The sequence below is a fragment of the Bidens hawaiensis genome, unplaced genomic scaffold (assembly GCF_021521415.1).
Source record: "Bidens hawaiensis isolate Kalapana, Puna unplaced genomic scaffold, B.hawaiensis_p1.1 tig00047458_1, whole genome shotgun sequence".
In the NCBI taxonomy this organism is placed as follows: domain Eukaryota; kingdom Viridiplantae; phylum Streptophyta; class Magnoliopsida; order Asterales; family Asteraceae; genus Bidens; species Bidens hawaiensis.
Genome location: NW_027498477.1, coordinates 1 through 121,285, shown reverse-complemented (window position 1 = coordinate 121,285; position 121,285 = coordinate 1). Strand labels below are relative to the sequence as shown.

The 121,285-nt window shown below is 35.5% G+C and overlaps 6 protein-coding genes and 1 non-coding gene across 7 annotated transcripts; 3 read left to right on the top strand and 4 right to left on the bottom strand.

The window, feature by feature from the left end:
• Positions 1–21,536: 21,536 nt before the first annotated feature.
• Positions 21,537–34,303, bottom strand: LOC143597000 (auxin efflux carrier component 7-like). The gene is made up of 7 exons (XM_077075628.1): positions 33,022–34,303; positions 32,550–32,825; positions 32,279–32,364; positions 32,020–32,177; positions 31,857–31,933; positions 31,183–31,287; positions 21,537–21,703 (listed from the first exon to the last, which is right to left on the bottom strand). Exons 1-6 carry the CDS (start codon positions 34,269–34,271, stop codon positions 31,221–31,223), a joined length of 1,914 nt encoding a protein of 637 aa, XP_076931743.1. The 5' UTR covers positions 34,272–34,303; the 3' UTR covers positions 21,537–21,703; positions 31,183–31,220.
• Positions 34,304–52,828: 18,525 nt separating this feature from the next.
• LOC143596995 (uncharacterized) lies at positions 52,829–55,648 on the top strand. Its single transcript, XM_077075624.1, has 4 exons — positions 52,829–53,663; positions 53,753–54,352; positions 54,436–54,969; positions 55,533–55,648. Exons 1-4 carry the CDS (start codon positions 52,829–52,831, stop codon positions 55,646–55,648), a joined length of 2,085 nt encoding a protein of 694 aa, XP_076931739.1.
• An 18,082-nt stretch (positions 55,649–73,730) lies between these two features.
• Positions 73,731–73,812, bottom strand: TRNAS-AGA (transfer RNA serine (anticodon AGA)). Its single transcript has one exon. It is a non-coding gene; the product is annotated as a tRNA-Ser (tRNA).
• A 1,810-nt stretch (positions 73,813–75,622) lies between these two features.
• On the top strand, positions 75,623–77,238 carry LOC143596998 (10 kDa chaperonin, mitochondrial-like). Its single transcript, XM_077075627.1, has 3 exons — positions 75,623–75,745; positions 75,850–75,989; positions 77,007–77,238. The coding sequence occupies exons 1-3, from the start codon at positions 75,641–75,643 to the stop codon at positions 77,053–77,055; spliced, it is 294 nt and encodes a 97-aa protein (XP_076931742.1). The 5' UTR covers positions 75,623–75,640; the 3' UTR covers positions 77,056–77,238.
• Positions 77,239–79,731: 2,493 nt separating this feature from the next.
• Positions 79,732–84,436, top strand: LOC143596997 (protein ESMERALDA 1-like). The gene is made up of 10 exons (XM_077075626.1): positions 79,732–80,082; positions 80,920–80,986; positions 81,060–81,127; positions 81,208–81,296; positions 81,914–82,111; positions 82,181–82,385; positions 82,923–83,090; positions 83,162–83,329; positions 83,413–83,603; positions 84,243–84,436. The coding sequence occupies exons 1-10, from the start codon at positions 79,732–79,734 to the stop codon at positions 84,391–84,393; spliced, it is 1,656 nt and encodes a 551-aa protein (XP_076931741.1). The 3' UTR covers positions 84,394–84,436.
• Positions 84,437–85,875: 1,439 nt separating this feature from the next.
• Positions 85,876–89,571, bottom strand: LOC143596996 (uncharacterized). The gene is made up of 6 exons (XM_077075625.1): positions 89,321–89,571; positions 89,169–89,224; positions 89,009–89,087; positions 87,985–88,123; positions 87,787–87,900; positions 85,876–86,336 (listed from the first exon to the last, which is right to left on the bottom strand). Exons 1-6 carry the CDS (start codon positions 89,509–89,511, stop codon positions 86,145–86,147), a joined length of 771 nt encoding a protein of 256 aa, XP_076931740.1. The 5' UTR covers positions 89,512–89,571; the 3' UTR covers positions 85,876–86,144.
• An 11,279-nt stretch (positions 89,572–100,850) lies between these two features.
• Positions 100,851–101,952, bottom strand: LOC143597001 (MLP-like protein 43). Its single transcript, XM_077075629.1, has 2 exons — positions 101,766–101,952; positions 100,851–101,122 (listed from the first exon to the last, which is right to left on the bottom strand). The coding sequence occupies exons 1-2, from the start codon at positions 101,950–101,952 to the stop codon at positions 100,851–100,853; spliced, it is 459 nt and encodes a 152-aa protein (XP_076931744.1).
• Between the last annotated feature and the right edge of the window lie 19,333 nt (positions 101,953–121,285).

Here is a 121,285-nt window from a genome sequence, read left to right as displayed (position 1 = left end):
CCTTTTCTTTCCTCCATGCACTAATAAAACCACTTGCTTCTATTCTTTCTTCTTTCACCATCTCTCAAACTACTAATCCCACCATAACCACCAGCCTCTAGTGCCACCACCGCCGCCACCCGCCATGTCGATATCACCGATCTTCTTTCTCATCATAACCGTAACGATTCTAGCCCCAAACCAAGCAACGAACCCGAGGAAGCTCACCGACACCACTCCAGGCCAAGAACAAGATGATCAAGTTAAGTGTGGTGGTTGTCCATGCAACCAGCCATGCTACACCCCTCCACCGCCACCACCACCACCCAAGATCAAGCCGTCGCCTAAACCCGGCCCTAACTGCCCTCCACCACCTTCTTATATTTACATTACTGGTCCACCTGGTAACTTGTATCCGGTGGACCCTTACTCACATTCATCTGCTCACCGGAGAGTCTCGGTGGCGCCGCCGCTTATGGTTGCCGGAGGAGTAATTGGCATGCTTGCTTTTTGGTAATTATACTAATTAATTAATGTCTTAAAAATTATTATGATTCTATGAGAAAATAAAGCATTATGTGAATCATAGAATATATTGTTAAAATAATATAGGAATATTGTTGAATAATTGTATACATTAATTTTGGGAATTATTTTTCTTGTTTGGTTAATTATAGTGACTATATTGTTGAGGTTGATTATCACTATTCTTGTTGCCCTTTGAAACTTGAAACAATTTGGAGTTTTGGACCCTTAAAAATTGATCCAAGTGCCCTCGATCTTGATACCTATTTGTTGAAAGAATATTATTTTTTGTTTATTGCTTGATGTGGTTCTTGATAGCACCTACTTATGTCGTGTTTAAAATAAGTTTGTTTAATAAACGGATTCTGTTTTAGTGTAACATGTTTGAACCGGCTCGTTTTAATCTGACCTATCTTTTTTTATCTTTCACTGATGAGAAACAGAGCGGGTTGGGGCATAGGGCGACGTGAGCGACCGGCCGGGACACTTAATTTTTTATGGCAAATTATATATATATATATATATATATATATATATATATATATATATATATATATTTATGAAAAAAAACATGTATATTTAATGTATTACCCTTTGGTCTAGTGGCAAATGTGCATGACTCTCAACCAAATGTTTCTAGGTTTTAATCTCACTTGAGGCATTTTAAGCTTATTTTATATAAAAAGTTTTTTACACAACCTAAATCATAACTAAGTAAGCCCATTTAAAATTTTAATTGTTTAAACCAAACAAAAAATCATTTACATAAGGCCTAAAATTGTTTTTGCTTATATTATTTCGTTACTCGTTAGGGGCTACGGACCTTTTATTTTGGCTCGGCCGAGACATATAAATTTTCAGAGACGGCCTTGATGAGAAATCCTGAGTCCGTCACTCCCAAACATATCAGATAGTGCAAATTCTTTTTCAAGGATATTCAAGAAACAAACGTGAAAGTGCCTATACAATATTTATATATATATTGTGTTGACGAATACAAATCCCATATATACGAAGGAAACATCTTACCCACCCAATAAGTACCAACTAGTCTTTACATTGGACCACTGCTTTTCCTATTACCTTAGAACGTATACTTAATCTTAATATTTCTTTTTATGAACTATATATAATGAAATATGCTTTATCAACCTTTTGCAACAGATGTTTATTAGGAAAGACAGAAATAGTAGTGATATTTTTTATAAATGAGTAGTTGATCACGGATATCTTAAGCAGTAATGCTTATAGTTGTCTCTATTTAATCATCAAGATTCATTATTCATTATTATTGATAAAACATGACACCTGAATTAAATATAATTAAATGAAAATGACATGTCATTAAACAATTTACAAAAATGCCTCAACATGAAAGAAAATACAAAATCTGGATGAAGATTATTGACACGTATGCCAATTTTTTTAATCATTAAACAATGTGTTAAAACTTTGGTATATATGTGATACATTGATTGGAAAATTGTAATACGCAATATACTTTATTTAAGAAAAAAACAATCTAGTACCAAAAATTTATCAAATCACTAAAGTGCTAGTTATGATGCTTGAAAGCTACCGTCTACATATATGTAATGCTTGATAACACTGAACTCAACTAAATTTGTTGATGAAGCTTTGAGTATTCACCAAGCATATGAATTAGTGAAAATTGATGAGTTGGTGCTAGTAATTAGAGGCAGATATATGGCAAGGATTTTTTCTATACTTATAAATAAGTTGATGCTAGCCATTAGAGGTAGATAACATAGTGGCGAGGATGTATTTATAGACTTGTGATTAACCCTTAAGTTATGGTTGTTTCTGAGAATCATTAAAAAAATTTCAGGCCGTGGGATAGAAAATTTGAGCTTTAGATAAAAGAGTTTTTTATTGAGTTTAAATTTTATTGAGTTTAAATAATTAAATTTTTAAATAGGTTATTGGGTTATGGTATGGGCGATGCAACTTTCTTTTAAAGAAAAAAATTGGTAATTGAGTTTAAACATTCAAATACATGTTTTTTTTATGTGTGTATGTATATATGTAATTTTTTAAAAAAATTTTGCACAACACAAAACATAACTCAATAAGCTCATTTAAAATTTAATTGTTTAAACCTAATTAAAAAATAAAAATAAAAATAAATAAAACCCTTTATTAAGGCCCCAATTTTTCTCAACTTCTGTCCTAAGAATTTTAACGAATCTCAAGGACAACTATGTTCTTCATCCTTCGTACATTCGGTTTATATGATTCTCGTTTTCACAATGTCACCTTCTTGTTCATTTTGTTGGGCCATTGGGTTGAGTTGGATAGTTGGGTCTTGCCTGGGTTCTTAACAAACTACTTTAAATGTATAATATCCAAAAAAATAAAATAAAAAATATTTGTCTATTTTCTCGTATAAATAGAGGAAAAGAAGGTTCGGATATCAGACCGTATCAAAGTTTGTTGTCTGCTGAGTCAAAGATCGATCGAAAACGAGGTGTTGGACCCCTTGGTGATGTGTACCACAAACCCTTCATGTGACCTTTTCATTTCTTGTTTCCATTATCATTTTCATCTGTTAATAATTTTTAATGTTTAAAGATGTAAATATGTAGTAAATATCTTTTACTGTTAAACATAAATTATCATTTTTTTTTGGAACAACGACTTTCTTATGTGTTAGGCCACCATACTCCCCAAATATATACTGTAACTTTTATTGGCTTTGGGCATTCTTCGAGAAATTATACCAACGGCTGCCACTTGACAGTCGTTGTGTCACCAAAAGAGTAGAACTCTCTGGCGTAGTACACAGTGGGACGAAAACCCGGGTGGGCTCGGAATTCGAACTGACAATCTCGCAAGGCTTTGCTCAAATTATTTATTGTCATAATCCATCAAAAGTGAAACAAATGGATATCAAACTTGGGTTTCACTGGAGAACATAAACCTCCTACGTCGTCTATAGCCCGCCAAATATGATAATTAAGACCGAATTTGCTAACCCTATGGGGATTGAACATAAATTAAATACAATGCTAAAATATTCTTCTTAAGTCTAAAAATAATATTAATATTGCAAATAACATGTATGACATAAGCATATATTCAATCACTAGTTTTAGAGTCTGTGTCATACACGAGATAATTCAAATTATAAAATTATAAGTAAAACAAATAATTACATAGCGTATATGAAAAAAAAATATATCACATCTATGCTTGTATCTATGCAATGTGTACATAAATTGATTTTATTTATAGCATAAAATTATTTTTTTAAATGAACTTAATAAAAAAATGATCATGCAAAAACGTACCCGAGAATATTTCTTTCAATTGAAAAATTCATTCTTGGTGCCATATATGTATAACTGAAAGATTTTTGGTTATGAACCAATTTCGGAAATAAAGCTTCTCATACGATAGTAGTTCTAACCTAGTCAATCTAAATACAAAAGGAGCGAGCGTTACCTTGATTGATATATTTATCAATTTACCACTAATTAAAGGAAAGTAGAACATTAAATTGTAACAATGGATGTTTTTCAAGAGCTATGTTTTTCTGAGCTACACCATGAAAAAGATTTTGATAAGTTTCAGGTGGTTTCTCGACTTTGTCATAATGACAACATAAAAAATAACATGTTAACCCATCCAATTTTGTGAATGTTTTGTTTCATTTGAGCATAGTTTTCCATAACATGTTTTCCATACAACGTTCTGATCACCATTAAAGGAAAATTAATGTTAACATAAATATTTCAAAATTGATAAAAGTTAGAAGCATTAATAGGCATAGGGTGGTATGTCAAAAGTGTTCACAGTCTTTTCTTACATTTTAATAGTTGAGGGAAAAATAGTCAGGTTGCCAAATCCCGAACCTATTGATTATTTTAAAAAATGCCCTTAAAAATAAACTTTAAACCCGAATCATGTTTAAAATTCTAACTTTCATACTTTTGACATTTCAAAGTCAACACTTTGAACCTATAACAAATTTGACGATAAATCTATTTTGCATTCTCAAACTTTTAAAAATACTCAAAATTTTCATTTTTGACCCGTAACAAATTTTGACATAAATGTAGTTAATTTGTACCAAATAATCTCTTTACCAACTTTTGACCCATAATATCAAATTTAAGTTCCATAAAAAACCCGAAACAATTTTCATTTGAGAAACATGATTTGTTGTTGATTTTTGAAATTCACCCAAGTATTTTGAAATATGTAGTAAAATAATATGTTAATATTTATATTTATAAAAATATATAGATATTATATAAATATAGTGTAAAAGGAAAGTGAATAATTATTGATTTATTACATATATTAGTTTTGGAGGGAAAAAATTGTAAGAATTAACCAAAACATGACAAGTGTTCACATTCATTTTATTTTATTAGAATAGGTAGATAAATCCTCACTAGACAGAAATCCACACTTTTTAAATTACTCATAAATTACACATTTATTATTGACAACTATGAGTCTTGAACCACACCTCTTAGAAATTTATTAACGTAGAGTGGAATCCAAAAGTCATGCAAAGGGAGATCATTTTCAAAGAAGAAGAAATGTTAATTACCTCTCGATACTTAAACTATTACCATGTAGCCCTTTATATGGAGAATTTCTAAATTTGTCAGGTTCAACGAATTTTTATAATGGAAACATGAAATTTATACATTAAATAAAGGCCTAATTTACGTAGGACAACAAGAAAAAGCCTCACACTAATTTTTTAAATGTTTGAATGTTGCGAAACTTGGGGAACAAGTGTTGTACGTCTTGTGGACTTGAGGACCTAAATGATGGAGGCCTGACAGCGACACTGGGCTAATCCGCCTATGGTGTTTGCCACAATGTCTCGAGAAATTTTCTAGTTGACTTGTGAATGGGCTAGTAATTGATCTACTTGACCAAGTTATGCCATTTATTAAGTTTGGTATCTATCTTTTTGTTTTTTGTTTTTTACTATTAAGCTGGTATATATAAGAGTCTACTAACTTTTAGATCTAACTCCTTATCATATCATTTTAAGTGTAAAAGATGTCTCAAACAAGCCCGCCAAAAATACATAATTGTAATGGTGCATTGTAAAAAGTTCACATTATGTGGATGTATGGTACTAGCATTAAAATAAAAATTAAGTTGATTCTCAAAGTCACTTGGCATGCTACTATTTTTCTGACCAGATCAAATTTTAAAAGGTTGGATGCCCTGGTCGTGTGATGTTTGCATTTGATAGAAAGTTAAAAAGCATTTAGAACTTTTGATATTTAAAGACCGATAAATACTATGAGATATTTTGAGAAATTAAAGTAGCTTTGTATGATTATAAATCACATAATTAAGCACATAATAACTATAAGAAAAATATCATAAAGTTTAATATTCCCTAAGGACAATAAAAGCACTATAAGAAACTTCAACTTGCCGGATACCTTGAACACAACCCTCAAGTTGATACTCATAGTGCTGCTTCTTGACACTTAGGGGGTGTTTGGTACAGAGAAAAAGAATGGGAAGAAATGGAAATAGAAATGGAAATAGAAATGGAAATAGAAATGGGTGGAGAATTGACAATCATTTCCTTTGTTTGGTACAATAGAGAAATGGGTGGAGAAACGGGAGCAGAGACGTGATTAGGGTTCCGCCTCGGCATCATCATGGTGGAGAAATGGTGGCTCAGAGACGCGTCGCAACACCGCGAACGGAGTAGAGCGTCATCATCATCGCCGCGCAACATCAACACCGCGATTTAGGGTTCCGCCTCGCAACACCGCCTCGCGATTTAGGGTTTCGTTTTGGCTCAGAGACGCGAACGGACGTGGCTGCGGCGTCGGCCGCCGTGCCGGACGTCGGCATCATCATCACCATCGCCGGTCGGAGCATCATCATCATCATACGTGAACGGAGTAGAGCAGAGACGCGATTTAGAAGCAGAGAGAATTCCATTTCTCTTCCAAATGGAGAGAATTGGATTTCTCTACTTTTTGCCTACACCCAATTCTCAGAGAAAACCAATTCTCCGCCCAATTCTCCGCCTAATTCTCCCAAACAAGAGAAACCTAATTCTCCACCCTCAAATCTCTCTACCAAACACCCCCTTATAGAAAAAGAATGTCTTTTTTTTTCTTCTTCTTATCTAACCAGGATAAACATGTTATTTGAAAAGGTGTCCGGCCAAAACAAGTTATAAGCAAAATTAAATAAAATTTTGATGAGTCGTTTTACAAAGACATAAAAAGTATTAAAACGAGTTCATTTATTATATTTTTGCTTGTGCCGGCGGCTGAAGGCGAAGTAGCGGCGTCCCGGTTTATTTGTAGTGTAATTTGTTGCATCAATTTCTCTAGGAGATTAAAAGGGTTTTAGAAAATTTATTGTATTTGTCACATCATATTATGGTAATGAGAGTAAAAATAATTAATTATACTTGATTTTTTTAAACGGTCAATTTGGATCACTGACGGCCACTAACCCACCCGATCAGCCGAAGAAAACCAGCATGTGATGCATTGGCGGATGTAGTGTAATAGGAGGGGTAGCGGATCGTCGGTAGTGTAAAAAAAATTTAGGTCAGTTTTCGTGTGTTCGTTACCCCTGAAAAAAATAACGTTACCCCTATGCATTTTAAGCCCAACCAATTTAAAAATTCAACCCAACTAAAGCCCAAACAAAGGTGTAAAACCCAAACCAATAAAACCCAGTAACCTTTAAAATAATATATGTCACACTTAAGACAAAATTGCCGGTCCTCAATTAATAAAAAACTGCCACCATCATGACCAGACACCACAAGACACCACTGCGCTGTTGCGGGCTGCCCGCTGACGGTATGCCCTTCTCCTCACTTGACCATGTGACCTCCACCACTCCATGCTGCAGCCGAGAAGAGGTGGTTCATCAGTTCGAACCCTCTTTCATGGTTCGACATATAGTTTCTCGATTTAGGTATTCTTCAACTTTTAACTAAAATTATAATTGTTTATATAAATTGTCAATATAGAATAATCGTAAGTTTGTTAACATTATTCACGGAAGTTGTTGAGGTGCTTGCTTTTATTAAAGAAGATGGGGGAGAAAGTGTAACAACGAACTAATGCGACCGCAATATAGTTGAAAAATGTTTTTCTAAAATGAAGCTTATCAAGACGGATTTGTGCAATCGAATGTGAGATGAGTATTTGAACAATGCTTTAATTTGTGCGGTCGAAAGCGAAACGCTTGATAAAGTAAAAGAAGAGGATGTGATGGCTCGATTTCCAGCTTTCAAAAACCGAAAGGGGGGGGGGATATGTAGTCCATGTGTTTAAATTTATTTATCACCGTGTTTCTATTTTTGTTTAGTTTACATTGTACGAAATACGGTTAAAAAATTTTTTTTGAGCATTACCCCTAACATTTGGTTCTAGATCTGCCACTGATGTGATGAAGAGTACCCTATGCTACATTGCCGCAAATACAATTATTAGACAACTAAGACATCGACACCACGTAGGCCAAAACTTGATTTGTCACCATGCATTTTATATAATGAATGATCCATGTCAATTTCTTGAAACTGTATCATACGATAAAAACAAACATATGTATAATAGATATATATACACTTAAAAAGTATAAATGTTTACAAATGAAATAGTTGGGCAATCACTGATCTTTTGGGTGTTTTACGTGTATATATTAGCGGAGAGTTCCGACGAAATTAACATTTAACTTGAAAACTGGTGAATCACTTTTAATCAATAGTTGCTTTAATTTTATTTTTTCATTACTTTTATATGTTATTAATATCTACCAAAATAGAAAAGAATTTATATATGTAACTTGTGAAAATACACATATGTGTTTTGGAAAGTTACGTATATGTATCTCATACAAGATAAATATATATAGATTACGACTTATGTATATATAATTTCGCGAGCTACATGTATTTCTTTTTATTTAGTTTTGGTTTTGGCAAAAATCAATAAAATATAAAAGGAATGAAAAAATAAATGTTAAAAAAGTTATACATGATGTGCACATATGCATAAACATTACGGATATGCATGCTTTTAACACTTTTAACATTAAAAAAACTACATATATAAAAATAAACTAAAATTGGGGTGGCTTTTATCACGTATAAGAGATCGAAGGAATTAGAGATTGAGATGGTTTAAGCTTGATAAGAGTAGATAGATGATAAAGCAAGTAAAAATTGTGGAAATCCTCAATAGAGGGCTAATGAGTAAATCAAACCTAAACCGACATATGATGAGCATATTAGGTAGGATTTGCATGATTTGAACCTCTATAAGGACATGATCGTGATAGATTTTCATGGAGACATTCAATTAAGGTTATGAATTTTTAGTGGTGTGGTTTTGTCTAAATTAACCTTATCCCCCCCCCTTTTTTTCCTTTTTAACGCCTTTTGTTACTTTAGCCTTAGCCTTACCTAAATACGGTATTAGTGTATAGTTGTCTCTTGAGAGCGTATATGTACTTTTAAAGAGGTTGATTTATCTTCTCCTTGTGTCCAGCATGTTACTACTATAGTGTTTCACCGCCTTTACATAGATTGTTTACTACTACCATCTTTTGTAAATGTCAAGACAAGGTTTTGGAGTCAGAGGTCTCACTGGAAACAACTTCCTTATCTCTCACCTCCGAAGGCAAACATACCACAATCCTCAACTCTTCCTTATAACAAATTAAGGCCCCATCCATAGAGTTAACGATCATCAACTGAGTTAACCTCGGCTACATATATCATGACTCGGTCATTATGCATGAATGGGATATGTGGCCCCTCACCATAAACAAAGTGACTCCTAAATATTGCATGTTCTCTATTTGACTAGTAATAAGTTCCACTCAAACAACCCTCCAACCCTCTTTGGCCTTTTCTTCTTCTCTTCTCTTTTATCTACTTCATATCACACTCTCATTCTCTTCATTTTCCACTACAAAATGTCCTCTAAACTCCACCAAATTCTCTCCATCTCCCTCTTTCTCTTCATAGCCCTAAATTCTTCGGTTACGGTGGTGGGTCAGGAATGCCCATATCCATGCTACCCACCACCAATTGCCTTTGGTAGTGGTGGCAGTGGCGGTGGTGGTGGAAACAATCCACCAAAAACCACCTTTCCACCGCCTTCTCAAACCGGTTATAACCCTACCCCTATATTCCCATACAACCCTCCAAACCCTGACTACTATGGCAGTGGACAACCACCACCGGACCCTGTGGTTCCATGGTTCCCTTATTACTACAAGAAGCCACCACATAGCACTGATCAACCTTCTTCATCAACATGCGGCCGACTACAATCGACGATTGTGGTATTCTTGATCAATCTTCTTGTTATCTCATTGTTATAGCTTGTTGGTTAATTAAGTTACCTATGTAGGTAACATGCATGGTTAAGTTTCTTAATCGTTATGTTTCTTTTTATGTGAAAATGAGTATTACTATGGTGTTAAAAAGGTTACCCAAGGGCAAAATAGAAAATTGAAGCAAAAATAGTGGCAAAGAAGGTGGTGAAGAGATAATACAAGGGCCACAATGTTGAAGGCTACTGATTAAGAATATTGACAACTTTTTCTCTATATTATTGTTGTTGATCATTTTGTCATCTGTATAATTTAAAATTTATTGTTTCTAATCATTGATATACACTTGTTGGTTCATCGAATCTTGAAAGTCTTTGGTTTATTATTACTTTACTATGTAACTGCTTATGTGTACTTTCTACATGATTTTTTTTTCAATGGTTTAATTAAGTTTAATAATCCTAATTATGTTAAAATATGAAACTATGATTATGGTGTTAATATCATTGTTGAAAAAACTGTTGCTATGGTGTAACTTATCAGTGTTATAAAATACGAAACCTACCCAGTGTAAACAAAAAATTGGTTGAAAGCATACCTGCATATAATTGATGCTCCGCCTTTAAAAAAATAAAATTCTTGGGCATCTCTGAATTTAATAATCATGGTCTTAAAGAGTCTATGTTAATCGTCTCTGGTTTTTTATAGATGTATTTACTTGGTGTTTCATTATGTTAAATCATCAATAATTTGAATATAAATATTATAATTATAATTTTTTATTTGTTCCAAGAGAGATTCCATCATTTTGTCTATATTATAATATTCCTAAAGTTTTACTATGTCTGTTTGTAGACTGGTTTTGGGCCTAACCCAAGACCTAGCCTAGAATAAGCCTGGTACAGATAATTGTTTATTCTGTAATAATCTAGTTAATTAGTTAATACAGTTATTTAACTTTCTTCATTTTTAATTTTTATTGTTATATTCATCATCTAAAAGTTCACTTGAAATGTAGATATAACTTTCTTCATTATTAATTTCAATACTAATACAATGTGATATATAACAATAACTTTCCAATCGCTAAACGTACACAAGGACTTTCGTATCAAAAAGAGGGCGAAGAAAGACTTGATCTAGAAATACTATACTCAAATATGATATGTGTGTTAATATATCTAAAAATTAAATTGCACACTTAGTACATGTGCAAGAAATATAGTTCAAACCTATATATATATATATATTCTGATATATGTGTGGGACGCAGGACTTATGTCTCTTTTTAAATAAAAATGATAAGTCTCGTCTATTTGGACATGCTTATGACGTATATATATTAGATCCACTTGAAATATGATCTTAATAAGCTTTACGTGCTCACATACCATGACACAGTGTTTCCTACCGATAAAACAAATCATAGCATTATCAAATCATGGAGAACGTATGATAGTGTAGGACATGCATCTAAGTTCAAACTTCAAAGGTCCACCAATTGCAGGAAGCGTGCAGCTATATAAATACTAAAGAAGAACCGGACGACTTTATAAAAACAAAGCGTATAATTAGTAAAATATGTCTAAGTCGGAATGTTATGAAACAACCAGTCTATTTAACTCCCTCGTCATTATTAACTATGTGTTTGTTACTACTTATGATTATGATAATAGATGCATGACTTCTCTTTACAATCTTTTGTTTTCCTACAATTAACTTCATATAAAAACTAGTTTTTTTACTCGGCGCAATGCGTCGGGGCAGCTAGCAAAACACAAGCGTTGAAATTTGGGCGTCGGTAAAACCTGAGCGTCACTACGGTGGGTCGACGCGAATTTGCTTGGTATCCGTTACGTTCGTTACGGTATACACACCGTGGGTAAAATTTAAGCGTTAAAACCCAAAAAATTAATTCGTCAAATTGACATATAAAAAATCAAAATACTTAAAACGATTTTTATTTGGTCGGCAAACCCGGACGGTGGTAACACCCAAGTGTTGTCGGTCCCGGGCATTGAAGGGGTAACTCGACATGAATCCGGTCGGTTTTGATTACGTGCGTTACGGTACTGGAGATAAAAGACAAAAAAATATAAAATTAAGGTGGGACCAAAGGGCAATTTGGGGAGGGGGTGTCGGTTGGTAAACGCGCACGCTGGTAAAACCCGAGTGTTGTCGGTCACAGGCATTGAGGCGGCGAATCTGCTTGAATTTGGTCGGTTTCCGTGAGGTTTGTTATGCTGCCGGAACTAAAACAAAAAAATGACGTTTGGTTGGTTTCCATTACATTCATTATGATAACTGAACTAAAAAAAATCACGAATCAATATGGTACCGTTAAGTGGCCCGATAGAACACTTGCAGCATCAGAGCTCTTAATTATATACGGTGGTAATAGTAATATTGAATACATAACTAGTGGCATAGATAGTAGTATGTCTATCTAACTGACCTATGGCCATATTCATTTATTCTTTATATTGCATATATATAAAGAATAAATGGTTAAATTCATTAATTAATGCATATATATAAATACAAAAAAAAAAGAACATGAAGTTACATACGTGGGGTATCGGTTATGGTCATGAAAGTATCATCCGTGAATGACATATGATGTTCCATTTAATCATGTGATAGGACGAGGATTAATTGGTGATGCATGGACACTTTAGGTTCATGAAAACAGCATGCCATGGGCTCTACATTTCTAAAGTATTGTGATTTCTTTTGTTTATCAAATCAATCGAAAATTGTAATCGAACCTTAAAGGGTGATGCAGTGGTAAACATTTTATTTCCCTATAGCAAACTTCTCATGTTCAAGTCTTGTTTCCACTGGTACTCTATCGTAACCTTTAAAAATAAAATGCCTAGCTAGCACAAGTTGTGGTTTACCTTATTTTATTGTTTCCAATGGTATTGACGGGTCCTATGAGTTTTCTAATAACAGGTCTATTGGTTACCAAAAAAACAATTGTATCCGAAGTTACAAACCCCATATTCAAACCACTTGAAATGCCCGACATGGAGTTATAGACTACATATTCAGAGCATTCGAATTGGAGAATCCATCTTTATCTCTATAATGAAACTAAAAAGCATAGTTTTTTTTTTTTAAAATTTGGTTTACTTTTTAACAACTTTCTACCTTCAATCCTCTATCTTTGTCTTACTTACAAACAGTTTTTTTATTATTTTTTGTCTTTCTTATACACTCATAAAACATACGAGATTGAATATAAGCCTCTAAATTTAGAGTGTACCCTAGTTTTCTATATTACAAAATACAAAGGTTCCAACACGGTGACGCTTTGATTGTTTTCTATATAGATTTCAATGTGAATGCTCTAACTCTAACTACGTCTTGATATTTAACTTATGAATCATACTTTTTTAAATACTAATCAATGGACTTATATTATATGGTTCTTTGCGCTCAACTTACAAGTAGAGGTGCGCAAATCGGGTATTAAAAAACCGGGTTCGGGTATGGAATCGGGTACGGGTATGATCGGGGTATTGGAAAATCGGGTATTAGTAATAACCGGGTCGGGTTCGGGTCTAGGTATTGGCATGAAAAACCATACCCTATGTGCCGGGTCCGGGTCGGGTATTGAACCGGGTTTTCAATACCCGGGTATTTGAATACCCTATTTTCGGGTATTGAAAAAACCCATTTTCCGGGTATTTGAATACCCTATTTCTGGGTATTAAAGAAACCAATTTTCTGCAGCATTCTTCTGTTAACGGGCCTACTTTGTTTTTTTATTATAACTCCATTTTTTACATACAAACTTCAAAGTTCATTCAAACATATGTAAATAACTAAACAATGATATAAAAAAACATAAATTTTATGTGTTTTAAATTGTTGTTTGATATATCAAAAGACGTTGCTCTAAACAAAATATTTATATCAAATATGTGCTTCAAAAAAGATCTGTTGAAGAACGACTGTAGATCTGTGGGTAGCCACACAACCATTGCCAAGTGCCACACAAACACATATGCACAAACACTAATATCAGGTATGCAAAAAAATTCAGTTCGGGTATAACTAGAATCGGGTTTCGGATATTATCGGGTACGGGTTCGGGTTTCAGCATTGAAAGTCATACCCTATCCGTACCCTACGGGTAGGGTCGGGTTCGGGTATAAAAAACCCGGGTTTAAAAAAAAACCGGTTCTGGGTTTTTCTTCGGATCCGGTTCCGGGTTCGGTTTTTTTGTGCACCTCTACTTACAAGGCCCGTTTTTGAATTGGGCCGTTTGGCCTGGTCATATTCTCTGCCAGCCTGCAATAATATACCAAAAATATGAAATATACAATTTACTTAACGAGTATATTAGCTAGACTATATAGTGGTTACACAATAATATACAGAGCGAGAACTATTATTACATGACGTAGTATTATTAAAAGACCAAAAAAAAAAGAAGCAACATTTGGGTTGTTATTAATGTTCAAAAATTTATAAAATTTTATGCATCTATATTTTCTGTAATTTTTTATTTTTACAATATTGAAAAATAAACAGTTTGTACGTTCCTTTTGTTTTTGTGATAATTGTGTTGTGCGTGCATATTATGTATAGGGAAGTGATCAATTAATACAAAATCTAAACCAATTCTAAGTGAAGAAATGTGATGCATAAACGCTTGTATGTTTTTCTTTGAAATGCGATACACAAGGCAATTATGTATTTACTAAGCCCCCCTTACCTCACTCGTTTACTAAACTCTATCACGTCAAGCACCACGTACATGGTTGTAAATGAGCCGACCTGCTCATAAACTACCTGAGATCAACTCTTTAAAAATTAAAAAATTGAATCGAGCTTAAACAAACCCAAGCGCCATCATAAGAATAAGTCAATCGTTTAAACGAACTCGAGCTTCTTATATATTATATATATATATATTTTTAATATAAGAAAATAATAATTATACGTGTGAGAGGTACCGTTGTGCATATTATAAGTTTGGTGCAAATAATTGAAGAGGGACCATAGAAGAAATATGTGAGCAGAATGTGTTTTTATGATACATCTCTCTTTCTGGATAACAAAACATATACTTTTTCCAACTTACTTTATCCCACTCCAAATTTTTATAATTTTATAATAAAATTTATAATATTTTATTTTACATTTAAAATATTAAAAAAAATAAGGTTTCATTTAATTTTGAAATGAGTCATGAATAGTTTGTTACGACCCCAAAATCTATAAATATAATTTTTAAACGACGTAATTTTTTTATTTAAAGTAGGTTAGTGGCACAAGTTTCTCGTTTGTTCTCATTTGCCTTCCATTTCATTATAAACAATGCTTCTTAATGATTGTTTTTCAAGAAAGTAAAAGGAAAATTTTAAATACCCCACTCCCTATTCTATGAGTTAAATTTAAATTCATTTGTTTGTTTATTTATTGTTAAATCTGATAAAAAAATATATACGTACATGACTTAGATTCATCCACTTTTCACAACATCTTATTTTTATTACAAAATGGATTTGAAGAATTAAACTATGACTCAATGACCGATAATAATTGACACAAACAATGTAACCAGTGTCACTTCAGACTTGCAATTTCGTCGCTAATTGCATTCACACTCGCATGAGCCATAGATTTACACTTAATTTTGTTAATTATAACCAATTACAAGTTAGATGAGAAAACATACCTTTCTTAGTGAAATCAAGAGGATATTAAGTGTAAATCAAATGTACTCCATGATAAATATGTGAATGAGTTTGATCTTGACAATAGATATAAAAGTTAGAAGTGTCAGTGGTTTAATTATTGGTATGAGTTCTGGTTTAGATTATTAAAATGCAGTTTCTCTATTTATAAATATTTTTATTTTATGATTGACAATAATAATTTAAAGAGAAGACATTGACACAAAGTGGTTTCTTGCAAGGAGCCGTCTTTCTCATCCCTCACGAACCTGGTCCCCTTCGACCCCTGGCCACCCACCCATGCCACCATGTCTGTAGTTCACCCGACATCGAAAGCAACCCGTCTCTCACTCTCGATCCAACCATTGATTGACCCGAGCTAGATCCAGCCTCGTTTAGCCACTCGAATGTGTTCATGTGCACGTTCGACACCTTAACCACGTCTTAGGTTATGAAACTCTTAGATTTGTTGCTCGTGATCGCTTCGTACGATTAAATAGTGTACGAATTATTGGGGATAATTTGAGTAAATGAAGCATGCGATGTGTCTATTTTGGTGTCTGAATTTGGTCAATAAAATGGTGATAAATGTATATTTTGACACGTCTAGTTGTAACCATTGTGGGGACTCATGAGTTGCATGGCTTCTATCAACCACACAAAAAGTAGATGAAAATGTGTGTTGAATGAGAAAGTAAACCAAGAATGAATAAAAGAAGTAGGAAGTTAAAGAATTTATTTAATAACAAATTTAGAGTATCATATGCTATATTTATAATCATGAGAACTTAGTCATAAAAATATAAATAAGTTATAATTAATGTTAACGAATGAAAGCAGATAAAACGCAGTTTGCGATAGAGAGTGTTACGTAACATTTAAAGGGTTAAAGAAAAACCAACTGGAGCAGAATTCGAGCCTGCATTTATCGAACTTGTTAGAGTGTCTTTCAGTTTTTCTTTTGTTAGCTTGTTCTATTTTTTAAGGTATATAAGAATTTTGTAACTTACCACTATTAGTTTATTAAGCACAGCCCGCAACCCCTTTGTCTCCTTCTAAAGCTCATGCTATTTCAGTTACGGCAGCCATTTCTCCCTCATTTAGCTTGAGTCCGGCCTATTAGGTATTCCAAGCTTACTGCCAGAAAACAAGTGATAGGCATCACCAAGAGTACAGCAAGAAAATAGGTCTTCCGACTTCAACACCAATTGTCAAAACTTCATCTGCACCACCAGTAGTCAACACTTCATCACCACCAATTGTCCAAACTCCACCTGCACCACCAATTGATAGTAGTTCAGATGAGTCAACTGAATTACAAAAAGGATACATGGCATGTCATCAAGTGGTAAACTCTTAACCCGATAGTTATCCAAAAGTTGAATGACTTTAAAGAATTAATATAATTTGAATGACTTTAGTAGAACGAACGAGAAACTTGGAGAAAATTAAAATGGTAGAAGTGGATGATATTTGCATATGTGCTTGTTCACCATGATTGCTTTCACTCATGAACATTATGTCTAACTAGTCATTCTTTGATCATAATCGGGATAAGTGTTAACTTGTTTATAACTAGTTTATTCGGCAGACGTGTTTGTATTTAAAGCATATAGCTTTTCTTACATTCTTTTACGGTCTTTATTGATTGATTAGATTGTAACATGACGTAATTATGAACTCTTAAACATTATTGATTTCACAATTAGTGTAGCTTAGTTGTGAATAGCATTTTTAGTATGGTAGTGCATGCATAACCACCAATTGGTAATTAACTTTTGTGTTTCCAGATATTGTGTGTTTTAAGTCCCGTAAAGTTGTCGTTCTAAAAAATATGAATGAGACACACAAAAGCGCAATCACGAGTAATCTAAAAGGTCCTTGGCAAGTAACATTCTTCCCAAATTTAGTTGGATCCTCTATTCCTCTCTTTCACACAATAATACAACCACATGGCCATAGCGTGGGTCGTGTGGAGCATGGACAACTCAATAAATGAGAGTGTGATAGGTTTAGTGTGTTTTGCACTTTAAACCTTTTTACAATCTTTGATTTAAGTAAAGAAACATGTATAATTATTGGTATGTTCACTTGAGTTCACAAGAAATGTCATATCTTAATAACACTAATGCATTTAAGACGCATTAACTATGAATAATAGAACGCAGTCTGTCTTGTTTGATTGAACATGTTAAGTGGTTACATGGAAAAAGGAAAGTAAACCTGTAAACATCTGATTGGTAAAAAAGACCGTGTTTGTTGTCGTAGAGGTTGATGTTATAGTTTTGATTACAAACTCGAGCTAATGCGAGTGCTTCATCTTGAATTTGTACGGACGGTTCCTTTGAGTGCCGCTTAACTGTTCTGCTATATTATTGATATTCACAGTACATGTTATATTTCAAGCATTAATGAGTGAACGAATTGTGAACCGCCTATTCACAGTTCTCATTATTAGAGCTCTAGCAACTTCACATGTATTTCATGACCATAACTTGGAAATTTCTATAATTTTCATTCAAGTATATATTTAACACACATACATACATACATACATTATAAACCTAGGCGCCTTATTCTCACTAGGCGTCTATTCTTGAAATTTTTAATCATACGAACTTTTATATAATTTCTTATGTCAATTAGATTCATTTTTATTACAACTATTAATAAAATATAAACAAATTATATTAAAATTTTGTTGCACGAATCATTGTTGATTAGTAATTTTATATCATTTGTTTATAGCACACTTTATACAAACTTAAATTTATTTTCTTTACTATTTATTATTTATATTTTGTAGGTTGAATAATCTTTGGGTGGAGGTTAAATATTTATGAATGTTGGTTAAAAAACATAACCACAAACTATCATACTATTAAATACTCCTATAAATCACCAATGCATGCAACCTGCAATATTTGAACTTTCCACCTCTAGATAAAGGGGAGAGATTTTACAACGCCATGGCCCTTGATGAAGACAAATGCTGTCAGAATGTATTCTCGCATTTACTATTATTCGTGTTTTTATCGCCAGCCACCACACCCCTACCTTCGGCTATTACAACCAAATCCAACATAAGCACACTCACACACGCATAAGCACCAACACATATAGCCACTAATCTTGGACAGATATATGAACCATCAAACATACATATCTAGATCTAAAAGCACATAAACACAAATATAAACTATGGTTTTCTTTTTCATCACTTGAAGATTAAAAAGAATTTCACTTTTTATGAAATATAACGGGTAGCCTCTAAAAAGATTCCTTCTTTTGAATTATGTGGCTAACACATGATTCAATTCCCCCATGCTTTGAAACAACTTTTGTTTGATTTTGTGCATGTTATTATGCAAAGATGCTTTTTTATAATATAAAGAAGGGACCAAATGTTTGAATCCCGCCACAAAGTAATCACTTTTACTACACACTTGCTTTCACAAAGTCCCTTTCAATTTTATTTTATCTTCCAAAAGTGTTTACTCAATGCTACAAACAATCCCCTTTAGTCAATTAAATATATATAACAAAAACATTACTATAATGAATATATCATTCAAAATATATTGTAGAAAGCATGCTGGTTTCCCTTTATGTTAAAGTATCTTTTAGCCTGTTTACAAATGAGAATTCATTTGTTATATTCACACTAATAGGACAAGTAAGATAGTCGACAATCCATCATATATAGTTAAAGGTAAAAGTTAAATAAAATATCGAAATGGAAACAAAATAAAGGAAAAAATCCTAAAATAGATAAAAAGAGAGAAGTCCCAAAATAGCCCTTTTTTCCTCAAAATCTTTTATAATTTAGATTGTTAAAGACGCATTGAGAGAAGATAAAAATAAATACGAGATTTCGAAAGAAAGTCAGGTAAAAGACGAGATTTAGGGAAATAATGTCGGTAAAGTCCAAATTAGTTGTAATCTTGGAGCAAAAGTTCAAATTTTTCAAAAACTTTTTTACTCAAAAAAATCGTCTTGAGAGACTGTTTTTTTATGTTTCTTACATTTCCCGTCGGCCCCATCCAATCACCACCAGTGAACCAATCAGTTGCAAAAGGGATGCTGCAGTTTTGAATAAACAATCTATAAATATAACATATCAATTGGAATTAGTTCTACAAGCATTACGTAGCTAGACGAACCGACGACACCGTCAACCGCGGTTTCCTCAAACTCTTCGACTTCCGAGTCCCACCGTCGTCGAAACCGATCAACGGCGTCAAGACATACGATGTGAGCGTGGATTCAACTCGCAACCTGTGGTTCCGAGTGTTTGTCCCCACACAAGACGCAACTGAAGATATCCCGGTGACGGTGTACTTCCACTGTGGTGGGTTTGCTTTCTTGTCCCCTGACATGAAGGATTACGATGCCATGTGTCGCCGGATGGCGAGGAAAGTGAATTCTATTGTTGTTTCAGTTGACTACCGGCTTGCACCAGAGCATAGGTACCCTACGCAACATGACGATGGGTTTGATGTGTTGAAGTTTTTGGATGATAAGGAGAATAAGTCGCCTTCGTTACCGGGAAATGCAAATGTTTCACGATGCTTTCTCGCCGGTGATAGCGCAGGTGGTAACATAGCCCATCATCTTGCTCTAACATATCAATTGGTTCGGTGGTGGTGATGGGGTGGGACCGACGTGATGGTGGTGGTTCAAGGTGGTGGTGGTGGTTAAGGGGTATAATTGTAAAAAATATATTTTTCTAAGAATTTGAAAATATGGACGGGAAATGTATGAAACATAAAAAAAACAGTCTCTCAAGACGGTTTTTTGAATAAAAGATTTGAAAAAATTTGGACTTTTGCTTCAAGATTACAAAATAATTTGGACTTGCACGGCATTATTTCCCCAAATCTCGTCTTTTACCTGACTTTCTTTCGAAATTTGGCTTGCTCCCTCTTTATTTTTTTCTTTTCCCAAAGCGTCTAGCAAGTTAAAATTATAAAAAAATTTGAAAAAAAAGAGGCTATTTTGAGACTTCTTTTAAAGGTGCTATTTTAACCTTCCTTTTGAAAAAAAAATAACATATGGATGGTTGATTTGTAGGTCAACATATTATACTTCAATGGACATATTCAATACACATATTTGATATATATGTTCATTGCCTAACCTCTTTTAAGTAACAGGAGAAAAGTTAGAACGTGGGCACAAATAAGCTTGTACGAATATAAACGGAGCATGTTCGCATTCATTAACCTAACTTTAACCAAACAAACAAAATTACACGAGCATTAAAAAAATTGTGTTTTTTGATCCCTGTTTACATGTTAAGAAAATGAACAGATTCATGGTCTTTTATGTTTGTTCGTTATCATTATAAATACACTGTTTACGAGCATAAACAAACAAAAATACTAAGCTAAAACTAGCAAAATGTAGCGTGAAGAATAATATGTTAGACAAAAAAATTATTAAAATCATCTTTAAAGATGTATCATGACTAAGAAAATATAAATGAATACAATAACGAACAAGCTTAAAGAATGTAAACTTGCAAATATAACTAAATATAAACGAGCAAGCATGTAACCAACTTTTTGTGTTCGCTAGTTCATTAAAATATAAACGAACTTCACGTCAAACGACTCACAAACTATTCACTAAAAGTTCAGACAGTCCAATTCATTTGCATGATTAGACTAATCGGATTAAAAGTATAAACGAACTTCACGTCAAACGACTCACATTTAAAACCCTAATTAAAAATACATAACATCGCATTTAAGGCACGATTAAACTACTCAATCCATTTAAAATTGATTAGGCCATGAAGGTGCACATTTTCCATCTAGATTGTTAACGTTAATAGTCACTTAATTAAAACCCTTAAATAATTACACCAATAGGGATATGCATATGCAGAAAAAAAAAAGACCTAGCGGATGAAAACAATAACCTTAATATAGATTTGATCATAAACTTTTTCACTAATATATCATTAACATGTTTCTTTTTCCCCAAAATTAAGGGAAAACAAGAACTCTCCCTTTTCTCCTCATATTTGCCTCCCTTCCTCTTCACTGTTATCCTCATTTTTCTTGAAAATCAACATATTAAAAGATACAACATTGGGAGATGAATGGGGGAAGCATGATCCTTACATCAAGGATTAAATCTAGTCAAAAATTTCATATTCCAATTGTCTTGGAAACCTCTTCTGTGACATCTGCCCAATCCGACCCGACCCAGGTACCCGTTTTCGAATCCGATTCTTTTTATGATTTAAAATTTGATTATTAATCTTTGTAAATTTAACATTAAATAAATTATATATATATTTTTATATTACTTACTAATAATAATGATTTCCTTTCCGCCTCTTTCTCTCTCTTGTCGCCGTCCCGCCTCTTGTCGCCGTCCCGCCTCTTTCTCTCTCTTGTCGCCGTCCCGCCCCTTTGCTTAACCCTTGAGCCTTGAAACCCCTTTTTCTCTTAACTCCTTGCTTGTCCTTTGGTTCTTCCCGCCTAAGGATGTCTGCGCAGCTCCACGCGCCAGACTCCTTACAAGGAAGCCTGCGTGAAGACCAGCTGTTCCTGCGATACGCGAGGCGAACTGTTCCCGCGACGCGCAAAGGATTATAGTTCTTCCCGCGACGAGCTAAGAATGGTAGTTCTTCCCGCGACGCGCTAAGAATGGTAGTTCTTCACGCGGCGCGCTAAGAATGGTAGTTCTTCCCGCGGCGCGCTAAGGATTATAGTTCCTCCCGCGGCGCGCTAAGGATTATAGTTCCTCCCGTGGCGCGCTAAGGATTATAGTTCTTCCCGCGGCGCGCTAAGGATTGTTCTCTGTCTGCCTTCGCCCTCGCGCGCAGCGCTCGAGTCTTCTCGCGCTAGACCTTAAGTCTTTTCTTTTGTTTAGGTCAGCCTGTATCTTTTGGTATCTTATCTTTTGTTTGAGCACTGTAGGTCAGTTCCAACATCTGTCCGAAAAGCCACTTTCGGCGCAGCATGCGCACCAATCCTATTGGTTGACAGAAAAAGTGACTGACATAATCTTTTGAAATCTTCTTTTGCATGCCTTGAATAGTGTTTTATCTGACACCTCCCATGCTTTGACCTGTAACCTGTCAGCTTTCCCCATCCCCTGCAGCTGCCGGCATATCTTTTGATATCTTTTGCTTTTGGATTCTTGTGCTTTTTAATATCTTTTGCTTGATTTTGATAAGATCTTTTCCTCCTTTTAAGGGATTGTGCTCCCTAGGGTTTTCCTATAAATAAAACTATTTTCTTAACACTACACACACTACACTTAAACACTCCCCGAATCTCCCTCCCTTTGCTCTCTGCCGAAGATCGCCGCTCCTCTCTTTGCCTCCGTCTTCTCTTCTGTTCTGCCCGGAATCTCGGTAAATATAAATATATATATTCTTTTTTTAATTTGTTTAACTAACAAAAATCGATACTTACTGCATATATTTAAGACACAAAAACCAATCGTTAAACCAATAACCTCTTATTTATAGGTTAACTTGTGCTTGTTTAAAAGTTGGTTCTTGCATTATCTTTCAAACACACCTTTTTCAGGTGAGTAATCTCGTACTTAATCCCCTTTTATTTTTAACGTTTTGGGATGTTCATGTGTTCGTACAACTTGAGTCTTAAACTTGTTTATGAGATTTATGTGCGCAAAACCCCATGTGTTATGGACGTTTACTTGGCTGTTTATTTGTATGTGTGAATCATTAACCGCTTTGACGGCCTATTCCGAAGTTTTCATGGATCCATTAGATGAACACGGGAGACCTATCGTTTACGGTTTTCTTGTTTTGTTACACATGCACGTATGTTTTCTTGTTTTTGTGCTCAATTGGGAGCACGGATTGAACTATGAGCTATGATCTAAGGCTTGATCACAATCTGATTACACCCTATGTTAAACCCCAGTTAAGCACATGTTGCGCGCAGTGTTTATTATTATCTATTTATATCTATTAAACTTGATTTCTCACCGACACGCAAGTGTTGACGTTTTATTTTAACACATGTTCAGGTTTGCTGTAGCTGCTTTTGGGAATCTCAAGGACACGTAGGATGTTTTCCTTTTCTTTGGACCTAGATTAAAATGTAACAAGACAAATTATGTTATTTGAATATTTTAAGTTATGATATGATTATGTTACTTTATGTCGTGTTCTGCGCATGCGTAATGAAATGTATTTATTAAATATAGACACCCAAATAGTGTCACGAGTAATGAAACAATACGTGGCGCCCCGATGTATAATCCGCCTTCGGTCGGGGTGTTACAGATTGGTATCAGAGCTCCGTGACTTTAGGATAGGTGGTTAGACGTAACGACCTAGAATACCTAAGAGTCCCTTCTCGCGCATGAGAAATATCTCATGTTTGCGCGCTAATTGTTAATTACTCGATATTTATAAAATATGCTTGCGTATATGCAGCACATGATTTCATGTTTATTTCGCGATCTTTCGATTTTTATTGTTAAATTTCAATTTATTTCCTTACATATTCGTTTGGGGATTGAAAATCCGAGAAGTCATGGTGGTACATGAATAGTTGATTTTCAATTACCATTAACTTTATGTTTTAAATTGAAGATTTGAAAAGTCATGGTGATACATGAATTGTCAATCTCCAATATTCATGTACTCGATATTTTAAATTGAAGATTTGAAAAGTCATGGTGATACATGAATTGTCAATCTCCAATATTCATTTACTCGATATTTTAAATTGAGAATTCGGAAAGTCATGGTGATACATGAATTGTCGATTTTCAATTCGAATTCTTTACCTGTATTAAGTTTGCATTTTACTTCAAAATTTGATAGCACTTGACTCCGCGAAACAAGCTTTACGACGATATACTTTGCGCTAAAACGATTTCCCATACCAAGATATTAACAAAAATTAAAACTTTTATAGAATGCCTCCGCTATCTCGCCGTTATCAGAGGAGAGAAGCCTCGCGCAGACGTAGGCAGCAACGTTCCCAGGAAATGGCCGCCGCGATAGCCCAAGCCTTAACCCAAAATAATACCAACCCCTCCGGATACAATATTAAATCCTTTAATGCGGGTAACCCTCCGAAATTCACAGGACTTGAAGGAGCCACCGTAATGCTCCAATGGCTCGAGAAAATTGAGAACACCTTTCTCCATACCCAATGCCCTCCAGACCGACGAACCTTATACGCCTCAAGTGTCCTAGAATCAAGGGCGCTTACATGGTGGAACGGAGTAGCTCACGCGCGTGGCGCAGAGGCTGCTTCTAGCATGCTCTGGGAGGAATTCAAGGAACTTTTGACTAGAGAATTCTGCCCTCCCAACGAAATAAAGCGCCTTGAGGAGGAATTCTGGAACTTAAAACAATACAGTGGCGAAGCGCGCGAGTACGCTACGCGCTTCCACGAATTAAGTTTGCTTGTCCCGCACCTAGTTACCCCTTCCCGCCGAGCCATCGAGAAGTTTCTTGGGGGTCTCCCCATGGAAATTCAAGATTCTGTATGGGCCAGGAACCCAGCAACCCTCTCTGACGCCATCGAGTTGGCCGCTGTGCTCAGCGACAACCATGTCAGGGCAGGAACCCTGTTCCTGCGGGGAACCGAAAAGACCAAACTCACCAAAACTGTCCCAGAACCAACAGAAACCAAGCCAGAACCCTCAAACCGTAACAACCTCAAGCACAGGCGCAAAGCCTACGCGCTTACCAACCCGCTCGTTGTCCAGCAACCCGCCTACCAACCTCCAGTATACGCTCCTAACCCACTGTCAACTTACCCAACACCCCCTGTAGTCCATAACTATGCCTTAACCAATCCCGCACTCCCTACCCCGTCAACTAAGAAACCTTACACAGGAAACCAACCTTTTTGCCCAACCTGTAGACTTCACCATCCAACTCAAGTTCCGTGCCGACAATGTAACCGATGTGGCCGTACTGGTCACACTGCTGAGAACTGTAGAATCCTTCCCGCCAACCCAATCGCGCAAACACCACCAACTTACCCGCTAAACCCACAACCAACATACCCTAATCCACGACCCAGGTCGTGCTATAACTGCGGTGACCCCAGTCATTTCCGGAACGCGTGCCCGAGACTGCAAGTACAAATTACGCAAGCTAATCCGGTTAACCAAATTTCAAACCAAGTGACGCGCGGACGAGCTTTTAATATAACCGCGCACCAAGCGCAAGCGAATAATGACGTGGTTAATGGTACATTTTTACTTAACGGACAATATGCATCTATACTTTTTGATACTGGCGCCGATAGAAGCTTTATTTCTCGCGCATTTGAACACAAACTTGAGCGACCGCGAGTAAACTTAAACGAAAACTTTTCAGTTGAATTGGCTAATGGTTAAACTATTTTAATAAACTCCGTGATCAAAGATTGCACGCTTAACCTTAATGAACATGATTTTCTAATCGACCTCATTCCCATGCCTCTTGGAAGTTTCGATGTGATTATTGGTATGGACTGGCTCTCGCAAAATCGCGCCGAAGTAATCTGCGCCAAGAAGTTGATTCGCATTCCTCGGGAAAATGGTGAAAATCTTCATATCTACGGCGAGAAACCATCTAACGGTCTTAAACTTATGTCATGCTCTGAAGCCCGGAGACTTTTGCGGAAGAAATGTGTCGCATTCTTAGCCCATGTGGTCAAACCCGATGAAGGAAAGAAGAAACTTTCTGAAATTCCCATCGTGCGTGACTTCCCTGAAGTCTTCCCCGATGATCTTTCTGGTTTACCTCCCGCTCGGGAAGTCGAGTTTCGTGTTGATCTTGTCCCTGGTGCATCCCCCGTAGCCAAATCTCCTTATCGACTTGCACCCGCTGAAATGCAAGAATTAGCAAGTCAACTTCAAGAGTTGACCGATAAAGGATTCATTCGCCCTAGCTCTTCGCCATGGGGTGCTCCGGTGTTGTTCGTTAGAAAGAAAGACGGTTCGTTTCGCATGTGTATCGATTACCGCGAGCTGAACAAGCTCACCATTAAGAACCGGTATCCCTTACCGCGTATTGACGACCTCTTTGACCAACTCCAAGGTGCCTCTTGTTTCTCCAAAATCGATCTCCGTTCTGGCTATCACCAGTTGCGTATCCGCGAAGAGGATATTCCCAAGACTGCTTTTCGAACCCGCTACGGTCATTTTGAATTCTTGGTCATGCCCTTCGGTTTAACCAACGCACCCGCTGTTTTCATGGATCTAATGAACCGGGTGTGTAGATCTTTCTTGGACCGATTCGTGATCGTGTTTATCGATGACGTTCTGGTGTATTCCAAAACCAAGGCCGAGCATGAGCAACATCTTCAGTTGGTATTGCAAAAGCTTCGAACCGAACAACTCTATGCCAAACTCTCCAAGTGTGAATTCTGGTCGGATGAAGTACAGTTTCTTGGTCACGTTGTAAACAAGATGGGTATTCATGTCGACCCATCCAAAATTGAAACAATCAAGAACTTGATTACACCGTCTACTCCTACCGAAATCCGTTCCTTTTTGGGCTTAGCTGGTTACTACCGGCGATTCATTTCGAACTTCTCAAAAATCGCCTTGCCTTTAACAGCATTAACGCACAAAGGCAAACCGTATATTTGGGGCTCTAAGCAAGAAGAAGCTTTTCAAACGCTCAAGCAATTGTTGTGCGAAGCTCCTGTTCTAGCGTTACCTGAGGGTACTGACGACTTTGTCGTTTATTGTGATGCCTCCAACCAAGGTCTCGGTTGTGTACTTATGCAACGAGGCAAGGTTATCGCTTACGCGTCAAGGCAACTCAAAATTCATGAAAAGAATTATACGACTCACGACCTCGAACTTGGTGCAGTTGTATTTGCCTTAAAAATCTGGAGACACTACCTCTATGGGACTAAGTGCATCATTTACACCGACCATAAAAGCCTTCAGCACATTTTTGATCAAAAGGAACTTAACATGAGACAACGCCGATGGAACGAACTCATCAGCGATTACGATTGTGAGATCCGTTATCACCCTGGAAAGGCTAATGTGGTAGCCGATGCGCTCAGCCGAAAACCCAGCCAACTTAACTGTATCTTGCCGCGCACGCAGCTTCGCTTCGCGCCGATCCAAAACGATCTTGAATCGCGCATTCGCGACGCGCAGCGCGCATCGATCAGCAAAGGCAACCTACGCGCCGAGCTAGCGTGTGGTGCAGAAGTACATCTAGTCCCTAACCTGAATGGAATTCTTTGTTATCTCAATCGCATCTGGATCCCCAATGATGAGAATCTTCGCTCTGTCATACTGAGTGAAGCGCACAAAACCCGGTATTCCGTTCATCCTGGTGCTGACAAAATGTACAAAGATTTGCGCCTTTCTTATTGGTGGCCTGGTATGAAAAAGGATATTGCTGTGTTCGTAGCTAAATGCCTAACTTGTTCTAAGGTAAAAGCTGAACATCAACGCCCATCTGGTTTGCTCGAACAACCTGAAATTCCTACGTGGAAGTGGGAAAGTATAGCAATGGACTTTATCACCAAGTTACCCTTGACCGCAAGCAAACATGATAGCATTTGGGTAATAGTGGATCGATTGACCAAGCTGCCCACTTTTTGCCCATTCGGGAAACCTACCGTGTTGAACAACTTGCACATCTATATGTCAAGGAAATTGTTTGCCGTCATGGTACTCCCTTGAGCATCATATCCGATCGCGATGGCCGTTTTATATCTCGCTTTTGGAAATCTCTCCAATCTGCGTTAGGAACTCGTTTGGACATGAGTACTGCATATCATCCTCAGACTGACGGACAGTCTGAGCGAACCATCCAAACCCTTGAGGATATGCTTCGATCTTGTGTTCTTGATTTTGGAGGTAATTGGGATTCACACCTACCTCTGATCGAGTTCTCTTATAATAACAGCTATCATTCCAGCATCGGTATGGCCCCATTTGAAGCACTTTACGGTCGAAAGTGCCGTTCACCGATTTGTTGGAACGAAGGGGGTGAAGTTCAAATCACAGGACCCGAACTAGTTCAAGAGACAACCGATAAAATCGCCAAGATCCGTGATCATCTGCTGACTGCCAGAAGCCGACAGAAGAGTTACGCAGATCGCAGGCGGAAGCCTCTCGAATTTCTAGTTGGTGATCTTGTTCTCCTCAAAGTGTCGCCCTGAAAGGGTGTTGTCCGCTTTGGGAAGAAAGGTAAGCTTGCACCTCGTTATGTTGGTCCATTCAAGATTCTTGCGAGGGTGGGAAAAGTTGCCTACAAACTGGACCTGCCGCCAGCGCTCTGCAATGTGCATCCAACTTTCCATGTATCCAATCTCAAGAAATGTTTAGCTGACGAGAACCTCCACATACCACTTGATGAAGTTCAAGTTGATGAGTCTATGCACTTCGTTGAGAAGCCTGTTGAGATTATGGATCGCGAGGTAAAGCAAACCAAGCGCAGTCGCATCCCTATTGTTAAAGTTCGTTGGCAGTCCAAGCGCGGAGCCGAGTTCACTTGGGAAAGGGAAAATCAGATGAAGATCAAGTACCCGCACCTTTTCTCTGCGCAACCTACTTCGAGATAAATTTCGGGACGAAATTTCTTAAAGTAGGGGAGACTGTGACATCTGCCCAATCCGACCCGACCCAGGTACCCGTTTTCGAATCCGATTCTTTTTATGATTTAAAATTTGATTATTAATCTTTGTAAATTTAACATTAAATAAATTATATATATATTTTTATATTACTTACTAATAATAATGATTTCCTTTCCGCCTCTTTCTCTCTCTTGTCGCCGTCCCGCCTCTTGTCGCCGTCCCGCCTCTTTCTCTCTCTTGTCGCCGTCCCGCCTCTTTTTCTCTCTTGTCGCCGTCCCGCCCCTTTGCTTAACCCTTGAGCCTTGAAACCCCTTTTTCTCTTAACTCCTTGCTTGTCCTTTGGTTCTTCCCGCCTAAGGATGTCTGCGCAGCTCCACGCGCCAGACTCCTTACAAGGAAGCCTGCGTGAAGACCAGCTGTTCCTGCGATACGCGAGGAGAACTGTTCCCGCGACGCGCAAAGGATTATAGTTCTTCCCGCGACGCGCTAAGAATGGTAGTTCTTCACGCGGCGCGCTAAGAATGGTAGTTCTTCCCGCGGCGCGCTAAGGATTATAGTTCCTCCCGCGGCGCGCTAAGGATTATAGTTCCTCCCGTGGCGCGCTAAGGATTATAGTTCTTCCCGCGGCGCGCTAAGGATTGTTCTCTGTCTGCCTTCGCCCTCGCGCGCGCGCTCGAGTCTTCTCGCGCTAGACCTTAAGTCTTTTCTTTTGTTTAGGTCAGCCTGTATCTTTTGGTATCTTATCTTTTGTTTGAGCACTGTAGGTCAGTTCCAACATCTGTCCGAAAAGCCACTTTCGGCGCAGCATGCGCACCAATCCTATTGGTTGACAGAAAAAGTGACTGACATAATCTTTTGAAATCTTCTTTTGCATGCCTTGAACAGTGTTTTATCTGACACCTCCCATGCTTTGACCTGTAACCTGTCAGCTTTCCCCATCCCCTGCAGCTGCCGGCATATCTTTTGATATCTTTTGCTTTTGGATTCTTGTGCTTTTTAATATCTTTTGCTTGATTTTGATAAGATCTTTTCCTCCTTTTAAGGGATTGTGCTCCCTAGGGTTTTCCTATAAATAAAACTATTTTCTTAACACTACACACACTACACTTAAACACTCCCCGAATCTCCCTCCCTTTGCTCTCTGCCGAAGATCGCCGCTCCTCTCTTTGCCTCCGTCTTCTCTTCTGTTCTGCCCGGAATCTCGGTAAATATAAATATATATATTCTTTTTTTAATTTGTTTAACTAACAAAAATCGATACTTACTGCATATATTTAAGACACAAAAACCAATCGTTAAACCAATAACCTCTTATTTATAGGTTAACTTGTGCTTGTTTAAAAGTTGGTTCTTGCATTATCTTTCAAACACACCTTTTTCAGGTGAGTAATCTCGTACTTAATCCCCTTTTATTTTTAACGTTTTGGGATGTTCATGTGTTCGTACAACTTGAGTCTTAAACTTGTTTATGAGATTTATGTGCGCAAAACCCCATGTGTTATGGACGTTTACTTGGCTGTTTATTTGTATGTGTGAATCATTAACCGCTTTGACGGCCTATTCCGAAGTTTTCATGGATCCATTAGATGAACACGGGAGACCTATCGTTTACGGTTTTCTTGTTTTGTTACACATGCACGTATGTTTTCTTGTTTTTGTGCTCAATTGGGAGCACGGATTGAACTATGAGCTATGATCTAAGGCTTGATCACAATCTGATTACACCCTATGTTAAACCCCAGTTAAGCACATGTTGCGCGCAGTGTTTATTATTATCTATTTATATCTATTAAACTTGATTTCTCACCGACACGCAAGTGTTGACGTTTTATTTTAACACATGTTCAGGTTTGCTGTAGCTGCTTTTGGGAATCTCAAGGACACGTAGGATGTTTTCCTTTTCTTTGGACCTAGATTAAAATGTAACAAGACAAATTATGTTATTTGAATATTTTAAGTTATGATATGATTATGTTACTTTATGTCGTGTTCTGCGCATGCGCAATGAAATGTATTTATTAAATATAGACACCCAAATAGTGTCACGAGTAATGAAACAATACGTGGCGCCCCGATGTATAATCCGCCTTCGGTCGGGGTGTTACATCTTCAACCTTAAAAACATATCTTCCTTCCTTAATCTTCACAATCCGAGAATGATGTAGTAGACTAGAGTAATGGGTAGAGCGATCAACATCCCGAAAATAACCCTGAATATTTTTATAAAAAAACCTTTAAATAAACTTTAAAGTCATCTATAATTGCACGTTCAAAGTAGAGATTGAGATCTTTACGCTAACTAGATTACGACACAACGTTACATTATCAATTAATATTGACTTATGTAACCATTATTTATTATATTCGTTACGTGTTCATACACGTGCATGTCACCTTAGTATTAAATTTCTAAGGAATTTATAAAAACCTTAGAATAAGCTTTAAAGTCATCGATGATTACACATTCAAAGTAGAGATTGAGACCTTTACGATAACTAGATTACGACATAATGTTACTTTATCAATTAGTACTGACTTATGTAACCATTATTAATTATATTCGTTCCGTGTTCATACACGTGCATGTCACTTTAGTATTACATTTCTAAGGAATGTTTTTCTAACTCATATTCGTTACGTGTTCATACACGTGCATGTCACGTTAGTATTAAATTTCTAAGGAATGTTTTTCTAACTCGTGAAAATCTTTAACTTCCATATAACATAATTAATTAACCTAAAAATTAATTATGATTAAAATAAATAGAACAATACTTACGCAGTACTAAGAATTGCAGGATGAACGTTGTATTCTTTTGCAAAAACAAAGGGTACAATTCCTTGAGGTAGTGCGGCCTGCCAATAAAATAAATAAAAATAAATCCGTTAAATATGAAAATAATAAATGATAATAAAAATGTAGGTAAAGAGTTGTTGGTTACCTGTACGATAGCGACATGGAGAAGAGTGCCACGTAGACCGACGGCGATTGAAGCCGCTGCCATTACTACCGGTCCCGTAATAAACCGAACCCCCATTGCAAATGAAGCCGCTGAATTCCCACATGCTATAATTTTTGGTTGAAGTGCCATAAACAAACCTTCATAATAACCAATAAAATACTAATTAAATTTATTAATAATATAAGTCATTAAAAATGTACGAAAAATAAAACAAGATTTAATTTTAATTAAAAGTTACCTAGGCTAAACATTGCCATTCCAAGACCAGCATCCGAGAGTATTGAAATAGACTTTTTAATTATTATTGGCATCGCCAAATGCCACCTGTAAAAACAAATTAAATTATAAACATAAATAAATTAATAGATATTAACTTTAATACTAATCTTAATATATTATATTTACTTATTTTAAGAATGTATCCGCTAAAAATACTAATCATCTAATGGTCTAGTGTTAAGGTGTTTGCTCATATAAAAACAAGACGGTGAGTTCACGTCTGGGATTACCTGAACGACACAAGAGACCAAATTAAACCAATGAGACTCGAGTATGTGTTCGGGTTCCGGATCAGTTTCCTCCAAACCATGATCAATATCAATCGGGTCATCACACTAGCCGGCGGCATCTGTTTTCCTGCACCATTATCGTCCATCGGAACGCCCTTCGGGTGGAGCTCTGCTGTAGAATTCGAACCCCGTTCGTTCAACCCAACTTGACCCTTCTCTTCTTCCGCAGAATTAAAACCTTCTCGCCTCATTTCCGTCACATCTACACCAAAAATAATATTAATTGTACAAAACTATACGATAATGTTAAGCCTATGAAGTTAGGTGTTAAAGTTTCTAGTTTACTTTTATGTGTACCTGTCTAGTTCTTCTGTATTGTATTGACGTAATAACGAAATACGATACAGCAGAACTCTGCTAGACATATATAGAAACTTTAAAACCCAAGACATATGGCCAAATGTGAGGTTATTTATTATTTCTACCTTTAGTTTCATTTTGGTGATGATCTAAGGAAACCATCATCCTAATTTCCTTGGCATCTTGCGGATCTCGACCTGACTTATCAGCACTCGTTCCCAAATCATTACCCCCAAAAACATGTAAACCGCCAGTTTCAGAAGCTGGAGACGCGCTGGAGCTCCACACGAACATGTGGAGCTCCTTTGCGTCGTGATTAGGTTTAACTTGAGCTCCATTTTGTTGAGGTTGAACTTGTAGACCTTTACTAGTTTTAGTAACCGTTGAAGCGATATCCAGATTAGGCGCAGGGTAACTTGCGGGCGTGGTCTGGGCGGGTGGATAATAACCAAACTTTTGAGAGTTCAACGGCCGTGGAGCCGTACTTTCTTCGAAATTCGACGGACGCGGAGTCGGTCCACGTGACGACTGGACCGAATACGCGTCCGTGGGACCGAAATTCGACAACCGCCCACCCGGAAACCCCATCATGTTATAAAAATCATTGTGATTAAAATTTGACCCGCGCGGGGTCGGATTCCTAGACGAGCTAACACTATAAATCTCCGCTCCCGTCAAATTCGACGGGCGCGGAGTCGCCCCAATCCCAAACCCTAGCGAACGCATTGACGCGTTCGACTTCCTAACGGTCACATGTAACTTCCCATCGACACCGATTTCAGCATCGGTTTCGAGAAAATCATGCCCGTCAAGCGAAACAACATCAGATTCCACTTTGAATGAGACGATTGAAGCCGCAGTTTCAGGAAACTGCTCCATAATCAGCATCTTGGCACCACGGTACTCGAAAAGAAACAACAAAAGCGTGTACCAAATAATACACTGCAGGACCACCACTTGTACCATGAGGGATCCCGAGTAGTCGCCATACATGGCGATCAACAGCGGGATCCCCATGACAAGGGTGTTTGGTAAGGTCGATAACGAGAATATCGTTATCGCCCACTCCAAACACCCGTTTCTGGTGAAGTTCGCCCACAGGGCTAACGTCACCAGGATAATGATCTTCTGGAGGGTATCCGCGGCGATGAACCGGAAGTTCATCTCGTACGGGTTGTTTGATGAAATGAAGTGAAACGAGAGAAGCGGGACAGCGAATATCGCTACGAAGCGGTTGATGCCGGAGCATTGGTCGGGTGTGAATATCTTCCACCAGCGGACGCTGCCGTAGGCGAGGATCATGGCGACGTATAAAGGGACCATGGCGGACATGACGTTGTAGAAGTCATGGCCGGTGATCATGGTGGCAAGTGGTGGTGGTTGTGGTTATGGTGTGTATGCTGAGGTTTGGAAATATTGTGGTGGAGGAACGGTAAAATGGGAAAGTGTAAAATTCGTTATCTTTTCTGACAGATTTTGTTGGGGGAGTGAACCCGGTGGCAGAGGTGGTAGTACCACCTAAGGATAGTGAAGAGAGTGTTGGATAGGTTGATATTATTAGAGAGGGGGGAGTGTATATATAGGAATTGAGTGAGTGAGATTACAAACGTAGTATTTACGGAGTAAATTTTTAGAACGGTGAATTTGTAACTTTTTTGTATTTAGGTTATCGTATTTTTTTAAATTTGGAGCGCTCTGATGTCTCACTCAAATCAGACTATGTTGTTTTAATCAGGCCGATGCTGGATTAAGAGTTGGGCTTAGGCGTTCCTTCGGGAAACCATACTGCCGACTATCACTTGACAGTCATTATGCCATCACAAGAGCATAACTCATTGACGTAACACACGGTGGACAAAAACCTAGGTGGGCTCAGGTTCGAACTGACAACCTTTGCACAAGGCCTGGCTCTATTCATTCATTACCGATATCTATCCAAAAGTGACACGAGTGAGATTCGAACTTGAGTTTTCACTGGATAGCCTAAGCCTTCTACCACTAGACCATATATGAGGCTGATGGGGGATATAAATGTAGTTAATTAGTTATAACAAAGATTTAAAATGGAAATATTAAGAGACAACAATAATACAAATTTATACGGGTGTGAACGAACTAATCACTCATAAACTACTAGTTTGAGTCTTAGCTTAAGTTTTAAAATAAGCATGTTAATAAACGAGCTCGAGTTGACTTAAAAGCTTATTATTTATATATATTTTTAAATATATTTAAAGTTTATTTATTTGGTAATATTATTATTACATAAAAGTTATGATAATTACAATTAAATAATATATGTGATGTTATAAATAAAAATATAATTAAACAATATACATAATATGTGCTAATTATTTAATAAATAATGATCCAGTTGAACTCAAGCGGAGCTCAAGCTTGAAAAACTAGTCACAAGCCGAGCTCAAGATTGAAAAATATAGCACAAAACAAGCAGAGCTTGAGCTCTCTTCTAATTAAACGAGTCAAAGCCAAACCTAGTGTTTTGAATTCATTTACTAGGTTTAAAGTGAATGACTGTCAACTTTTTTTTATTCAGCTTCCTTCTAATTAAAGCTGACTTAAAGTAAGTGATGAATGATATTTATTAAAGATATATTGGTGTATGTAATGTTATTTATGGTTTTGTTATTCGTGTATATAGTAAAAATAATTAGGGTTACGCTACAAATGATTTTCGTATTTCATGGTTATATACGTGAATTTGTTTTGAGATTACCATAAAAGTATAAAACGCCAAGAGAACATGTATATTTTGGTAATTTTTCTAAAATTGACTTTGGTAATCAGAGTTTAAGTAGCAACAATATTAATTTAAGCTCAAACAAGGAATAATATAAGTTGAGTTAGTGTAACTACATGTCTAATCTGAGTCCGAAGTTTTTGTTCTGATTTGGCTAATGTCTAGAAAATAATGCATTTTTTATACTTTGTTTTATAAAAGTCTCCAATTGGAATTAGATTTTACAAAGGTATTTAAAGAAAAGGAAATCGATGAGATTGATTCTTGTTGGGGAAAATGTAACATCCCGAAATTTCCAAAATGATATTAATTATATTACTTAATAATAGAGGGAAAGTTTACTCGGGTTATCGGGAAATAAATAAATAGAGTAGGAGTTGGTATGGGTCGGGCTAGTGTTGGGTAATGGATATGGGTTATGGACTTGGGTTATGAAAGAAGGAAGGAGAGTCCATGGGCTTAAGCCCATGATCCCTAAATATAAATACCATTAATCACCCTTTAATCCTCATTCTCACATATTCCATACACACACGACCCGAACCAAGATCCGAAGGCGAAAACCCGAGCTTGTTGGTGCTGGAACGTCGTGACGGACCAAAACAACATCAAGGCTTAACCGTGTTCGTAGTTCGACTCGTTCAAGGTACGTTTATAGTTAGAAATCGTTCGTATAGGTTCGGTTTGATTTGAGAAATGATAGATCTGAGTTTGTATGGTAAAAACGAATCCAACAAAGCTAATCTTACTGAAAATGGTTATGATTTGATGGGTTAATCGATTGATAAAAAGAACCCGTAACCTATATGCCTAAATCGCACCCTTTAAACATCGATGTTAGGTCGATTTGATGGTTGGGGTTTGTAGGCGTTGGTCAGACGATTCCGTGGATACCTAAATCGAGTTATTTGGTTAAGAAACGAAGGATTTAAGAACGAACAGTAGCTGCAGACGACAACTTCGCCTGCAAGCTAAGTTCGCCTGATGACAACTTCGCCTAAAGCCAAGTTCACCTAAGGTTTAACTTCGCCTAAAGCTAAGTTTGCCTGATGACAACTTCGCCTAAAGCCAATTTCGCCTGATGACAACTTCGCCTAAAGCCAAGTTCGCCTGATGACAACTTCGCCTAAAGCCAAGTTCGCATAGGGTTTAACTTCGCCTAAAGCTAAGTTCGCCTAAGGTTTAACTTCGCCTAAAGTCAAGTTCGATTAGAGAATAGATTAAAACGATAAGTAAAAGTAAGCTAATACTAGGCCACCAGATTAGATCAGACGAGTATTGATACGTGTAACTTATACAATCAGCCGAGCTCAGTTAAAGAAGGGATTTACAACTATCAGAGGAAGAAGCAGAGTTCAGGTGAGTTTCTAGCCCCATTCCTTGCTATGTTTTCAGGGCTGTGTGCATACTCGACGTGTTGTTAATACATTTATCCTAAGTGATAAGTGTATGCCATATGTGATATATGTGATGGATATGAATGATTGCTTGTCGGTACGCGAACGATCTTCGGATATTGCGCGTACTGTCAGGTTAAAAATAAAGGTACGAATATTATATATCGAAGATGTATGAATATTACAAATGAATACTTGTCGGGGCGTGAACGATCTTCGGATATTGCACGTAACGACAAGGGGTATGGTTGTTAAATGAAGGATGTAAAGAACGCCTAGAATGTTTTTATGCTATAATGTAATTATTGTATATGTGAAGTATGTGTATACAGGTACACGAATGGTATGTGAGTTCTACGTTCGACATAGTAAGTTAGGATGGCAAATCCCTCTAGCTTCTGTCGGACATAGACTCGGCTGGTGATGGCGTAGTTAAGGACTGCGAGCCTTATACGTGATGTAGATGATAGATATAAACGTAGATAGAGACGGTAGGCCTTATACGTGTTATAGGAGATAGACGCCAACGTAGATAAGGACGGCGGACCTTATACGTAACGTAGATAAGGACTGCGGACCTTATACGTAATATAGGTAGGCGTCAGCACAGGAAAGGACTGTGGACCTTATACGTGCTTTAGCATGGGGGAGGACTGCGGACCTCGTACGTGCTATGAATTAGGTTGCAACATAGGGAAGGATCGTGGACCTTGTACGTGTTGTGGATGTATGATGGTATAGGGAAGGATCGCGGACCTTGTACGTACCATGAATGGTGAACATAGGTAAGGACGGCGGACCTTTTACGTGTTCACGACCTTGAGTACAGGTATAGACGGCGGACTATGAACGTACTCTCGATAGACTGAGGTTAGTGATTGTAGATATGTATGTATGTATGGTAGTAAGTATGTATGTAGAACAGAAGGGTAATTGGTTAAGTATGGATATGTATCTTCGGATATGTATGTATGTGTATGTATTGTGTGGCGTCCGATTATCTAGAACTCACTCAGCGTAGCTGACTTTTAGTATGCATGCAGGTGAGTAGGATGAGGCAGCTCGCTTGAGGAGACACGTGGCACTGAATAAGAGGCTGGCATCGGAAGACTCAAGACGTTTAAGTTAATGTTCGTTAATTTTGAAAGACAAAATGATGTTTTAAGACAAGGCGTGATTTGTTACGAAATGTTTTATGAAAGTTTTTATATTCCGTGAAAGTTTTAATGAACTCTGATTTGTAAGAACTGTGTTTATGAGTAAATCCGACGCTAAAGTAAGGCTACCGGGTTCGGGGCCTTACAGAAAAATGACAAACTAAACTTTTTCTTAAGTAGAGTAATTACAAAGCTTTTTATGATCATTAGCATGAAAATAATTAAAAAAATAGATGTTGGGAATTTAAGATATGAAACTAAATCACACTAACAAACCTTTTGCTTTTGATGGCCCCAGCCACCCTAACCTTGCCCCCCTGCACCGTCGTCCTTGGCTTTGTCTTTATTTGTAAGTGTTATCATTTTGTAACATAAATATTGAAACTCATCAACAATAACGCTTATGGTTTATAAAGATAACATGAACAAAAAAGAAGTCTCAAGATTAATAATGGGTTGGGTACCACTTTCATCATGTCTATTTAATTTGAGGTATGCGTAGACATAAAGGATAGATGATTGGGTATGTATATATCAACTCAAATCATATGAGGTTAGTCATTAGACTCGCGGTTTTAAATAAAAATATATTGGAGACATGGGGAGATGGCGTCCTCATAAGTTTCTTATATGGTGATGTTTAGTGTCTATGCTAGTTATATAACCCTTAGATGTCCGTTCTCTTGGGAGCAATTGTGTCGTGACAGATGATGGTAGAATTAGTACGAAATGATCACTTGGTAAGTGTTTTTCTATTCTTGACAAAGGGACACAATCATTGATTTCTCAAACAAGTGATGATATGTTAAAGCATTCAATAGGACACAAACATCATGATTCATGAATAAAACTTGTTACGTGTGTTTTATTCGGAAAACAGGTAAACTTTCTAAATTGAACACATATTGGATACAAAATCTTAGAGGGATGAATAAGTTCATTTTATTTTTTATTCTAATTGTATAACTCTTGTGAAGACAAGTTATGAAATATACTATGAAATAAATTAAAGATATGTAATATAAAGGCATCACAACACAAATACAAGATATAGTGGCTTTGATGAAGGTTAACATCTTCACCGCACGAGCACTTCTCGTTAAACCCAAGAGATCACGGCTGTGCCTCCTTCAGAAGGAACTAATCACCACTAGCGTCATAGGAGTTGGAGGCAATTTTGTGATGTGCTTGAGGGCTCTTGAGTTTCCCATGACAACCTTGAGATTTAAATTGGATTAATGAGATCACTAAAGAGTATGAAAATATTTTTATTTTATTTTTGGTATGTAAGAAGTAAATAAGAGAAGAGGGTAACAACTTCTAGCTAATCTACTCCTTTTAACAATTTGAAACAGGCTTTCGATCCCTTCATATAATATATGCTAACATGGTTAATTATAAGTGTGATTTCATGTTTTCATCTCCACAAAACATCCTTTACTAATAGTTTTGAAATATCATGGCAAACTAAAAATCCTCAAAATGTACATACAATTACAGAACACAAATCCAAGATAACCGTTGGTCTCGGTTTTTCAAGTACAAGGTAAACTCAAGCTTTAACACAAAACGTGAAATGAGTTGAACTTTTGCTTATTAAGTTATTCGTGTCAACTAATACCATAGTCAGATTCAGTGGTGAAGCTTGAACAAAAACGCAGTGGAACTAGACCTAATACGTATAAAAAAGAATTTCATAAATGGGTAAAATTTACACCACTGAGCAAAAAATGAGAAACGACAACCCCCCCCCCCCCTGTTCAACTCCATTTTTCATCGTAACTAACTCTAAAGAAAATATATGAGTATTGATCACTTGTTACAAACATAAGAAGCACAACTCTTATTCGATGTCTAGGTATTCCATTCCAATAACTAAATAGTAAAACCGAGTTTGAAGCATCCTTGTCAAGTAAAGTAAACTACCGGCGTTAGTTGTTTGTTTGATTGATTAACGAAGGACTAATGAGATTTGAGAGTCGTATCTTTAGTACTCATGTAGCCGTTTAGGTGTACGGAGGGACCGGCATACATCATAAACCATATATTTTATTCTTACTTTAATGATCAAGTTATATTTTGTCTAGTTAAAAATAGGGATGAGCATTTGGTAATTGGTACCGGTACCGAAATCGATAACGATTTGGTACCGTCGGTATCAAAGTTCTGAGTTTCGGGATCGGTACGGTACCGGTATTTCCCGAACTTTTGCCTTCAATAGCGGTACCGAACTGAATATTTCGGTACCGGTACCAAGATTTGGCGATTTTCGGGATCGGTATTTTCGGTACCGGTACCGAGCTCATCCCTAGTTAAAAATACTTTTTATCCTTTTTTTTAACAATGTTTGAAACCACCGTCAATATATGAGTGAGACTTCCTGAGATGGGATGCCAATTGTTGATACTGATTTTGACGTTCCATATCTGAGTCAGGTTTTAAACCAGAGACCTCAAAGATATCAAACCTTAATCATTACCCTCATGACGTTATATTGTTTTCTCTTCTTTAAAATAAATATCGTCTTGTTAAATTTTCTTTTTCATCTTTGTTTAATGAAGTTATAACGTTACTAAAACACAAAACGACTTTTAAGGACTTATAGATGTTTGGTTTCTAAATAAGATAACAATGAGTATTGAGTTGAAAGAAAAATTCGGAAATTTTAAAACATTATTTACTAGTGCAGAACCATGAAGATTGAAGAGTATTATTTTTGAGTACCCAGCAGTGTAGGAACTAGAAGATCTTTTAGGAAGATATTGTCACCTACAACTGGTCTAGGCGAAAATCTAGACAAAAATGATAAGAAACTTAGTGGAATAAAGAAGCACAGATTTGAAAAGGGGGGGTCTATCTAATTAAAAAAAAGAAGAAGAAAACCAGAAGAAAAAAATTGGAAGGATTATTGGCTGAGCAAAGCATAAGGGCATTATGGGAATTTCATCTTTTGGTAGGATAATCAATATAGAATTACCTCTTTGTTATTTTAGTTTTGGGTTCTTTTATTTTCTAATAATAGTCACAAAATGAAATTTTGAGTGCAACCAATGGTTATTGTAATTACGGTGGTGATGTTTAGAAGATGGAAACTTCATATCTTTTATTAGGCTAGATTAATGCATCAATAGTTATTTCTTTTAAACTATATGTAAATTGTGGTTAGGAAGTAGAATTTACTTGGGATCTTATGAAAAATTGTCAAATTGTCATTTGGTTTACTATAGACAAATGTAATGCCGTTTAAAGTACTAATATGAATGACCTTTCTTTATTCTTATTATGTGTTATTGTATACTTGTGGAGTAGACTTATGTAAGTTTCTTATATATTTTTCATTACCTTTTCATTATGTATTAGAGATTGTTTTAAGGAAAAGAAAAACAATGAGGATCGGTTAATTACAGAAGAGCAGTTGGAAATACGGGTCAAAGTCAAAAAGTGATAACTTTGTTACTAAGAAGCCTAAAACAATTTATGAATTTTAGTCTTATAATTTTCCAAACCGTGTAATATAATACTTTGCTTTGAACTTATTTAATGTACCATGCAATTTTATTTATCATTTTTTTGTTTATGCATTTAAGACTTACTAAATTTTTATTGTTTAACCCGTGTAATATACGGGTACATAACCTAGTTTACTATAAAGCATTAAAACCGAAGCAAGTTAGCCGGTTTGATTTTGACTGTTTAACGGTCTAGTACAAATTTAAACTTGGAACTTGGAGGTTGAAAACGTCTATGTAAATTGAGCTAACCATTTAATTTTACTAATTTTCTTTATTTTGAAATATATAGTTATTTTGTATTATAGTCATGAACCATATATCGAGTACTAGACACGGTTTTTTTTTTCATTTTTTTATTTTAAAGAATATTGTTGTTTAGAAGTTGTCGTCCAACATAGTATTTCCAAATTGTAATATCAACTAGTGGTTTTCCTCCGTGTTGCGCTGGGCAGGTCGGTAAAACATAAGCGTTAATATGGTAAGTCAAGGCGAATTCGTTCGGTTTCAGTTACGTGCATTATTGTATCGGAACTAAGACAAAAATAAAACAAAAAAATTATAAAAATTGGTGTGGACCAATGGTATGGCGTCGGTCGGTAAAACTCGATCATTTGTAAGACGGACCTTACCGTTATCGATCCCGGGCGTTGAGGCGGTCGAGTATACGCGAATTCAGTCGGTTTTCGTCATGTTCGTTACGGTACCGAAACTGAAAAATAAAAAATCAGCATCGGTCGGTTTTAGTTACGGTGCTGGAACTAAAACAGAACGCGGCGAGCTTACGCGAATTCGATCAGTTTCCGTCACGTTCGGCACGATACAGTAACCAAAACAAAATAATAAAAAAAACAAAACAAAATTCACATTCAGTAGGTTTTCATTACGTTCATTACGGTCGAAACTTAAACAAAACAAAAATAAAAAAAAATCTACCAATCGGGTGCCGCAAAATGGCCCAATCAGGGCTTTGCGGCAACAAAGTTGTTAATTATATTATATAATAATTCGGTCAGTTTCCATCACGTTCGGCACGAAACCATAACTAAAACAAAATAATAAAAAAAAAACAAAATTCACATTCGGTAAGTTTTCATTACGTTCATTACTGTCGAAACTAAAACACAAACAAAAAAAATCTACCAATCGGGTGTCGCAAAATGGCCCAATCAGAGCTTTGCGGCACCAAAGTTATTAATTATATTATGTAATAATTAGCGGAATAAATAATTTAATTATCTGTTATTTTTTCTATTAAATTTAATTACCAAAAGTCAGTCAAAAGATTCACTCACAAGCCAAAGCCAGAGTGGAGGCTTTGACTAGCAACCTTCTAAAAGTCGAGGGGGTCAAAATGATCAAATCTTGTCATTGACTCATTTCAATCGTTTTGGAATTTCAAAGCTTCAAAGCATTGCTATCTTCTGTAGGCCTTTAAACGAACCGAACATTCGTGAACCGTTCGGCGGGAAGTTCGTTTATGTTCGCTTATTTAATAAACGAATGAACATGAACAAAAAATTTGTATTCATTTAATTAAACGAACGAACATGAACACATGATCTGTTCGTTCATTTATGTTCATGAACGTTCGTTTATGTATTAATATAAAATAATTAAATATTATCTGGATAAGTCATCTTCTTAAATCTATAATATATATAAACAAAAACCCAAAAATCCTACGTGTTGCGATATGGTCGCTCTCCCCTTTTATGGAAGTCACCAGATTTCTTGATTTTTAAATGGAGGTCTCTCATTGATTTAACCCAAATTCTTGGGTATGGGTTTTACCAAAACTAGATAGCTCTTAAACGGGTTATAACTTCTCATTAAATTAAAAACTAATCTTACCAATTATTTGATATGAAAATCCTATAAAATAGGAATATACTAAAATTTAATATCCAAGTTAAAAAGAAAAGGATATTATTTGTAATTAATAAACAATTTTATAGTAAAAAACATAAGCGGGTCATGGGTCACCAAATTCAGATAACTTTTAAACGTGTTATAACATATCATTTATTTATGAAACCCTTTCATCATCAAACCCTAAGTATATTATTAACTTTCTTACAATAAAGAAAATTATACTTGCCACTCCTTTAATTTTGAATCCATTTTTGGAAGAAAATAAGTTTCTTGAAATTTTCGAATTCAAATCGTATTTCCACGAAAGAAATAGTGAAAACACCTAATCTTTCGAACGAATAATGTAAAACAACCCCCGTAATACGGGGGATAAAATCTATTGTTTTATATTTGTTAATTTGTGTTCATTTAAGTGTTTTCATTTAAGTTCGTTTATATTTGTGTTCATTTACATTTGTTCATACATGTTCATTTATCTTTGTTTAGTTATGCTTGTTTAGATTTTAAACAAACGAACACAAATGTTCATTTTTAAATAAACGAACATGAACATAAATATTTGTTCAATTAAGTGTCCGTATTCTTTTAAAGTTAAGTGAACGAGCATGAACATGCCTTTGTTTGTGTTCATTCGATTCATTTACAAGCTTCCATTATTCACATTGATGAATACATCGGTCTCGATCTCTAGGCTCTGCCGATTTTATTTGTGTTCATTTATGTTCGTGAACCGTCATGAACACATTAATTTCCTTAATGAACGAACACGAACATAAAACCTCGTTCGGTAAGTGTTCGTGAGCCGTTCGTGAACACATTATTTTCTTAACGAACGAACATGAACAAGGTCTTGTTCGTGTTTGTTCGGTTCGTTTACAGGCCTAATCTTCTGTCTTCGGGTCTCCTAAAGTAAAAAACAATTTATGTTATATAAAAAAGTTGTAACTATAAGACATGGGTTACGATTTTATTAAACAATATTAATAAAACAAACATAATGTCTTTATACAATTTGGGAAATTGTAGTATATATATCGTATACAAATTTAAACGAGAATAACAATATATATATATATATATATATATATATATATATATATATATATATATATATATATATGTCTTGATTCATACCCAAGTCCCTAACTTGTGCTCAAACACCAAATTCTTTGACGAGTTGAAACCGGGCCGGAGCCGAGTTAATCATCGTGTTGAATCCGCACTGGAACCGCGCTTACATCGTCTAACTTGTGTTCACCGAGACCCGAGCATCACCTCCGAGTCATGTCTTCTTGCATACCCCTTCGCTTGGTGAACTCGTCTTAATCACCCGAAAACATCTATACCTTTTTTAACTGCAAAACTGAACAAACTGTGGTTCCCGGTTGTGGCTGAGGATTTCTATTAAACAGAGGTCCCTTAAAACAGATTTCGGGCCACCTCCGCGAGCCCGTCTGTTTCCCATGGTACAACAGCCGAAGCATTATGTACTGCCGGGATTACCCTAGCACCTGAACGTTATTTGTAACGAGAGATCGGGATCTAGAGAGAGTTGGAATTGAGAACACGAACTAGTTTGGCGTTGTGTAGTAAGGTCGAGTGTGTATGCGTGATGTGACTTATCCGGGTTTTCGATGTTCCAAATGAGCTTCTCGACTTGCTATTTATAGAAACTTCCTTTCATGAGTTAGCGTGACACGTGTCACATCCAGATCTATCCAAACGACACTTGGCACAAGATTAAACATGTGATGACACGTGTCCCGTGACTCACCAATGAGTTCGACACTTGGCGCAAGATTAAGCAAGTGACGACACATGTCCCGCTACTCACCAATGAGTTTGACACTTGGCAGCATGTGGGGCACGGACAACCATGAGACGACACCTAGCTGCTGACTCATCACGGGTTCATGACACATGGCATCATCCATAACACTTGTCACACACTCTACACACAATCGACACATGTCACCTGATTCAACCACCAAAAATGCTAAGGTGGCTCTCAAGCGTTCTACCAATGTGGGACAAACCCATTACTTGTCACTAATAAATAAATAAATTACTAATAAATATTAATTATTGTCCAAAATTTCCAATAGTAACATTTCATTTGTGGGGTTAGATATTATAAACACATCTAGGATCTTGTTTCTATAATTTTTATTTTATTTAATTTTTTTTAAAAACATTTTGTAAACATTTTATATTTAATCGATCGAAAATGTTTTTTTAATCTAAAAATACTTATAAATAATGATATAGAAAATAACTTTGAATATGAGGTGTTTGAAGTAACATAAAAATTATTAAAGTGAATCTATACAAACCCATATGTCACATTCAAGTTACCTAAAATTTCAATGTCTGTTGGGCATGCATGATTGACTCACATTATCATATCTGGTATAATCATTGACCACCATTAAATAAAAGATGCCATTGAACTATGCTCACAAGTCTTAACAAACAGCCAAACTTTGTACTAATTATTCAAACATTCAACAGTATAATTATATATAAAGCATTTTGTTTTTATTATTCTGAATTCTGAAATGAAAGAGAGATAAAAATCGATTTTTTAAAGAGATAGATAGAGGTATAAAGACATCCAGCGGTTTTTCTTAGATGAGGCCACACAACTTCACAAGGATATGATCCTGTTTGTATGCACTAACCTGCATTGTTAGAACCGTCAAAATTAAATAAATTATTTGTTTTCAATCTTAAAATTTTTAAGATATAAGAAACTAACTGATACACAATATTTATATATCCTAGAATTAAACAAATAATATGAACAAATTCCACGTATATATAGAACCTACACAAGGAAAAAGTCATTTGTAGATTATTATATTAGCAGTTAAAAAACTAACATATATATATAATGATTTTTTTATTGTGTATACACATTTGTCTCCAAGAAGTAAAAGATTTCAAAAATATACACTACTAGTAAAAAAAAAGTTAAAACGAGTTAGACTAATGTTTGTTAAAATGTTGAAAAAAAATATACACTACTAATGTTTGTTCTTTATATCATCCCAATACTTTAGTGTATGGCAATGGACCTTACCCTCCTAAACTTTAGTGTCGAATGTTTCAAGATACAGTAGAAACTCGATAAATTAATACTCGATTATTTAATAAACTCTCTAAGATAATATTTTTTGCCGGTCCCGACTCGGGGATAGGGTGCTAAATTAATAATTCGCTAAAATTATAAGATAATACATTTTTGATAATTTCTTTAGACCCAATATAAAATATAAATTAATAATTCCTTATATATAGCATACTACATGAATGATTTATGAAGGTTTCTTGAAAAATGACTCAATTGTCTTTTGTTTTTTGTTGAAATCAATTTCCCCTTGAATCTCGTCTCTAATTTTCTTTAGCATGATAAAAACTTCTGGTGTTGTTTTCTCATAGCTCAACAAGAAATTGTTCAATGTGATTGCCGCTTTAATAGCTTCGTTTCGCGAAGGGGGCTCAATTGTAGAACTTTCATCATCTTCTTCATCGATATCATTTTTATTAATTCCAATAACGCTTTCAATAATTTCTTCATCAGTCAACAACTGTGCAACTACATTTTTTTCTGGGTGAGTCAGAACATTCTACTATAAATTAATAAAATATTAATTAATATATAAATTAATAATTATTAATTTATTGATTAATTAATAACTCTTTTAATTAATAAATTTTGGTGGTCCCAAATTTATTATTTTATAGAGCTTCTACTGTAGAGTCTTACAATAATTATCGAATATCCATTCTCCAACTACAATAAAGAGGAGCACTTCCTTCCTCTTTTACGCTCTTCTGTAATCTATATATAACCAACATCTTCTTAGTTTAATCGTTCGCTAGCTTCTTTTATTCACGTCAACTGAAAAGGTATGTTCTAGCCAGCTACTAGGCACCACCTCAACATTGTCGGCTCTCGTCTCGAACCATACCGAAGACACTCCCTATTTAGTGAATGATATTTAATCTATTAGAATGAACTAGTAACTATATGGAGGTGATGTAATGTATTATGTGGAAGTAGGTTATTGATATGATGCCCTATTGACATTGGTCATTGATGGCACAACGTGTGGTCACCATGGCAGATTAGCAATTTTTGGTGCTCTCTTGACCACATAGTATTAACCTTTCGCTATCTTTTCATGATATCTTAATGTTTTATGATTGTTGAATACAAAAAAAGGTCTTTCATTAATATCAACATAAATACATAATAAACAAATTCTTGAGTATATAAGAGGTCATATCATATCATATCATATCATATGATATGTGTTCGTAAATCACCAAGGAAAGAAAAGGACTAAACGGTGTAAAGCAAACAATTTGTAGGACATTTTGGAGCCCTGCGATTATTGCACATGTTAAGTCTTATGGAATTTAGCTATTTTGTTTGGATACATACTTCGCTTTCAACTTTCAAGTGGGTCTATATGCACTCGTGCAATCGATATTTATTTCAAATCCTTTTTTTAACTTTACGAATCATTTTTATAATAAAATATATGATGTGTACGGTTACTTAAAACGAAAACAAAGTTGTTAAACTTGGTGGAGAGTTATATAGGTCAATTAGTACCGAACCACCTTTATCATTATGGGAAAGCTAACAGTTATATTATGCAACTGAGATAAAAGAGTTAACGTAATATCAGTTCACCATTGTTATAATCCTTTTCAAATATATATGGGGGGTTATTTGTAACAACACTTGGCATGATAATAAAAACATAATATGATGTAGTGTAAAGTACAACTTGTGTTCCTGTAATAAATGGGCGGAAACAAGTTGCGACCCTATTTTTATAAAATGACCCCATTCCGTGGCTTCAATTTCATTGTGCCCCTCCATTAAATTTGAACGTTAAATGTAAGGGTATTTAAGTAAATTTGCCACCAATTAATTATTTATATTAAGACCACCACCACTATCACCTCCACGCCCACCTCCATCTCCACAGATCACCTCCTTCACTGGAAATTGTAGCCGTGAGGGTTCAAGGGGTCAAATTTTACAAATAAGGTCGCAAGTTGTTCCATCCATTTATCAAATGAACACAAATTGTACTTTGCTCTATAAAGTAATTTGAAAGACATAAATGACTTTGATAATAGAGTTATTATCTACCTATATAATAAAACAATGGATTTTTAAAACAATCTCCACTTTTTTGGTTTAACCAGGTTTCTTCAAAATGCCACATGGCTTTTTAAAAAATTTTTAATTTTTAAATTATTTTATTCCAATATTATACCAATTCAACTTCAGTATTTCCGATTAAATGAATCGCTAACGCTGTGATCTTCTCCATACCTTCCCATTGACATCTTCTAACCCTAGCAAACACCTAAATAGGTAACTATCAAACCTTTGTAATCCAGTTCATTCAATCATCTCATCTAAACAGATTCAATCTGACTCGCAGTTTCAATTGGATTCAATCGCGGACCTTCACATCACAGGTTAAACCAGGTTCTATCGATCAATCTTTCAATTCTATTGACATGTTTAATTAATCAATTCTCCAATCAGATTACATATATAATTCTCCAATTCTATTGACATGTTCATCATTTGAATTATTGAGGTTAATACGTATATATATTGGTCAATAATGCTTCTTTTTCCCAACTTAGCAGATTACGTATATATATGTTTGTCAATATATATTAAAATTACTTTTTGATTAAAAAGGTGTTCTATTTTATGTTTACGCACCCCTAATATATATTGAGACATTAGGCAGAGACTATTAATTCGGAACATAACACCCTCGATATGGACAACAGAGAAAGAAGTCAATCAGGTTTTATTTTATTTTATTATTAATGGCTTTTTAACTAAGACTTATGGAGTTTTTTTGGTGCTAAGGAGATGATGTCCTTCAATGTTTATATAGGTTTCACCAATCACAATTTGGCCTCTACACAACAAATAGCACAGCGAACATTGACCAAAAATTGTAAGTTTACTTTTTTTGTTATATATTTTTTTTATATCACCCATGTTAGAATCACTATTATATTAAGTTATTTAACTTTAGATATCTGTTAGGAAAACCGACGGCTAAGAAAAATCATTCGTGATAACAAAAAGAAGAACCCGGGCTATATAACTTCAAACCTCAGACATATAGTTAATTGTAAGTAATTTTTTGTTTTTATTCATTATTCATATTCAAAATACATCTCATACTTCTGATAATTTTTTTATTTTAGCCATGGCTTTTGATAGAATGTACTGTAAAAAGAGAAGAAAGTTTTGAAAACAAAGTTTGGATAGCAAAAGAAAACGCGACTATATTGCTGGTAACTATTTATTAATATAACTTGTTTGGTATTATCTCTTTTGCTTTTTATTAATCACCATTTATTATCTTTGCTTTCAGGTCACCAAAGTGTTACTAATTTCTTTCCTTCTTATGATCAACAAAATGTCAATCGTCAAACACCAACGTCATATCAAACACACAATGGAAATGTTTTCAATTTTTCATCTCCATTGTATGACATCACAAATCGTGGTAACTTTTATGATAAATTCTTCTTTTTTATATGTAGGCATGTGTCACATATCAGCCGCTACTAATCTCATGTCTTCTTATGATCAAGAAAATGTCAACCCTCAAACACCTACACCATATCAAGCATCTATATGTAAGTACCTACACAATTTATGATTGTGAATTTCAACTGTAAACTTTGTCAATCCAATGTATTAAAGCACAGTCAGGGGTACTTTGGGCTTCTAAAATACTGAAATATAGAGTTGTTTTGTGATTTTTTACCGTCAAGGTTACTTTCGTCATTTTCATAAATTTGCAGTATGTAGTTGTTTTGTTATTTTTTACCGTCAAGTGTACTTTGGGGATTAGCACAGTAAACTATTTCAAAAATTAATGTGTGTGTCTGTTTGTATACAAACACAATATTTCAAAAATTAACACAGTAAACTATTTCAAAAATTAATGTGTGTGTCTGTTTGTATACACACACACACTATCTTAGAACCTGTGTGTTGGTAAAATTAAAAAAAAACTTCATACCTTTACCAAGCACATTTAACCATTTGGATTTTGACTTTCATACTAACCAACTGTACTTTGACTGTTTGGTTAATTTTTACCAAAAAGTCATCTGCAAGTTGGTGTATCAAAAATCCATTACACAATGCACTTTATTACAGTATTTAATAACAACATTTTAGATAGATTAAAATACACCAAAATTGTTCTTCTAAGAACAACAAATTTAAGTCAAATTGACAAAAAACGGGCCTGTAACTATTTCAAAATTTAACACAGTAAACTAATTAAACATTTCTAAAACTATTTTTTAACCGTAAAGTGTACTTTGGGGATTATCTAAAATCTGCAGTATGAAGTTTTTTTATTTTTTTTACCGTAAAGTGTACTTTCAGTGTTGACATTTTTACCTATGGTCAACATTTTAACTTTGTGTGGATAAATCGATCTTAATAAAAGTTATGTTCGGTATCTTTTTTTTTGTTCTTTTTTTTTCAGGTCCTAAAAAGCTACACCACATATCTTTTTTTTTTCTTTTTTTTTTCAGGTCCCAAAAAGCTACATCACATGTCAGACGTTACTAATCTCATGTCTTCTTATGATAAAGAAAATGTCAACCCTCAAACACCTACACCATATCAAGCATCTATATGTAAGTATTTACACTAATTCTTTTTAGTCGCGCTTTAAATCGATCTTAATAAAAGTTGTGTTCGGTATCTATTTTTTTTCTTTTCAGGTCCTAAAAATGTAGGCTTGCGTCAAATATCATCCGTCACTAATCTCATGTCTTCTTATGATAAAGAAAATGTCAACCCTCAAACACCTACACCATATCAAGCATCTATATGTAAGTATTTACACTAATTCGTTTTAGTCGCACTATAAATCGATCTTAATAAAAGCTGTGTTCGGTATCGATTTTTTTTTCCAGGTCCTAAAAATGTAGGCTTGCGTCAAATATCATCCGTCACTAATCTCATGTCTTCTTATGATAAAGAAAATGTCAACCCTCAAACACCTACACCATATCAAACAAACATTGCCAATAATACAAATCTACCATTAAATATTTCAACGCCATTATCTGATATCACAAATGGTAATACTTATTCTTCTAACATATCTACATTTAACTTATGAAAATGATGCAATATTTGTTTATAAAATGCGCTTCTATATTTACAGGTATGCATCAAAGTTGCTATACAACTCCTACACCACCAAATGTCCCATCGTCATCAAATACATGTATTTTGCGTACAAAGGGATCTTTTGTGAAGCCGCGTAAACAAAAACAACGTTCAAAAACAACAAATGTGAACCCACGTGAGTTACATATGCATGACTTCACACATGATGAATTAAATGATGACCAGGAGATTGAAAATGGCTTTAAAGGGATTTCTAAGGGTAAGTTGTAATTTAATATAATATTTCTTAACAAGTTTTCTTTTTTTTTTATATATTTCTATATTCAAACAGATTACCTGGATCATGGTGATCAATCAGTTATATGTTCAGCATGTCAAGCTAAATTATGGAAGGATGAATCAAGAAGGGGAAACGAAAAGGTTGGATCTGGAGTCTATTCAATGTGTTGTGCCAAAGGGAAGATTCAGCTTCCAAAATTGAAGGAGCCATCAGATTAATATAAAAGTTTATTTCTTTCATCTGATGATAAAAGCAAGTTCTTTTTGAAGAACATCCGTCGATATAATTCCATGTTTAGCTTTACATCAATGGGTGGTAAAATCGATCGCTCAATTAATAAAGGAAATGCTCCATTTGTTTTCAGACTTAGTGGACAAAATGATCATAGTATTGGCACAAAATGATCATAGTATTGGCAGTCTTCTACCGGATAACGGCTCGAAACCAAAATTTGCACAACTCTACATATATGATACCGACTACGAAGTATCTAACAGACAAGGAATATTCTGTTAATTTTTACTAAATCCACAAGTAGCTGTTTTTTACATATGCTTTTGTCCTTCCATTTTCGCAAGATATTAATAATACTTTTGTTCTTCTGTAGCGAATCCAGTTCTTCATCAAATTCAGCTTCAAATACCTTAGATTTGACCATTATTAGTGAATTAAAGCAAATGTTAGATTCAAAAAATTACTTGGTTAAATCGTATAGAATGGCAAGAGATTGTATTGAACATAATCCAGGTATTGAACTGAAGCTTAGAATTATCGGTAACAGGCAAAAAGATGGTCGTACTTATAACTTACCCACCGCTTCTGAAGTAGCTGCGTTAATAGTTGGTGACATTCATGAACAGCTAGACACTAGAGACATTGTTATAAAAACTCAAGACGGAAATCTTATACCAATTAGCGAGCTGCATCCGTCTTACCTTCCACTTCAATATCCGTTGCTACATGTGTATGGTGAAGATGGATATAGGATTGACATACCTCATAGAGGTATAACACTAGAATTTGAATCTACAAAGAAACGAAAAACAACAACGATGCGCCAATGGTTTTGTTACATGATTCAAGACAGGGTCAATCACTTTTCAATAATAAATGGAAGAAGATTATATCAACAATATTTAGTTGACACTTATACGATGATTGAAAGCGAAAGACTTTTTTACATACGTTGCAAGCAGAGTGTTTTTAGATCTGAGACCATTGAGAAACTTTGCAAATTAAAAAACAAAGGAAACAGAGATATATCAAGAGCTGGCCAACGTGTTATATTACCCTCATCTTTTACTGGCGGTTCGCGATATATGATGCAGAATTATTTGGACGCAATGTCTCTTTGTAAGTGGTTTGGCTACCCGGACATTTTCATTACTTTTACATGTAATCCGAATTGGCCAGAAATTAAACGGTTTTTAAAAGACACCAACCTAAGAGCGGAAGAAAGGCCTAACATATCATGTCGAATATTTAAAATGAAGCTGGACTCTTTGATTAAGGACTTGAAAGATAAACAACCTTTGGGTAAAGTGCAAGCAGGTATTCTTAAAGCCCTGTTTATCTCTGTTTTTTTATATATATTTTTATGTAACATTTACTAATTCCAATTTCTTTGATTTTATATGTAGTTTTTTACACAGTTGAGTATCAAAAAAGGGGTTTACCGCATGCGCATATATGCATATTTTTACATCCTGATAGCAAACTATCATCAGTTGAAGATATTGACCCCAAAATTTCTGCTGAGATCTCTAACAAGGACGAAGTTCTGGTATTGTACTCACTTGTAAAGGATTTCATGATACACTGCCCGTGCGGAGCTTATAATCCAAAATGTTCTTGCATGATAGATAACAAATGCTCCAAAAACTTTCCTAAAAGATTCAGTGAAAACACTTGTGTTGATACAGATGGTTTTCATATATACAAAAGTTCAGATAATGGAAGGTATGTTGACAAATCTGGTTTTGATCTAGATAACGGGTATGTGGTGCCATATAACAAATATCTTTTGAAAAGATATCAGGGACATATTAATGTGAAATGGTGTAATCAAAGTGGTTCAATAAAGTATCTCTTTATATATATTAACAAGGGTCCGGATAGGACAACGATATCTGTTGGGAAAGATAACAACCATGATGAACAAGAAGACGTTGTTGATGAAATCAAAGAATACTATGATTGTAGATATCTATCAGCGTGTGAAGCAACATGGAGAATATTGGGTATGATGTTCATTATAGAATACCTTCGGTCACAAGATTCCCTTTTCATCTTCCTGGCAAGCAATCAGTTGTATATGGTGCAGATGAAGATGTTGACAATGTTCTTGAAAAAGAGTCAGTTTCCACTTCTATGTTTACATCATGGATGAAATGTAGCCAACTATATGAAGAAGCAAGACAATTAACTTACGTTGAATTCCCAACCAAATTTACTTGGAAACTTGAACAAAAACGTTTGGAACGAAGGAAATCCGGATTTTCCATAGGAAGGATTCATGCCGTATCTCCAGCACTTGGTGAAGCATATTTCTTAAGGGTTCTATTAAACAAAGTTAAAGGCCCAAAATCATTTGAGAACATTAGAACTGTTAATGGAAAATTGCATGAAACCTTTAGAGATGCATGTTTCGAGCTTGGCCTTTTAGATGATGACTCAAAGTATATTGAAGCAATCAAAGAAGTGAGCCATTCTGGTACTGGTTTTTATATAAGGTCTTTATTTGTTACAATGCTAACCTCCCACAGTTTGTCTCGACCCGATGTTGTTTGGAACAATACATGGGAACTTTTATCAGATGGTATTCTTTACAATCAACGCCGTATACTTAACTCTCCAGGTACTTCGAGTTTGTTTATATATTAATGTGTGTGTCTGTTTGTATACACACACACTATCTTAGAACCTGTGTGTTGGTAAAAATAAAAAAAAACTTCATACCTTTACCAAGCACATTGAACCATTTGGACTTTAACTTTCATATTAACCAACTGTAGTTTGACTGTTTGGTTAATTTTTATCAAAAAGTGATATGAAAGTTGTTGTATCAAAAATCCATTAAAGAATGCACTTTATTACAGTATTTAATAACAACATTTTAGATAAATTAAAATACAACAAAAATTGTTCTTCTAAGAACAACAAATTTAAGTCAAATTGACAAAAAAACGTGCCTGTAACTATTTCAACAATTAACACAGTATACTATTTAACAAAACCATAAATTTGCATATTAAACACACTTAAATATCTATAAAAAAGTTAACGTTTTGACCAAAATTGTTAAGTCAACCAAAGCAAAAGAACGCACAACAAAAGGCCGGAAATCAAACTTGATACTGATAAAAGTACTTCCGAATTAGTCTCACAAGTATTTATATATGTTTACATTATTATTTACAGATTTAGCTCTTCCAGATGAAGAAATAAAAAATCTTACTTTATGTGAGATTGAAAAAATATTGCTTCGCAATGCAAACACCCTAAAAAACTTTGAAACGATGCCTTTTCCTGATTGAATTTGCCACTTCATCGAATAATCCTCTCATTAATGAGGAGCTGAGTTATGACATAGAAGTTCTAAACACTGAATACGATATTCTGCTATCTTCATTAACTGACGAGCAACGAATTGTTTTTGAAGAAATCATGAATGCCGTAACACTCAATAAGGGAGGTAGTTTTTTGGTTTATGGTTATGGTGGTACCGGTAAAACATTTTTGTGGAAAACTTTCGCTGCAACTATAAGATCAAAAGGTGAAATCGTTATAAATGTTGCTTTAAGTGGTATCAGTGGCGGAGCCACATAGTTACGACCGGGTTCGGCCGGACCCGATAAATTTTCGGTTTTATATGTAACCTATAGATACGTATATACGAGCGAACTCATACTTTTTCGACGAGTGAACCCAATTTCATTTTAAAAAAATATTCGAACCCATAAAAAAAGCCCAAAGTTAAAAATAAAATGGGTTAATAAGCCCAACTCAATTAACAATCTTAAACATAATACTTAAATAGAAATTAAAAAAAACCAAAAACATGGATGATTCAGTTTCTTACTAGGTCTGAGTATACTATCAAGGTATCGCATCTGACCTTCTGGCTCCTTCTTCTACCTTCGTCAATCGGAAATCGCCCGCTAGTTACCGGTTCCGGTTGCCCTGTTCTGCCGCTCCGCCTCTGCTCTTCAGACTTAATACCCTTTCAGGTGTGTAGGTGTGTATTATTATGTTTGTGGTCTGGAATAGAAGAATAGTTTATAAGACTTTTATAGTAAACAAACAAATTAAAAAGATATCCCATATATTATTATATAGATTCAACACATTCCACTGTATTCTTAGACACAATAAAGTATTCATATTATATTATTATATGAGGCCATATTTATTTGTATTGTTGTATTTCTTTGTCTACAGTTTAATTAAAAGACTTTTTATGCGGGTCAACAGCGGTCAATTTGTCTCTTACTTTGATTGCTTCAAGTGTTTAAGGTTTCAAATCAAGTATGAGTAAGAAAAAACAAGATTAGTTTTTACTTTTTGTTTGATTATCTATGTTAATTATCATTTATAATTACAATTATATTTATGCTTATCGTTTATAATTATGTTTGAATAGAATTATGTGTTGAATGTTGCTTACTAGTATGTTTTGAATTTGTGCATTTAGGGGATATTTATAGTTTTTTTAAAAGAGTGCCGGCCAATTTTGGTTCTTCGTCTTCAAACGCCACTCCTCAAAAATAGATTTGAATGATCTTCCATGGGATCCATCCGAACGAAAGCCAATATCATCTTATCACCCTAGTCAAAAGGATGAAATTAGACAAACATATTTAGTTAGAGGTCCGTGTCAACCAGTGTTAGACGAATTTCCACAAACAATAATTTATGGTGAAGCAAGGCGTTTTCGTTCGAAATGGTATGAAAATTATAAAAACTGGTTGGAATATAGTGAAAAGACGGATAGGGTATATTGCTTTGTTTGTTACTTATTCAAAGAGGAGGTTGGCCAAAATGACGCATTTACAAGTGAAGGCTTTAATTCTTGGCCAAAATAACCCATTTAGGCCTGAAAACTTGACAACGGAAAAAAATCGAGTACCGAAAAATCCCGAACCCATAAGAAGAAATTCCTAGCTCCGCCACTGAGTGGTATTGCATCATTACTATTGTCTAGTGGTAGGACAGCACACTCTAGGTTTCATATTCCAATTAATTTAAATGAGACTTCCTCTTGCAACATAAAGCCATTTACAGATGAATCACATTTGTTAACCAAGACTTCATTGATTATATGGATGAAGCTCTAATGAAACATAAACATGATTTTGAGCATTGGATAGAACTTTGAAAGATATATTGGGATGTAGGAACCAACCTTTTGGTGGGAAAGTAATAGTTTTTGGAGGTGATTTTAGACAGATTTTACCTGTGGTTCAGCACAGTACAAGACAAGATGTGGTAAATGCATCAATAAGTTCGTCTTATTTATGGCCAACTATCAAGGTCCTACGCCTAACAAAAAACATGAGGTTAACAATAGGATGTGACTCATCCAATATTGAACAGACAAGGTTGTTTGCTAAGTGGCTTTTGGATTTGGGTGAAGGAAAATTTTGTGGTCCCAATGATGGTGAGACAGAAATTGAAATTCCTGACGATCTACTTATCAAAGATTCATTAGATCCACTATCTGATCTTATTGAATTTGTATACCCAGATATTCTATCAAATTACAAAAACAAAGAATTTTTTGAACAAAGAGCGGTTCTTGCACCCACGAATGAAGTTGTAGAACAAATCAATAATCGATTGCTTGAGATGCTTCCGGGATCTAAATATGAGTATTTAAGTTCAGACAGTGTATGTCTCGACGAGTCTTTTGGTGACAACTTTGATGAAAGATTATACGCGCCTGATATATTAAACGGTCTCAACATATCGGGTTTGCCAAAGTATAAGTTGGTGTTAAAAGTTGGTGTCCCCGTCATGCTATTAAGAAATATTAATCAAAAAGACGGCTTATGTAATGGAACAAGACTACAAATTACATCTCTAGGAGAACGTGTTATTAAGGCACAAATTATATCAGGAACTAACATCGGTGATATGGTATTTATTCCTAGAATTGCATTGACACCTACCGACAAAAACATTCCTTTCAAATTTCAACGAAGACAATATCCGGTTTCTGTATGTTTTGCAATGACGGTAAACAAAAGTCAAGAACAATCTCTATCAAAAGTAGGGTTGTTTTTAAAAGAGCGGGTATTCTCGCATGGTCAGTTATATGTAGCTTTATCCAGAGTCAAAAGTAGAGAAGGTCTTAAACTTTTAATATTAGATAAGGATGGTAAAGTCACCAATAAGACGACAAACGTCGTTTATAAGGAAATATTTAGAGATTTGTAATTTTTTTGATGCCTTTGTAATTCTTGAAACGTTAGATTTGTAATCCCATTATCTATCTTATTATTTATGTTAACAATTAACTTTTGAGTTAATATATTTTGTTTAAGTTTTGTTATAAGCCACTGTGTTATGTTAGTTGGGAATACAATCTAATTTCGATATTTGTCCAAGTAGATACTCCACTTTTGTAAGTTATTCATGCCATCAAAGGTTAACATGTAGTTGCAAATCAACAACTTTTTAGCTCACTTGACTTGGTTGACCAACAGGGACGTTATGGTACAAAAAGCATGCATGCACTAAGTATTAGAGACGCTAAAGAAGTATGTTTTCATGAGACATACATTTAAAATGAATTATGGTGGGAGAAAACCATTGATTATTATATCAATTCAAAAGTTGGAATAAAAGACGCTTTTATATAAATATAGTATTTACCTTTTCAAAAAGTTTTACGGTATATATAATGAAGCAAACTTTTTCTGTTAACTATAGATATCTGTTTATACAGTAGAAACTCGATAAATTAATACTCGATTATTTAATAAACTCTCTAAGATAATATTTTTTGCCGGTCCCGACTCGGGGATAGGGTGCTAAATTAATAATTCACTAAAATTATAAGATAATACATTTTTGATAATTTCTTTAGACCCCATATAAAATATAAATTAATAATTCCTTATATATAGCATATTACATGAATGATTTATGAATGTTTCTTGAAAAATGACTCAATTGTCTTTTGTTTTTTGTTGAAATCAATTTTCCCTTGAATCTCGTCTCTAATTTTCCTTAGCATGATAAGAACTTCTGGTGTTGTTTTCTCATAGCTCAACAAGAAATTGTTCAATGTGATTGCCGCTTTAATAGCTTCGTTTCGCGAAGGGGGCTCCATTGTAGAACTTTCATCATCTTCTTCATTGATATCATCTTTATTAATTCCAATAACGCTTTCAATAATTTCTTCATCAGTCAACAACTGTGCAACTACATTTTCTTCTGGGTGAGTCAGAACATTCTACTATAAATTAATAAAATATTAATTAATATATAAATTAATAATTATTAATTTATCGATTAATTAATAACTCTTTTAATTAATAAATTTTGGTGGTCCCAAGTGTATTATTTTATAGAATTTCTACTGTATATATAATCACTTCCATGAACTGTTTGGAACATTTTAAGATGCTATATTTGTTTTACTGATTTGAACAAAATGTTAACACGATATATATATATATATATATTGTGTGTTACTATATATTGTGTCTATGCATATGTGTATGTGTATGTGTATGTATGTGTATGTTTGTATGTATAAGTATACGTATATTTCTACACATATTTTGTTATTCAAATATTATAGTAACATGCTTTAAACTCTTCCTAAATCATATTTATACATAATTATAATTAATTTGATAATTTTGATTTATAGTGCTTCATCATGATTTGAATATTATAAATCTATGTTATTTTCAGATTGCTTGGTGACAAGGAAATAACTTATCTTAATGAACTTAACAATTCAAAAGAATTTTCAACTATTAAGGTCAGAATTATTAGGCTTTGGGAAAATAGAGACCCTAAGCCCCCACATAACCTCTGGACAATGGAAATGGTGTTGGTGGATGAAAAGGTACTTTCGACGTCTTATTATTATTATTGTTATTGTTGTTGTTATTAAATTTTTTTACTAACTTATGATCCTTTTTATTTAAAGTCACAATATAATAAATTTTCTAATTGTTGTTGGGAAATAAAATGAGGGCTAGCATGCTTACAAAAATCTTCTTGAACTTCGGGACCAAAGTTAAACTTAACTCAACTTTATTGATTACAAATACATTCCTTGCAGACCTCAAGCCTTACCGAAGGATACTCGGCCACAAAAATAAAATAAGTTTTAATTTAACTACCCAGATGTTTTCAGTTGATGATTTTATTGGTGAGCCATCTGCATTCTCTTTTGAGAGCTTTGAAGATATCAGTGCAAACAAATTTAAAGAATTTGATACAGTTGGTTAGTAACTATTTCATTTATTAAACTTAAGTAAAATTTATATTTATTTCCATAAGAATGATTTTACTTATTTACTTATTTTTATGTAGATGTTATCGGTTGCGTTACTAGCTGGGAACCCATTTCTTCTTTTGGAAAAAAAGGTCCGAATGATGTGAAAATGACTTTAAAAGTGAAAGATGATTAGTGAGTATCCGTATTACAACTTTTTTTTTTTATTTTTCATCTTTAGATATCATTAATATAGAAACAGATATTATTAAACGATTAAAGTTAAATATATATTATTATATTAATGTTATTTTATTTAATCTTCTACAGTAACCGGGAAATTAATGTAACCCTTTTGGGTGATTATGCAAAAAAAATGGACGCATTTATCACCAAACACCCTGATGCTTATAACGTTGTTATCGTATTGCAGTTTGGCAAGTTTTCTTTATATGGTCGTAAGTATCTATATTATTATATTTTATGACAAATTTATTTGAATTTTAATTCAATATTTATATTGTTATTTGTTTAGGTGAACCATTGGTCTCCAACAACTACTATGTGTCTAAGCTATTTATCGACGAAGACATTCCTGCCATTAATGTTTTTAAACAGAGGTTTAACTTTATACTCTTTTTTTATATAATTGCCTGTTTGTCTTGCGATACTGTTTATTTGATCTTAATTCTGTTTTTAATATCATTATATTTAAAAGCAGCATTGAAAATGGAGGTGCGCTTTCCTCCTCAAGTCAAAGGTCAATTTCATCATCATCCGTCTGCATGGTGAATGAGGATTTCCTAGAGCGAACACCATTTAACTTAATAGCATAGATAGAAATTGATAAGGTTATTATTATTTCCATTTTTTACCATATATATATATATATATCTCATTTTTAATATAGCTTAATTAGATTTTAATACTAATTATTGAAACAGATAAAATCAGTCATTATCCTTGCAACCATTGTGTACATTTCACCCGTTCAGGAGTGGCATTATTTTGCGTGTGGGAGGTGTTTGAAATCATTAAAGCTGAAATCAGATGAGTCTAATGATGACAATCTTTACGAGTGTTTGACTGAAGGATGTAAAGACAAGAGCTTATTACCAGTTTCCAGGTAATTTACATATAATTTCTGTTTTCTAATTTATAATAATGTTGTTCTATTTTGTTTTATTTAACTATATAACTTAATTTATACAGGTTTAGAATTCATATTCGAGTTCGAGACACAACCGGTACTGTTTCATTAACATTATGGGACAAGAAGGCTTTCAAGATATTAAATGTCACTGCAGAAAGCTTAGTGGAGGAAACCAAGGGTGTAAGTTTATCAACATTTTCTTAATTAATAATCGAATATCAATTATTATTATTATTATTATTATGAACATCTATTTTTTTAATTTTTCTTTTGCGGAGTTTTAACATACCAACGGTCTTTAACACATTGCTTCAAAGAAAATATGCATTTAAAATTGATATAAAGGAATACAATATTCTGAAAAACTCAATGAATTTTAATATTGCCAAGCTTTCTGAAGATTCATTCATAGTGAATTGTTTAGAAAAAAAGTCTAACACCGACATGGTATTTCTATTTATCTTAAATTTATATTTATATTTTATTTTATTTGAATTATAGTTTTATCTTTTTTTTTTGTTTATTACTTGAAAGGTTGAGATTTCATAACAAAACCCGCTTATCAGTGGAGATTGTCGATCCGAAGACACTGTTAATAACAACGTAAATTTTGAAACATTTTAACACTATTTTTAATATCTATGTAATCCAACAACCATAACATCTTTATTATACATTTAAATTTCACAGGAACTTATATCAATTACTGGTGAGAATAGCATAACTCCAATTTCAAATGGAGACACAAACCGTCAAAGTTCTCCACCATCTGATTTAAAGAGGAAACTTGGATATATCTATGACATTGATGATGATGCTGTGGCAAATTCAACTAATAAATCCAAGGAAAAACAGGTTTCTTGTGACGTTTCAGGAGATAACTGTGACATTTGTCAATTTCGGGTTATTTTATACTTGTATTCTTAATGTAAACCGACCCATTTTGTATCCCGAACCTTTCGATATTATCAAAATGATGAATTGTATGTTAAATATTTGTTTTATAGTTCCAGGGACTAAAACTACCAAAATGAAGACTTGAAGGACCCATTTGTAGTTTGTGCTTTCTTGGGTCTATAACCAACCCATTTTCATGAAACACCCTTTATGAAAGACCCATTCAACTTACCCTATATATACACACCCATCTTCTTCATTTGTGCTTGCTCATTTCTTCATTTCTCTCTCAAATTCTTGAATTCTAAGGTTGTTCTTCATAAGCTAATCTTTCATTTTAACCAACTTCTCAATACTTAAAGCTTGATGTTACAACATATATATAATATACACTCCTTGTTTACCTTCGGTCTTTCATATCTCCGGTCTCGGTCGGTTGAAATGTCGGGCTAGTAAGGCAAGGTTACATGGAAGACTTTGTAGTCCTTGTTTATATATTTAATCTAACCATATAACTTGTTATACTTGCTTAACTTCTACATATTTTAGTTTATTGTTCATATTTGTCAAGTTCCATGGTATTGGGTATGTGGTGACTAGCCTCGGTTTCATCCCGAGTTGAGAACCGAACCAAAAACCGAACTTTTGTTTAAAAGCATTATTGTTAACTTTTTGAATGTAAAACTTGAGTATTATTATTTATAAGTTATTTTACAAGTTCCATGGTAATTGGGTATGTGGTAACCATCCTCGGTTTTATTCCGAGTCAAGGACCGAACCAAAAACCGAACTTTTGTTTAAAAGCTTTATTGTTAACTTTTTGAATGTAAAACTTGAGTATTATTATTTATAAGTTATTTTACAAGTTCCATGGTAATTGGGTATGTGGTAACCATCCTCGGTCTTATTCCGAGTCAAGGACGGAACCAAAAACCGAACTTTTGTTTAAAAGCTTTATTGTTAACTTTTTGAATGTAAAACTTGAGTATTATTATTTATAAGTTATTTTACAAGTTCGATGGTAATTAGGTATGTGGTAACCATCCTCGGTCTTATTCCGAGTCAAGGACCGAACCAAAAAAAACCGAACTAAACCGAGTTCACTCGCTTAAGACACGCAAGTGTGTTTTTAGCCACCAAAACTCATATTTTTCTTCAAGATTATATTTTAAATCAATTTTAGTTAATTTCTAAACATACTTGGCATATCGGTAACCAACTTGATCTTATAACAAGTTCGAACCGATAAGGTCGTATACTCGCTTAACGAACATTAAGGTTCTTCACAATAGAACTACATACTTAGTTAAGTCTATTTTGATTTTATTGAGTTATCTCATAACATTTATTATTTTGGGAAGTTAACTGTGAGCTTGGTCAATTATCAAGTCTCGAACCGACAAACCCGAACACTCGTTTAAACCTCGTCTTGGTATTCTTATAACCAAGGGTTTTGCAATATCGCATTTTAACCCACATTATTACTTAACATAGGTTGAGTAAAAAAAAGAAAGAAAAAAACTAATGAATAGAATACCGAGACCCGGTTTCGAGTAAACTTATTTTACAAAACTCGTTTCTTTAATTTCTCAAATATTTACATTTTAAATCCTAAACTTTATTTATTTACTTTATTTGTCATGTATTTTATTTTAAACCCTTCCAAGACTACCTACTAACACGAGACCCGTTTAATATAGGTCTTGCTCGTTAAACCGATCTCTCCGATTATTCACGACACTATCTTTCAAGTTACTTGTTAATGTGAGTACTTTTTCATCCCCCGTTTTCCATCTTTCGTTTTGGGGGTGGCATTGCATACTTATTCAAATTCAAATGATTTATACTTGAGTCTTAAACCACAACACGTATTGTATATGTTTACTTAAAAAAATGCTCGATTTGGTGTTATATGCTTTACATGATTATGTGCAAATTCTTGAATGCTAAGGCGGGTAGCCTCTTGAATGCTAAGGCGGGTAGCCTCATCAAAGTATGATCATACGTTAATTCCGAGTATATATGGTATCCCCGTATAGAAAGGTGTCGTCAATGTATTCTTATTGACGGTTTTATTATCTAAATTGTTGCTATTATTTATTGTTTTCATATACTAGTTGTGGATTTCATACTATATACTTATTGTCCAAAACTATGAAAATTGCTCACCAACCTTCGTGTTGACAAACTCTATTTTATGCAATGTTACAGGTTTGATGTTAGCTTGATTGGATTACTTGAAGAAACTTATTATCTTGGCTTTAGGATATTAGAAAATAAAAGAACAAGTTATTTGTTTATCTATCTATTTGGCATTTTGTATGAACAATTGTTGTGTTATTTATGATGATATGGATTTAAATGAGTTGTTTAAATATTGTAACTTTATAGTGTCATTGTGCAATGAGCAATCATGTCGCGCCTCGACGTTTTCGTCTTCATTGGTCGGGGTGTGACAATAACAATCTATTAATTCCAAAAAAGGAAAAATAGATGTGTTGTTATGACTTTTAAAACAATATTTGTGTTTCTTTGGTTTTGATTTTTCCGGTCATGTTTTACCGGTAAATACATTTACATTTGTGTTTTTCTTTATTATGTTTCATGATTGGTACTTTGGTTGGTTTGACATTAGAGACCTTTTATTTGTTTATAAACAAAATTAGACTTTGTTTTCTTTTTGCGTTTTCCAGCAAGGCTTAACGGGAAACAAAATTAGACTTTGTAACATCCTGAGAAGTTCATCTGGATTTGTATCAGATTGGGGGCAACTGGTGAATCTGTGGCTGTTTTTTTTGTGATTAAGCCCGTGTTATTAATGGATGTTAGATAGGGTTGATTAGGGAAAGGGATCATTCTTCTACAAAAGGTATTTTCTTATTCAAATTACACATCGTATGCCTTGGTTTATTTTAAATCCATTAGGCAGGTAATACACCTAATTTTATTGTTTGCTTAGGTCTTCGAGAAGATGAAATTCAACCTAAATTGCAGTGTTTCAATTTTAGACAAGATTAAGGTAATTTCAAATTTTCAATTAATCCATTTTACTCCACTGTTGTATAGTTATCTTTTTGTTAACTGGATCGGTTTGACCCATCAAACTTTTGACAAGTTTGTCATGTTGGTTTCTTGAATCAAATATTTGCTTTCATATTTATTTGTTCTTTTTATATAAAATTTGCAGGGTAAGGAGCTTGAGTTCTACATGAAGAGGCTCCATAAGTAGAAAGGAAGGGTACCTGGTGTCTGAAATTCCCGCCACTATCTAAATTGTTGCTAAACTAATTTATGACTCATAAATATCATCCATATATACTCATTTTTAGCCATTAATATTTGTTTGTTAGAATTAGTTTATTATCTTTTTTACGATGTTGCACATGAGATTAGGCTTAATGTTGAGATCATTAGTGGTGAAATAGTTAAAGTGGAAGCAGGATTACATGATCTGTGTGTGTGTAATGTTGTTATTATAATTGGAGAAAACAAATGTTGCTATCAAAAGGATTATAAAAAAGTTATTTTGCAGGTTAATCATTGCACGAGAACGCTAATGCAATTCGGTCAGTTAGGAGGTCAGTTGTGCACTGTTTTACTTTACATGTGATACAATCATAATTTTACCTTTTTATCTTCAATTTAGAAGAATACACACATTGATAATTATACAATAAAAGTTTTAAGTATGTTCTGCTGTGTTGTAGGGATGAGCTTGGGATGGTACCGTTACCGACCGGTACTGATCCCTAAATTCAGAAATGTTTGGTACCGGTATCGAAATGTTCGGTTCGGTACCGGTATTTTGTGCAAAATTCGAGAAATACCGGTGTTGTACGTACTGTACCGATACCGAAAACTCAAAACTTGGTATGGTACCAAATAGGTACCGAATTTGGTATCGGTACCAGGTACCCGTACCGAAAACACTCATCCCTACTGTGTTGTTTACCTATCTTTATATGCAATAACTTCGTTTGGATTATTGTTGACTACGTCAATAGGAGGACTTGGAAAGGCCCCTCTTTGTGCTCTGGAGGTAAACTTTTGACTTTCTTCCATGATATATTTATGTTGAATTTTGCCTTTCAATTAGCATAGAAACATGATGATATTAACTATACTTATAAATGAGAGGAGTTATGAGTGGAATATATTAAATATGATAAGTATTATAATATGGTTTCTACGAGCAACAAAAGGTGTGTCGTACTGCAAGTATATTCGTTAGGTGCTCATGATTCGGCTACATATATTCAGTTGGGACAACAAACATGCAGGTGCTTGGGTTCTTCTATAAATGGTAAATTGTAATTATCTGTTTACTTTTAGAAATTTGAGTTTTTTATTCTTCTATTTTTGAGATCCTTGGAATGCATTAATCAGCGAAGTTTGGTGGCAAATGAAAAGACATATGACTGGAATTTTACCAAATCTTCGCTACTTATGACTGTTTACTTTTACTAAAGGTACCTTTTATTGACTGTTGTTGTTCTATTTTAGCATTTGTGTAGTCATAAAAGAACCTATCAACTTGTATATGTTTTGCAAGTTTCCACAAAATACGTGTAGCGTCAGCTGCTGTTTGATGCATGCTTGTACGACTGTTAATAAATGGATAAGCTGATTGCAACTTGATGTATGTTTACTTGAGAGGCATGCTAACTTATAAGAATTTAATTATGTATTTTAAATCCTTTAAATTCTATTAATGAATTCCTGTAACTTTTAATGTAATGCTTTTCTGTAGCAATTTGTAAGTAATTAACGATCATTTCTTTAATTCTTTTGTTTATGAAATTCATTTTCTACTTTGGGTATTTGCTAAGAGAATGAGGTGATTATCCTTTTGTGGATTTAGATGAATTAGTTTAATATTACGTAGACATTGTACATATATTTTTGTTAGCATAAACATTTCATACAATTTCAAACTCAATAAAAGTGGCACCTAATGAAATAAGAATCAATAACTTTATTTATTTAGTCTAATGCTATTAAATCTGCAAATAGGCTTGGCTTAAGATTCAACCTTGATAAACATGGGCGCCAAACTTGAGATACGACAATAATAATGTAATCTTAAATAATATGGTGTAAAATACAATATTAGGTTACGACGCAGATGATTTTAGTTGTAAGAGGATATTTAGGTATTCACTAAAAAATATTTTTAGTGAATACCTAAATATCCTCTTACAACTAAAATCATCTGCGTCGTAACCTAATATTGTATTTTACATATTGGCAATAAACTAGCGAAAATGTGTAGGTCCTCTCGATCCACCTCCGTGTGCACCTTAAGGTGGCTTATCATCTTAGAGAGAATCCATCACGGTAATAATATGAACAGTGAATAAATGAACAAATGAACCAGGTCTCACCATACGCATGAATAAAGCCTTATATAGGCATACCCCTTCCGCTTGACTTCTATACGTTCAATTCAAACGTATGGCTCCTGCTATGAGCTCCTATGCACTAACACAAAAGCGTACGGGGATCTATTCTAGCTTAAGGGCACCCATACACATACATCTAGGCGTATGACATCTAATACTAAGTGAAAGGGTTTAACTAAACATATGACCTATGCAATACATAATTTTATCCCTAAAGTGCCCCTAGACTATTAGACAGCTACACATACCAAATATCGCACTAACAAAATTTGATCAAAAGTAGTATCTGCAGCATAACAGAAGACATACGAGCAATAAAGTGCGCCGCTACCCCCTTTTTGAATTACATTCTAAATTTTAATCCATTTTTTGCATCACACAATTCAAGAGCTTATTTGCATTTAAAATCATTTTGGTATACATAACCAAGATTTTATTATTTTAGAAATTGTTTTTTTAACCCGTGTGTCACACGGGTATATAGGCTAGTTATATTAATGTATGAATATGAATATTAGCAAAGGCGTGACGTGTGAAATTGCTTGCACGAATTCATGTTGGTTTGGTCGATGATTTTTCGTAAAATGGAAGTTTAATAAAAGAAGGCATAAATTAAGTAAAACTAAATTAATTAAAAGGTATAAAGGGTCAAGTTTAGGGATTGGATAATGGTTTCGATGGAAGGTTAGGTTTAGAGGCATGGTTAGGTTTGGGGAGCATTGGGCCAAAAGAGGTGCGCCATGTCGGCCTACTTGGTCTATAAAAATCATCATCACATCATCATCATCATCATTACTACTACGATCAGCAAATCCTTCAAATCAGCTGATGACAAAATTCACTACATCGGGATACACTCGTCTTTCGATTCGAGAAAAAACCCTCACTTAATGTCAACTCCCGTGAACACGCGCCTGAAGGCTCGACAGCGCGGTGAGATAAAACTCGTTCAGTTCAATAATCCAACTAGTGTCAGCTACTCGCGTGGGCTGGCAATTGTGTACCTCTTTAAGACATGATAAGACCCGCTCATTAAAAAAAATACGACATGTTATTTTTTTTTATTTTCTTAAATAACTGAAATTAGTAGGTTGGACTCCATCATTTTCCCTTATTGGTACATGAAACTTAAAATTGTCTTATAATCATAACATATAAAGTAGTTAAACGAGTTGTATTCATGTTTGATAGTTGTGTTAAGTGCGCCTTTTTTATCATGTTAAGACAAGAATTGTCAGTCATAACTCATCTAGCCCCCCATGATCACCTGGTGCTGCTGAAACTAAATAACGGAGGCAGAAATTGAACATGGGTCACACAGAACACCAAGTCTCTTCCTTATCACTCCACCACCAGCTCATTGGCGATCTATGCAAGTCTAATGAGATTTATCATTAATTCATTATTATGCTTAAATGACATGGATGATAGTCAAGACTTGAGATCTTATGGTCGTATGTTCAAAACCCGACTCAATGGGTTTTCCTCACAATGATAGGTTTTCTTATTAATGGTGCTCATGTGTGAGTGTGACTGGAGCATCAAAATCAGTATGAACGCTTGACATCTTGTATTAGTAAGGCTTACCTGGGTATTGAAAATAGTTCCAAACATTGCAAAAAGAAGTTCTACCTTAGAAAAAAAAAGTATATATGCTATAGAAGTTCAATCATATCAACATACATAAATTACTCATCTTGCTTGATCTTGTTCATGTGGCATAATCATCAATCCCATGCGCCTCCACATGCACACACACACAACCCTTATGTTCAATCATACTTTAATACCTTATCACCACGTACCAAATCTTAAAACTTATGTTTCATGGACTTAAATTGTTTCAATCGAGATCCCTCCATCCAGTCTAGATTATAGAACTTCTTTCTTCAAGAACGGTCCAAGACAAAAAGTTTGTACAATTAGACCACTAATCATGCAATTTAGCGCATTAGTAGATGCTTTCATATTAATTTCACCTTATAATATAATTGTGGTGATAGTTATTACCATCGTCATCACCCACCTATCAAATTTAGAATCTATCACTATTGTCACCACCCATCGAATCATGCAAACAAATTTTGGTGGATGATGGTGAGATTGATGATGGGCTGTTATGGCGACACAATGGTAGCAACCAATAGTGAGTGATAGGTGGGTGATGATGATATTCTAATTCTTTCATAATTGTTTTTTAGTCAAATCAAACCACAATTCCAATTCATTTGATGAATTATAATTCCTTCAAATTTCAAATCTTTCGATAAAATTAAATTTCAAATTCAGTTACTTCGGAATTTTCAATTCCTTTACAAAAGTTCTGTTAAGTGTTAACCAAACTCATGCTCCTCGGTTATTCTTGCCACTTTTTGCTTAGTTATTCTTGCCTCTTTTTGATACAACAAGATCTTGTTATCTTTAAGTGTGTTTTTTCTTGCTTTTTAACAAGTTAAGTGGAGAGAAAAAGGGTGGCCTACATTTGAACTCTACCTCCTCCCTTTATCAAAATCGTTTATCCTTAACACCACACACCACTCAATTACATGACCACCCTCACACGTTAGGCTAACCAACCTAACCAATTAATACAAGTTATTTCCACAAATATTCTTGCCACTTTTGATATCAAGATCCTCATCTCTTGGCCCAACTATACAAGTGTGTTTCCTCTTTACCTACTACCAATTAGAAGCGGAGAGAAAAGGGTGTCTAAGTAACTAGTTGTGTACACCAAACACCGGTCTTTACAAAACACGTACTTTAAAGTAATACGTGATTCTCTTACACAATTGCACTACCATCCTCATACGTCATGTTTCGACATATTTTCAAGTTTTTTTTTCTTTTTATTCTTTTCTTTTAACCGAAGATTTTTATATCTATAAAGTTTATATTCCTTCATTTATGGGGTGAACATGCACCGTCGAACACCCAAATTCTCTTATTAACTTTGCATGAATATTGGCATACCAATAATGCATTAGCATACAAACAATTATTATAAAGGGTGTAAATTTTGTGTGAGTTTTACATAAAAACGGATATAAGTAATATAAAAACTATATAACTAAACAAGTGTAAATATTAGAAAATTAGGGAATATTTTTGAATTTAAATTTGAAGGAATGTGGTTTTGAGAGTAGGGAAAACCGGCTAAGGCCATTTGTCAAAACAGACAGCTTGTTACGGCATTTTCTTTCGTATTATATGGGTCTCGCAAATCTAAACAGATCAAAAGTTATATAATTAAGTCACTTTCTAGCATGTTTACCAATGGCTGGTTAGTTTATATATGAATCTGCTAACTCTAGTAACAATTATGTATCCATCACATGTTTACCTATGGCTAGTTAGTTTATGTATGAATCTGCGAACTCTTGTAACAATTATATATCAGTCACATATCTAACGAATTGAGAGTATCTGATTTAGAAAATAGAAAAACTACAAAACATGTCAGCTGATTATAAACATTTAAGTACGTAGTTGCCAAAGCTTAATGATGTAATATATCTGGTAGATGCGTTAATAAGAAGTTTTACTTACTAAAGATACAATGAAAGTTGATTGAGGAAATGATAAATCTAAATAAAAAGTGAATGTTATAGAATGAATTTACAATTTCTAGATTCTTTTATACTACTAAGCTATGAACTTGTTGAACTATTATCATCCAAATATAATAAAAAAAATTCGTCTTTCCTATCAAATGATTTAACATATTATATCCTGTAATTGAAAAAACACAAACATACATTTTTATACCAAAGGACCCCGGGTTCAAATCTTCCTTGAATAAACACCTTGGATAACCATTACCATAAAAAGTATTATAATAAATTTAAAAAGCATTCTCATCCAACCTCTTATATTATGTGAGGGGTGTTTTTTATAATTTAGAGAGTGATTCAATGGTGTTGTGAGTGAAGAATTTTTATATTTTAGAAAAAGTAGTGATTTTTCTGTATATTTGAAAAGTTACTGTTCATCCCATATAATATTTTAATATATTTTGAAAGTGGTTGTGAGTGAAGGAAAGAGAAAAGACAATGATAAAAGGTATAAAATGTATTATTTAATTGAAATGGAAAGAGAAAATAAAGTGAGTTTGAGTGTAATTTTTTGTTTGGACATAGATGGTGGGATGATAATTAATAATCATAAAAAAAATAGCAAAAATGTGTAAATGTTACATTACCATAGGGTTATAGTATATGATAATAAATTGCAACGTATTCTGAAAAATGTTTATTTACGAAAGAGCATATTACTTTAATCTTAATTCTCAAATGTGTGACGCTATTTTATTTGATGTAACTTATAAATAGTCAAATAGAAATAACGGGTGATGGACCTTTTTAGGTTTCATTTAGTAGACTCTTAGCCGGTTAGCCCTGGTCTAATGGGCTTAAGTTGATCCAGTGAAATACAAAATTACAAATAAACAGAAATCATTCAAATAGTTACACTATATAGTATATACAATGCTGGAATGCTTCACTTGGGCTCGGTACTTCCACATTTTCTGACTCATCAGATTCATCGTCTGAGCTGACAGCCATGTTAGAGGCAATACACGCCAGGACTAGGAGTCTCATGTGGCTAGCTTCTAGCCGTATACTGTAACAAAATACTAGTCGCATATTACATAGGCCTCGCAACAATAAGAACGTTTGATGATGATATACGAAGGTATAACTTACAGTGGCGACTGACAAAGCTTGTACGAAAACACCAACGAAGACCTCAAATGTAACCCGGGGGGGGGGGGGGATGGATCGTCCGGTCGTCATTAAGCTTCACCCTTGATAACTTATACGCGACATAATGTTATGGAAATCTAACTTGTGAAATTACATGTCTCATATCTAGATGGGTGATTTTTTCTGCCTAGGAAAATAACCACTTTCTTAATTTTCTTTAAATTAAATTCAAACCTTATGTTATAAAAACAAACAGACAAGTAAATGTTTACTATGAGCCACTGCATATAGAGTAACATAAAATTACCAAAACCGCATAAGCATCTGTTTACTATGAGCCACTGCCATCAAGACGTCCATTAGAGGCTATGTGTGCCTCGTATTGCGGCAAAATCACAAAACATATCAATAGAAATTTATAAAATTTATGCAAATTCTAAGAATGTGTGAAGGTAACTTACAGCATGATATTCATACGGTGATATCCCTTGACGCTCGAAATGTTTAGCCATTACAGACCATTGAATCAGGCACCATTCTTCCACTTCAAAGCAATTCCCGAGTGCAGATTTTTACAACTAATCACAGACAAAGTTTTCAAAACAGTGATAAGCGAACAATTTTATTCAAGAATAATAAGATATAACTAAAACTAACTTACCTTTAGCAGTATCAGTCAAGAGCTCACTTCCCGCAGGATATGATGCATAAAACTGATCACCTCTCGAATACCCGGCTCTTGTTCTGCAAAAATTGATGAAGAAAAGAAAATAAGATTTATAAACTTAGGGCTGTAAATATAAACCAGAGGTGTGCGTGCGCATGAAAAAACGAAAGAACCAAGCAATATTGTGGTTGCAAAACCTGAACTTACGGTTCTGAAAAACTATGTTATGTAACAACTGATTCATCCTCTCGGTTCAATAAAACTATCTTTACAACACACATGTTTGTCTCCTTTTGAAAACCCCAGTACGATGTATTTGTCTGAAAAAAATAAAACGTGGACGGCAGGATTCAAACCTGCGCGGGCAGAGCCCACATGATTTCTAGTCATGCCCAATAACCACTCCGGCACGTCCACTTAGTTTTGATCACAATTTTGTACGATCAAATATAGATTGGGAGGTTATGATGAGAAAAATCGAATATTATTAAATCCATCAGTGATATATGCGAGTCATTTCAAAGTACCAAGCATTTCAGTTTAAACTAGCCATAGCAACACAACTTATAGGAAATGTTAATATTTTTTCATCAAGCAGGTGGAAAAGAAATTTAAATAAAAAGAATCTTTAGGTTGTTATTCGATCTATGAGGTAAAATAGTAGGACTAGAGTTTCATTAGACGGATGTTTGAGGTGTTCCAAATTTAAAAATGAATAAAAAGTAAAATTGTGTTATGCCTTTATGAGTAATTTGTTATTTTAACCTACAAAAGAAATATACAATGCTGGTACATTAAATTTCTTCTATCCAATTAAGAGCATTGAATCTTTCTTGATTTAACAATGATTTTCAAGGACAAACATTACATTAATAAATTGTAATGGGAGTTTGTACAAATGTCAACTGGGTTGGCAGTTTGTAATAATATTGGTTAACAAGTCAACACATTTATTTAAACGAGCTAAACAAGTCAACCTAAACACAATTCATTTAATTATATAGATAAACTCAAAAACGACTGATTTAATAAACTGCTTTCTTTTTACATTAAACTAGTTAAATATGCTGATCAAAACTTATTATTTTCATATTGTTAATAGACATGTAAGTATTGGTTAATCGGTACATGAGCTTTCGGTTATTAGTCGAATTGGTCTTTGGTATAAATAATCGAAGTTTTATATAATTTACTATAAAACGATTACAATAAAGTGGCAGGCAAACTAGCAACAAGCTGCGCCGCAAGTTTTGAGTGAAAAGTCCAAACCCATGCAACAGTTTGATTTGGCTAATAACCAATTATCCCAATTAACCTATTCTAAGTTTCTAACTAATAACCTCATCATAAGTTACTAACACTAGACGCCTAAAGTTATTAGCCTATTACCCGTTAACCGGTTCTTACTCTAAAATCTACAAACCGGTCCCTAACCTATGATTAATTTCAGAACCGAACCGATTTTGCTTCAGTCGTTCATGTCGGGTTTGGTTTTGCTCAAGTTCCGGTTACACTTTGCACCTAGAGGTGCAAAAAAAAAAAACAACCCAAACCCGGAACCGGACCCGAAAAAAAATCTCGGAACCATTTTTTTTTGTACCCGAACCCGTACCCAACCCTATCTGTAGGGTACGGATAGGGTATGCATTTCAATACCTAAACCTGTACCCGAATCGGACCCGATTTGTACCCGGTAATACCCAAAAACCCGAATCGGTTCCATACTCGGAACCGAGGTTTTCCAATGCCCGAAACCAGGTTTTTCAAATACCCGATCTATACCCAAAATTACCTGAAAAATACATTGAAAAAAACCCGAGAAAACCCAAAAATAGGGTTTTTTCAATACCAGAAAATAGGGTATTTAAATACCCGGTGTTAGAATACCCGAATATATACTTGACCCGAACCCGATACATAGATATGATTTTTAGAGACAATACTTGGATCCGAACCTGACCTGGATATTACCAATACCCGATTTTTCAATACCCAGTCATACCCGAAACCGGGTATTTCAAAAACCCAATTTGTGCACCTCTATTTGCACCTCTGATCAATAACGAGATCCACATCATAAATTCATAAGCCTAACCATAACAGGCCTGGTAACAAACTCCAACACTGGGCCGGTCCACTGAAAAACCCTAAACCCTCAAGCACGCCTAGAACCTTCCACCACCATGTTTAAATCACCGTCAATCCAGATCACTGCTACAGATTAATATTATTATTATTATTATCAATGGCGAAGCGTTTGATTCCATCTCTAAACAGAGTCCTGGTGGAGAAGATTCTTCCGCCGTCCAAAACCACCGCCGGAATCCTCCTCCCGGAGAAATCATCAAAGGTAATTGCTTAATTAATTAATTAACAACATAACTCATCTCTCAATTATTAACAGATCTGGAACTGGGTTTAGTAATTGAACCGGTTTTGTGAAATGGGTTGCAGTTGAATTCGGGTAAGGTGGTCGCTGTGGGTCCCGGGAGTCATGATTTACACGGGAACAAGATTCCGGTAGGTGTGAAGGAAGGTGATACGGTTCTGTTGCCGGAGTATGGTGGCACTGAAGTAAAGCTCGGTGAAAAAGAGTACGTTTGTTTATATTATTATGACTTATTAAATTATTGATTCATCAAGTGTTGATAAGTGCATTTTAATGTGTGAAATGAATCTTATTGATTTTGATTATTTTGTGGTAATTTTTAGGTTTTTTTCTTTGTTACTATAAATCATTTTTTATGTAGATTGGTATTGTAGTTTTACGTTCTCAATTTTTTATAAATTGGTAGTTTTACGTTCTCAATTTTTTATAAATTGGTATTATTTCCTATGTTCTCATGTTAAGATTAAAATGTACATGAACATTTCCCATTAAATAGTTAATAAATATTAAATGAGGCGAGTCCGAGTTGAAAAACAATTCACATGTTGAGCTTGAACTTTAGAAATAGAGTTGAAATGGGCCGAGCCGAGCGTGAGTTCTTGTAAGTAAGTTCTTTTAAGTCGAAGCAACGCTCGGCTCATTTACACTATTGAATCTCTTTAGGCTTGTGTTAAGGCTTTTTACAAAGTATATGGAAGTAATAAAAACGTTTATACATTAGTTATTAAATAAAAAGTAATTAACAACCCAAGTTCGAGCTTGAAAAACGACTCAGGTGTCAAGCTTAGAGTTTGAAATAAGCCGAGCTTGAGTTCTTGGAAGTCAAAACGACGCTTGGCTCGTTTACACTCTTGAATCTCGTGATGAAGCATAATTTTTTTTAAGTTCGTAACAAAATGGGCATGAATGTAGAATAAGGGGAGAGTCTTGTATCAATGGCTCTGAAATACTAACAGGTTTTCTGTAAGGTGCTCTTTCATTTAATGCCCTTTACATTAATTTTATTAACGTAAATTATGGTATCATAGTACGGGTATTGGGCTTTTTTGGTTCGGGTTTGGTGAAATGTTTGAACTTTTAAGTTCTGCTTTTCTTAGTCAAACTTGGATCAAGTCTTTCTTCTCATTCCCGCCTCCAAACGCCATTACATTTTTTGTTTTCTATTTCAAACATGTACGTTAACAATGTAGTATTTACTGATATTTTGTATTGTTTGATGCAGGTATCATCTATACAGGGACGAGGACATTTTGGGAACTTTGCATGACTAATTCTTGACAAGCAGGGATCTGTTATTGATAGTGTTTATGAGTGAGACTGGATGTTCTAATGTTATGTTTTTGAGATATTAGACTGATTGATTAAAAAGATTTGTTCTCAAATGGAATGGTGTTATATTTTGAGGTCATAAATGCTGGTATGCAAAGCTGCAATGCAAGAACAATTACTTGTTACCCGCTGTTTACTTGTGCTGTTAAAATGATTTAATGTTGTAGACAAGTGCCACTGCCAATTCCTCAGTATTTGAAATGGTCTTATTTGGGTTCATTTTGGCTGTTAGTCTTTGTAGGTTTTAGATGTGTTTGATCGCTAAGAGTTTACCAAGCATCCCCTAATTTTGTAACAGCTAAACACACCATTAATTATGGGTGAGCAAATTAACAAATTGAAAACCGGACCTAGCAATGTTTATCGAGCATGTTGGTCTTTCAAATGGTTGCTAATTGTACGGAGTACATAAATCGAGTTAAATGATCGTTGATCTTGGTGTGATTCGAAAACTTTCAAACGCAATCATGATGATATGATTCTGTTGCAACTTCAACCCGGTTAATATTTCATCTTCTACATAAACGTTTTGGTTTTCGACATCTTGAATCAGCATTTTCTTTAGCTTAACTTTGTCCATGATTCCGAATGTGTTAAGTGTTTTAGTACTATCTAATATTGCAAATTGCAATTTAGGTGCTTAATTGACAAGTATAAGATGCACTCTAACAGTCCAACTATTTGAGAAGATCGATTATGTTGTCGAGTTTTAATGAGCGTGATATATTTTTATATTTTAAGTATTCTGAACTTCTATGTATTAATTTCACACTGCACAGGCACAACCAAGCCATGGCTCGTTTAAGGTATTGCATACGAGCACAAGCCAAGCTTAGGCTTATTTAACGGCCTTTTCTCAACATATAATAGTAAGAAAATGTATATAAACAAAGTAATAATACTCTAGTTGAGCTCAAGCTTACAAAAAGGACTCACGAGCCAAACTCGAGATTTGGAAAGAGAATAAAAGCCAAGCTTATGCTCGTTTACAAATAAAATATATCTACATGGCTTATTCTAAATTTCAAGCCAGACCGAGCCTTCAAATTAGTGTGAAGCAATAAGCTAGTGGTAAACTGAAACCAGACTAAACCAAAATCAACCGAAAATTGAATTAACCAACAATCGGTTATCATTTTTTTTAATCTTTGATTAACTGAAACTAACCATACCGAACCATTCATATTTTCTTATATTTGTAGCTTTCATACCTTTATTTCATGTATTATACTTTCCTTTCATGTATTTATACTTTAAGTTCATGCATAATGCATTTATTATTATGTATCTATGTCATGTATACTAGGTCAGAACCCGTGTGATACACGGGTAATTAAAAAACAAAGATAATAAAAATTTATGATTAAGTCTACCTTCAAATCCTGGCATCAATATCATAAACAAATTTAAAATTCAGAAAGTTAAATCATGGATCTAATCAAAATTTTAAAATGAATTAGCAATGAATTAATTTTGTTTTATTATATTATGGAGAAATTCTATAAGTTAAATGTAATTTTATTTAATTTTGAGTTATTTTATTATTAATAAATTATGATAATGCATGTTATTAATTGAAAGAACAATTTAATTTAATTTTAAATTATTTTATTACCAATAAATTATAAGTATACGCGCTATTTATGGAAAGAATTATTTTTTTAATATAGATATAGATTTAAGCAAAAATATTAGCCCATGTTTAATTTTAGTTGCTAGGGTAAAGTTAAAATGCAAAGCTGACACAAAAATGATAAATGGAGAATGATTTCTGGCAACACAAAAAACCCTTAAAAATTCAAATAAAATAATAAAAAAACATAATTCTATAAATAAATATAAAACGAAAAAAATTAAAAAACCAAAATGTTTCCCTTGTCATTCCCGTTAAGAAAAAAACCCTCCGACGAAAAGACACAATGTTGAGAAAAAATACACAATGTCGAGAATGCACAAACAACACAATGATAAACCAAAAAATACACAATAGATCGCAAAATGTAACACAATGGCGAACAAAATATGACACAATGTTGAGCAATATAACACAATATCAAGAAAAAAAAACATAATCAATGACGAAAATAAACACAAAATACATTGATAAACAAAAAGACACAATGATCTTTTACTAAACATTGTGTCTTTTTTGAGCTTTTTTTAGAGCAAGAAAGACAATGGAAACATTTTGTGTTTTTACAACTTTCGTTTTTGTATTAAAATTTGAGTTACGATTTTTTTAATTATTTTTAAGGGTTTTGTTTTTTTGCTACAAATACTTTTTATTATTCTTATTTTTGTCCCATATTATAGAATAACTTACCCTTATTTGGAAACATTCTTATTCTTATTTTTATTATTCTTAATAACACGGACAATCTGAATTTTTTTAAATTCCATAGTCGAATCGAATCCAAATTAGTTATTCGGTACCCGACCCGCTAAGATCCAACCCGCCTCGTGTCTCCACTTTCCACCCACGGTGGCAGCTGGCTCGTGATTCACACACAAAACACTGTCTTTCATCTTCATCTTCATCTTCATCTTCTTCAATGCCACACACAGACTCTGTAATGCAATAATGGCAAATCCCTAACCCTAAATCATGTAACCAAATAATGCCCACCAAAACCATCAGACTCCCAAACACCAACCACCACAGCCCATCACCACCTGCCTCCCCTCGCTTACGTCACACTCGCACCTCATCCAAACCCTTAACCCACCGTCCATTTCCTCAACGCTTCGCCTGGATCTTATTATCCGTCCTCGTTCACCGCCAACGCGTGCTACTCTTAGTCCCGTTAATCTACTTCTGTTGCATGTTGTTGTATTACACCAACTCTCATCAATTTGACGGTGGAATTAAAATTAAACGTTCCATGGCCATTGGATCTGTCTACCGGAGCCCCGAGCTGTACGCCAAGCTCCGGAATGATATGGATGCTGATCGGTCCATTGCTGATGCGGTTAGTGGTTTCAATTTGGCTCGTGATAATTGTTTAAAAGATTGCTGCCGAGCTCGATATGTGAAGCTCGGGTTTTGAACTCGTTTTAAAATATTAGTGGTTTGCATAATTGGCCCTAGTTTTGATTATTTCAATTTGGATTTGATTTGCAAAGTAATCAAGGCTCGAGCTTGGCTCGGTTATAGCTCTATCTCTAAAGCTTGAGCTCGATATGTGAAGCTCGGGTTTGAACTTGTTTTAAAAATTAGTAAAATGCAAAATTTGCCCTGATTTTGATTATTTCATGCTGGATTTGATTTGCCGAATAATCAAGGCTTGAGGTTGGCTCGTTTAAAGCTTGAGCTCGGCTTGTGATAATTTTTTAGAAAGTTTGTTTAGTCTCATGGCCAGCTCGGGTTCGATTTGCAAAGTTTGCACTAATGTATTCTTGAATTGGCTGAAATTTTCATTTAGTTTGCTTTTGATTTTGATTTGATTTCAAGGTGTGTCGAGTAAACAAGGCTCGATCTTGGCTCGTTTATAGCTATATCTCTAACACTTGAGCTTGGCTCATGATAATTGTTTAAAAAGATTGTTTAAGCTCACGGCCAGCTCGAGCTTGATATGTGAAGCTCGGGTTCGATTTGCAAACTTTGGCTTAATGTATCCTTGAACCCTCTTTTGTAATTTTGATGATTCATTTTTTCATTTAGTTTGCACTTAATTTTTATTTGATTAGCAAAGTTTTCCCTAGTTTTAATAATTTCTATTTCGATTTTCTTAGCAAAATTTTTTAGCTAATGTCACTTTTTTTTAATACATTGATGGATGTTGATTTTTGAAATTGAATTAAAGTAGATATCAACTGTATGGAAACGAGCTAAAGGTGCAGATTGGAAGCCTTGTATAAGTAAATCTTCAAAAGGTATGTTAAAACTCTCAAAGTTTGAATCTTTAATATTATGTGAGTTCATGCTCATCCATCAATTTTGTTGCAGGTTTACCCGAGTCAACCGGGTACATTTATGTTGAAGCAAATGGTGGATTAAATCAGCAGAGAACATCGGTAAATCAAATGCTACATTTAATGTTTTTTATTTCTTGTTTTAAAATAATAAATACTTATTATAAATATAATCTTTATAGATATGCAATGCAGTTGCAGTGGCGGGATATCTTAACGCGACACTCGTGATTCCTAACTTCCATTTTCATAGCATTTGGAGAGATCCTAGGTTTACGAACATTAGATTCAACTCATTTAAAAAATTTGGGTTGCGTTCGGGTTGACCTGTTTAACCCGTTTAACTCGTTTTTTACAATGGACCAACCCGATTAACAAGTTTACAATTTGATGATTTCTCGTCAATATGTGTGACATGTTTAGATGACTGGAATAAACAACAGGGTGTGTTTAGGTTACATGATTTTAAGTCATTTACAGCTCACCAACCTGATTAACAAGTTTGCAACTTGGTTATTACCCTTTATTCCCGTTTGGCGTGTTTGGATAAATGGGTTAAACGGGCCGTGTTTAGTTTACACAATATTAAGTTTTTTGCAACCTACCAACCTGATGAACAAGTTTACAACTTGATTAGAATCTGTCAAAACATTCACACATTTAGTGATTTAGATAAACGGGATAAACGAATGTGTTCAGGTTACACATATTTAAGTGTGCGCGGGTTAGGGTTGACAATTTTTTTACACAAATCAAAATACAGGTCGTGTTCTGGTTGATTAAGTCAACCAACCAACCCGCCAACCCGTCACGATTGACACTCTAGATCCAATTGTTAAAAACCAAAAGTCAACCACTAGTCATTGACCACATTCTTTGCTTTTGCAGCAAATTTAGTGACATATATGATGAAGAGTTTTTCGTTAAAACGTTAGAAAATGATGTACGGGTGGTCGACACGATACCGGGATATTTAATGGAACGGTTTGACTACAACATGTCGAATGTATTCAACTTCAGAATAAAAGCTTGGGCGCCTATTCGTTTCTATACAGATACCGTTCTCCCAAAGTTACTAGAAGAAAAGTGAGTTTAACGTTTTTTAATCATTTTATAAATTTGATGTATTTTATGTATAATTAAATTTAATTTCAGGGTCATAAGGATCTCACCGTTCGCAAACCGATTATCATTTGATGCACCCCCTTTGGTTCAACGGCTTCGTTGTTTGGCTAATTACGAAGCGTTGCGGTTTTCAAATCCTATATATACAATGGGTGAAATATTAGTTTCAAGAATGAAAGAAAGAAGTGTGAATAATGGTGGAAAGTATATTTCGGTGCATTTAAGGTTTGAAGAGGTTTGTCTTATTTTGTTTATTGAGATGTTAATTTCATTCTATTAAGCGTGTTTGGATTCACGTTTTAAAACTATCTGATTATTTAGGGGCCAAATATTCAGTTTCTGCTTCTGATTATTTAGGATTATACACAAGTTATGCTTCTAATAATTTAGGGGTCACATAATTAGTTTCAGATTGCAGCACAACTATAGTGTAAACAACAATAACCAAACAGAAAAAAAAAAATTAACTTTAATTACCCAAGTAGGCCATTCAAAAACCTATAATTATCATAATTTAAAATGGGTTGAAAAAATGTCATTATTGCAAAAATGCACCATCACCAAAGTATTAACTTTTTTATGACATTTATTGAATAAAACTAATATCTTTTGGTTATTTTATGCTTTTATTTCATAAGTAGCTAATATTTGCCATAAGCTCAAACAGCCAGTTACAACTTCGAGCATAAAAGCAAATTCAAAAGCTGTTATAACTAACTGGTTGATTTTTGTTATTTAATCTCACATAATCAAATACAAAACTTGCATCCAGGACATGATTGCTTTCTCATGCTGTGTATATGATGGTGGACGAAAAGAACTTGAAGATATGATAGCTGCACGAGAACGGGGTTGGAAAGGAAAGTTTACAAAACCTGGTAGAGTCCTTCAGCCCGGAGTCAACAGGGTCAATGGCAAGTGTCCATTAACACCTTTAGAGGTAATACTTTTTTAAAATTTATTATAAAATAATTTCAAAAACTTATATTATATTAATTTGGATTAATACAGGTTGGTTTGATGCTTAGAGGAATGGGGTTCGATAGAAGTACGTCTATATATCTTGCATCTGGACAAATATATAATTCTGAGAGATATATGGCTCCTCTATTGCAAATGTTTCCGCTTTTACAAACCAAGGAAATGTTAGCATCTAATGAGGAACTTGCACCATTTAAGGTTTGTATCATAATTAATAAATCACTTATTATTTGTTTCATAATTAACATGCTAATTATTTGTAAAAAAATAACTTTTTTTAGAATTATTCTTCGAGGATGGCTGCTATAGACTACACGGTGTGTCTTCATAGTGAAGTGTTTGTGACGACTCAGGGTGGAAATTTCCCACATTTTCTGCTTGGTCATAGAAGATATTTGTTTAATGGACACGCAAAGACGATTAGACCCGATAAACGCAAGCTAGCCTTGTATTTTGACAATCCTAATATCGGGTATGTTATTCATTAGAGTTGGTTAATTACACGCATGGTCCTTGTGGCAAGGTCTGAGTACGGTGTTGGTCCGAACTTTTCAGGAATTACGCCTTTAGTCCTCACTGTTCATTCAAATGCAACATATTTGGTTTTTAACTCTAGCTGACGATTTTAGTAAAATTACTTAAATACCCTTACTATTAAAAAAATCAATCTCAGGTAGGGCTAAGGACCAAATGTGTTATGTCTAAGTGAACAACGTTTGTTTGTTTAGTCCTCATTGTTCATTCAGACGTAACACATTTGGTTCTTAACGCTAGCTGACGTTAATTTATGTAAACTACTAAATTAGCCTAGCTATAAAAAAGAAAATTTACAGATATATTTATTAGTTAGGGCTTTTTATTAATTTCCCAAAAAATAAGGCATGTTAGGGTAATGTGTTAAGTGTGAGTGAATCGGGTGGTCTAAGGATGTAATTTTCAAAAGGCTGGGGCAATAACTGTAATCTGGCATTACCAGACGAAGTGAAGAATCATCCGTGTAATTAACTCTATTTATTATTATTCAAAAGTGTTCTTTGAGTGTATTAGCTTGAGCCCGACCTGTTTAATTGCAAGCGAATTGTCTAATTTGTTTAAATTTTTGAATTTTCAGTTGGAGAACGTTTAAAAGGCACATGCTAGGCATGCGGGCTCATAGCGATTCAAAGGGAATCGAATTAAAAAGACCAAATGATTCTATATATTCATTCCCATGTCCAAATTGCATGTGTCATACAAATAAAACAGAGGACTCAAAAACATGATGGTTCTCAAGTTAACCTATTTTGTTGATAGAAATTTATTTGGTCTTTTCTTCACACTATTGACTTTTCAGATTGATTTATTTATTTCTTTTTTAAGTTTTAACACTGTCATCTTCATGCAGCCCTTGTATCTAGCTAGCTGCAATGCAACCGATTTTAACATTATTTTCATTGGTAGTTTGTACATTAGTTTTAATTTGATGTTAAGTGAGATAATAGGAACATGTATTTGTAAAACAGAAATTTGGTTCCTTTTCCTGATATGATACTTGTGTTCTTTCTGTGGATAAGCCTGCCATTGTATTTCACATTTTTTTGAGTAACTGACCATCAAATAGATTAAGCATTTTAATCAGCATCGAAGATTGAAACGTAGGAAGACTTCATATTCGTAAGCGAAGACTTGTGTGTGTTGGCACAGGCCCTTTATTGCAGCAGATAACACACAGCAAATGATCAAAACTAATGATTAACTCTTTCTTGATTAACTGAAATACATACTGAACAAAACAAAGAAGACACTGCTGAAAAAAATAGGCCCATTCACACACACGTAGCCAGGGCTGTCTAAACCGTTCACCGCTCGCTTGAAAATTTCTTGGAAAATAATCGCTCGTTTTTTCGCTCGATTATAAACGAGCCGCTCTGCTCGGTTCGGTTTGTAAATGAGCCAAGCAACAAGGTCTGTTCGGTTCGGTTCGGTTATTTTTAATTTATTTTATATTTAATTATATATGAACAAATATATAAAAATATAGACAACACAAAATATAATTATAAATTTTTAAACCCTTTTAAATTTTCTTATTCCGTCAATTTTATAGCTTCATTTGTTCGATTCAAGTTTTTAGAATACTAAAAGTTTGTTTACATGTTTATTATATCTCACTTCAAATTTCTTTTTAATAAAAATTTACAACCTATTGCACGTGTGTCTAAAAACTACTCATCTGTTTACAAAATATATTATTTGTGGCATTCAAACTTGTTTCTTATTGAAATTTTTAGATTGACAAAAAAGTAATTAAATGTTCGAAAATCACTCGATGTTCGATCAAAAAATGCTCAATTCAATTTTGACTCATTTCGATTTTTGCTCCGTTCGAATTTTGGCCGTTCGGTTCAGTTGTAAAGAAGCCAAGCAACGAGCAACCCTTCGCTCGGTTCGGCTCATGAACAAGTCTTACACGTGGCATAAACGTGTTGTAGTAACCCACAACTAAAAAACTGAAAAAACATGACCCACTACTTCAACTTACAATACATAACAAAACATATGATTAAATAAATAACTTTCTAATAACTTGACCCTTCAAGCTTGAGTTTCCTGCTGACCCGTATCCGACCCGGTTTGACCCGTCAAGATTAACCCAACAGTGCGCTCATGAGGCATCGTATATTTCATTGTTAAATTTAAAACAAGCGTGTTCACCCTTACTACAAAACCGTATGCTTGCGATACCAGTGGACCAACAATTGATATCAGAGCCTTCGGATAGTACACAATCAATATCATGTGAAAATCATCCAAACAGTTTCTCCAAAACTGTTCAACAACCCAAATCGGTCCAATTGCGGTTTAACAACATAACACCTACACTTACAAACCTACCTTTACATATATTAAAAAAAAAACCAAAGTACCAAACTAATGAATGTTCAATCTTTATTCTTTACTACGTAAAAGGTTCTGCGGTCCACCGATAAGTGGATAAATAAATGGAAGGTAATATCGGCAAATTTGAATTATGCTATTCTAGAAGCTTGTTACAAGCACCAACGCCTATAGCGGCAGCAAGATGCCAACCGGCATGAAGATATGGCGTTTCAGGGAACAAATCATCCGCCACAAAAAACGCACCACCTAAAAGTGCTGACAATTTGTGAACGTTATGCACGGGTTTAAGATCCGGATCTTTCACCGCTCTTCTTGCAAACGCAACCTAAATAACATATATATATTATGGGGAAGGTTATTGTACAAATTAAATTAACATACTAAACATACAAATAACATAGTGTAATTACAGTTCTCAAGTAGAGTAATTATGGGACAAAAAATAAAATAATGTACTGTAATTACACTACTCATAAACGTAATTACACTACTAACACTGTTAATTACTCTATACTATTACACCAAATTATACTACTTATTTCAACTAGAGTAATTATTTTGTAAGTAGAGTAATTGTAGTATATGTTTCTTCCTCCTCAAATTATACTAGTTTTAACTAGAGTAATTATTTTGTAAGTAGAGTAATTGTAGTATCTACTTCTTCCTCCTCAAATTACACTACGTGTTTCAAATAGAGTAATTATATTGTGGGTAGAGTAATTATTGAATATGCTTCATCTTCCTCAAATATCCATGGCAATTTTCTTCAATTGGAAATATCAATTAGCTTCAATTGATGTATTACTTCGATTTGCAGGTTTCAATTAAGCAATCAATATTCGTAAAAGATTCAATTTGATTCACAAAATTGTAACCTAGGAATGAACGACGACAATAAGAAACGACGATCGACGAGGTCCGGTGGCCGGAATCTGACGGATGCGAACGGTGACGAAACTGATAAGCGCTTGACGGTTGGGAGTTTGAGGCGGAGGTGTGGTGGCCAGGGGATCAATTGAATTAGGCGGAGGCGGTTGTGTGGTGGGGAATTGAGAAGGTGCTGCCGTGGGGGAATTGAGAAGGCCGGAGCTGCCGTGGGGAATTGCAAGGCAACGGAGCCTTGGTTGAAGGAAAGGTGGCGGAGGGTGGCGGTGGAGTAATTGGAGTCAGGTGATTTTGTGGTGGATGAGGAAGAAGATGGAGATGGGGTCTGGTGGTTGAATGAGGAAAAAGATGGAGATGTGGTGTGGTGGTTTTGTTCAGTTTGTATGTTTAGTACAAATTTTTTATTTGTATTTCATCCATCTCCTATATATTATCATCAACAGAGACACAATTTTTGTAAAACGAGAGAATTTAACATATACCCTTACAAACTTGTGAAACATCATATGCATATGTGTGTGTGTATAGTATGTATATATATACATATATATACACACACACATATATATATACATATATATAGTGTGTGTGTGTGTGTATATATATATATATAATTTCAGTTTACCCATTTTTATCCTTAAAACCTATCTCAAAAAATGGCCCATTTCACTTGTTTTTTATGACATGAGTAGTAAACCTCACATTTTGAGAAAAATGTTGTTAATGGATAAATATAAAATTCTAATGCTAAAATAGGTAAATATGAAACTTTATAGTTTATGAAAACAAGGGTAAAATGGCCATTTTTTGAATAGTTTTAACGGAATAGGTAAATTTGATATTATAACTGGTTTTAGGAAAAGGAAGTGTAAAATGGTCATACTGCATACCTCCATCATCCCGGTATGAACAAGTGAAACCATGAGTGGTTGAATAGGAAGACACAAAGCAGATGCAGCCATTAGAAGTTTAGGGTTTTCATCTCTAAGAGCCCTCGATAAGCACTGAAAATATGCAATAAATTTATTAAAAATCTTGAATTTTATGTTTATGCAATAATAATGTTTATGTTACTAATAAAAACTAACCACTGTAGCGGTAGCTATCATTGTGTAATCGGCCCATCTTAGATACTTTCGCCATCTTCCTTTAGAAGAATGGTACAAACTTGAAGCAATTCCGACTCCGATTAATGAATTTGCATAAAGCTTAGAGTTTAGATTCTTTCTGGAAATTGAAAATAAAAACTGTTAGTATTTATTGATGGTATTATTATTGTAATATAAATTTTAATTCACTACCATATTGAAAAGCACATGGTTTCGTTTCTAATTATATGAAATACGAATTTAATCGTCATGTTTGTAGTTTGAATCATTCTCCATTTAGAGATGGCAATTCTGACCCGTTTACTTACGAATGAGTTGATTCAGGTTAATGTTTAATCTCAAATAGGTCAAACCATAACAATATTACCTAAAAGGAAAATGCATCAAATTGGCTGAAAGTAGGCCTTGTAAACAGACAAAACGCTTCATAAACCGTTCGTGAACCATTTGGCAGGAAGTTCATTTAGTTAAACGGACAAAAATGAACACATATCTGATTCGTTCATTTATGTATGTGAACGTTTGTTCATATACACTCATTTACACTTACTTATGTTCGTACATTTACATTTATATACTTATACATTCGTTTATGTTTATTTAAGTTTGTTTATAATTCATTCAAAATTTTGGGCCCATTGCAACTTAGTCTAGTATTATGAAATTAAAATATCACATATTACGATTTAGCCTAATTTTTTGGCCCTACAGATAGATGTTTACGTTTACTTTTAATTGGCGTTCCCTCAGTTATGTTTGTTCATCTATGTTAGATTAGTTCGTTGGCGTTTGTGAATCGTTCTTTATACCATTAACAAACAAACATAAACGAACATGAACACAAACACAGTCATTTTTCTTAACATGCGGACATGAACAAGAAAACCAGTTTGTTTAATTGTTCTTGTTCGGTTTAAGTTAAACAAAAGAGCACGAACATGTCATGTTCTATTCATATCCAACATACTAATCATTAATATAAAAAAGGACAAAGAGAAAATACCTTGGAGCTTGAATACCAACAGCAATAAAAGGAATTGAAGTAAGCACATTTGCAATTCTTTCACCAAGGTGTCTATCACCTACCACAAGTTATATTTTAAATGCTAGAATTTGTAGTTAAAAATCATTTAATGTCGACATGTCGTATAAATTGTTAGTACCATGTAAACAACTATGAATTGGTCTCAAACACGACGGTCTCTGCTGCCATACTCTCCTATTATCATCAACAAAAAATATAATAAAACTGTCAAAATAAATTCAGTTATCAAGAATATTAAAAGATTAATAAAAGCAAACCGAAGCTACTTACTGCACGGTATGGACTCGTAAGAGCTGATGAACACCTGCAGTCAACCTTCCTTCCGTCGACTGCTGAAAGCTTCCATCTTGAGAGATTTCTTCAATCCCAAATGGTGAATGCTGAATCACATGAACTCCATGAACTCGGTCCAGCGTTCGGGTTCCACCCGTGCTCGTGATCGGTTGATCCTCAGAACCCATAAATGGCAATCAGTCAACCCTTTGACTGATTGCCAACACAGATGCAAGTCACCAGACACAAAACTGCAGAAAATATATAAACTTTAAACCAATTTCCAGTTCCAAGAAAGTTGGAGCATTTCGTCGAACACCTTATGTGCATATCTTGATTTGTTCATTTTAACATCAAATTTGCATTAAAAAAAGACTAATTTACGATTAACATCAGATCTTAGAGTCTGACCCATTACTCTAATTGTGATATGGGATATCACTTTTTGCTAATGTCATGTAACCCCAATTGAAAGAACGAAACCCTAATTGAGCAATTACCTGAAATTCGATGGCGTAATGAGAAGAATTGATGTGGGTATGGATTAAGAAGACTTAAGAGGTGCACAAGATGACAGAATTGAAGAGAGATGCGAATTAAAACACGAATCTTCCGAAGAAGAAGAAGTGGAATTTAGCATATTCGTGGGACTTTTGAGTTCCAAATCGTTAGTAGGACAATCAAAAATGTTGTTGGCATTATTTCTATGGGCCCACGAAGACAATTACTGTAATATATTATTTTAGTTTACTGGGATTTATACACAATTATGAATTATGAAGTAACTAACTTTAAAAAATCCATAAATCCAAACCTAATTACCAACTAACTACTTGTGGAGGGGGGCATGTTCATTATAACTAGAGGTACACAAACCAGGTATTATTAGAAATCAGAACTGGGTAGAAATATGTTTCGAGTTTGGTTAATAAAAGTAAAAACCGGGTCAGGTAGGAATCGTTTCCGGGCATAGTCGGAAATTTGACTAGCTTTGACCGGGTTTTCAGGGTTTTTTTTGGGTTTCGGGTAGGGTCGGATATCGGGTTTTGACCGGGTAAAGGTGGAACTGGTTCCGGTGGGGTCCGGTTCCGAGTACATGTCTGAGAAGAAACCCAATACCAGGTCGTACCCGCAAGTCGGGTACGGGTAGGAATGAGTTCCGGGTTGGGTACATCGGGTATTTTGTGATACTATTTGGAGGGGGAACATTTCCGATATCGTAGTAGCTGATTATCGATTTATCATGATTATAAACTAAACAGGAAAGATTGGTTTGACGTGAGGGATTATCACTTGTCTATTTCTTCCTGTGATGAATCTAGAAATAAAACACATAGAAAATTAAATATTTTTTCATAGACATGTTTGTGGTTGGATAAGGAAAGGGTATATGGAAGAAAATGTTTTAAATTATAAGACTATCTGTCATGGGAGGTATAAAATGTTTAGGTAGAGACCACACATGTGCCACACAAGAAATTGGAGTTTTCACATTTCACACTTGCTTACATGTGTTGTGGTGTGCAACGCCTGTGAAGCTACTAGCGATAGATAGAAGGGGTAACACCTTTCACACTTGAGGTGTTGTAGTGCTTGTGCTAAACATGTCCTACGTGGTCCCATTGCATCACTATGTGACTCCTACAACACATAGCCTAAACAAACACGGACACATGCTAGTTCATGTTATATCGAACAAACTTGTGCCGTAACATGATTGAAAGATCCATACTGATAAGTTGATTTTTATAAAGAACTAGTTTGTTTTACCCGGCGCAATGCGCCAGGGCAGCTGGCAAATCACCAGCGTTGAATCCGGGCATCGGTCTAACCCGAGCGTCACTAAGGTGGGTGGTCGACATGAATTTGGTCGGTATCGGATACGCTCGTTACAGTATACACATTATTGGTAAAAAATTTTAATGTTAAAACATAAAAAAGTTAATTCGTCAAATTAATATAAAAAAAAAATATTTGAAACGATGTTTATTTGGTCGGCAAATTCCGACAGTTCCCAAGTGTTGTCGGTCCCGGACATTGAGGCAATAACTCGACACAACTTTGGTCAGTTTTGATTACGTGCGTTACGGTACCGGAGCTAAAAAAACAAAAAAAAATTTGAATTGTACCAATGACCAATTTGGGGGGCGGGGTCGGTCGGTAAAACTTGCGTTTTGGTAATAAAACCCGAGCGTAATCGATCACGAGCATTGAGACGGCAAGTGTGTGTGAATTTGATGGTTTCCGTGAGTTTTTGTTATGCTACCGAAACTAAAGCAAAAAAAATACGTTTGGTCGGTTTCCTTTACGTTTGATATATTAATCGAACTAAAGAAAACAAAAACAAAAAACAAAATCACGGACCAATATGGTGATATATATAATTATGAACTTTGCGGCACCAAAGTTCATAATTATCTAATATATATAAAACACAAGTTTGGTGCCGCTAAGCCGTCATTGGGCCACTTGGCGGCACCATACTTGTTCATAGCATTTGTTTTGTTTATTTTCGTTTTGGTATCGTAACGAACATAACAGAAGCTGACCAAATGGCAATTCTGCCTTTTTCATTTGTTTGTTTTAATTCCGATATCATAGCGAACGCTACGGAAACCGATCGAATTCGCATAGACTCAGCGTCTCAACGTCCGGGACCAACAACACTCGGTTTTACCAACGCTCGAGTTTACCAACCGACACCACTCCATTGGTCCACTCAATTTTTATGTTTTTTTTCTCTTTTTTAGCTCCGGTAGTGTGACAAACGTAGCCTAGCCGGAACTAACCGAATTCGTGTCAAGTCACCGCCTTAATGCCTGACACCGATAACGATTGGGTTTTAGCACCGCCAGGTTTACCGACCAAACAAACGTCGTTTTAAAGAATTTATTTTTTTATATGTTAATTTGATGAATATACTTTTTATATATTAATGGTGTCTGCACAGTAACGAATGTAAACGATACTAACTGAATTCGCGTCAACTCACCAATGTGGACTTTACCAACGCTCGGGTTCTACCAACATCCAGATTTCAACGTTGAGGTTTTACAGATTGCCCCGACGCAACGCACAGGGTGAAAATCTAGTTATATATATTAGTAATAGATGAAATCATAGTACCGTGATATAATTGAGCACGCTAAACTGTTAATAACATTATAGGACATCTTTGTCAAATTCCTTACTATATAGTGTTACTAGTTTTAGAACCAGTGTGATGCACGTGAAGCTCAAAAGAAATACAGTTATACTCTAGAAATTAAATTATTAAATAAAAAAAACTATATCTTATCAAATTAAATAGTTTAATAAGTTCAAATTATATTGATTTCATAAGTTGTAATTATATTTTTTAATAGAATAACAAATTTTAACAAAAAATGATAAGATGTTTCATTATAATTAATAGAAAAAGAGAACATATATAAATTAGCATGCCTAAAACACGCTTTTGTATTAAATATTTGAAAAATATGGATGAGAACTTCATGGAGTTGAATGAATACTGAGAATAAAATTGCTATTTATTCATAATTTCCTTTTGTTTTTATCTTCTTAGACCTATAAATATAGTTCATTAATTTTTACCACGTTTATCTCCTACATTGAAAAGTGTTTATATATTGATCTAATAAAAAAGAAATAGATACGATTTCATTAAACATGTAAATATTTTTATTATATTGACATAAATATCTGCGTATTTTTAATCTCTATAATTTAGGTAATTAGTTATTTGATTAAATGATGGATTTATATGTTTTGATTACAGTGACATAAATAAGTTTTCATTATAAATATAAAAATAGTTTGAGCGGGAAATTTTGGCTAAGAATGAATCTTCGAATGGCATATGTCCCAAGTTATTTTACTTTATTATAATAAGTAGATTACGCTGGAATTAGCCAAAGAGATGAGAAATAAGCACAAGCTCCCTCTACACAATTAAGTAGATGATTAATTAGTCGACGAGAAAGAAATTAAAGGAGACATTGTTACATTACAAATAAGAGGAATTTCAACCATGCATTGCTTATCCGTCGTTAAGATACCAACAATCGGTAATTTATTAGTGAAATTCGTTGAAAATCTAGTCTTCGGCAAAGACTCATCGTCATATCACCGCCATATTTCATACATATTATTCACCGATAGCTAATTGACGATTATTGCTAATGGATCATTGATGGCCACATCACTAGTAGATCACACATGATTTGTCGATCTTTAGCAGTTGTTTCATTGAGATCTCATCGACTGATGTTGGTCATAGTTATTTTATTTAAAAAAATAGTGCAACATTCTTTTTTTTTTCTTTTTTTAATATAAAAATAATTAATTAAATATGTAATTACTTCATTAGTTCAAAATATGTTCATACAATATTAAAACCTATTTAGTTTGGAAGGGGTGGGACATGAGTCATGACTAATAATCTAATACTAGCATACAAAGATGTTTTAGAAAAAAACAAAACTGGTGTGACAATTGGGCTTGCTCAACCAATTTTTGCAGTGAACTTGTCTTGTTGGGCTTAAGACTGGTCCTTGAATGTTGCGTCTGGTACTTGCATGATCACCTATGGATGACCAACAATCTTTAAAAACACATATTTTTCTCTCTAATTGTGGTTTTGTTTGATCAGTCAGTGAATGTTTCCTTCATAAAAGTTATAGAAATGGTAATGGTAATCCGTAATCACCATGACAAAGTCGCATAGGAAAGTTTGCCGATATTGGTATCATAGTTGTTAAAAAGAGGATAATACCGCGAATGCGTCTTTAATTATTTGCTGTGATTATGATCATACGGTCAGCCTTTAGGTGATGATTTGTTTTGGATAATTTGTCTATAATGGTGCTTCATATGAAAACAACATTATGAATATATGACTTATAAAGTTGTTTTCATATGTGGTTGGATAATTTGTATTTTGTGTAACGTTTTAATCAATTAAATGATCATCCATACATACACCATCCAAAGAACACCATTTATAAAGTTGCTGCTATACTCCTAAGTCCTAATCAAGTTTTATAATAGCAAAATAATTAACTTAATCATATTCATTGCAGTTACATCTTAGATGTGCCAAAAACATATTCTTGTTGTAGTTTAGGTATAGTTTATTAACAAAAGGTTCAAAGCCCAATAATTCAGAACCAGAAATAATGCACACACACATATATATGCATATGTATATGGAGTTTGGATCAAATACAAATTAAATTAATATGTTAACTGTGAGAATCAAGTAGTGTAATTATACGTACAACATAGTGTAATTAAGTTTAGTGTAATTACAGGATACTGTAATAACACTATGATGTAATTACATAATTACATTACTTGCAAATATAATTACTCTATTTAATTCTCACAATTAACACGTTAATTTAATTTATACGTTAACTTTCCGCTATATATATATATATATTTCAGGAATCAAGGGTCAAAATCATGTGACTTCAGACCCATAAAGCTTTACACTAAACCCTCTCAAACACTCCCCAACCACACACAACTCAAAACTCAAAACTCAAAAGTAGGTTTTTTGTCATTTAACACAATAACAAGATATTCTTAGCTTCCAAATGACTCCATTTTCTTTAAAGATAACAACAACTAGAGGAAGAACAAGAATAACCAATTATCATCCAAAATATCAACTTTTTTTCATCTGGGCCATCTTAATTCTTAAACATTTGCCCCCATCATTTTGCCACCACCACCACCACCACAACCATCATAACCACCAAATAACCATGTTTTTTAAAACAACACAACCTCTGTACCATGCAGCTCTCAATATCTACTCAACTACCACAAGGAGCAACTACAGAAGAAAGAAACACTGTGTTTGATGAAGATAAAAGAATAATTTACACAGGTCCAAATCCTCTTCACAATTAGGCTAAACCGTTAAAGTCAGTGGCTGATCTAGAAGAAAAGATGAGAGGTGGCGCGAGCTAAAGGTTTTTTGTTCAAAGGTACCCGATACATAAAATGACGAAGAAGAAAAAAAATTCTTACATTAAAAATGTACTTCGCCAAGAAAGTTGAGAGGTGGCTAAACAGATGTTTCATAGAGGTATAGAGCATTGCTTAGGGCTGTCACAAGTCGAGCCCGAGTCGAGCCAGGGTGGTTTTGAGCTTGGGCTCGAAATTAAACGAGGCAACTAAGCTAGGATCTAGCTCGATTTTAAAGTTAAACAAGTTTAAGATCGAGCCAACGAGCCGAGCCTAGGTTGATTTTGACTCGGTTACAAAAATATTCCAAATCAGCTCAAGATATTTCAAATCAAGTTTATATAGCTATTTTTATTCGAACAAACCACGAGCCCGAGCTTTCAGCTTTTTAAACAGCCCGCCCTTGCTAATGATGATTCTTTTTTGATGATTATTTTATTCATATGTGTTAGAATTAATGGTAGCAAAGCTTTTAGGAATTTACTGTTCTTGTTTATTTTCCATGGTTGAAAGGTCAAAATCTATATACCACTTGCAATGAACAGTGTACAAGTATTAACTTCTTGTTCCCTCTGAAACCTTCTGGCAAAGAATTTATTGTGTTGTGCCTTAAATACTATGCTGTTTACATGCCTCTCACTTACTGCTTTACTGTATGTGGCTCAAGCTTTTTAGCTAAAAATAACATAGCCATGTGTGTAAAGACTCTTTAATCCTTTACATTATAATGGCTAGGTGGTTGTTGTGATCTAATTGAGGGGCAAAACTGGAATTTTGCAAAATTTTGTTGTTGTTTATTTACTATTATGGTTTTGCTATACTTTTGGCTACTGTCAAACGGAAAGAACACTTTTTGGTTACTAAAAGCCTAAAATCATCACACCCTGTAATCTCTACAGTCTACATTGCCATTTAATTTAGCAGGTGCTTTTTTAGGGAATAAAAGGAACATGGATGAAAGTCAAATATAGCAAATCCTATAAATCACTTCCAAAATGATGATTAGGGTTTAGTTTATAAGGTTACTTGTAGTGAGGGACTACAAATTGTTGGCGATTTTTGCCATGTGACGCCCAATCAGTCAAGAGAGGATTTTTGTTTTAGGGATGTAGTAGTGTTTGTGTGTGTGTGTATATATATCTTACAATACTTATAAAAGAAAATGTTGAAGCTTAGGTGTCAAGCCCACATTTCATCTAATTCCTAATCTCTCATCTCATTCATTCTAGCTATTCATGGGTCATGGGTCAAAACCATTTTGTCAAATGGGTTATAACATAGTGTGGATTATATTCATTATTAAATCAAGTGTCATTTTCATACCTAAAGTTTGACTAACTACACAACTTTAGTAACTTTTTTTAAATTTCTTGCAAAATCAACATCTGGTGTTTCCAAATCATGTTATTTTAGCAGTTTTCGTTAACCATGTTTGTTTTTTCCATTAAGTCTACATTAAATTAATTCACAAGTATTTTGAGAATCACAACTGAAATAACAAACCTTATTTATCTTTATCATTTGACAAAACCCGTGTAATACACGGGTTCAAAAGCTAGTGTATGTATATATATGTACACACAAAAGATTAAAATACTAATAATTGAAACAAGAAACCAAAAGACAAAAACAACCCCCCCCCCCCGGTCGCCCCTCTTATTGCGGGGTGGGGGTGGGGGTGGGGGGGTGTTTATAACAAAAATCGCCCCAAAAGTGGGGAATTGTCGCCCATTACATGTACCCTAAATAAGGGGGTTTTTTTAAGCTTCACAAGCATCATAGCTTATTAGAGGAATTTTTCTTTTGGCATGATACTATTTATCAAAGAGTCTTTGGCCTAGTGTTAACAAGATGCCGAGGGTTCAAATTCCGTCATAAAAATAGATTTGCGAGTTACCTGTTAAAAAATGTGATGTAGATTAATTCAGCTTCTTATATGGGTTGTGGCCTTGAGACTGTTATTAACCTGCGCATTTCAATTATCTAGAAACATGGGTTACCTTAAGGTATCTATGCTCTAGAATTCCAATATAATTCATATGCAGTATGTGAAATTGTAATTTTGGTTATCTATACTGTGGTTTGTACATCGTGACTTTAAATGGCTTGTTAACTGTAAGCACGTCCAAAGCACCAAAATAACTTGTTATGGCTTAATACGACTCTAGATTATCGTGTAGAACTTGTTTAAAATAAGGCGTTTCTATAACAATAATTCAAAAGCCCAAAAGGTGCCATTATATAAAAGTCGTGATTTTGGTCAATGTCAGCAATGACAAACTTTGTAAGTTCACTTTAATTAGTCATGTGAAATATCTAATCAGAAATAAGTTGTCTTGACAGTTTGTTACATTAATATCACTTATTTTGGGTTCCTACTTTTAACTATTTAAAGATGTTATAAGTAAAAATGTGTAAACATAAAAGATTATGGTTATAAGAAACGAGAATCAGGTAATATTCATGTATCATATCATAAAGTCATCCAGAACAATTACAATAACGGACAACAAGCTACTCCACAATCTCCATTTTGGAGATCAAGCCCGGTCCTACTGATGATAAAGCTTTGGTTGTTGGGGGTCTAAATATATAATAATTTAGGTGTTTAATAATTTTTATAAAGAGTTTGATAACAGTCATCTTTGTTAGAATAAAAAGATACCCACAAGATATGCAGCCATCAGGATATAATGATAGTCTGATTCTGTCACACTATCAACAACCAAACATAGTCTTGGAGGTCCTTTTGAATCTTGCTGACGTGTATATATACTATGTCTATACACACCAGAAGGTGGTTGAGCGTTATAAAGGCCAGCATTAACTGATAGTTGATGGTTTTTGAAACTTTTTATATATATATTTTTTTTCTGATAATAAAAAGTAAATGATAATATTAGAGGTCAGCCATTAACATTAAACCTGGACAATGTTATAGTTTAGATTTATTGGTGTAATAGAGGAGTAATTTTTGTTTTTTTTGTTTTTTAAAAGAGGTCATTCCTTAACTGTAACATTTTTGTTTTAGGATAAGATTTTCGGATAAGATTCCCGCATGGATTCTTTAGTGATTTTTGGGTGAGGGCCTCATCGCGACATGCTTTTTGTCGCTATTTCCAAAAAACATCAATGAAATTCTTGGTTTTAACAACTTTATCTTAGTGCTATTGTTTAGTGGAGTTCAAAGTAGATTAAATTTCTTAATGTGTCATAAGTATCAAGGAAGAGAAATAGTACACGAACCGGTATTATTACATACATATATCTCAATCCAAAGATCTATATTGGCTAAACACATGCATGCATAATCGTGGATGCATTTGTCCATTGTCGTAGTAGAGCTTCGAGATCTATTTACCGCGCGCATAGTCATCCATGTCTGACAATACCGCAAAGATAGTCCATGAAAGAAGTTGGATATGGTACACTTGTATCAGGCTTAATTCTCAAACTCCATGGTCCAAATGCCCCATTGTTTATCATATTTTTGTTCACAATGAAATGCTATTGTGAATTCTCTGTATGCCTCCTCAACTATCTCTCCAATTAATTTAAATACGAATTAATGTGGTTCGCCTAGTAGATTTCTTCGATTATTACTGTTGCGGTTTGCTTTTTCCCATCTTAATAAACACAATGAAAGGAGTGAATTCAGTTATGTTATAAATTAACAATTTAACAGGTTTAAAATGATAGTGGACACATAAAGTTAAAGCTAGATTTGAGTTATATTCTTGTGAGGGTTGCATATGGGTGTTATTGCAACAAAAAGTTAACTTAATACTATATATTTTTTATTGTATGTAAGCATTTTAAGTTATATGTTTTCTATGCTTTGTCTTTTTTTTAAATGTGGTATTAATAGCCTTTTTTTTGTTAAACGCATATATGCATATACACTATATCCACTTGTATATGAATATCTGCACACTTTTAAACTTTACAAAAAATTAGAAGAATACAGATAAATTCAAAGAAATAGTTGGAAGAGAATATAAATATAGATCATTCTTTTCTTCAATTTTACCATTTTCATTGAACGTTAAGCGAACACATTTATAATCTAGTTCTCACGGTTATGTATACATAAGAGATATTGTGTTCTTAATAGACACAACGCGAAGTCATGACTCGAGGGTTTGGGTCAGGTCAGGCTATGGTGCGCGTGAAATCACGCATCTGTCTACCCAATTCAACTCAAATGTCACAACCAAAGAAAGCAGCTATTGAATCTCTTCTTGGCCCAACGACTTTTCAAGCCCAACAAGCAATTATCACATTAGCCCAACAATCAGTAACCTATTTTTGGAGCCCAATGGTGGCAACAATCCCACATGGATTTGGGCCAAATAAGACTAACCGGTATACATCAGTGAGCAGTGGGGGCGCCCAGATGTGGCAGCCTACATGACACTCCTCACGCGAGGAGTCCCCTGAACCCCCTCCCCCCCCCACAAAAAAAAAAAAAAAAAAAACTAGTAACGAATAACCTGATGATATTGAATTATTGATGGTGGTCATTATCCTCTCATTTAAGGGTTAACCAATCAATTTTTTTTTCTTTTCCTTAATTCATTTTATTATTGAATAATGGAATGGTGGAGAATGGTGTTTTTCCTTGGTTGAAGGGTGATGTTGAATGATGGGGAAAGTTAACGTGGCGCATACGTGACGAATGAGAGAAATGGTGTTAAGGGTGTATACCCCTTAGCCTAACGGGTCAAAATCGCTAACAAATTTAAACACCATGGACAAAATACAATTTACTACCATATTTTTTATTTTCATTTTTTCTTTTCTTTTGTTACTTTTGGTAATTTTTAATCTTCTTTTAAATTACTTACATATTTAACTAACTGGTTAAATGAACACGTTACATTTTTTTTGAGTTTATTTTTTGTTTGGCACCCTCCACAGCATGCGAGTTTGATAACGTGAGCTTTGAACATTACATAATAAAAACACAATGAAACAAAGATGTTTCGATACCCTTCCGCTATACTATGACTATATTTTTGACTTTTCTCTTTCGTTCGCTATAGCGAATACATCGAAACCGAAAAACTTAGCGCTTGCCTCAACGTGCGGGTTTGATCTCTCTAGTTTTCACAAGTGGCACGAGACCGTCATAGCCCATTCATAGCTGTTTAGGACCCACTGTCGACCAACTCAGTTTTACATGTTATAATTCCGTATCGGCTCTTCTGGCGCCTAATGGACAATGGTGCCCAAGCGGCCTATTTGGCAAGACGCGATTGGCTTCACTCTAGCCTTGTTTATAGTATACATTCATGCATAGATCAGTTTCTAAACTCTTATCCAAAATTTAGTTTCAAACTTTCAAAGACTTATATTACAAGCATCATGATAAAGGAAACAAGAAACCCGAATTATAACATACATATCATTTACACATGTTATTCGCAAGCAGTAATAAGAATACATAACCGTTTTATTTTGTTTATACGCTTCAAACTTCATTTGCTTATCGCATACATACACACACGCATGGACACATTCCATAATTGCCTTAATAGAGCTCGGAATTCTATATTTTGCTCGCATGATCATCCATGTCTTTGATAATACCGCAAAGATAGTCCATGAAAGAATTCGGATCGGGTACACTTGTATCCGGCTTCTCAAACTCCATTGTGAAAATTCCCCATTGTTTACCATCTTTTTGTTCACAATGAAAAGTTATTTTGAATGCTTTGTATATCTCCTCAACAAGTTCTCCTCCAATTACTTTAAACACGATTTTGTGGTTCGCCTCGTCAATTTCTTCGATTTCTTCTGTTGCGGTGTACTTTTTTCCATCTTTTTTCATACAGAAAAAGTGCAAGAAAGGAGTGAATTTAGTTAAATGCAACTTAAGTTCACAGTTTTTTCATTGTATGCAAGTAGGCATTTATGTTAAGAGCCATTTTTACAAGTTATACATGTGCGTTGGACGTAATTTCGGACTCCAAGTTACAAGTCGGTGAATTTGAGGGACCAATATTGACAAATAGGTCATAGTTGGTTATGTTTTCTAATTGTTTTGTAATTATAATTGGTAATATCTCGGCTAGCATGCTAGGTTAGTCTATATAAACCGAGTTATGGTTAGACATTATAGAACAAGTGTGAGATGCAACCAAGTTAGGTTTTATCTGGAGACAGACACAAACGAGATGTAACCGAGTTAGGGTTCATCTAGATGCAACCAAGTTATGATTCATCAAGTGTCAAACGTAGTTAGAGTTTGAGAGATTGTAATAAGCTTTTTGAGTTATATTTTCTGATTAATATAAATGAGAGTTAGTCGTTTAGTTTGTGCTTGTTTTTCGATCGGGACTTGAGAACACGACATCTGAAATCTAAAAGACACCCTAGATTAACATGCTCCAACTACATAAGATTATGAACGAAGAACTAGACCGTGAATAAAGGAGCGAAGTTCGTGTAAAAACTTACGCACCATGGGTAAAGTGCCAAACAATGGTGGATCTAACAGCACCTATGCGACCACTGAGAAGATTGCATGCATGAACCTTGCTAGGGCAAATGGAAGATAAGTCATTTGGTGTATACCTCAAGAGATCATGCAATGCCTTTCCACCTGAACTGATCTCTACATTGCCAGTTATTGTTCCTGTTAGAGCCATCTAGCGCCTATTAGGTATTCCAAAGAAACCACTTCTTGATTAAAAGAGGTTTGAGTGGAAAATATACTTATGCCATAACCCTTTTTATAGTAGTAATAGGAAAAATAAAGTTAGCAAGTAATATGAATATATACGTGTTAGGGGTGTGCGTGGTGTGATTCGGTGCGGTTTTGTGCTAAAATCAAACCGAAAACCAAAACTTCGGTTTTTGTATTTTTGAAACCTTTCGGTTTCGTTTTTTCGGTCTTTGTTTTGTTTTCAATTCGGTTTTGGTTTTTTCGATTTTCGCCATTTGAGCTTGAATTTAGGCCGAAAAGAAAGTTGACCGAAAATAATGAATTTAGGTACAAATAATTTTGTTAATGGTTAACTAATAGACTATTATACATTTGAACAAAAGTATTTGGGTTACATATTTGTTAAATTGCTATAAATTACTTATAATGAAAAATTAAAATTCTATAAATTCGGGTCGGTTTTTTCGTTTTTTATTAAATGCAAAACCAAAACCGAACCGTTAGTTCGGTTTTTACAAAAATATAAAACCAAAATGTAGGTTTTTGTTTCGGTTTGATTTATTTGGATTGGATTTTTCGTTTTTTTCGTTTTCAGATTGGTTTTTTAGGTTTCTTGCACACCCCTAATACGTGTCTAGTATATATTTGATAGACATGTCTTCGAAATTTCGAGTGTCCAAAACGAGTATGAAAATGCACCTTATGTATTTTTTCCCCTCAACCCTTGTGACTCTTGAATTCCTTACTAAGATCGTGGATGTTGCCGACGGCTAGACCCAGAGACCAGATCATTTATCAATAGATTATAACTACTAGGACTTAGACTTAAGTTATCAGTAAGAGTAAGACTATAAACAGACTTTAGACCAATTTATCCATGATCTATTAGAAATTAGAAGGCCTAAACCCATTATTTTGTTTTTAATTAGACTTCTGGATAATTTTTAGGCCCTCTATAAGCTCATACCCTTATCGTAACATTTTGGATTTGTTGCAATTGTATTCGGTTGCGTTTACCCGACTCGGAAATGTAATCCGAATCTTTCGTATTAACAAAAACTTGCATTTATTAGTATTTAACTTGGTTTATCTTATTTTATATCCTCATAACTTTCAAACTCGTAAAACAACTCTTGGAAACCCTTAAAATCGTTTTTTTGGCTTAAATAACATTTTTAGAAGTTCAGGGTTAAAAGTGACAAAGTGGCAAAGTCAGTATATTCACCACCCTGTGCCGCACATAGGACCAAGCCTAGTCCTACACGTAGCTCGTAGCAGATGTCTGATCAAATTTGGTTCGTTTTGACTCATTCATTCGTTTTTAATATTTTGACCCAAATCCTGAAACTTCGGGTCCAAGTTAAGTCATATAATTGTTAGGCCCAATTTCGTCATTGATTGATGTCGAAATGTCAATAAAAAACATTTGTAAAATACCTTCACTAGCTAGGGCAAGTAAGGTGTCGAATCTATAAGGAATCAGTGGAAAGTGCTAATCAAGTTCAACTTGTAATAACTAATTATACTAGGCGGACAAACGATGTCAAGCGGTTTATAAGAATTATTGAAACAAACGACTATTAGTTTGATTTGTAAACGATTATAAAAAAGGTAACCAATCTCCAGGTTTCAGGTTTATAACCTTTGTTTGAATCAATAAACCAAGAGACTAGATGTTTGACTATGTTAATCGTTAGAACTTAATCCAATTGATTGACACGGCTAAACAATATTCTAATTGATTGTAAATCTTAGGTAATGATGAAACATTAGTTCTATGGTTAAAGATAACTAGGCCAATGACACTAAGAACTCAATCCTAATTGTTAATGACCAAAATCATTAACTGATAAACTTCAAATATCATTGATTACCCAAGAACATTGTCAAGCATACAAACAAAATCCAAAAGTTAAGGTTTAAAGTACCACAAATCCAATGAACAACTTAACCCTACACCCAGAGATGGTCACGAGCGGATTAGCCTAGCATATGCATCTTGAATGGCCTCTTTGATTCTTGAATGGATGATGGCATGGATGATTATGGTGATTGGGAGGTGTTAAGATGGTGGAGAATGACCTCAAAATCGCCCAAATATGTTAGGGTATGAAGCATAGGCGGCCTAAGGTTGAACCGGACTTAAAATAGTCAACAAAAACCTAAAAATCGCGTTTTTCCGCCCAGGTCACCGTAACCTACGATCTCCCCACCGTACGCCGTAAGCTACGGTGGGACCGTAGCCTACGGTCATCAGTCACTGCTTTACGGTAACAGCCCATCTGCACTGTTTTGCCCATAACTTCTTCGTTATAGCTCCGTTTTACGCACCGTTTTTTGCCACGTCTTCGTCTTCAAATTCTCTATCATTCCATGCAATAAAATCCCCATTTCCACTCCATCTCATATGCGCCAATTTAGCTCCTTTAAGGTCCGGTCACCTGTAAACGTAAAACCACTCAAAGTAATCGTGTCCAAGACATATAAACACATAAAATACACAATATAACTTACTTAACACACATTATTTCACCCACACATCAGTCATCAATTCATTATTTCATTTTCTAATCGAATTGTTTATCTAATAAACATGTTTTAACCCTTAATATTTAGTCAAGACTTGCCATAAACCCTAAAAGCTACTGTAACATCAACCACCATCTCTTTATACCCAGGATTTCACCTCGATCATTGATGAATTCTTCAAGTTCTTTAAGCCTTCGTTTGACTTTGGTGTTTAAGACTCTTTGACCTCGTGTATCTCTTCGTTCCTTTATCTTTCCGGGTAAATTGTCTTATGATAAAATGTTTATTTTTACCTAATTAACAAAATCCCTCAATCAATTTTACTAATTTATGGAGTTTGGTCGATTAATTACTCTCCGACCCGTTTCAGGTTATAATAAAAGTCAATTTTGGTACTTTTTCAATTGCTATACCTTCTAGTCAAAACTATATTTCGGGCCAGAAGACTTTTATCTTTATTTTAATACTTTGAGTGTATTGGTCAGAACCCGACTCCTAATTCAAAGTTCGGATTCTGAACAGTACCAACTCTCTTAAACATTAAAAGTCTCATATCTTGACTTTTATTCATCTGTTTGACCAAATTCCAACGGCTATGTTCTTGTTTTTAATTCTATTTTATTGTCTCAACGTTCCAGGTTTATTTGTGACGGATCATTTAGCACGTTAAAGACTCGAGCTTCGTTTAATTCTTATTTTATTAGTTATCTCACATATTCATTAAGGTGAGTAATCACTCCCATTTTTAATGTTTTTAAACTTTTTGGGGATCTTATGCATCCCTTATAGCACTTTTATATATCTTATGCATAACTTGCAAATCATGAATATTGTGTGGTTGATCAATTGAATGTTTATATGCCACATGCTTACTTGTTTATTTGTTTATTTATCGAATTCGGAAGGGGCCATCATGATATATCGAAGTAAGCATAATCATACGCTATCTTAGTAGCCAAATCCCGATTCGCTAGGCAATGGCCAACCGACACTATTATTTGTATTTATTTCGTCTTAGTAGTCAAAGCCCGATTCGCTAGGCAACGGCCAAGCGACACCAATTATTTGCTCATTATTTAACTGTTGATGCTCATGACATTGATTTGCGGTTTTCTCATGTATTATATTTATTGTTAGTTGGTGATTACTTACTCAATATGTGTTGTGGCATACCTATTTTTACACATATTGTAGGGTGCTTATCTTGAATGGTTGAAGTGATTTGACTTTTTAAGTTATTATAATAACCAAGAATATTTGATTGATTTGGATTCTATTTGTATTTTTCTTTCAAATTATGTACTTGGTTGATTTAGTAAAATAATATAGATATTGTCATTAATATTGTTATGTAGTGTCTTATGAGCTGTAAGCAATCAGTTCGCGCCTCGATATTTCTACATTAGGTTGGAGTGTAACACTTATGTAAACATATTTTTTTCTCAATTTATGCAAGAGTAACTGTTCTCCTCTTATATTGCGTTTAACTTTTTTTATGTCTTATTCTATTTGTTTAACACATGATTAGACGTGAGTCCTTATAGCATATGTAAACTACTGTTTGCATCCCTATGTTAAAACTGTATAAGCCTAAGTGTCTTATACAGTGTCTCCATTTCGTTATAGCTTTCATCCCTTCGTGTAGCTTTCTTCAACCTAATGTTAAAACTGAAGGGTATTATAGCCTTTGCATTGTTGTTGTTGTTATCATTAGAGTAAAGTATTGTTTGTGCCTCTATGTTAAATGGACAGGAACACGTGTCTCCAATTTCGCTACAACTTGTGTCATTTCTTATATCTTTCTATATTGTTTATAAGTGGTTTTGAGTGAAATAAAAAAAAAAGGACAAATAATAAAAATTTTATTTAATTGAACAGACATAGATATGGAAATGAGGATTCCAATGTGAATGCTAAAAAATAATTAACTATACAAGTTATTTTTGTGTACACATCTTCAACCAATTAACCCGTCAACCATAAATCCCTCAAGTGGACATAATTAGGGATGATAAACGAACACAAACCCTATGAGCAAACACAAAACCAAAAGCATTCAAGATGAATAATGAGATGGATATCTTAATATTTGATTAACTTTAAAATTTTTCGTGGCTAAACAACGGTATAGCATCTAGTGACATTGGTCCAATTAACCTAAACAAAGATACATGTTTAGCGGAACCATACATGTAAACAATTTTTCCTTTTTATCTATTTTCATTTTTCTTTAGGTAAGGGGTAATCTATATATTTACTGAGTTTTAGTTACTGCATATCTAGTTTTGCTGGTAACAAAGTTATCTGAAAAATAGAATTGTAAGAAATGTATTTGAAAACTGAATTGAGTAACTTTTAACAAACTAACACATATATTCAATATTGAAAAGGAATTACCCAAAAGTATAGAAGCGGATATGGACACGATTTTATAATCAGGTACAAGACTAGAATTACTAATACTCATCTCGTTACCATCCTTAGGCCCGACTGACACTCAAACACATATTAACCCGACAAAGTTAAATCGACAATGGTCAAAACCAACATTTCTCACAACTAGAATATTTATTTATCTTTTAATCTAAGTTTTTTTCCTTGTTAAAAAAGGTTATCGACGCAGTTTGTTGCTCATTGTCTTCTATTTCGATGTATACCCTACCATTTGTGTTGGAAAATATTTAGCCAGTATAACTTAAGAAAGGGTCCACACCGTTTTAGTTTATAAGACAACATGAAACATGATATTTATGCTGATTTCAAATTGAAAGTTTGTAAGTCCCTCCTTGTTTAAGTCCTAAAAATCCTAAACAAGATCACATGTTGTCGTCTTGAAGTTCTTAAACAACATCACATGTTTCTATCATTCATGAATTTTAATTATCCAATAATTTATGTTTTGGTGCAAAATTACTTTCTTTGTTTTGCTACTTCTAAATTTATGAAATTGTTCGAAAGGTAGCATATTTTATCATAAGATTTGTTGAGAGCGAGAGGTCGATGAAGGTCATATTTGGTATAAGATTTGGTGAGAGCGAGAGGTCGATAATGGTCGTATTATAGCATAAGATTTGGTGAGAGCAAGAGGTGTATATATAAACACGAATGCGATGTTTAATTGGTGTGCATTAGTACTAGAAATTGACTTTTACAAACAAAAAAAAACACCCATGGATAGTTCACATTAAAAAAAGGATTTTATAGTATATGTTGGTATTTCAAACCCCCCAAAAAAATTAACAAAATATTTTCAAAGGAATACTTTGGGTTTTTAAAGCAGATACGGAGAGTTGGTTTGGATCTTTTTGGGTTTCTGGCTAGATAACCAGCGTAAAAGTTAGGCTTCCTTCATGAATCAAGTTCAAGTCACTACAATGTGCGGGATCTCTAACTTGTTTACATTAATTTTGATCGTGTTTGACTAGTGCTATAAAGTTAAAGATTATAAAGGGAAAAAATAACGTAATAATTTAGATTTTCTGTTCTTGAATCACATGCATTAATATATTCTACTTTTTTTAAACGGCTAAATTATATCGTTGACGAGCCACTGATCCCGATCATCTCCATTCCCTTATCGGAGACCACCCCCAGATAAAAAACCTCTGCCCAGCTTAAAACCCTCCTATTTTTTATCACATGTGGGAGAACTCAACATCTTCCAATTTTTAAATGAAGTCTTTAATATATTACTTGTAAGTTACTATTAATCCATTGTTTCGACAAAATAAGTCATCCGATTCTTAGCCAACATAAGGTGGACACTTCGCAATTGATCAAGAGTTTTTTTATGCATGACTATATATTTAAAATTTTATGGAAGGCGCTTGTGATGTTAACGTATATTTAACACTAATGATTTTTCATGGAAAGTGGTTAACCATCCACTTATACCACGAGTCTACCAATGCGCATTATCAATACCCATCAATATTAACTCAAAGAAGTGGTAGAAAATTATTAAAATTAGCATTTCTCACAATTTAAACATTTAATTTTCTTTTGATTTAAGATGTTTTTCCAAAGAAGGGATCCACACGTTTTTAAAATTTAAGACAACATGAAACATGATATTTGATTAATTATTTATGTCGATTTAAAACTGAAAGGATGAAGTCCCTTATAAGTCCAAAAATCTTAAAACAATATCACACGTTTCTATCATTCATGGCCTCTAATTATCTAATCATGTAAATTAGGTTCACAATTATTTTCTTCTGTTTTATAACTTCAAAATTCTGAGTTAGTTCAAGTTGAAAGGTAACGTGTTTTATTGTAAAATTTGGCGAGAGCGAGAGGCCAGCATAATAATAAAGGTCGTATTTTAGCATAAGATTTGGTGAGAGCAAAAGTTGTATATATGAAAGTGAGTGTGATGTTTAATAGGTGTGGATACCCACTAGAAGTTTGACCTACAATAATATTAAAAACTTTTCATTTATTAAAAGTTACTAGATAATATTACTAATACTAAATAAACATGTAAAATATATTTATATTTATAGTATAGCCATGCATGTAAAAATTTAAAATGTAATAAAAATCATGATGTCTAGCTTCTACAGAAGCAATTTAATTAATTGAAAAGCGATTTGTATATAAAAATTTGTAGTGTATCTGTATTGATGATTTAATAAAATCAACAAAAGATTAATAAAATTAATATTAAATTTTTCATTATGTTACGGGTTGTTTGCAATCAACCACCTGAGCTATTAAAAGGGTTGATCGATTCAGTGACTCATTCAACGTGTTTATAAATTTAACTGGGTAAAAACTCCATAATTGATTTAGATGTATCGTTTTAACAAACCAAACACACTCTGATGTTGACTGATTCATAGGTAGCGTCTTGATAGAATTATTAAGAGGCTATCAAAAACAAACCCTTCACCAATGAACTTTTGTGCTCTATATAGTATGTTATCAATTAATTTTTCAACTACCAACATCTTTGATCGAATGCAACGATTGCTAGTTTTTAGACCGAAATCTATCAGTCGTAAAATTAGCTGCCTCGATTAATCCAGACGCAAAATGATCAAAACGATATTGAAAAGAAAAATAAATTCAAGACACAATATGACAATAATTTAAATATGTGAACAAGCAAACTATCAACTCTTATTTGATTATTAGATGTCTATGTTACAAGACTTACAAGAAAGAAAGAAAGAAAGACACCCAAATTATTACCTTAATATCCCAATCCACTTATAATTCTACATAACAAGAAGATCCCAGCCACAAATACCACAAAGATGTCACAAGCAGCCATCTTTACAACATTTCATTTTGAAGAGGTATGCACCCGCCTTAACATCGAGCGGGGCGGGTCAACCCACAAGATATAGACAAGAGGCTTGAAATCAGGATGTCATGAAGACACAAAGCCAAAACCTATGCGCGTGGCGCATATCACATATGCTCACGCATATCACATATGCTCACGCATCACATATGCTCACGCAAATCACATCTGCGCGTGCCGCATCTGCGTGTGGCGCGTATCACATATGCTCACGCATCATATATGCTCACGCATATCATATCTGCGCGTGGCGCATCTGCGTGTGGCGCATATCACATATGCTAACGCATCATATATGCTCACGCATATCACATCTGCGCGTGGCGCATCTGCGCGTGGCGCATATCACATATGCTCACGCATATTACATATGCTTGCGCATATCACATCTGCGCATGAAACATCTGCGCGTGAGAATAAAGAGAAGACCTCGCACATTCCCAGGATAGGCGCATATCACACATGCACATAATCAACCACGTCCTTATCCAAATCAGGATAAGGACAACCATGATTGTGCTCATCAGACAACCTTCCAGAAGGTATCCTTTAAGGAATAAAGAATATGCTGATGTTGACAGCTGCCAATGAAGGGTGGACAACTCAGCAAAACCCATGTGCTACCACGTGATTGCACATGGGTCAGGTGAAATACCTTGGTCAGAGAATAATCAATGAAAAAGCACCAGGTGTCCTAAGGACACGTGGCGCGAAACAATAGGAGGAGGCCAAAAAGGCCCTAATTGGATCTGAGCCCAATCATTGGAAACCCTAACAGTATAAATACCACACCACCTCCACAAGGGGAGGTAAGCAAGAAAATACATTCTAAGTCCTTACTCACTTTCAGATTATTATTATCTTCTCCTACAATATCTTATTCTCACACCGGAGGGTTACCCCAAAGAGGACCCCTCTGTCCCTTTCTGAGGGGTAAGTTCACGGTGCTGCTCGTTTTGTAGGTGGAAGAATTCATACTCCGGAAAACCATCGGTGATATAGCACACTCATACCCGAGGAGAGTTGATCGTCTACTAGTAAGTCGATCCACGTTTCTTCATTGGCGCCATCACCTGTTACAACGGCAACAAAACCACTATCTCATCAGTTCTCTCTGAAAATCTTCACCATGGTTTCCGGTGTTCGAAACAGCGATCAAGTTCTGGAGGATAATGAGCTTTAGGATGTTAATGAGGGACATCAGTTTCTGAGGGCGCCGCGTGATACTGCGCGCACCACCAGTAACCATCCCTTCATCACAACACCTCATAGCCAGACTGAAACTCCTCCAGACGATCTCACGTTCCAAAATCTGACTAGTGCAAAACAAAAAGGACCAATGGGTCCGGAAGTTGAAACCAATGACCCTAAAGAATGGCTCATAAACGAACAACGGCGTTTAATGGACAAATACAATGAGCTGGTCAAACACAAAAAGTTAGCCGACTTAACACAAAGGCTCGCATTTGATAAACAAACCATTCAGGGAACAACAAAAAGGGCGCGCGTGCCGGAAGATGGTCACTCTGTTCACACCGAACACGCTGATTTTAGTGATGAGGAAGAAGTGCACAGCATGAGGAAGACGCGAGATACTCATGCAGGAGGTTCACAGCTTCGCGCGCACATGAACATAGCGCCTGGAGCCAAAGTTGATATGGATCTATACACACCGTACAACCCATAAGCGAAAGGGCAAGTGGACGTAACCACACCATATAGGCCAGCCATCTTGGTGAAGCATTCAAAATTCACTGAGCGCATTGCGAAGGCTCCCATTCAACACAAAACCAAGATGCCAAGTGGTCTAGGCAAGTACGATGGTACAACAGATCCAGATGATTTCTTACAAGGTTTTTACAACACTGGAAACCTAGAAAGCTGGACGATGCCAACATGGTGTCACATGTTTGCTCGCTGCCTCACGGGCGCAGCGCGTGTCTGGTTCGAAAGCTTGCCGACAGGACAAATCGATGGGTTCGAAGAGCTATTGGAGAAGTTCCAGGCTCACTTTGTACAGCAGCGCAGACACACGCGCGACCCCGATGACATCATGCACTGCGTGCGCAGGAATGATGAAACCATTGAAGACTACATAACTCGTTTCAATCAGGAATCTCTTGCAATTGGAGGTATCACTGAACAACTCTTGCGCGTGGCCTTTATACAAGGTGCGCGCAGTGATCAACTCCGCAGAGCTCTCGTGAGCAGAGATGGCATGCCAGCCACTTGGGCTAAGCTTATGGAAGCATCGCGAGTCTTCGCGCGAAATGAAAAACAAATTGCCCAAGACAGGGCAAGAGATAGAGGGCATCAAACAGAAGCACCACGCAACAATGAAAGGAGGGGCAAACAAAACTCCGTATGGTCCAGGTTGCAACAAACCAGTTATTCTCCCGCAGAAAAACAAGCGCAACAAAGTTCACCCCAGCCCCAAAAAGACATTCGTAATCGCGGAGAAGGTGACAAGAGGGAAGGCGGCAGAGAGCCTAACAGACCTCTACCAAGAATATGGACTCCCCTCACCAAAACGCCTTCGCAAGTGTTAAGCACAGAGAATGTCCAGTTTAAAAGCCCCAAGCCATTACTCCATAAGGGACCACCAAACAGTGGCAAGTATTGTGAGTTTCACAAGTCCACAGGGCACAACACCGATGCATGCCACCATTTGAAGGATGCGATTGAAAGAGATGTGAAATCAGGCAAGTTGGCTCACCTGGTGAAAAACCCAAGACCAGAGAATGAACAACCAGACGGAGCCCCAGCCAGTAAAAAATTCAAAAGAATATGTGTAGCTGAAGGAGGAAGGCAAGGGCAAAGATCGAGGAAGAGAAGCGCGCAAGTCCAAGGGGATTGGCGCGAGCAACAAGTAATCTTCCCAAGAATCAGAGGAGGCCCGTCTATCAGCAGTCCTCTAGTCATCACTGCACACATCGCTCATTATGAGGTTTCAAAAGTCCTGGTGGACACTGGCAGTGAATCAGACATCATGTATGAGCAATGTTTCAGGAAGTTGGATCCAGCAGACCAAGCAAGGCTCGAAATTGTGAATGCACCATCTCGGGTGTCTCAAACGAAATTATTCACCCCCTAGGTCAGATACAATTCGAACTAACTATGGGGGATGAGAAACACAAGCGAGCTGAAATTGTCAACTTCTTGGTCTTGCCCACCACTTCATGCCATAATATGATCTTGGGTAGAGGAACGATTGCCCAATTCAACGCCATACCGTCACCAGCGCACGGCGCGTTGGGGTTCCCAACACCAACAGGAGTAACATTTGTATACCGAGATCATTTGTGCGCGTAACAAGTATACCGCGAGAAGGGAGAATGAAGCTTCAAATGGCAAACAACGCGCCAGAGGAATGGATTCTCAACCCAAAATTCCCAGAACAACAATCACAATTGGAGCTACGATATCAGATGACACAAGGGTGAGAATGAAAAGATTGCTCACAACGTATATATCGGTCTTCGCGTGGCAACATTCTGATATGACTGGGGTTCCGCGAGACCTGGCGCAGCATTCTCTCAACACATTCAAGTCTTTAGAGCCAATTGCTCAAAAGAAAAGAGTCATGGGGGATGAGAAGGCAAAGGCTATGAATGAGCAAGTAGAAGATCTACTGCGCGCAAATATCATCCGCCCAATACGATACCAAACATGGGTAGCCAATCCTGTGATGGTAAAGAAGAGCAATGGGTCATGGAGAATGTGCATTGATTTCAAGGACCTCAACAAAGCGTGTCCAAAAGATTGTTACCCCCTCCCAAACATTGACGCGAAGGTGGACTCTGTGGCGCCATTTAAGCTCAAATGTTTCCTGGATGCCTATAAGGGCTATCACCAAATTCAAATGGCACCACAAGATGAGGACAAGACTGCCTTCAGAACTGACAAGGGTGTTTTCTGTTACACAAAAATGCCCTTTGGTTTGAAGAATGCAGGAGCCACTTACCAAAGACTCATGGATGCGGTTTTCAACGAGCAAATTGGAAGAAACTTAGAAGTCTACGTGGATGATTTGGTGATTAAAAGCAGGGAGGAAAAACAAATGCTAAAAGACATCGAAGAAACCCTTTGGCGCCTAAAGGAAGTAAACATGAAGCTCAACCCGAGCAAATGCACATTCGGCGTAGAAGAAGGGAAATTTCTCGGTGTAATGGTCACCAAGGATGGTTTCAAGGTGAACCCAGAGAAGGTGGAGGCTATCCTTGACATGCCCTCACCATCCACCATGAAGGAAGTTCAAAAGTTGAATGGCATATTGGTATCAATTAACAGGTTCCTAGCAAACCATGCAAGCAAATCTACCCCATTCGTTAACACATTGAGAAATTGCTTAAAGAAAAGCCAATTCAAGTGGACGCCTGAGGCCGAGCAAGCTTTCAATGAGATAAAAGAATGTCTGATAAATCTGCCTGCGCTCACAGCTCCACTTCCTGGTGAAACTTTAACGTTGTACCTGTCAGCAGGAGAGCGCGCCATTGGCGCAGTATTACTGGTGGATCGCAAATGAATCCAAACACCAATTTATTATGTAAGTCGGGTGCTGACAGATCCTGAGACGCACTACACCATCATAGAAAAGTTAGTTTTATCACTAACGCATGCGTCGCGCAAGCTTCACAGATATTTCAATGGTCATCCTATTGAAGTCCTGACTGGTTACAACATCCAGCAAGTCTTACGGCGTCCCGCGCTCTCAGGAAGACTGACAAAATGGGTGCTGGAATTAGGAGAGCACACGATCGCCTATAAGCCTCGTCCAGCAATCAAGGGACAAGTCTTAGCTGATTTCATCGCAGAAATCCCTGAAGGAAAAGTTGAAGAGGCTCAGCGCGAATTAGACCCTCCGCAAGCCAATAATGAAGAAAACGTTTGGAGATTATTCACTGACGGAGCTTCAAACAACGAAGGGTCCGGCGCAGGCCTCAAGCTTGTGGATCCAGAAAATCATGAGTATACTTACGCAATCAGGTTGGATTTCAAGAGCACCAACAATGAAGCTGAGTATGAAGCCCTGCTGGCTGGTTTGCGCATCGCGCACAAGTTCGGAGTCAAAAAGCTAGAGGCTCATGTAGATTCATACCTGGTAGCAGCGCAAGTCAATGGCCTTTATGATGCCAAGGAGAACACTATGCCTCTGTATTTAGAGCAGGCGAAGAAACTCATCGAGCAATTTGACTTCTTCAGAATCATACACATTCCGCGCAGTGAAAATAAGTCTGCCGACGCGCTGAGCAAGATGGCATCAACCAGCTTCGATCACTTTGGCAAAGATGTCAGGGTGGAAGTAATGAGCAACCCGTCGGTGGGAGCGAAGTCTGTCCTTGTAATTCATACAACACCTTCATCATGGATAACTCCAATAATGGAATTCTTGAAGGAGGGAAAGGTACCGGACGATCGCGCACAGGCGAGGAAGATAAGACACAAGTCGCAGAACTACGAACTGCTTGATGGTACGTTATATCGACGCTCTTATCTTGGACCGCTCATGAAATGCCTGGATGCTGAGGAAGCAAGCTATGTGATCAGAGAGATACATGAAGGAATCTGTGGAATACATGCTGGCCCGCGCATGGTGGTTGCCAAGGCAATGAACGCAGGTTACTATTGGCCAGGCATGTACTTGGACGCGTTAAAAGAGATCCAAAAATGCAAAGCGTGTCAGAGCTATGCGCCAAACACCATGCGGCCAAAGAACAACTTGATTCCGGTGACCTCCGCATGGCCTTTCCACAAATGGGCAATCGATATTGTGGGTCCCTTACCACAAGCGCAAGGGCGGTTAAAATTTTTGGTAGTGGCAGTAGATTATTTCACAAAATGGGTTGAAGCCAAGCCACTGGCAAAAATCACAGCCGAGGCAATGAAGCAATTTATTTGGAGCCACATCATATGCCGTTTTGGCCTGCCCATGGAAATTGTGAGCGACAATGGCAAACAATTCACTGACAGGAAGATATCCAGTTGGCTCAAGGAATTGCGCATCAACCAAGTCTTCACTTCAGTATACCACCCTCAAGGGAATGGCCAAGTGGAGCGCGCGAACCAAAGCTTGCTGAATGGGCTGAAGAAAAGGTTGGAGGGAGAATCCCATGCATGGGTCGAGGAGTTACCTAATGTCCTGTGGGCGCACATTAAGCAAAACCAGCAATGGCGAGTCCCCGTTCAGCCTAACCTATGGAACGGAGGCTATGATTCCAGCAGAGATTGGATGCCCATCCTATAGAGTGCTCATGATGAGTAAAAAAGACAACGAGCAAGAAAGGAGGTTGGATTTCAACTTACTTGAAGGGCGCAGAGAGGCGGCTATCATCAGTGAAGCCAAATACAAGAAAAAACAAGAAAAATATTACAATCAGCGCGTGAAAGAATGCCACTTCAAGAAGAATGATTTTGTCCTTCGGAACAATGAAGCTAGTCGCGCAATACCCCCGGGAAAGATGTCTCCCAACTGGGAGGGACCTTATCAAGTCTTGGAAGAATTGGGAAAAGGCGCATACGCTTTAAAAGATTTGAATGGAAAGAAGATCCCGCGCACATGGAACGCAGCGCAGCTTAGAAAATGTTTCATGTAAAAATTGTCAAGTTTGTAATCAAGGTTTTTTAAGCCATTATGAATAATGATACGCGCTATTTTCTCTTAATGTGTGTTCTATTACCTTTTGCATACATGTTTCACACTTCCCTTTATTAATTTTGAGCAATATGACAACATTGTATTGACATCAAAACTAAAAATAAAACGAAGTAAAACATACATGCGCGAGCTTCAAGCTCAAACGCGTTAACGAGTTTTAACTCTAAAACGTCAGGGCCTTAGCCCAATAATATGAGCCTTAGCTCAGGGCCTTAGCCCAATAATATGAGCCTTAGCTCAAATTACTCACAACATCCATCCTACATGCTGCACAGCTAGACCATAAAAATATCTAAGCACAGCTAAGGCAAAGCATATGCCAAAACATAGTTGTTAAGGTCTCAGGTCGAGGTCGCGTATGGGATTATAATGGATATCAGAGTAACACATACTGACACGTAAAGGCTAAAAAACTCATTCATAATTCCCTATAATAAATGCGCGATAACGTCGCGCAAAAGAGGAATAATGAAACGCCAAGGCACGTGTCAGCATATTCAGAATATTGCAAAATAACTTGAAATATGACAAGAATTAAGTAAAGTAATTTCCTTACAACCTTGTTCAAGTTTCAATGTGCAAGCATATCTTATATTCAACAAGCAAACACATGCAATATAAAGAGATGAATTGGGAATGCGCAAGATGCGAATAAGGGAAAAACAAAATTTCATTCCAAAACATAGAAGTTTACAAATTTACAAATGATGAGATAAAAACTACAAAAAAAAAAAAAAAAAAAAAAAAAAAAAAAAAAACATGAAGGGCTTTTCAAGTCTCTATATCAACATCAGCCTCTTCATCGTCCTCATCATTACCCCCTCCCTCAGCATCTGGCGCAACCCGCTCCTCATCATCTCCAAACTTACCATAATCAAGCTGTTCGTCTTGAATGGAGTCGTCTTCTATCACGATAGTGTCAGGAGTAGGTCCTTTAGCCACGCCAGAGCCGCTAGCAGAGGCAGCATTGCCCGCGCCATCATCGCTGCCACCAGTCCCTTCACATTCGTCAAGTAATTTCTTTAGCGCGCCAAGATCGGGCTGGTCAGCAAGCGCGGCTATCTGCAAGTCACAAGGAAAAGTATGAGTACAAAAGATTAAGAAAATAAGTCAAGATAAACTCATTAAGGTTAAAATGCCTGCTCAAGGATGGGAATTGGAGTATTCAAGTACTTCTCCCCCACCTCGGCCATGTCAGCGCAGACAACGTCGAGCTGATAAGGGTAGTCGGATGGATTCTTCTTCAGCATGTCATATTCATAGCCATCCTTAAACCCTTCAGCTCGACACACCAAGCGCGACGCAGCATTGCAATCCATCACAAGGGTCTGAAACTCGTCTGAGTATTTCATCGCATAAGCGCAACGAGTCACACCCTGTGAAACTAGCCATTGACGATCCTGCGCGAGGGAAGAAACAGACGTCTCAAGAGCAGTAATCTGAGAGTTTAACAACTCAACAGTTTCCTTAGTTTGTTTTAGCTCTTCTCTGTCAGACGCTGCTGCCGCCAAGGCTTCATTCTTTTCTGCTCACGCAGCATCGAGCTCTTCTCTCTCAGACGCTGCTGCCGCCAAGGCTTCATCCTTTTCTGCTCGCGCAGCATCGAGCTCTTTCTTCAGGCGCGCAACCTCACTCTCTAATAAAGATTTGTCAGTGTTAGCCTGCGCAAGAGTTTGATCACGCGCCTCTGCCTCCAACTCCAAGTCACGCGCTCGACGCGCGTACCTGGCCGCATCCGCTTCTGCCGCTTGCAGCTTCTCCCGCGCAGCCTGCAGCTCATGCCCGCGCTTCACAAAGGCAGCGTTGGCACTTGCTCGGTTCTCGCTAAGTTCTGCTTGGAGTTTCTCAGCTCTCTCTCGAGCGTCAGAAAGATTCCAAGCAGAAATCTTAGCCTCTTGCTTGGCCTCCACAAGGGCATCACGCACTTTTATATAATCATTGCGAAGCTCTTGGGAGGCAGCAAAGAACGCAGACCCAGCAAAAAGGTGGTCGTTGAGCAAGTCCACGCGAGCGCGGTCCTCCTGAAACCTCCTTTCAGCCGGAGGAACAGAGTGAGCCCAGAAGTCTTCACACACGCCCATGGATTGAAATGAGCTATCTTCGGTGATATTCCAGCTCGGGCGGTATATGTGATCGGCTTCCTGCAAACACAAAACCACGCAAAAGCAACGTTTTAGTCATCTAAACACTAATCTGGAAATCCGCACAGCGGAGCAAAACAAACTTATACCTGCGGAGAGCCGGCAGAAAAGTCAGCGCCAGCCCCGCGAGAAGAAGGCTGCGCCACGAAATCTCGTGGCGTTACAGGGCTTGCGCGGCCACCATCGGAATCTTCAAAATTGACCTCCTCATCATCCTCTGTAACAGGTCTTTTCTCCTGCGACTTGGAAAAATCAAAAACAGTCTCACGAGGAGGGCTGCGCGCAGGAGGAGGTGAGGGAGGTCTTGACGCCGTTAGATCAGCGCGTAAAATAGTCTCCTGCTCCTTAGTAATCCCAATGAGAGGAGATTCAGTGCTTGTTGGAGCAGGAGCAGAACTAACGGCGCCGGCGCCGGCGCCAGCAGTGCCACCAGCAGCTTGTGTGCCAGCTATAATTCCTATGAAAAAACCAAGGAGAAATGATTCATGACTTGATCTAAAGGAAAAATCAGAAAATCAAAGCGCAATAAATACCTTGGCGCACCGCCGTCCGCGAATTGAGCATCGCCATGAAGTCCATTTTTCCCCTTTTCGAGGGTAAAACAGGGGAGTTCAAAGCAACCTTCGGCGCAGCCTCGGTACCTTGCTGCGCCTGAGGTTGAGCCACCAAAGTCGCCGGCTCTACAAACATTTGAGTGAGCAAAGCTTCATTAATAATTCTATCGGAATCACGCTCATAAAACCACAAAATATAAACAAAGTATACCTGTTGGAGAAGATGAAACAGCTGGCGCAGCGCCGCTTCCCTTGTCCGCCGCGGGAAGAGATGAGGTGGCAGCACCATACCTCGTGTGGACGGGAGGATTGCCCACACCTCGAGGCAAAGAAGACGAGGAAAACTTGGAGGTAAATCCCTTGGTTTTCCCAAGTCCCTTCGCTTGGGTAGGAGGATCCTGGGCAACAGGGGCATCATTTTTCTTCTGTTTTTTACTGGCCCCTGCGCCAGTTTTGCCTTTAGCTTTACGCTTGAGTTGTGGCGCCTCAGCTTCTTCCTCCACCTCCTCTTCCGCAAGCTCCAACTCATAATTCTCGAGCGCATCTACAATACGTGCAACAGAAATGTTAACCAAATTTGGTATTCTAAAGGCCTAAGCATAAGTACAAAGGCTTACCAGGCGCATCGCTGTCAAAGCAAAATTCTAAATCGACAGGGATGAACATATCATCGAAGCGATCGGGGAAAGCAACTTCCCCAGCGCTCAGCGCGACAGAGCCACCCTCCATATGCTCGTCATAGGCGGCGTGGACGTATTCCTTGCTTACTGCATGATACAAGACAAATGATATCAGCAAAACGAATTATATTCGCGCAGATATAATGCAATGAGCAAATAACTCACCCAAGCCATCAACATGGATGACGGGCTCAGTCACGCTGTTGGTCCACCATTTGCTCATACCAACCCCCACCAGCGCCTCCTCGCAAATATTCTTGGCGGGGGATGGTTCAGCAGTTAACTTGTTAACCCATGTACCCGTTGGGTTCTTAAGAACATTCTCATCCGCGGACGCAGAAGTAATCGCGCGCATGGTCATGCGGAGGGGAATCACACCAGCCTTAATATAAAAAAAATTTTCAGACCAGTCATGAAGGCTTTTGAAGGAAACAGTGCAGCACTTAACCTTCTGATTGCGCGGTGTGAATGAGAACCAAGAATCTTGGATTTTTGGCTTGTAAAAATATTGAAAGCGCCGAGGGGTGGGCTCCTCGCGCTGAGCTTTGCACATGAACTCAAAATGAGTCATGCGCACTAGTCCACAAGGGTGGACTTAGGATATGTGAATCCCATAAAACTGAAGGAGCGCACCCATAAACCTTGTCATCGGAAGACGAAGGTTACAGTGAGTGAAAAAATGAGAGTATAAAGAGATATAGCCGGTGGGCGGATCTGCCGCCGTTTGCCCGGTCGCCGGGAGCAGACAGCTGTACTCAGGGAGAAAACCCTGAGAGGCGACGAGATTGTCGAAGTCGGACTGTTTCAATTTGCAGGGAATCTCATCCCATCTCTTCACTGTTTGGTTCTTCCACACCTCCTCCGACGAGGCCTCGGCAGCCCGTTTACCCTTGCCGGTCTTCTTCAAAGTGGACATAACCAACGATTTTACACGGCGTCTGCTGGGGGAAATTGTGGTGTCTGGGTTATCAGACATACAATTGCGAATCAAACAGCGGTTACTTTAAGCACGGAAATCTGGAAGCAAAGATAAAGGCTCTTAATCGAAATGAAAATTGAAGGAGAAAGAGCTCTGAAAATAACAATGAAGATGAAGAAAAAACCACTCAAAAGGCTTGCTTTTATAGGCCCAGGAGAGAGAAAGAAACATGTACTGATCAGAGTTACGCTCACGCGCCCCCACTCGCAGGTGCAGGCCAACATGAGCGCGACACGTGTTCCTGACACTGTATGAGGAGACATGAAAGGCCACTGTAGCACCTCGAGCACACGAAAAGTATGACACATAACGTCTCCATCTCTGACATATGTCAGCACCAACCAACCACGTACATGGACGATTCATTTCAACCAAAAGGATAGAATTTCGCGCAACGCACATATGAGAAATAAAAAAGAAAAGACAAACCCTATTAAAAGAGCAAACTATTAAGTCTAATATCTATC

Excerpts from the sequence above, each read along its gene's own strand:
- LOC143597000 (XM_077075628.1), bottom strand. The coding sequence starts at position 34,271 with ATGATCACCGGCCATGACTTCTACAACGTCATGTCCGCCATGGTCCCT. Across the intron at positions 32,178-32,278 it reads AATGGCAATGTTTAGCCTAG|GTTTGTTTATGGCACTTCAA; the intron begins GTAACTTTTAAT and ends GTTATTATGAAG. Across the intron at positions 31,934-32,019 it reads TCCATGTCGCTATCGTACAG|GCCGCACTACCTCAAGGAAT; the intron begins GTAACCAACAAC and ends TTTTATTGGCAG.
- LOC143596995 (XM_077075624.1), top strand. The coding sequence starts at position 52,829 with ATGGCAAGAGATTGTATTGAACATAATCCAGGTATTGAACTGAAGCTT. Across the intron at positions 53,664-53,752 it reads TTTGGGTAAAGTGCAAGCAG|TTTTTTACACAGTTGAGTAT; the intron begins GTATTCTTAAAG and ends TTTTATATGTAG. Across the intron at positions 54,353-54,435 it reads AGCAACATGGAGAATATTGG|ATGAAGATGTTGACAATGTT; the intron begins GTATGATGTTCA and ends TATATGGTGCAG.
- LOC143596998 (XM_077075627.1), top strand. The coding sequence starts at position 75,641 with ATGGCGAAGCGTTTGATTCCATCTCTAAACAGAGTCCTGGTGGAGAAG. Across the intron at positions 75,746-75,849 it reads TCCCGGAGAAATCATCAAAG|TTGAATTCGGGTAAGGTGGT; the intron begins GTAATTGCTTAA and ends AATGGGTTGCAG. Across the intron at positions 75,990-77,006 it reads GTAAAGCTCGGTGAAAAAGA|GTATCATCTATACAGGGACG; the intron begins GTACGTTTGTTT and ends TGTTTGATGCAG.
- LOC143596997 (XM_077075626.1), top strand. The coding sequence starts at position 79,732 with ATGCCCACCAAAACCATCAGACTCCCAAACACCAACCACCACAGCCCA. Across the intron at positions 83,091-83,161 it reads GTCCATTAACACCTTTAGAG|GTTGGTTTGATGCTTAGAGG; the intron begins GTAATACTTTTT and ends GGATTAATACAG. Across the intron at positions 83,604-84,242 it reads TTTGACAATCCTAATATCGG|TTGGAGAACGTTTAAAAGGC; the intron begins GTATGTTATTCA and ends TTGAATTTTCAG.
- LOC143596996 (XM_077075625.1), bottom strand. The coding sequence starts at position 89,511 with ATGGGTTCTGAGGATCAACCGATCACGAGCACGGGTGGAACCCGAACG. Across the intron at positions 89,225-89,320 it reads TTACGAGTCCATACCGTGCA|GAGAGTATGGCAGCAGAGAC; the intron begins GTAAGTAGCTTC and ends TGATGATAATAG. Across the intron at positions 87,901-87,984 it reads TGATAGCTACCGCTACAGTG|TGCTTATCGAGGGCTCTTAG; the intron begins GTTAGTTTTTAT and ends GCATATTTTCAG.
- LOC143597001 (XM_077075629.1), bottom strand. The coding sequence starts at position 101,952 with ATGGCTCTAACAGGAACAATAACTGGCAATGTAGAGATCAGTTCAGGT. Across the intron at positions 101,123-101,765 it reads TGTTTGGCACTTTACCCATG|ATGGAAAAAAGTACACCGCA; the intron begins GTGCGTAAGTTT and ends GTATGAAAAAAG.